We start from the raw sequence: 102,695 nt of genomic DNA, 5'->3' as shown, positions 1-102,695 counted from the left end.
TACCTATTATGATTTGATATTTTAGGACGAAGCACTACATCGGCCACATTTTGCCTTCTAATAGTTGCGCAAAAAAGGCAACCCTCCCCAAAAGGCATGTGTGAAATTCATGGCCCTTCAAAAATGCTTGCACAAAAAATTGCGAACCGCCTGGAATTTCTGTCCGATCCCTTTGTGAGGGGTGGGGGATTTCAAAATTATAGCAAGTTAACAGGGATGATTTGAACGGATGTGAGTTTGTTAGGGAAGCATTTGGATTCCATAACCCCGAGGTGATTGTGGATGCAGCTTTACTCAACCAATGGTGGGTGGTGGGGTGGTCATGAAATTTGTGTTATCTTAAAAGGGGGTCATCAATTTCTTTGTGCTATGGGTCGGGTTTCACTTATTTTCACTGATGCACAGGAAGAATTTGCCGCTCCTTCCCCAGCCATAATAACTGAACGCTCCCTTAAGGTAATAAGTTCATACAGGTCATCATGACGTAAACTGACGCACTTTGCCTCAAAGACCAAAACTTCATCTGTTTGTCTCTGTTACCACCTAGACAATAAATGGAATAAATCATCAAACTCATTTGAATGACAAAAAAGTAAAAGCATAAAGCATAGAAAGTATTCTGCGGGGCTGCTGGCGAGCGAAGACAGCGGGTAAACCTCAAAACTGATCGCTGCGTGTTGTGGTAGCCATGTCATTACTGGCTAAATCCGCTCTTTTGTCCACAGTCCTTGTTACATGGATGATTGGATTGGAATCTACACCACTGGATCCTTTATCTGACGACTTCACTCACCATGCCTTTCTCGATCAAAATGGCAAATACAAGGTGTACTGGAAGTTTGATGATGTAAAGATCACATTTGAAGTTCACGTGGAAACGACTGGCTATGTTGGTTTTGGTTTCTCACCAAACGGTGGTATGCCTGGATCAGATATCGTTATTGGATGGGTAACGGACAACGGACGAAAACGTTTTACGGTAAAAACTTTCCCCGCAGAATTTACCTCTTTTGCACGGTCGTATAAACACTTACACTTCCAAGTCAGTGTGGGTGTCCTTCAGAGTTTACGGAACGTCATTAAGTAGTTTTTGCATTTGTAATTGATCACTTAAACGTCTTAAGGTAGTAAGATCGAAAGGATGACTCATCAAAATAGCAAACGATCAAACTACAGGCAAAGATGGCCGGCATGCATTACAATAAGCAAGTAACTACTATATAAAAGAACTATGACAATTACATACATTTGTTACGTGTCAAAGTAGTTCTTTTCCAAATTAATACGTGATAGATGCCAAAAGAAAGATGCTCACAGTTGGAAAACGAAATACTCCTGTATCTAAGTCAAAAAGCAAATTTGGTATCGAAATTTCTTTAGGGTCTATATATGAACATAAATAAGGTAACAAATACGTGTTATGTTGCGTTCACAATCGTAATCTGCCCAAAATCACGAGACGCCGATTTTGTTTTCTTGCCTAATTGTACACTATGGCTATGTATAGGAAATATATGGCTATGTATAGGAAATACCACGAGTTGGAGTGGGTTTACAATGGAAACCGTACAGTTTCGGTCAGAAGCTTGTAAACGTCACGAGGCCGTCCAATTATCCCAAATTAGTTCCAATCGTGTTTTTAGGAGAAATCAGGTAATGTTGCTGGAGATGTTGGAGGTCTCAGGACATGCGTCATCTTTCAGCTTGGAAAAGCTACTGTCGTAATCACTTTCAAATCATATGGGTTTATCGTTCTCTTTTGATATATCTTTCATCATAAGATACAAGTCAAAGTTTTGTTTTAAGTTTATTAGACTCCTATTCGACACTTTGGTGTTGGCACCCGCACAAAGAAACACAAAAGATTACCAACACATAAAAATACCGTGCTTGTCTGATAGGTATGTATTCACCCAGAGAGCTACCACTGAGAACACAAAACATGTCGGAGAAACGTCATGAAGATTTACTTGAAGTAGAGTTAGGGAGCCTTCAGTAATTACAGGTGGGGGTGGGCCGGGGGAATTGGGGGGAGGGTCACTTTTTAGAAAACAGTTCAAGGGGGGAGGGTCACTTGTTATAAACCTATCTTTGGGGGGGGGGGGTCACTTTTGACAGAAGCTGATATTATGGCCAAAACTTTGATTGTCCATGTGATATTTCCTGAATAGAAGTCACCAACAAAATACGCACACACTTAAAGACCCCAATGCATAGTGAATTTACATTTTGGTGAAATTCCAAAATCAAATTTCTTACACAACCATAGACTTGTAACCACTCTAGTCTAATCAAGAACAATAATCTAAATAATCAAGCATACATAAATGCACAGATTTATCTAATTTTGTACTGAAAAAAAATTATTCATAGTTTCATCATAGACCCCAATGCATAGTGTATTGACATTTTGGTGAAATTCCAAAATCATATTTCTTGCACAACCATGGACTTGTAACCACTCTAGTCTAATCAAGAACAATAATGTGAATAATCAAGCATACATAAATGCACAGATTTATCTAATTTTGTACTGAAAAAAAATTATTCACAGTTTCATCATAGACCCCAATGCATAGTGTATTGACATTTCAGTGAAATTCCAAAATCAAATTTCTTACACAACCATAGACCTGTAACCATTCTAGTCTAATCAAGAAAATTGATATCAATAATCAAGAGTACACAAATGCAAAGATTTACCTATTTTTTGTATTGGAAAAACCTATTCATAATTTCATCATAGACACCATGGATAGTGAACCAACTTTTTAGATGAAATTCAGAAATCAATTTCTTGTACACAAATGCTCATTTTACTTCCCTATTCAAGCAAAGTACATTTAAATACATTATCAAACATATATAATATACAGATATAGCATGTTTTGTGGGGGTAAATTGTCAATAATTTGCCTGATTATAGACTCTATGTATTATGATTTGATATTTTTGGATGAAGCACTAAATCAGCTACATCTTGCCTTCTTATAGTTGCACAAAATATGGTGACCCTCCCTAAAATGTATGAAATACCATATCTCTTCAAAAATTCTTGCGTGATAAATTGCGACTGTCCCTCCAAAAACATCAGCCCTCCCCTCTGTAATTTGTCCCTAACATAACAATTGAACCAATTGTTATGTAAATTAGCTGATACTGTTTTAGTTATTCCTGGGGAGAATACCGCAGTGGTTGGGGGAGGGTCAAGTTTTAGAATGTCGGACAAGGGGGAGGGTCATATTTTAGAAAGGAGGATAGGGGGGAGGGTCACATTTTACAGTACAGGTGTTCGCGAAATTCCCCCGGCCCACCCCCCTGTAATTACTGAAAGCAGAATTATCCACTTTTGGATAGAGTTTTTTCACTAGAAATCCTTAACTGCTTAAACAGGCGGCAGTACTAAACAAAGGTATCAAAGGAATATGCGTACTTGTCCACGGTTGCTGTGTAAGTAGTTTTCATGCCAAGACAAACATTACGTGATGACATGTACATCATGCGGTGAACAACAGATGTCTATGTGACCCCTGCACAAAAAGGTTTGTGACCTAAAACGGCCGGTACAATGATATGAATGATCTTTCACCGACGTCTTTAAAAATGTGACCAAGAATTAAGTTTAGCAGCAAGGGTCAACCCGTAACCCCGTCCTGACACAGGAACAAATTAATTTGCTTTTGTTGTTAGGACCGGCACGCAGTGCATTATGGAGAGCCTAGGATCGATGAGAAAGAAGACTACAGGTTGTTGCATGGAACACAAGTAGACGGATTTACAATACTAAAGTTTGAAAGAAAGTTGGACACATGTGATGATGGATATGACTGGATAATTACGGTGAGACTAGTTCATGTTTTTTCAACTTCACTGCTCAAATTTTTCCAGTTAATAAACAAGTTACACAAGAACAAGTAACTTAAAAGGCAAAGACTGCTAATATTGACATTTTTAGAATCTTCTGTATGATCAAAATATAGCCATGAAAACTGTCATGCTTTATACAATGTCTCCCACTCCCTTGCTCCCACCTTCTGCCTGCCTGTCTGTCTGTCTGTCTGTCTGTCTGTCTGTCTGTCTGTCTGTCTGTCTGTCTTCTCTTTAACTCTACCTGTGCCAATGTCTCTCCCCTCTCCATCTCTCTTTCTTTTCTCTTTCTTTTTCTTCTGATCGGACGGTCAAATATTTTTGTGATTTCCGTGATTGCGTTTCAGAGAAGCACAGCGAGATTAATCTGGGCTTACCATTCAGAAGACCCTGAAGATGGACAACCGTTACCATGGCATGGACGTGTAAACAGAGGTTCCCGCAGTGTTTTCCTTCTTGATGAACCTGCAAATTACATTCCAAAACCGGAAGATTTACCAGAAATTCAGTCGTTTGAAATTTTGCACGATGACGTGAGTAATTGTCTAAAACCTTTATTATCGAAACTTAATCGAGTCTATTTCTCGATGAGCATTGGGTACATACTGTAATCTCCAATTTTTAAATTGGTTTTTGGTTACCTTCAAATATCTAGTTGCTCTTATGTCCCTGAGTGGCAGAGTTGGAATTTTAAAAGAGACAGTAATTGGCTCATCATGATGAGTGTCATTGTTATTCACCATTTTGTTGTATGTTTTAATGACCATTGTGTCGGTTTGTGCGTTCGTTTGTGTTTTAATAATGTAGGTGAGGTCTTTCTTAGAGCAGTCGAAACATTTTGAGGCTTGCCAACCTTTACCATGCCAGATCAAAATGTGCTGTGTATGTAACAACAAACGTAGAGGCAATTATGGGTGTGTAAGGGTGTTAGAATTCGTCAAAATAGTATGAAAAGCAAATCGCTCTCGCGCTTGCTTGCCTCATTTGTGACGAGAAATACCACATCTTTTAGCCACGCAAGCAAAACAACATACACATGACTCGCTCAGAGTTCCCCATTGGTTTTCTCTCTATCAACAGGTCAAAGTTCCTCACCATCAAGATACCACCTATATGTGCACGGGTTTCCAGTTGCCAAAGTTGGATAAGAAACATCATATTGTCATGGTAGGCAGCTTTTAGTGTCGATGGAAATCATCAATCGATTGTAAATGGAAAAGGATCGACAGTGAAATGAAATTTGAAATTATGATTGTGGAGATAAATTGTGACATACAAAGACACCGGTTCATCATTATTATAAAACGCTTGTTTTCCGTTTCCAATGATTTGGAAAAGTGAATATCATTCTTCTATGAATTCGAAGCATTTTATTATGTTGTCTGAGCATAATTTCATATATTTGCTACTCATTCGCTGTAAAGATACACATTTCTCATATGTTTGCAGTACGAACCGATCATTCAAGCTGGAAACGAGGCATTGGTTCACCATCTTATTGTGTATCGGTGTTGGAGTTCAGTCAATGAGACGCTATACCATGGACATAGCTTTGAATGTTATTCACCAAATATGCCACCCGACCTTTACTCCTGTGATACTCTAATAATGGGATGGGCTATTGGTGGAGGGGTAAGTAGCTTTCTGGCGTTTGCCATCTTTTCAACAATTTTCAATATTAGAATCTAATTATGCATTTAAAGTCAACCTGTTAATGTAATCGGAACGACTCGACAAAGACCAAGCACACATAGAAAGTCAGGCAAATGGCAACGAACATTTAAAGAAGTGGCAGGGGGCCTGGAAGGGGAAAGTATTTCGTCATTTTTTTACAGAATTGTTTTCTACCCTCAGTGATGTATCGGTATACTTTGTATCGAGTAGAAAGGTTGGAGGCACGTGATACTCTAGAATGTTCAATGCTCTCCCCTGAACATTCTTTTTTCCGTTGCTGCCCCTTTTGCTTCCTCCCCTGCCGTTACTTTTACTAGTTCCCTATCGCTACATAGAATTCGTTAACTCCCTCGCATTAAAGTGGCACTCCCACTTGGTAACATTTTTAAAACACATTTTTTTAATGCCAACAGTCGATATTTGATGTGGCGACTGCGTGCGGATCACGAGATATCGATAAAAACATGTCCTCAAAAAAGTAAAAGTTTGAATTTCGGTGGCCCACCTAAATTCAGCTTCCAAACATCGAACGTTCGGCACTGGGGCCATTGTCAACTAAGCTATGGAGTACGAGTCTACGCTAACGCTGCTGTACGCCACAGTACCACTCGCGTTGGTGATCGGTCATGCCCGGTGGGGGAAAGCCAAGTCTTACTGACTCGGAGAAAAAACGGAAAACAAAGTTTGCTGATTCCACCAGAATTCGCATAGGTGACTAGCACGGATACGTGCGGTTGATACATAGCGGCGGCCGCGGCGGCCGCTATGTATCGAACCACGCGTAACGGTGTGGCAGACGACAAAATGTAGTCATCACAGGCGGCTAACATTTTGGACGTAAAAACTGATATCTATGTGGTATTGGTTAAAAATATAATAGAACTGACTGAGAATAATGAAAACGACAAAAACTAAGGAGAAGTTTAAAAAAAACTTACCTGAAGTGAAGGCATAATGTTGTATGTATACAAAGTCTTCGCAGTGGGAGGTAAAATTGCGTCGTTCGAACTTATTATGGACTCCCTATAGAATATCGTCAATCAGCATAACAACAAACCTTCGGGGGATTTCGGGTTATAATCAGAAACGATCGTAAAACTTCGGGATGTGAACAATACGCTCGGGAAATACATGTTTTTATCGATATCTCGCGATCCGCTCGCAGTCGCAACGTCAAATATCGACCATTGGCATTAAAGAAGTGTGTTTTAAAAATGTTACCAAGTGGGAGTGCCTCTTTAAAATTACGAGAAACACATCAATGTTGATTTTTCAGAATATATCTGTGGAATGCAGCAGCAAGAATATGCCCGATTTTATTATAAAGATTATGCTTTAGAGAGATATACATAACAGTGTCTATTGTTCCGTGCGAATGTTTTTTGATTATTTTGTCAGAAACAGCATATTACCGCTCATCGTCTCCCTTCGGGGAATAGCTAGCGAGAGGACGTCGGGATACACAAACAAAGTAGCGTCTCAGAGTCTTCAGAGATAATACCATCTATTTCTTGTTGTCCCTTCTCCCCTCTCCTATACAATCTGTATAGAGGTTGTACAAACAACTGAAATATAAACTTGTCATATAATCCACTGTACGTGTGGATGTCAGGTGTGATCAAAAACCTCTCACACTGCTATAAAGCCAATATCATTACCATTTATTGCCTTGTTTACGAGCTTTTAACTTTAGTCACCAGGTGAAAGGTAACAAGTCTAGGTATTACACAATTCTGGCAAAGTTAACGTTGATGTCCTTATAACAATGATTAACGTTTATAGTCTTTCTGGTTGAAAACATAAAGTATTCTGCAAGAATTATTTAACATCCACTTGTAAGCATACAAAGATAGTTTTCTTTTCTCCTTTGTCGTGAACTTTGACCAATATTAGTGGTGTCGAGGCACGATTTGTCAGAGTCTCCGACAAAATGTTTCGACTGAAAGGGAGATTTTACATTGGAGTGTCTTTTTTTTCATCGAGGAGTGTTATTCACAGACTCTATCAAGTCTACAACCCAAATATAATCTGTGAAAACTATATACTCTGGCTTAACCTTTTTATGGCAGTCTTCCGTTGTTATCTATCTCAGCCATATTATTTTCCGGAAAATGTTGGACTGCCGTTCGGAGGCGATGAAGATCTCTCATTCGTGATGATTGAAATGCACTACGACAATCCTGAATATAAAGACAGTAAGTCTGATATACAAAAGATACATACAAGATGGGAATTAGCTGTATCTTTTACTTAAGATTAATTGGCTTGAACTTATGATGTATTTTATGTTTCTTTCTGCTTTTAAAATACCGGTTCTTGCTCTAATCCAAAAATCATGTCAAGTGTCTAGTCCACAGCTGAGATAAGTGTTATTTCCAAGGTTATTGTTAACAGTTATAGTCTTGTCCAGACTAGAATTCATTTGTCATTATTGTACACAATGCAATGTGTTTCCAAGAAAATAATTCGTATTTCATCATGCATACTTGGTGAAGCTGGAGAAGAAAGTGTTCTTGTTTGCTAGAACAGAATTCTGAAAATATTATCAATCGTCACAACTGTCGCCCCGTTCACCGATATCTCTGTGTGTTCAAGTGCCAAGTCAGTGGGTGGCTTGATGTTTGTTGGTAGATACAGGTGCTTTTGTATTGATATTAACAGAGATAAGCAACTCGCTGGCGATAAGAATTCATCCTTGTATGCAGTCTTTTTGTCCTTTTCATTATTTCCATTTCATTGCCTATTTTCTTTAATGCCTTCACCGTGTTCTTAATCTTTCATTGACTCGAACAGTTTTACAGGAATCGCAACCACTCATCATACCTCAATACCTCGCACTAAACCCTCAATTACAGAAGCACTTTCGAGGGTCGCGAACTTTTACAGCGGAACGCACGATATTCTTGGCAAAACTGTCATTTTTAGGATATAGTACGCCCCGTTCTCTATCGTACAACCAACGTTGATAAGCGTACAAGATAAGGGAATGCGATGAAGTGTAAGAAAATGATAAATACAACAAAAACCACAACTTTCCGTACAGGAAGAAGTAATGAATTCAACAAAATTGGTTAAACTCGTTATGTTTCTCTCTGATTTAACTTTGAAGAGAAATTAAAGTCTTGCAGAGAAAGACGTGACAATAAGATATCTCAATTATTATCCTGACATCCATGTACTAAGATCTTCGATTTCCTTCGCCAATTAAATGATTTTACATCGAAATTAAAATAAAACCACTCATTTCTGTTCAGGAATAGTGACAAGAGTGGGCATACCTGGCGAAGGTTTGGAAGACACATATTTATCGCTCGCTAAATTTTCTAGCTTTCAGAGATAGCTCGGGCTTAAGGGTTTGGTACACTTCTCACTTACGGGAACATGATGCAAGAGCGATAACTTTGGGCGCCGATAGCTCCCGAACAGTCGTCATTCCTCCAAAGGCTAACAAGTTTACTCTGTCCTCGTATTGCTCATCAGACTGCTCTAGGAAGGTAAGGAAGATCCCAGATGAATGGTTCGACACCGAACCATTATTACAAGTGTGTGTTACTTATAAAAACATACGAATTGCACTGGTTCTCATTAATGTATGCAGACTTCAAACTACAGTGCGTATGACCACTGAAAGAGAGTTCTAGAGTTCTACTGGAGTAGTCACGTGCAATGTATTTTGAAGTCTGCATACACAACGAGGTCCAACACCAGTAGAGGGGCTCGAATTAGCATCGGTATAACAGTTTTACCATTAGCTCTCGTCCAATCAGAACAACGCATCGGCGTGACCAACAGTACATGTGATATAATACCTCATTTGAGTTTATCATTCGGTAGGCCACTTAACAGGTATCTGTTGGTGCAAATTTTTGTCGACTTCCGAGAAAACTAGGCTTAACTTGATTTTTTATTAAGTGATCTGAATGAATAAACGAAGGTATTTCTCTCCGTGTTTGGGAAGAGAGGTGCACTTAATTTAATAGATCAATACATCGAGATAAAATGGCATGTCTTTGAAGGCAAATGACAAAACCAAGTTATTGTGAAACAGATGTAGCAAAATGAGTGGTCAATCTAACAGGGTGATAAATATAAACAGCACATATGTGTTTAAGGACTGCAATGTAAATCGAGCAAATGATATGATTGAAAATAATCGGTAATATAAGTTTACTTGATATTTGTTCTATTCATGTTTGCAAAAACATTCATGAGACTGGTCATGTACAGTTTGTAGAATGTTCAACTTTAAATTATTTGAAGCAATCTGCGATTTTAAAAGGTGACAGTAGCCATGGATGCTTCACATGACAAACACCATTATCGTCAACATTTTCCCAACTCCAGGGCACATAAAACTTTGTTTTGATTCAGAATCTCATGAGTTGGAAGGATGCAAACGAAAACGAGGGCGGCAATTCAAACATTAAAGGGGAAGTTCACCAAGGATGATTTTTACATATGTGCTAGCTTTGTGGTCACTTACCCCGGAAAAGCTATTTTCGCCATTTATAACTCGCAAGATTTTTTACAAAAAACGATAGAAATAGTACAGGAAGTTGCCCATGTAATTTGAATCATGGGAAAAAGCGCCAAGCTTGGAGCTTGCATAATGTGATATGGAAGGGACCATTTTCCCATAGGTATGGCATTGTCCACTCACCCATGCTTAAACCAGGCTGTGCGTATTTACACAATTTTGTTTATACTGAGTATCCTGGCATAAACAATGAATCACTTATAATAAACTTTCCACTGTCAGATTTTGTGTTGCTGTTTACTACTGTGTTACTGTGAATGGACAATGTGGGGACCATACCCGTGCGAAGATGGTCCCTTCCATATCACATTATGCAAGCTCCAAGTTTGGAACTTTTTTCCCATGATTCAAATTACATGGGCAACTTCCTGTACTATTTTATCGTTTTTTGTGAAAACCCCTGCGAGTTATAAATGGTGAAAATAGTTTTTCCTGGGTAAATGACCATAGAGCTACCACATATGTAAAAATCATCCTTGGTGAACTTCCCCTTTAAAGCTTGTATCAAAGCTAATCGTAGATATTATGTTTTAATGAAGACTTTAGCTGCTTTACTAGAACATCAGATTTTCTAACTAAAATGCTGATCCTGCGATGGGCCACGCGTCTTCTCGACGCTTAACCAATACAGTTTAATCCATTATGGAATATTGCAATTGATAATTATTAAACAAGTTTTTGACCGATCACTTTGACTTATTACCACCGATGACATCCACTTGGAAGTACATTCCACACTCATAAGTACAGCTTAATCGACAGTTTGATCACATCGATTACATTTGGTCGACAGATGATCGAATGTTTTCGGTTTGTCTTCACTCTCTTGGCATTTGTAAACCTTTCAAATCCGCAATATTGCAATTCTGCAAAGCTGTATAAAAAAGCTTCAATCCCTTACCTTCAATTGGCAAGTACGTAGTTTTCTGCTGCAATTTTATGCGACGTGTGTAGACTCTCCATTGTGTCTTTTTACCATGCTCATGTGATATTGTAAACGTTTCATTATCACAGGGTCTAACGGATTCCAATATGAATGAAACTGAACTTCACGTGTTTGCTAGTTTGTTGCACAGTCATTTAGCAGGAAGAGCTATTCGTTTACGTCATATCCGTGATGGAGTGGAACTGCCCATGCTTGCCCAGGACGAACACTACGATTTCAATTACCAGGAATACGTACACTTCAAAGAGGAAGTAACAATACGAGCCGTAAGTATACTAAGTGGAGACACAATAGTATCAATTGTGAGATCTTTGAAACATTCGAAAACCTCAGGTGCAGAATACAGTGTACTTCTTGAGAATGAATTCCGGACAGTGTCTGCTGGGGGATACACTGCAAGGCCAATGTACCCTTACCCTGACCAGTACTTCTGTCGTTCATTGTTTTAAAGCAACTCACACTCGTGTTCCAGACTGACAACATGGTGTGCTGTTCGAATGAGCGACAGTAAACTCGTGTAAGTTTCCAATGGTTTTTCTGAATGTTACATGCAGCAGAAAACTGTTCAAAGCAACCACAGCCATTCTTACAGCGATCACCTTCACAAAGCCCACCACAACCACAGGGACGCGTAATCTTTCGAGACATAAGAGAGGTTTAGTTACACGCAATTACGATTTTCATATGTAGTTTGCATACGATATAACGTTTCATTTACTTTCTTTTCTTTTCCAGGGAGATAGCTTTATAGTTGAATGTGATTACGAAACCAAGGACAGAGAGACGATAACTTATGTAAGTCTTTGGTGAATATGTAGGCTTTCCATAAATTGACTGACAGAAAGATTGATATTTCATAGTATGTATGCTTCAATGTGCCGTATTTTTATCCCAAGTTGATGCTTAATCATGATTAGTGGCTAAGTTCCTTCAGAACTATATGAACTAAATGTGCATAATCAGTGAAATATATTGAATACGAAACACTTTGATTGAATGCCTTGCTTGTCACGCAAGTATCTCTGGTAGAAGCCTAGAGAAGTTTCATTTCATTTGCACTGACAGTAGAAATCGGTTGGAAGTGGAACATATATACGCGATGGGATAATGATACACTATCCTTGTAGTCAGGTGGCTTAGCAACAAAAAACAGCAAGATCGTTACACGGATGACAAAAGTGCCAAATTTTCTACAGAGGTTCGCATATATGTGTAGATCAAAATTAGCTATTGCTCCAAAAATTTGGGCCACCGGGAAGGCTCGATGACGTCATAAATTCAAAATGGCTGCCGTTATATTGCTTAAAATGGTGAAATACGGTTTATTCGGCCAGTTTTCAATATTTTTGAATAAACTGACACAAACATTCTCGGTTTTAAATAAAACATTAACTTGAAGCAAACCAATTATTATGATGACGTCATAAAGCCAAAATGGCCGACTAAATTCAAAATGTCTGCCGTTACATTATCTAAAATGTTAAAGCACTGTCAATTAAGCCTGTTTCAGCATTTTATCGCCTGAACTGAAATTAACACCCAAAATTACAGACAAAACATATAATTGATGCAAATTAATTATTATGATGACGTCATAAACCAAAATGGCAACCGAAAGTTACAAAATGGCCGATTATGAAGATAACTAATTGGTACAATAGCCCATTTACACGACAAAATGATAGTTTCAAGGTATTGTACAATATGTATCAGTATTCCATAAACTCAAAATAAAAGATAAATGTACCAAAACTTAGCCAATAAGTTCAACACAAGTAGCAAACTCTTATGAGATTATTTTTTATTAAACAATAGCCATTACAGAGAGATGCTAAGATCATTATGTTTGGTCTGATTGTTGCGTGAATTGTTGCTCAGACCGTTCATTCGTACTCTTTGTGTTTGAGTTTTGCTTGAAGGAAGATATCTTCTATGTTTTCTTCCTTTTATACGTTATTATAGGTTTTCTGGAAAACCATGGCCAGCGTATAATCGCCCGTCATTATTTTCCAGTTTCTTATCACATCGTTTGATTAGACTGGTTTTGATGAGGTGGTGCTGACAAGTTTTTTGTGACATCATTACTCTTATTTTTGTTGATGATGGATGGCTGACGTTTTGTTACATTAACTTCTTTTTGATACAAGCTATGTCTTTCTTTTTGTTATCTCGTTGTTGAAGGTTTTGAGTTGAGAAGTTGACCTTTTTTATAAAGTCCATATTGTTGTTGCATGTGCGAACATATCTGAGTAATTCACCTTTAATGAAGCATTTGAAGTTTGGTGGCAGATAAAAATCATCAGATGGTTTGGTATGGCTTTTTCAGTCAAGCCATCTGTCTCCATTGCGTCTCTAGCATTTGAAGACCACAAGGTCAGGGTATGAGATTTTGTCGATAGAATATTCAATTATGAATTCCCAAGTTGAATGTAGGGTACAGGCCCTGGGTGTTACACTCCTCGACAAATGTTCTGAATGTTATAAGTTTATGTTCTGTTCCTGATTAAATCATGAAAATATCACCTTTTAAACCTTTTCATAAGAGTATTTGACCAGATTTGGGATTTAATATATTTTTCTCCGTTTCATGGTATGTGATATCAGCTATTTCTGGTGAGCCCATGCTGCTTCCATAGATTTGTTTGTATTTTTCTCAGTTGAATTAAAATATGTTGCGTTTCAGAATAATCAACAGTAAGGCTTTCATGTACGTTGTTGGTGAGTTTGTGGTATCGGATTAGTTTGTTGGTACTGTTTCAGAGTCCAACGCTACGTCGCTGCATTTATGGCTTCATTTTTGGAATGTTTTTCTATATCGATACCACGTCTGATGTTACAAGAATAGAGTTTGCTTGTATTTTTATTGATTCTAACTAGTTAATGAAGTTTGTGTGTCCCTGATATATGAAAGTCGTCTTTGCACGATTGATTTTATGACAAAGTCTAGAAATTCCGAGATTTGGTTTATTGGGCTCGAGCAGCCATTTCTATTGAGACGTTGGATGGATGATTGTTCTTTCTGCTTTGGTTTTGTGTATTTTTGGCAGGAGATACCATCTTGGTGTACAAATTATTTTACTTATGGGAATGGGGAAACTGTAAATCACCTCGTCAATGATCTTCTTATCGCAGATAAATGATTTCATAAACAATTTCCACCATATAGTTAATGTCGTCAAGTGTTGCCTTAATGTACAGTAATAGTGTACATTTCGCAGCTGTCTATAACTTTCTTTAATGTCATTTGTCCTGTGCACAATTGCTATGCCTCTTACTTTATTGATGGGTTTTTAATGTGATTTGTTTGTTTTTAGACATTGTTCAGAGCAGTCTTTTCTGTTAGAGTAATGTTCTTTCTGATGTGGGTTGCGAATAGAATTTCCTCTATCGATCTAAGTTGCTTCGACACAGTTTTACAATTTTGGGTTTTCCGCTATTAGTAGTGTCGACATTGGACTTACCTTAGAACAGATGTCTGATTGATTGATTGATCATTTGTTTCTCATTATATTGCACAATCTTATTGTGCGAATAAATTTGTTGATATCTGATAAGACAATTTTTCTGTATAGGCACTTCGGAATGGGAATAAATTTCAAGCCTTTGCTTAATGCTTTGATTTCAACATTTGGTAAGGTTTGATATGCAAGATTTTTGATGAATCTGTGAATCTTTCTGAGTTCTTGATTTTGTTAAATCTTCCATTTCTGTTATGTTCTTCCTGGCGATTTTATGTTTTCGGTTTCCAAACAGCAGAACGATACCAAAAACGAAACGCGAAGACGCTTTTCGTAAAATTCACGAAAGCTGAAAAAAGCAAGGTAAGCTAGCTGCAAAAGGCAAAAAGTCTTCTCTTTGTTAATAAAACCCTAACGAAACGGTCCTTTTTAGTCCAGCACATCCTCCAAAAAAAGAACTACTGTTGCACAAAACTATGTGTCTGTCACCACACATCGAGACATAAAAACCCAGAAAATTTAACAAACGGAAAAGGCTTCTCAAACAAAGGAAGCAAAAGACCAAAATCACAAACATAAAACCTTTTTTCGGGGACCAAGGTCACATGACCAGGGTCAAGGCATGATTTAATCACCGGTTTCTCGCCATGTTTTTCGTTATCATGAAATCACACTACTATTGATCTACTCACTATATCGTAACACTTTCAAAAGTAGAACCGATGCGTAAAGTTGCCCTCATTTCCTTCACATTGATTCAGTTTTTCAGACAGAGGCCATTGTTAAATAATCAACAATTTCATAATAGTTTGTAACTTGTGTTGAGCTTATTGGCTAAGTTTTAGTACATTTATCATTTATTTTGGGTTTATGGATCATCAAGGCAAATTGTACATTACTTTAAACTATCATTTGGCCACGTAAATGGGCTATTGAACTAAGCATAGTGAACTTCATAATAGGCCATTTTGTAATTTTCGGTTGCCATTTTGGTTTTATGACGTCATCACAATAATTAATTTGCATCAATTATATGAGTTGTCCGTAATTTAGAGTGTGAATTTCAGTTGATGCACTAAAATGCTGGACACAGGCTTAATTAACAGTATTTGAACATTATCTCACGATATTATGGGGATATTTTGAATTCGTTCGGCCATTTTGCTTTATGACGTCATCACAATAAATGATTTGCATGAATTTTATGTTGCAATTGTAATTTGGGATCTTTGTGTCAGTTTATTCAAAAAATATTGAAAACAGCTGAATTAGCCGTATTTTACCATTTTTAAGCAATATAACGGCAGCCATTTTGAATTTATGACGTCATCGAGCCTTTCCGGTGGCCCAAATTTTTGGAGCAATAGCTAATTTTAATCTACACATATATGCGAACCTCTGTAGCAAATTTGGCACTTTTGTCATCCGTGTAACGATATTTTTGTTAAGCCACCTGACTATCCTTGTGAATAGAAATTATATTACCATGCCTGTCCGTTGCATTGTAATCGGTCGAGCTGAACCATGTGACCGACCACAAAAACGCATTAAGGTTTGTGTATGTGCCCGTGATTATGAATAATGTCGTAAACATCGTAACTTTTCAGCTAAAACGTAAATTTTAATTTGTACAAAGATCATAATCGATCACAAAATAAAATGGAACACTTATAGGCCAAGTTTAGACATTTTTTTGGAAAAATTTTCGAATTTGCAAAAATTTTACTGTGTGCGCACTACTCACTGACAGGTTCTGGGGCCCCATTGTCGTTCGCATGGGAAATTTTCGTAAATTTTGACGGTTTTGGGGGTTGGTTGATAATATAATGGAAATAACGGGCGACGCGCTGACCATTAACGTTTATTTTTTTGGCGTGGGCTCGAGGAAAGCCTAAATTAACGGGCTTAGCAAGCCTCGCCCGTTAATTTTTGACTTTCCTCTCGCCCATAAATAAACGTTAATGGTCAGCGCGTCGCCCGTTATTTCTATAGTCGTTAACAAAAAACATTCGCGGTTCTCTTGGAAATAAATCTCTTTGGCAGAATTCTAAGTCTTGCAAATCCTCATTTAAAGTGAAACGTTACACCAAAAATGAGGGCAACAGTAGTTTGGCCGATGAAAGAAATGTTTCGTCGGGTAACTTTAATCACTCGCAGCAAAACTGACAGAGTATGTAAAAACCACAAAAATACTGTATACGCAAAATACATTTATTACATGCCTCGATGTGAGTGCAAATCAGTGCATTGATTTGAACAGGAATATCAGGGGAGTTAGCGGGCCGGTGTGAACGATGTACTGACCGGTTTCCATGGTTACCAGTGAAGGTCCAGTGAAGCCCTTCGGCGTTTTCGACGTCAAAGTAAACGCTGAACGCTAGATGTAAAATATCCATGCGCGCACTGCTGTTTTGACTTTCGTTAAAATCTGTTTGATGCTGGTCGATAATGGTAAAATTGTTAGAAAATGCCCTGCATATAACTAAATGTCATATAGCATTAACTGGGAGGAGGCATGTAATAAAAATATTATAGCCTTAATACATGGGTTTATGTGCCCTCACAGAGACAATTTGCCCTCCTGACGTCGGGCAAATTGTCACCTGCTCTCGGGCACATAAACCCTTGTATTCAGGCAATAACATATAATGTCCATAAACAGTAGGGAGGATACATAAACACTTGGTATCTCGCTATGAGGGATTATCGTCATCGCAAATTACTGCTGCAAGTAATTCGAATAACATTGAACATACTCGTTGTTATTGTTTGTTTGAGTTTTGTGTGCAGGAGAGAGAGAGAGAGAGAGAGAGAGAGAGAGAGAGAGAGAGAGAGAGAGAGAGAGAGAGAGAGAGAGAGAGAGAGGGAGGGAGGGAGAGATGGAGAGTCTAGTAGCTGTTTTGAAAAAAGTATACATATTACGAACAAAGTTTACCTTTCGGGTGATTATGCTGTCGTATTTTGACAGGGTGGCCTTGGTACGTACCAGGAAATGTGTTTGGCTTTCCTTTATGCATATCCTCGGTCACATTTCTACTACTGTGAAAGCCTATTATTACCTGAATTCCTAGCGCACAGCGTTGGCATACAGGAAGTTGTACAGTAAGTATTAACAACGGCAACAAAAGTACACACGTCACATATATGATTTTGCAGGATACTCACTGCCGGGACACCTAATGCCATTCAGCATTCGGTTGTTGGAAAACCGTATTACATGGCACTTGCCTCTCTGGCTAGGTCGGTGTTTTAAGCAAAAGAGGCACGACGGACTGTCGACAGTTTGACGGGATCTGTGATATGGCAATATGTAAGGTTGTCTGGAGTCTGTCTTTTACATTGTAAAATAGACTTGTAACAATGTGCTAGGGCCAAGTAATTGTAACTTTTTATAATTTGAGTACTTTTATTCCAAATGGCAACTGCAGTTCCTTTGTTGTTCGCTTCTTGCAGCATGTTTAAACATCCTTGATTTATCAACGCAGCGTGCGTGTATCACATGAATGGTTAGGGTACTGTCAATAATTCAAATTAAGTCCGGTGTTGAATTCATTTATCAACATCATAAATTCATGTTACGCACGTAGAGTCAATGTCGAATATCCAAGTAGTTGGCGTTTCATTATGCTGTAGGGGAGACGAAACTGTTCATGGACATGGCCCTTTGGTGGTCTATCCCTATCAAAATACTCGTTTTAATTTTAAAGGGAATCTTATGGCGACTACATAATCAAGAAACCCGAACACTTGGCAAACATCTCCTTCTATGATTACTTGGAACATATGAACTGGACAGATGAAACCAACATTGCTGCAGTCGAGAGGGCGTACCAGAGTGGATTGACGTACGAGATTTGCTCCTCTAACTATTTTGACAATGGACTCGAGCAAGAAACAAATGTAGGTAAACCTCGTGAAGGCTTTTCCCATCACATACTTTGACAGATTTTAATCGGGATAGACGACTGCAATTACTAAAACCAAGCTCCTTTTTAGCACATTACATCATGAATAAAGGTATTACCGATACAAGCCTTGACGAGTCTGGCAAGATCGTTTCCCGTTTGAAATAAATATTTGCGATGAAGCTTTGATATCCCAAACATTTTATGATTTTGTTAATAATGAAATAACATCTCCTATGTCACTACTTTTTATGCATTCTTTCTGTATATATGAAGTAGGGGAAGTTAATATGTATCTTTGTCCTAGTTCTTCACTATATTTCGTGACGACAGTCAAAACAACTTATGAAAGTTGACTTAAAGGTGTCAAAACGAGAGCGACTTTGTCGATGTAAAGCCCTGTTGACCTTGAATGAGGTCAGTTTTGTTTTTGATTTCACCACAGGTTTATAATTTGTTAAACAGAGCATTTTGGAATGCCTACTATCGTGTTAGGCGTTGAAATCTTTGCGTTTGACGTACACCGTTACAGTTGACAAATGAATTCATCTCCAGACCAGATTTCATTTTACCACAACATCAGAGTACAACATACAAAAATCTGAAATTGATGTTGACGTTGTAACTATTTGGTATTATAACTTTCGCCAGTTAGGTGCCAAAATTGTGCTTTCCTGAGAATTGTGCATTTTTAAGGCTGAAACGTTGTTCGTAGTGCCAACACAGAATTAAAAAGGAAGGAATGGGAAATATATTTGAAGACGGGGATTTAATGTTATAACTCGTGTTACGAGCCAGAAAAGACCGATTCACTGACATTTATTAATAGTTGTACCACATGTACTTTTCATGGTTCACTTTGACGAATGGGATTACGAGTAACAGTCGCTCTCCAATAAGTCACAGTTTTCATGGCTTAAATAATGACCTCCTAGTGTTGTGGCCTTTTCTGGTGGCTGAGGCAAATGGGTTTGCATTAAGTGGCAAGGCTTTAGCAACAACTTGCAGTTTCCTAATTTATGCCGATCGGAAATGCTTTCTGAGATTTTGTGGTTTATCCGCTGGTGCTTGTGTAATAATTTTTTTATGTAAACGACCCTTCCTAATCATTCGCTTCTGCAGGACACCGACTATGAAGACGATGGGGTCCCCGGAAACCTTTACTTTCCATCGGTCACATTTGAGCGTCTTCCCGCGGAAGATCGTCTCTGCAACCTTGGTAACTCTGACTCCGACGACGACAGGGATGTGACAAGAGATGGTGGCAGCGCCCTCCATCGACTGAAAATGATGACACTTTTACTTACCTCTGCTGTAGTTTTCGCTTCACAGTAAGAGATGTACTGCAGTGAAATGGCGATTTCGAGATTCAAACGACACATGATTATATATGCATTGTCTGGTAGATTTTCCAACACTGATACTATACATGTATACTGGTACCACATTGTATTAATGTAAAATCTTTAAATAATTATATACTCATTGAATTTTGCCGAACTCATCGCCAATATGAAAAATATACATAGTTTGGTTAAATATACAAAAGGAAGCTTATTCCATAATTTTATCGCTTAAGAGCTTCGTTTCAGAGTTGAAGTATAATGAATCATATACTTACCGTACACTTTAATTACTATACCCCAGAAGTCTTTGTTTTAGACCATAAATTTGTCTTCTTAGCAAGGCATAAAAGTGATTGATTCTGCTAGAGACAAATATAGAACTAGCACTTCAACGTTTTTCATATCCCAATAAGAGCAGCATTATTGTAAGCAACTTTTCCTCATTACATTAACAGAATATTTGACCCAAATTGGACCTTCATACAATTGATAACAATATGTTTGTAAAAGAACACCCTTAACTTCGAAAGTATACACCGAGAAAATATTCTCGTGAGCATTTTAGCTGATATATTAAAAATCCAATTCGTGGCTCGATATCGTCATCATCGCGAAAGTGATCGTTTCGAACAAAATTTACATATTTTTTTCTGAGTGACAAATGCTAATTTAACTCCACTGAGATACATAGTAGGAATGTGACGTATCATGGAATAATCAGATGTTACTCGCATACTATTGGTCTTTTTGTTATTAAATAAAATATTATAAGTATCACCATAGTCGCTACAAATATATGGACAAACTTCTAAGTCCCATTAGCAGAAGACAAACATCACCAGCATACATTAAATGATTGATGAAAAGTCCTCCAATATTACAACCTGCTTTGGAATTAGACAGCATAAGACTCAAACGATCAATGTAGATATTAAAAAGCTTTGAAGAAATCTGACAAAGGTAACTGGAACTTTAAAGTTTATTAACATTTTGAATAAAATCCAATGGTTGGCTCTGTCAAATGCCTTAGTGGCGTCCATGAAAGTGATGATAGTATTACTGCCATGCTTTCTGTAGTAATTGATTAATTCTTGAAGCATAAAGACACACATATCGGGGGAATACACCTACTTACAGAGTCTGGAGGTCTATGTTCCACCTTATATTGCCTAAGTACGTGGCACCAAAATTCGCCTATTGCTTTCAAAAAGATGGTGCTAGCCCTGTAACTTTCCAGGATGAAATTGACAACCATTCCATAAGAAAGACTAAATTCTCCATATTTTTAATTGGTAATTTCAGTGTCTCATGAAAGGCAGAATGCGCCTCAGGGATATATATTCCGACTCTCAAACTTTTACAATACTTTTTGGTCTATCACTACGGCGCGCCAAACGTTTCAAAAATATTTATCGTCATAGAGTAAAAATGTGTATGAATAATAAAGAAAAAATTTCTTTCGTCCATATCATTTTATTTTATTAATATACTTTTTCACAAAAATAACATTCATTTGAAATATGTGTCAATAAATATTTGAATGTGTCTGTACAGATAAAGATGACGTGCAACCGTCGTTCTCGATTGAAATAAAAATTCGATGGAATTACGGAAGAAAATAAACGAGAAAAGTATTATTGCAAAAAAGGGGAGAATGTTATGTAATACTTAATTGTAAAATACCCTTTAAACCGTAATGAGAAGATAAACTGTTTGCAAAAATTTGAAAATACCACAATCCCATACTTATTGACGTACATACACGTGTATTTGATATAAAGGTGCAATGAATGCTGATTATAAAGGAAAAAAGTAAAAAAAAATCAAGCACACACAAAAAAAATATTGAAATGCTTAAAAACAAAACCAAAAATAGTACTTTCACTACTACAAAAAAACAAAGCGAACCACCATCAGGTCTGACTAAAAAAAGAAAGAAAATCACAACTGAAAAGTCGACCGAGATCGCGCTGGCGTTGAGGCTGAAAAGAAACCAAAACGAGGTCAGCTTGAAAAAAACCAAAACGAGGTTACAAAAAACCCCCAAAAAACCGAAAACGAGGTTACCAAAAAAAAAAAAAAAAAAAAAAACCAAAGGAAAAAAAAAGAGGCCCGTTCGAGAAAAGAATTTAGAGTGGGACACCCCGCAGAAAAAGCCAAACATGTAAATTGAATAATTCTTAATCTGATTGTTAGAGTTTAGTGCCAGAGGGTTTGGGATCATCACACTCGGATGTTGGACAAGATATTTGGGTATTTCAGCGATGACTCTCAGCTTCTAGTCTTCAATATCATCTCATGGACGTCCAAGTTACCGACACGTCCCATTCTATATTAAACAGTTACAAGTGGACAAAACATTCGTGGTGGTTCGTCGGCTGCCAGCGGTCCCCTCGCTCATGGCGTGCCTCAATGTACCCCCTTGAGATGGTAAGCTAGCGGCCGGCGGTCCCGTCGCTAGTACAGTACACGCCGCGCCGGCGACCAGCGATCCCCTCGCTGTACAGTGTAGGGCCGCCTCTCCCAAACCATAGACAGTCTGTGCCAAAGCCATGGAGTCCTACCCCAATAAAACGATGGCTAGCCGCTAGCCCACGGTTACGTGTGTGATTCGATACATAGCGGCCGCCGTGTGGGTATGCATAGTTGATAGTAAAATTGCACGCGGCGGCCGCTATGTATCGAACCACGTGTAACCGTGGGTTTAGCCTCTAAACGGAGTGTGGCAAAGGAAAAAATACTCAGGCTAAACACTCCGTTTAGATTCGAGGCAACGTTTTCAGTAGTACATGTAGAACGCGATCGCGCCCGACTTGACAAACACTGATCAAGCAGCCGCTATTTCTCTGTATAACTGATTAATGTAGCTGTGGGTGGCAGGGCTGTGAGTTACCGGCGTTACACGGCCAGACCGTATAACGCTGGTAACTCACCGCCCTGGCACCCAGAGCTATGTATAAGCTACTGCACAAATATCGTAGCTCCATATATTGGACTGTGTGGAAATAAAGCTTTCTGCAGTGGGGATCGACATGTCGTGTATGTGCCGGTCTAGCCCTGCGAGTGTAATGAGAGCACATAAGTATCCGCTGACCTCCCTCCGAGCTCAGACATTATCTCCGTTCTGTGACGGAGCAGGTCGTACAATTTGCATAGTTCATCACGCATGCTAAGTAGACATTGCCAATATAATCTACAAGATTTTTTCGCTTTACTTTGTAAAAGAACCTTGTTTTACTGGGTACCAGTCAACTCGCACTTTTTCCAACCCGCCCAGAACCAACTCGCCCGATTCCAACTCGCCCGATACCAACTCGCCCGATTCCAACTCGCCCGATGCCAACTCACCCGATACCAACTCGCCCGATATTATTTTGCAATTTTATGAGTACCCGCATGGAGGTAGACCTCCATGGTACCTGGTACGCTAGCTCTGCATGGCAGGGCTGTGTGTTTACCGGCGTTATACGGAGGCGGTATACGCCGGTAAACACACAGCCCTGCCATGCAGAGCTACTGGTACGCTTGCTGCGAATCCGTAGCCTTTGTCACTCGGGTAGCTTGGTCATTGGAGTGGAAGAACATGTCAAGGAGTGGCAGGGCTCGTTTTCGCAGCAACTGGTACGCATAAAACGTTTTATTTCTAACAACAAATATTTCTAACATAGAGAACCACAGGTGCGGCTTGAAATATGTACCAACACGGAAAACTTTTTATTTGCGAATTTCACGTTTTGCAAATCTCTTGAAAGAATAAATTTCGTTCGGCTTCTTTACGTATAGGGATAGTTACTGCGCACTGGCTCACTTCTTTAGGAACAGCAGGACCGTCTTTCACGAGTTACTGGCCTGGCATGACATGAAAATAGCTGGCCTCGGGCCATCGGGTTAGCGTACATGGAATCTACAACACCCTATCTCAAAACAACGGGCGAGTTGGTATCGGGCGAGTTGGAATCGGGCGAGGTGGTATCGGGCGAGTTTGAATCGGGCGAGTTGGTTCTGGGCGGGTTGGAAAAAGTGCGAGTTGACTGTAATTCTGTTTTACTTTACCAAGCCTTTAGGAAGCTGAGGAAAAACCCTGTCGCCAAATAGAAAACTTTCCCCTGAAAGGAATTTATTTATTTTCCTACAACCAAATACCTAATCAATGATATTTTAAAAGTCGTACGTTACGGTCAAAAGGCAGAGAGGAAATTCTTCCGTACTGATTTCCTTTATTATTATTATTATTATTTTGTGGTTTCCAAAGCTTACATAAAACGAAAAAGACTAACATTTTGACAGGACAGGAAACGGCACCTGAAAGCCATATTAGAGGTGTTGCTAAACACATATTTTCCGCTGTAAAAAGTTTTAATATTTCAGTATTAAAGCTCGGCGACAGACACATTATGAAGTTCACAAGTTTAATTTTCAATTTCGATAAGAGGGTCAAATTATCTCCATGGCAATTAAGCAAATATTTACAACGAAAACATCACGAGATTTCTAAAAGTTAACAGTATTTGCGAATAGAGGTCACTTTCGCAATTTCCGAAGTTATTTTGTGAATACTTGTCAAGGAAGTGTTCGAAGATTGAAGATAACTCCTCCACGGCTTTCATTTCATTCTCTCCATTGTACAACATACATTGTGACGCAAATAGATACCAACTTTCCGATGCTGCTCGTCGAATTATGAGATAAAAAAGTTGACACAAGAATACCTTGAAAAGATTACAGTAGCGTGTAGTTGTGACACGAAAATAGTTTGCAGCAATCTGTACTATCTGACCGCACCAGCTATGCGTGTAACAAAATTATTTAATTGTCTCAGAACTGAATAACCTGCACTATAGCGTTAAACTCCTATTTTGTTAAGAAACGACGAAATCATCTCAATTCCAAGCATTCTTCAATATGCTCACGGCTATCTATTGTCTTCAGTTTCACTTTGCTGCAATCTGCAATATCCGACAATCTATGACTCGGCTCCGAGTAACCTTCACTAACGTTAAAACTCCGTCTAGGCTAAAAAAAATACCAATCCGTCTCAATCTGCAGCATCCTTCAATACACTCAGGACTCTATGAAAGTCCACACATAAGAAAAGTCAATCACTTTGCAGCAATCTGCAATATCCAACATGTTAAGTGTAGGTACAAAAATTATTAAAGTCTCAGCTCGGAGCAAACTGCACTGACGTTAAACTCCGTCAAGGCTGAGAAATTACTGATCTATCTCAGGCCGTAGCATTCTCCAATACACTTAGGACTCTATCAAAGTCCACAGATATGAAAAGTCAATCACTTTGCAGCCATCTGCAATATCTGACAAGCTATGTATAGTACAAAATGAAATAATGTCTCAGCTCAGAGCAAACTGCACCAAGGTTAAAACTCCGACAATGAAAACAAATTTCAAATCTATCGCAGTCTGTTGCATCTACAATAAACTCAAAACTGTATCTACAGTCCATACATACGAAAAGTCAATAGTTTGCAGCAATCTGCAATATGCAATACGCAGTGTGTATGGAGAAACGGTCAAAATGTCTCAGCTCGGAGCAAATTGCAGTAACGTTAAAACTCCGTCCAGGCTACGATATTACAATTCTATCTCAGTCTGTAGCATTCTCCAATACACTCAGGACTCTATCAAAGTCCACACATAAGAAAAGTCAATCACTTTGCAGCTATCTGCAATATCCAACATGTTAAGTGTAGGTACAAAAATTATTAAAGTCTCAGCTCGGAGCAAACTTCACTAACGTTAAAACTGTCCAGATTAGGAAATTCCTAAAATATCTCGGTCCGTAGCATTCTCTAATAAACTCTGGAATCTATTTAATGTGCACCGTTAAGAAAAATCTTTCACTTTGCAGCAATCTGAAATATATGTGTAGTACAAAAATTATCAAATGTCTCAGCTCGGAGCAAACTGCACTGACACTAAAATTCCGTTAAGGCTGAGAAATTACTATGTGTCTCAGTCCGTAGCATTCTCCAATAAACTCAGGACTCTGTCAAAGTCCACGGATACGAAAAGTCATTCACTTTGCTGCCAACTGCAATACCCAACACGCAAAGTGTAGGTACGAAAGTCTCAGCTCGGAGCAAACTGCACTGGCATTAAAACTCCGTCCGGGCAAGGACATGACTAATCTATCTCATTTCGTAGCATTCTCCAATACACTCAGGACTCTATCAAAGTCCACAGATATGAAAAGTCGATCACTTTGCAGCCATTTGCAATATCCGACACACTATGTATAGTACAAAATTATCAATTGTCTCAGCTCGGAGCAAACTGCACTAAGGTAAAAACTCTGACAATGATAACAAATTTCAAATCTATTTCAGTCCTTTGCATACACAATAAACTCAAAACTCTATCTACAGTCCATGGATACGTAAAGTCAATAGGTTTGCAGCAGTCTGTAATATGCAATACTCAATGTGTACGAGGAAACTTGTAAGATTTATAAAAAAGAGATAAAATTTGTCTATCTTGTACTTGTACTTTGGATTATTGACTTTCTTACAAATAGATCACAAAGGGTGTTGTCAATGGTATTTTGTCAAGTATCATTCAAACAAATACAGGTTCTCCTCAGGGTTGCGTTCTGTCTCCTCTGTTCTACATCCTTTATACTGACGATTGTAGAAGTACACATGAAGGTAGCCATCTTGTTAAGTTTGCTGACGATAGTGCTCTGCTTACACTTCTACAGGGATCAGAATGTCATCATGGTCCCGCTCGTAGTGAGTTTGTTGAGTGGTGTGATATATAATTCGTATCTAAACTTAAATGTTAGAAAACTAAGGAAATGATAATTGATTTTAGGAGGCAAGAACGCAACCCTCCTACGTCCATTGTTCACGATCAAGAAGTCGAGATTGTTTCGAAGTATACATACCTTGGTTCAATATTTGACAACAAATTGAAATGGGATCATAACTCCGATGCTATACTGAAGAAGGGGCAGCAAAGATTGTACTTTTTAAGGAAACTGCGTTCATTCATGGTTGATAGACAAATTTTATCTCTTTTTATAAATCTTACATTGAAAGCGTTATCTCATTTTCATTCATTTGTTGGTATCAAAATCTGTCTGTTAAAAACAAAACTTCACTAGATAGAATTGTTTCACTTAGCTCAAAACTAATTGGTATATCCCAGAGAAGTCTTTCTACGTTTTATAATCAGCAAGTACTCAGGAAAGCCCGCTCAATTCTTTTGTCTAGTGATCATATTTTATCAGCAGAGTTCGACACACTTCCCTCTGGTCGGCGTTTTAGATACCCGGCTTGCAGGTCAAACCGGCGCAAGTTGTCATTGATTCCAACCGCTGTGCGGCTTTAAATGATTCCTAAACTGTTTTTTGTATAGTTTTGCGTCTCCTACCATTTTGTAATTTGTATTATATATTTTTGATGTTGTATTTGAGCCACGCTTTTTAATTGCCCGTGTTTGGGATAAATAAAGTTCTATTGAATTGAATTGAATTGAAACGGTCAGAATGTCTCAGCACGGAGCAAATTGCAGACTACGAAATTACCATTCTATCTCAGTCTGCAGCATCCTCCAATACACTCAGGACTCTATAAAAATCCACAGATACGAAAAGTCATTCACTTTGCAGCCATCTGCAATATCCGACACACTATGTATAGGTAACAAAAATTATTAAAGTCTCAGCTCGGAGCAAAATGCACTTACGTCAAAACTCTGTCCAGGCTAAGAAATGACCAGTCTATCTCAGTCCGTTGCATCTACAATAAATTTAGGACTCTATCGAAAGTCCACGGATACGAAAAGTCAATTGTTTGCAGCAATCTGCAACATGCAATACGCAGTGTGTATGAGGAACGGTCAAAATGTCTCAGCTCGGAGCAAAATTGCAGTAACGTTAAAACTCCGTACAGGCTACGAAATTACCATTCTATCTCGGTCTGCAGCATCATTTAATAAACTCCGGACTCTATGAAATTTCACGGATACGAAAAGTCATTCACTTTGTAGCAATCTGCAATATCCGACACGCTACAAAAACAATAAATTCAGGACTATCTAAAGTCCACGGATACGAAAAGTCAATTATTTGCAGTAATCTGCAACATGCAATACGCTATGCATATTACGAAACGGTCAAAATGTCTCATCTCGGAACAAACTGCACTAACGTTAAAACTCCATCCATGTTAAGAAATTACTAATCTATGTTTCCGAGTCAGTAAGTAGCACCATCCAATATGCTCGGCACCCTATCTATAGTCAACATTTAAGAAAAATGCTAAGTTTCCAACAAACTGCAAATCCAATACACTACAGTGTACGCCTAGGACGAGTTCAAATGTCTCAGCTCCGAGTCGGAGCAAACTGCAGATAAAACTACGTCCAGGCTTCGAAATTTAAAATCTATCTCAGTCCGTTATATCCTCCAATAAGCTCACAACTCTCTCTAAAGGCCAGTGATACGAAAAGTCAACCATTATTGCAGCAATGTGCAAGATCCAATACGCTGTGTATATGACGAAACGGTTATAATGTCTCAGCTCGGAATATACAGCACTAACGTTAAAACTGTTAAAACTCCGTCCAGGCCAAAAAAATTGACAAATCACCCAATGCACGTTCGGTTGCATCCACAATAATCTCAGGACTATATCTAAAGTCCATGCTTACGAAAAATTTAATCACTTTGCCACAATATCCGACATGCTATGTGTAATACATAAATTATCAAAATGTCTCAGCTCGGAGTAAACTGCACCAATGTAAAACTCCGTCCATGTCAAGAAATTACCAATTAATCTCAGTCCGTCGCATCCTCCAATATGCTCGAGTCTCCGTCTATAGTCAACTTTTAAGAAAAAACGCCGAGTTTCCAATAGACCCCAATATCCAATACGCTGTGTATATGACGAAACTTTAAATGTCTCAGCTCGGAGCAAACTGCACTAACGTTAAAAATATTTCCATGAAAGAAAATTCAAATCTAACTCAGTTCGTAGCATCCTCCATTTTGCTCGACACTCTATCTATAGTAAATATTTTAAGAAAAAACGCTAAGTTTCTAACAAACTGCAATATACAATACGCTGTGTAGGCCTATATGACGAGACTTTTAAAATGTCTCAAATCGGAGCAAAATGCAGATGAAAACTACATCCAGGCTTTGAAATTTAAAATCTATCTCAGTTCGTTGTATCCTCCTATAAGCTCATAACTCTATCTTAAGGCCATGGATACGAAAAGTCAATAATTGGCAGCAATGTGCATGATCCTATACGCTGTGTATATGACGAAACGGTTATAATGTCTCAGCTCAGAGCATACTGCACTAACGTTAAAACTCCGTCCACGCCAAAAAATGACCAATCACTCACGTTTGGTTGCATCCACAATAATCTCAGGACTATATCTTGGCCCAAATTTACAGAGCAACTCACAATCTAACCCCTGATTATGTAGCCAGTATGTTCAATAATTATATCCCTTCCAGATCACTTCGTTCTTCCAATCAGAACCTCCTTAAAGTTCCCAAAGCACGTACACTTCTTTATCAAAACACCTTGTCTGTTGCGGGTGTGGATGAATATAACAATCTCCCCAAATCAATCATAGCTTTAAGAAATCTTGTAACAACTTTCTGTATTCTATTTACTTGTCTGATGCTTCTTCGTAGTTTTTTTGATATTTATACTTCTGTGTTTTTCGTGTTTTCAAGTTGGTGCTGTAATATGATTTTCTTTTGTCTATTCGACCTCCATGAAAAGAGGTGTTTCATCTATGGGATTATCGAGTTGAAATAAAGATTAATAATATTAATAATATCTAAAGTCCATGCTTAAGAAAAATGTCATCACTTTGCCGGAATATCCGACACATTATGTGTCTTAATTATCAAAATGTCTCAGCTCGGAGCAAACTGCAGTAAGATTAAAATTCCGTCCACGTCAAGAAATAACCAATCAAGCTTAGTCCGTAGTATCGTCCAATATGCTGGAGTCTCCATCTATAGTCAACATTTAAGAAAAAACCCGCTGAGTTTCCAACAAAATGCAATATCCAACACGCTGTGCATATGACGAAACTTTTAAAATGTCCCAGCTCGAAGCAAACAGCACTATCGTTAAAACTATGTCCATGATAAGAAATTTCAAATCTATCTCAGTCCGTAGCGTCCTCTATCGGGTGTTGCCAATGACTGGCGACGAGATGGCTTCTGACTTTTTGTAGCCTGTTTGGCCGGAAATCGTAGGCCGGGCAGATTAGACAGTGAATAACATTATTTGTGTTAGTACAGAGTCCCCACACAGTTTTAATTGGCTTGTCAGATTGCCAAGACTGCGTCTTACCATGGAGGTAATGGTCTTACATAGATCGTCATATTACTAATGTCTACCTTGCATGCGCAATGAACTATGCAAATTTTGACCTGCTCCGCCACAGGACGGAGATAATGTCTGAGCTCGGAGGGAGGTCAGCGGACCCTTTTCAATGAGAGTGTCTGGCGTTGCGAAGGCCGGACACTCTCGCCATACTCGTTACAGGTGCCGCCAACTAAGCTGTTCGTGCAAAAAGGTGTTCGTGCGAAGTTTTTCAGCGGGCGGGCAAATTTCAAAACTAATCAGCGGGCGGGGAGAAAAAATCTATATTTACTGTGGGCGGGGAAGAAATTTCACTATTTTCAGTGGGCGGGGAGAAAATTTTTGACAGTGGGCACCGGAAGATACGTAGAGGGAGGGGAAAGCGGCGTGGTTGATAGAACTTGAGGGAAGATTTAGCGCCTTACTTAGAGGGGAGCAATGTTCCAAGCTATACTGCCAGCTGCTCCCATGGTTTGCGTTGATCCGGGTTGCCTAGTAGGCATCTAGTTGGCAATGGGAAATTTCAGTAGTGGGGAGAGGGCAGAGGGGAGCGTGAAAAGTTGTGGGGAGTGGGGAGCGGGCAGACTATAGATACTGGAGGGCAGCGGGCATCAAAATCAGTGGGAGGGCATATTTTCCGTGTATGCCAGTGGGAGGGCAGTTACGAACAGCTCTACTTTCCCCTCCAAATTTTGGGTCAAGGTCAAATATACGAAAAATCGGTATATCAGCCTTCAAAACATGTTTTGTGATGATTTTGCGAAATTCATGAAATTTACCAGTTGGCGGCACCTGTCGTTAGGCTTGTGCCGGTCCTGAGGGATCGCGGTTGCATCATAGTGCGTGTTTATAGTTGCGTCGCTCGTCTTGTCGAACACGGAAAACGATGGACGTTCTCTCAACACGCCGGCCGCTATGTATCGAACACACGTAACCGTGTAGAAATCATATAACGGCGATGACAGAGCGGCTCGGTGCAAGGCCTGCATGTGAGCCCCCTGCCGTACCGCACCTAAGGCATCCATATGTTCGCAGTGTTGCTATGAAGGTACAAGGGTTGTACGTCTCGCTCGTGATCTGAACTGTGGACTGTCTCAAATTGGCTCAGTTAACTTGACTCTCTGGAACTATTCACTGTTAACCTGGACGTTCTTTAGGTGATATTGCACTTCACTTCATCAAGTACGGTTTCAAGTAGCTCTGCTTGGCTGGGCCTAGCCAAACAGAGCTAGGATTCAAGATGTCAAAGTTATCACTGAAATGCTCAATTAATATTTCGTCAAACATTTGAGTATGTGGTGATCGAATTCCCGGCTGTTGGGGATTCATCGATCGAAGGAAACGTGAACCATGAGTTTTTTGAATAAATTAATTGTAATTTCGCGCGTTTGGGTTTTTTTGTGTGGCGAGTGCTCGGGGTTTTTTTTTGGTTTTTTTTCTTTTTTTTCCGTTTTTTCTTTTTTTTTTTTGCTGTGGCGAGTGCTCATTTGTTTTTTCTTTCCACAGGCCCACGCGTTTTTTTTGTATTTGCTGTGTCCATGGCATTTTTTATTTTTTTATTTTTATTTTATTTTATTTATTTATTTATTTATTTTAGTCGATGATGTCCACTTTTGTCTAGAGCCATCACTGCCGAATTTTTTCTGTGATTTTCTCTCTTTACTGTAAAAGCGGTGGTGGTTCATATTATATTTTGATTATCTACAATACGTTTTTTATGAGACGTACTGCTTTTTAATTTTCTTAGGTACATAAATAATTTTTATGTATGCATGGCTTTTTGTCTGATTCTGATTTTGTCTGATTTTCTGTATGTGGTTCACATTTTAATTTTTTGTAATTTTTTTCCGAGTGGTACTAGTGGTTTTTTAGTGATTTTCCTGTGATTTTTGTGTACGTACCACTGTAAACATCTTATACTTTTTTCGTAAAATCAGCACTAATTGCACCTTTTAAGCGAACTATTATACGTGTATTTATGTCGATAGGTATGGATGACTTTTTCAAATCGTTGAAAATTGTTTATTTCCTAATTACGCTTTAAAGAATATTCTCAAGTTAAAATGAAGTATTAAATGACATTTCTGTCTTTTGGTTTTTAATTATACTTTTCTTACTTATTTCCTTCCGTAATGACACCTAATTTTTATTTCAATCGAGAAAGACAGTTTATTTTTGCACTGAATCGATAAATATTTTTGAAACATTTGGCGCGCCGTACTATCACATATCGGGCTAACTTTGAAGCCTTTTGGGTAAAGTTTTCACCGGCTTAGTTTTGAGAAAATCTAATTTTTCATTTTCTCCATAGAGTAAACAGAGGGATAGGTTACAGGTTACATGTAAAATAATACTATGTATTCTGAAACCTGACCAAATATGGAAACCCTAAATGGTGATATAGAATTTGTTTTTCATTAAAAATATTTTGTGCTCAAATAATAAGCTGCATAATTACATCAGGGACTGGTTAGTTTCTTAGGGGGGATGTGAACATAGGGAGGGGTAAGTCTAACATAATATTTGACTGTCTGAATAAACTGCAGTATTGCGAATTTTACATTACCTGCATCCAGCCACACTGTAAAGTTAAGTGTTCAAGAATAGAACACCAATTAAACGCCTTTTTGTAACACTTTTTGAACGCGTCCAGACGTTCAGAAATTTAACACTACGTGTTCAACCAACGTTCAATTTTTTAACACACATGTGCAGATTTTGAACACTATGTGTTCATCAGACATTATATTGAACACATGGTGTTCCATATCTGAACACACGTTGCACATGAAATGTGTTCAAAAAATTGAACGCATTTACGCGTTCAAAGGGCTGTAACACTTTTTGAACGCATGGACGCCGTTCAACGATAAGTGTGTTAAAGGATTGAACACATGATATGCACTTGTTGAACACATTAACTTTTGGCGTTCAGGGGGTGTTCAAACCTGGAAATAACATAACGGACCACTGATATTCAGTAAAATTATTTTATTCTAAAAATACACAAAAATTAGTTGAGTAAAATACAATTATTTAGTGTAAAATGGGAAAATAACATGGCCACTCTGTAAAGTTTGTCAGAGGAAAACACCAACGGTGTAAACACCTTCCTATTAAAACATAAACAAAAGAAAATCTTTATAAACACTGTCGATCGTTTTCAAAATATATGAACAAAGTAATGACAAAACAGGTTTAACTTCAATATTGTGGATTACGCTATACATTCAGACTTGTAAAACGTACAAAATATCTGTTTTGAAAAAGCTCAAAATTTGGTTTACTTATTGTGTTAAAAAACACGTATTCGTATGAAATGTTTACTCCGTTTTTGTAAGATAGTTTAAGACATTTCCTCTTGTATAGACAATTGCAAACTTGGAAAAAGGTTAGTCAAGGCTTCTCTGATGCACATGGTACATAGTTGTCCACACTAAAGTAAACACAACATGTCAAGTTGTCACAAAGTGTCACAGTAAGACATAACATGCAGAAAGTGGGTAAATGGGTCCTAGGAGGTGTAAAACCCATTTCCTTGTTCAACAAAGTCCTTCATGAACGAAAAGATGTGTTTGTTTGTTTGTTTGTTTGTAATACCTTTAAATAAACTCTGAAAGAAATCAGTGACATTTCAAAACTCTACTTCTCAGAAATTAAAAACACATTAACTAATTTTGACTTCGTTTCATAAGTTTTGTTCTGTATGTCAATAAGCATTTGCTGTTGAACCTGGAAATTTCAGTCCTTACTAAAATTCACTTGTTAAAGGAAACTGCAGTCTAAAACCAATGGCAACAACCTAAATGTTAGCCATTTCAACACCAATATAGCAATACAACAAGCGACTTAGACGTCGAAAGAGCTCGCAGTGTTATGTAAAGGATCTCTGACAGCTCACTTCGGGATGGCCTCACCAAAAATGGGAAAATAGCTGCAAAAAATACACAATTGAAGATTTCACCATGATTTGGACATATCAAATGAGATCATCCCAAAAAACATGTGTAGCAAATATCAAAGCTATCAGACGGGTAATTTTTAAGATACAAATTTTTTGACCAAAAATGGTAAAAATTGACCCCAAAATAAAAACTTGCAGATTTCATCATAACTTGAATATATCACATTCTGATAATTCCCTATGTCTTAAAAATGTCTGAAATGTCTTTTATGTTTCAAAAATACAAATTTGCATATTTCTGCATAATTTGAACAATCTGAAAAAGCTTTCCGCAGAGACTTATGTCAAAAATATCAAAGCTGTTCATTAAGTAGTTTTGAAGAAGATTTTTAAAGATTTTTTGACCAAAAACGAAAAAAATTGCCATGAAAAATAAAAATTTGAATATTTCATCACAACTAGCACAAATTTTAGGAAGGTCATCTTATTTACATGTTTACCAAATATTAAAGACGTCGAACCACCAGTAAGAGAGAAGAAGATTTTTGCCATAAATAGCAAAATTCGCCTCAAAAATACAAATTTGCGTATTTCACCATAAATATATGATTAGGGTAATCTCTGGGAACCTGTACTCCAAATATTAAAGGAATCGTACTGGCCGTTTTGAAGAAAAAGCTTGGGATGTAAAAAATTGAGGACGATGCCTCACATTCACCTATTAGATAAGCTCTGCGTCGCTAAAAGCAAAGCTAAAAAACAGTAACAAATCGAGAACAAAAGACGTGTTGATCTACAATACAAAATAATCTAAGATTTGGTAGCAGGCTATGATCAACTAAATGTTACTGGAGCATAAGCCTTCAAAGACGTGACGTCTCCTTCATCAGATGCAAGGGTGCAATGAAGAATTGAAGCAGAAAGCGACAGAAAATTCAGAGTGAAAATTTCAGAAAATTCAGAAATTCAGAGTGTACATTTTTCACTCTGAATTTTCTGTCGCTTTCTGCTTTAATTCTTCATTCCACCATTGCATCTGATAAGGGAGACTACATGTATTTGAAAACTTGTTCTCCAGTAACATTTAGTTGATCATAGCGTTCTACCAAAGCTTAGATAAATTCAGAACAAAAATACAGAAACTTATCAAAAGTCAGTTACTGACCCTCGGAAGTTTAAATCTACATTAGAGATGAACTGAAGTTTTCAAGCTTGTTTCCAGACAGCTACCTTTACACTCATCTTTCATTTCTGCACCATCAATTTCTGTAATAACTCTTTGATTACCAGGTAAATCCAACTTTTCACATCCTGAAATAATGCAACAATAGGTAATATGGCGACATGAGACTTTAAATGAAAGACAAGGTGGCCTTATTAGGTTAAGGAAAAGGGGTGACTTTGGTATACAGTGCCTCTTTTCGATACTGTTACAAAATATTGGCTTCTTCTTGTCATCAACTGATGAAAAGTAAAAGAAAGGCCAACTCTCATATGCTGAAACAATAGAGTGTACACTCTGCGATGTTTAACTAATGTTTTATATGCGATTGTGATTACTAAAAGACATGTGTTAGCTGTGATTACGCAGCGGTGTGTGGTATATCGATCGCGCTTGGTCAAGGGTCATCGCCACAGTTTTGCGGTGATGACCCTTGACCCGAGTGCGATCGATACGCCATGGCCAAAACACCGCTGCGTATTGACAGCTAGTGTATGGTATACAAGCCACTGAAAGAAAAAAAGGTTTCTTCACGTATTTTAGCTATTCCAAAGTACTACACAAATAATTTCAAAGGATAATAATACAGATGCTTCAAAATTCAACACATTTTACTATTTTGGAGAGAAAACTTACCCTTTGGTCTTGCTTCCGCACGATCACGACTTCAGCGTGCGTTTATAAGAAAAATGTCGCAACTTCCGTTTTGATGCATGACGGGATAAGAAGAGGCACCAAACTTGAACACCAAGTGTTAAGGAGAAGAACGCCTCTTGCACGCCGATGTTAAAATTAAAACGTTCATGGTGGTTTTTTGCTTTTCTTTTCCAAATTTCAAAATTTCAACCCGTAGGCCTAATAAACGTGTAAAATTATTTTCTATACTTTCATTTTTAGAAAAAACATACTTTCAGTAATTTTAGACCGGAGATATTTTTCACTTAGTGGGAAATTCGTTACATCAAAATCCGTGTACGTTTGCCTAACAGCGATGCAGTAGTAAATTTAATATAGCCATAGTAAAGTAAAAAGCACTAAAGATTGTTAATTGTTTTACAGTATTGCAAAATTTCTGTAATGCTGAGTTTTTGAACACTTGAAGGAGATGGTTGTTAACACTACGTGTTCAGGTTTAGAACATCATTGTTAATAATATGAACACTAGTGTTAACAATATGAACACTAGCCGTTCAAATCTGAACACCGAAATCTACATTTTGAACGCGTAAAGACGCGTCTGGCGTCCGCTATTTTTACAGTGCAAATTTGAGTTCTTAAATTTGTTATCTTTTGAACAGGTGCCGCCAACTGGCAAATTCCGTCGATTTTACAAAATCACCATAAAACATGTTTCGAAGGCTGATATACTGATTTTACATATTTTTGACCTTGACAGAAAATTTGGAAGGGAAAACAGAGCTGTTTGTAAATGCCCTCTCACGGGCAAATGCTGAAAATATGCCTTGTAACTCAACTATATTGCCTATTGCCCTCCAGTAGCTATAGTTTGTCCGCTCTTCACTCCCCACAAGAGTTCAAGCTCCCCACTGCCCTCTCCCCACCACAACCAAGATCGATGCAAAACCGTGCAAGCAAAAACGTATCATTTCAAACTTTTGACATTGCTCCCAAGTTCGGTGCTAAATCTTCTCTGAAGTTCTATCAACCACGACATTCTCCTCCTACCGATGTTCTGGTTCCCGCTGACAGAAATTTTCTCCCCGCCCAGTGTAAAAACTGAAATTTCTTCCCCTTTCGCTGTAAATATTGATTTGTTCTTCCCGCCCGCTGAAAGACTGCACACGAACACCTTTTTGCACCAACACTTTCGTTGGTGGCACCTGTTTTAAATTTATACCAACTTTCATAGTGACGTTATAAGACTTCTCAGAGTATCTGTCAGTATCAGGAATGCTTTCCACGTTTTGGCAAACTACTGTCAGAATCACTACCACAAAAAACATACCATTTTGCGTGTGTTTTTCTTGCACTTCTGTTTCTTTTAGTTAAGATTTCGGTATATACTTAGAGTATTCATTCACTACTGTCACCTAGACAACTGCTCCAAATCAGAAATTTGCTCCTCTGATATACAATATTTTCTTTATTAAGACATCACCTTTTAAAGCTTGACTCTGACAATGGATTTCCGTAGACATTCACACAGGTCAAGCGCATATTACTTCAAACTGCAATGACCCACCATGAAGATTTAAACATTGGCTTGAGAGTGTACAATTCCAATGAACGTAGCACAGTGGGGGCCAGAGATTTTTTTTGCTGCGGACAAATATAAAAATATCACGCCAAGTCCAAAGATGCTCATTGTATGGTTCTGCACTATTTCGTGAAGAGGAGCACTGATTGAACGGGTGGGAGGGTGGGGTTGGGGAGCTGGAGGGAATTGACATGTCAACGTTTTACTATTGATAATGTCAACAATCATTTTTATCACACAATGCGAGCAGCAATATTCTCTTCTATTTCAACAATTTTACATATTGGGCTAGTGTAAGAGTTATAACATATTAGGGTGTTGTTACATATAGAGTAAGGCATTATTACATATTGAGTTGATATTGTCATATGGTTGGTCAGTTTTACTTATGGCTCAGTAAGTTTTGATCAATTTGTGATACTTAACACAATCTTATCACCAAAACGTGCCTGTCACTAAGTATTATGAGAGGATACCTTTCCATGATTGAACATTTAAATGGTGCCTAAATTTTTTCGTATAGCAGAAGATACCTATGCACACATCTAAAGTTACAACTGCAGTTAAGTTTCTATTCATTTCCATACATTGCAGTAAACGGTCAACAGCAGTATTCTTCAGGTGTGAGAATGATGTTATATGCAAACGTTGGGTTGCAGAGTCTGCGATTGCTGTAGTTGCTGCATTCTTCGTTGATTAGTTAATACAACAATCGTAAAAATCGTGTTATCTATTACAAAAAACTAATTGCTTAGTGAATGCTATGGAGTGATAACAATGGCCATACATGTTTGCATTTTATTTTGTGAATTTACTGAACATGGTTCTCAAGATCATTTCAAATGTAATTGCTTGTTGAAGGCGTGCTAATGGTTACTCAGCATTCTTAGTAAAGTGTACCGACCCAAATTATTATAACTGTCTTCACTCTCATCAAAAGTTTTGACGGGTTATTTGTTACTAAAGGGCATGGTCATGGTCTCTTGGTGTATTTTTGCATTTTACGTGGCATTATATTCCACAATTAGTGTTATCACATATAAGGTTAAGTGTTATTACATATTCGGTTAATATTATATATTGGGTTAGTATTACATATTGGGTTAGTTATTATATATTTTGGTGATAAAGATTCAACTTGTTTACTGTTCTCGCATTTTGCAAGGTCTTCTATTCTGTCCCTAGTAAATAGTTCTTCGACGGAGAGAGAAACCGAAAGCGAAGTACAACTACGGATTTTCCTAAACAGCTGATCTCCACTGATGGATAATTATGATGTGATCTAAACAGCTTGCTATGTTAACAAATTAATTATATCACAGACAAGGATATAAATAATGTTGTATCAAGACCCAATTTACCTCCTGGAATTGACCTACCCTATTTGTCCGTGGAAGAATTACCACCGAGACAACAATAGGTGGCATGGTCAAAGATTGTGATATAACTGACAATCTATATGTTGTATCCGACCACTTAGATGAATCTGTTATATCCGACGAGTAAGTTAAACCTTCATTCAAAACAGATTTTCAAAACAGATGTAGCCTCATCCTATAACTCGACCCTTTGTGAAACTCTTACCAGCGAAGACGGGAGAGTGACCTAGATAAAGGTTCCAAGGACCTTGTTCATACAAGTCACCATTACATTACTGACGTCAATCATGACCCCATTTGCCTCCAAGGCGACACTTTGTCTGTTTGACCCTATTATACCACCTCGACAACAAAAAAATGGTAAGGCCACAAAACATAGAAAGTGTCCTGTATGGGCTGCTAGCTAGCGACTACAGAGGCTACATCTTCAAATCGATCGCTGCGTGTTGAGGTAGCTATGTCATTACTGGCTAAATCCGCTCTTCTGTCAGCAGCAATTCTAATATGGACGATCAGACTGGAATCTACGCCGCTGGATCCTTTATCTGACGACTTCACTCACCATGCTTTTCTCGATCAAAATGGCAAATACAAGGTGTACTGGAAGTTTGATGATGTAAAGATCACATTTGAAGTTCACGTGGAAACGACTGGCTATGTTGGTTTTGGTTTCTCACCAAACGGTGGTATGCCTGGATCAGATATCATTATCGGATGGGTAACGGACAGCGGACGAAAACGTTTCACGGTAAAAACTTTCCCCGCATAATTTACCTTGTTTGCATGGTGTATAAACACTTACACTTCCAAGTTATTGTGGTTGTCCTCAGATCTGCAGAATGTACGTTAAGCCATTAAGTAGTTTTGGCAATGACAAGGCAATGTCTCGAAGCTCCTTTCAACGTTGTAATTGATCGATTTGTAGATAGTTACATTGAAAGGATGACTTACAAAAATAGTTAACGATAAAATGACAGGAAAGGGTTGCAATAAAGAAACTACTTAAAGAAATACAACAATTATACACATAGTTGTGTTACGTGTCAAAGCAGCTCTTTTCCGAAATAATATTTTGCAAGTATATTAAACGCTGTGACGTGATAGATGCCAGAAGAAAGATGCTTACAGTTTAGAAACAAAATAATGTCGTATCTAAGTGATAAAGCAAATTTAGAACCGAAAGTTCTCTACGGTCTATGCATTAACATAAAATAAGGTGACAAATACTTGCTACGTTGCATTCACAGTCGTAATCTGGCCAAAATCACGAGACACCGAACTTGTGCTAATTGTAAACTATGGTAAGACTGGTCCACCCACAATATAGCTATTTTAGGAGAAATCAGGTAATGGTGCTGGAGATGTTGGAGGTCTAAGGACATGCGTCATCTTTCAGCTTGACTGGTGAAAAGGGAATCTCGTAATCACGTGTCGCGTTCAAGCTCATTTTCAAATCATGGCGGTATAGGTTTATCCTGTTCCAAAGTCATGTTTCTTTGATGGTAGTTCTCCCTTACAACTCTTATATTTGGGATTTCAAATATAGCCATAAGGCGTCAGAATGTCGCTCCCGTTGATATCGGTTAATGATTTTGGACACGATTGCACACGGGAATGTTGACCCCTATACACCACATTGTTTTGATACAGCGCTTGTCATATGAATTTTGAGTTTCAGTGTTTTGTACACAGGATCTCTCGACTGTAACGTGCAAGTTGTTTTACTCTAACACACAGCATCCAAGGGTGTGCGTCGATTGCCGTACGTTCTCTTATCATACAAAATAAATACACTGTAGCACAACTTTTACCACTCGAACAAGTAAGTTTTCTAGATTCAGGTGTATGATTGGCTAAAAACTTCGCAGTCTCGGTCAGCCCATGCATATGTCTCTGCGTGTCTCTGAGCAAGTCCAAAATGAAAACATGTCTGTGTGACGTTTGACCAGCGGTTTATCGTCATTATACCTTCTCATATTGATTGCCTTGGAGTAATGCATCAAAAGAATGCACAATACACAGGGAAGAACGTACGTCCGTTGAAAGGAAACCTGCAGTGATGCCAGGCAATTGATAGTTTGCGAAATACAAAGACGTTGGTGGTCATAAAGCGATTGGTTTCGTAGATCATACATAAGAACGGTGAAGAGAGACGTTTTGATTGTCAGCATCGACAGTAAAGAACATTTCAGTTTTTTGCAAGACCAGTTCAGTAACTCACCCTGAGAAACACAACTGCATTGCAGTGGTCGACAATGAGTGTCACTCGATGTTGACATTGAGTTCATAAGATCAAAACTGATAAGCCTCGGTCACAACGAACAACTTAGAAGCACGACGTGAGCTACGCTTTTGGGTTCTATAAACATGTAATTTTGGCCATTTCCATAAAGACTAGCTGCAATTTTGCAGTTATTTCGATATCCCCAATGGAAAAATGACAAATAAGGCTGTATTCACATCTCGGGTGGGAGGGGGAGATTTCAGGGGGACTTAAACAAATTTACAAAATGCCGGCTTGGGAATCTGAAAAACAATTGACATTGCAAAGGGGGACTTGAAAATTTATTCAATATCCAATTCCTTTTCAAATACCTTCTGGCACTTTCATTTCATGCCATTTCCATTTTCGGCGCGCGCTTAAGGAGCAAGTTTTTGGGTATATGAAATTATTTATTGATCATCCAAGCAGCCACCTTGAGGCAAAATATTTAGGTTGTCATGATTTCTACTTACCCAACCCCTCTGTTGTGGCAAGCTGTCCTCTATAATGACTAAAAGTTTCAACTTAACCTTTCAATAACAATTTGGAAGATAACTTATTTGACAACATTCTCTCCATGACAATACATTAGGTCTAGGTCAGTGTCTAATGTTCATGTCGCTGAATGTACATTTTTTGAGGACTTTGACAGAATACAAATTATTTAGATTAGTACATAGTATCATCACTAACAACTGGAAACTTCAGGTCAAACAACCTTTGAATAACAATTTGGGAGACGATTGCTTAAAAATTCGTAGTTTCCTCATAGACTACAATGTATAGTGAATCAACATTTTCAATGAAATTCCAAAATAAATTTTCTCCCGCACACACATGCACTTGTAACCACCCCAGTCTAATCAAGTATATTGATATCAATAATCAAGCATCTATAAAAAACAGATTTGGCTAGTTTTGTATTGTAAAAAACTTATTCATAGTTTCCTCATAGACTACAATGTATAATGGATCAACATCTCGGTGAAATTCCAAAATCAAATTTCTTGCACACACATGCACTTGTAACCACCTTAGTCTAATCAAGTACATTAATATCATCAATCAAACGTCTATAAAAACATAGATGTAGGTAGTTTTGCATTGTAAAATAATATTCATAGTTTCCTCATAGACTACAATGTATAGTAGATCAACATTTTCGGCGAAATTCAAAAATTAAATTTCATGTAAACATACGACATGTAACCACCCTTTTCTAATCAAGTACAATTATGTCAATTATTCAGGGTTCATATGTGCACAAATATTGCAAGTTTTATGTTGGGAAAAATTATTCATAGTTTTGTCATAGACTTCTATGTATAGTAGATCAACATTTTCAGCAAACTTCAAAAATTAAATTTCTTCTACACATGTGCATTTGTAAACAACCCATGCTGATAAAATACATTTATATAAGTTATCAAAAGTCTATAGATCAACAGATATTGCTAGTTTTATATTGGAAAATAAGCGTTCATAGTTTTCTCATAGACTACCATTTATAGTGAATCAACATTATCAATGAAATCCACACATGTACTTCTTACCTGTCACTTCAAGCAAAGTACGTTTACATGAATTGTCACACACATATAAATGTAGAGATTTAGCTTGTTTTATGAGAAAAATGTTTATAGTTAATAGTTTGCCCAATAGACTCCCATGTATTATGATTTGATATTTTGGACGAAGCACTATATCGGCCATATTTTGCCTTCCTTTGATGGGGAACTTCAAAATTATTACAAGTCAGAAGGGGGGGTGCTTGAATACATTATGAGTTTGTTAGGGGGCATTTGAAAAAATCTGAGAACTTTGTTTGGAATCTCCCGCCCCCTCCAGAGGCGTTTGTCAATGCAGCCAACTCCCCTTGTTGTTAAAATGGTCGAGCGCGGTGTGGTTGATCATTGTGAGGTAGCACACTGGGTGAGCTGCCTCAATGGAAGGACGGACTGCGAAATTTTGAGCCAATCCATACGCCTGAATAAAAAAAATACTGTAACTGTCACTTCTACAGGAGGTAAAAGCTCTGCTACAGTGTTTTTATTTTGAAACAGTTGGCATGATAAGAGAACGTGCAGCAATCTTCACATCCTTTGATGTTGTGTGTCAGAGTAAAAAACTTGTACGTTACAGTCAAGAAATCCGTCTGTGCCAAACACTGCAACTCCAAACTCAAATGCTGTAATTTGAGATAGATAAGGTTAATTAAATACTGACAACATTTTTTCGGCTCGTTCTCTTTTGATATATCTTTCATCATAAGTTAGAAGTCAAACTTTCTTGCAAGTTTATTAGACTCCTATTCGACACTTTGGTGTTGGCACTCGCACAAAGAAACACAAAAGATTACCAGCACATAAAAATACCGTGCTTGTCTGATAGGTATGTATTCACCCAGACAGCTACCACTGAGAACACAAAACATGTCGGAGAAACGTCATGAAGATTTACTTGAAGCAGAATTATCCACTTTTGGATAGAGTTTTTTCACTAGAAATCCTTAACTGCTTAAACAGGCGACAGTACGCAACAAAGGTATCAAAGGAATACATGTACTTGTCCTGTGTAGATAGTTTGCATGCCAAGAAAAATATTACGTGCTAACACGTATATCATGTGATGAACAAAAGGTGACTGTGTGACCACTCACCTAAGGGTTTGTAACCACAAAAAGCCAGGACAAAGACCTTTCACCAACATCTTCTTTGATTGTTTGTCCTCCAATGTGACCAAGAATTAGGACACCAAGAATTAGGACAGCGTAACATAACCCTGCTTAAGGGAGGGGTCATTATTTACGGCCGTTGGTCCGAGGAATGTGATGGGGTCATTCAAAAATTGAAAACTTCAAGGGGGTTGCTCAAAATGTGGAGAGGAAGAACAGGGGATTACTCAATTTTTTGTGCTAAATAAACTGAAACACATCTCTCAGACTGCACTATTGCACACATCAATTTCTCAAAATTTTCGATGCGAGAGGGTGACACCCCTCTCGTACTCTCTCCCTTTGGGTGTTCTAACAGTTTTACTAGTAAAAGACAAATTGAAAACACCTCTCAGATTGCACCAGACTGCACCATTCCACACATCAATTTCTCAAAATTTTCACAGGATCTAGGACGAAACTGAACTGTTGTGAATTCATCCTTTATTATCACAGAAACATATATTTTAATTGACTTCAGTTCAATAACAATTTTGACATTTTACCATACCATATTCAGGATTGTCGTTCGAAGCTGGCAGCTTGAGAAATGACACAAGAAGATCACCTATTTTCCATTCCTGCATATTCTTTGGTCTTCAATCTCTGGCAAACTGAGAACTGTTTTTCACAAAATGTATCGTCATTATTTGGTTGTTGTATATTGTGACTCAAACACTTATCATGCAAAAAATGTAATAACAGTGTTCAATGCCATTTTCAAACAATTTTACCAAGTACAAAATAAATTGAAACACCTCTCAGCATGCAACCTTACACAATTTCTCTCAGTTATCAATACCAGAGGGGACACCCTCTCGTGCTCTCTCCCTTGGGGTGTTCAAACAGTTTTACTTCGTAAAAAACAAAGTGAAGACATCTCTCAGATTGCACCAGCCTGCACCATTGCACACATCAATTTCTTAAAATTGTCCATGCAAGATAGGGAACAGCCCCCTCTCACACTTTTCCCCTCAGCCTCTCGCATGTTTCCCCCTCCCCTGTACTTTCAAATTCTGCCCAGTCAGATATCCTAGTGAACACCCTGTCATGATACCCATCCAAATTAAACAATATTACATAATTGGATATCTGTGTTTTGTTGTCATTTTGAATTTAATTTTGTTGGTTCCACCTTTTTCAACAGTCGCGAGACAACCCATGATAATCTAGCAGGGTACATCAGGTTTTGAAAGGTCTTTACTATTGCTGTATTTTTTGTACATTGCTGACAAATCCATGTATTGGTATCTATTTTTCTAAGGGGGTCATTCAAAATTTCTGAGTTAGGGGGTTACTCAAATTCATCATGGTTAGCGGGGGGGGGGGGGGTTACTCGAAATTTCGAAGTTTCAATGAAATTCCTCCGACCCCCAGGCCGTAAATAATGGCAGCTCCCTTAGTTTAGCAGCAGCCCGTCCTGACACCCAAACAAAATAATTTGCTTCTGTTGTTAGGACCGGCACGCAGTGCATTATGGAGAGCCTAGGGTTGATGAGAAACAAGACTACAGGTTGTTGCATGGAACACAAGTAGACGGATTTACAATACTAAAGTTTGAAAGAAAGTTGGACACATGTGATGATGGATATGACTGGATAATTACGGTGAGACTAGTTCATGTTTTTTCAACTTCACTGCTCAAATTTTTCGAGATAATAAACAAAATATCGCGTTATTACCGAAGACAAGTAACTTAAAAAGCAAAGACTGCTAATATTGATATTTTTAAAATCTTCAGTACTTAATCAAAATGTAGCAATGAAAACAGTCATGCTTTAGACATTGTCTCCCTATCCCTTGCTCCCTCCGTCTGTCTGTCTGTCTGTCTGTCTGTCTGTCTGTCTGTCTGTCTGTCTGTCTGTCTTTAACTCCACCTGTCACTCTCTTACCCCTCTCCATCTCTCCACCTCTTCTACTTCTTGTTCTTGTTCTTGTTCTTCTATAAGTCTGTCTGTCTGTCCCTTTCTGTCCTTTTCTGTCTGTCTGTCTGTCTGTCTGTCTGTCTGTCTGATTCTCTCGCGCACTCACGAGCAAGACGTCAGTCAAAGAATCTAAACTTCAATTCTCAGAGCAAAGTTATCCGAATGTTAACCTTTCAATACCAGCTGTTATCACCAGAGTAATGGTCATCGAAGGTTATTGGACGGTCAAATATTGTTTTGTGATTTCCGTGATTGCGTTTCAGAGAAGCACAGCGAGATTAATCTGGGCTTACCATTCAGTAGACCCTGAAGATGGACAACCGTTACCATGGCATGGACGTGTAAACAGAGGTTCCCGCAGCGTTTTCCTTCTTGATAAACCTGCAAATTACATTCCAAAACTGGAAGATATACCAGAAATTCAGTCGTTTGAAATTTTGCACGATGACGTAAGTAATTGTCTAAAACCTTTATTGTCGAAACTGAATTGAGTCTAATAGCCGATGAGCATTTGGTACAAATTGAAGTTTCCACTTTTTAAATTTGTTTGTGGTTACCTTCAAATATCTGGTTGCTCTTGTGTCCCTGAGTGGCAGAGTTGGAGTTTTAAAAGAGACAGTAATTGGCTCATCATGATGAGTGTCATTGTAATTTACAATATTGTTTTTTTTTAATGACCATTGCGTCGGTTTTTGCGTTCGTTCGTGTTTTAATAATGTTATACCACTCTCCGCCTCGTGCCCATTGTTCTAACCATGCTTTCTAATTTCCATAACCGAATATTTTATTATTACCACCTGGCTTTCTTTTGTTTAAAAAGTGTCCGATTTACAAGTTCTTTTGTTTAAAAGTGTCCGATTTACTAGTAAATCGGACAGTTCTTTTGTTAAAAACTGTCCGATTACTAGTAAATCGGACACTTTTTAAACAAAAGAACTTGTAAGATGACACTTTTTAAACAAAAGAAAATCACGTGGCGACGAGTAAAAAAAACATGCGAGACATTAACCAGAAGGTAGCTGCAAAATTGTAGCGCTATACGGTGAGGCGGTCGGTGATTTTTGGTTTTTGCGACTTCGCTCACCAGTAGCGCTACAAGGCCGATGGCCCTGGGGAGTATCATATAAGCGCGTCGTATTCGACCAGGCGTTTTGATGTGGAATGCAACATATTTACTGCATTTGGTCGTACCGATTTATCACTACTGAAGACTAAACAGTATACTGCACTAACTTTGTCATTTATGGGGTTTGGAATTTGTTCAAACACGACGATCGCGTTCTGAAAACATTGAGCGTGGGGCGTCGGTGTTTGTGGGAGCCGCCATTACCGGAAGTTGGTAATGACGGCTCCCAGAAATGTTTCGGAACGCGATCGTCGTGTTTGAACAAATTCCAAACCCCATAAATGACAAAGTTAGTGCAGTATACTGTTTAGTCTTCAGTAGTGATAAATCGGTACGACCAAATGCAGTAAATATGTTGCATTCCACATCAAAACGCCTGGTCGAGTACGACGCGCTTATATGATACTCCCCAGGGCCATCGGCCTTGTAGCGATACTGGTGAGCGAAGTCGCACAAACCAAAAATCACCGACCGCCTCACCGTAGCGCTACAATTTTGCAGCTAACCAGAAGGAATTTATTTCACCATCAAGTACAGAGTAAAGACACTTTAAAAGAATCACCGGACTGAATTAATTTTGCGTGACTGTACATCTCAAAATCAATTACAGGTCACCGTGAAATAACGGTATTGATTGCAAATATCACTTCTGTGTTAGGGTTATTGTTATCACGATCATTCGAAGCTGAAATTTAAGACTTCAAAGTCAGTTGTCAAACACTGAATGTGGAGATTTCAGTCGCCTTTGGTAAAGTTAAATCTAGCTACAAGCAAACACGCAGTACCACAGTCATTGTGGATCTAGACATATTGTTTTTTTGTACTTGCAGTTTCTGTTGCGCCTTTCTCTGACGTGGCTGTGTAGCTTGGTCTTCCGATTGTGGCCGTTAGCACTGGCGTGACAGGGGACTTTCTTTTCCATCTTTGGCTTTGGTAGTTGGAGTGCACCGGATACAGCTTTCGTTTGTACTTCATCCGCCATATCGAACTACGTAGAGCGACTCGGCAATTGCATGTATGCTGCTCAAAATTTTCGACCCAAATGAGCAAAGCGTGACTCTAACGTCGATCTGCAAACACCTTTTCACTTCATTCAACCAACCAATCAAGCAAATTCATACAATTCAAATCAAACCAGGTGCTCAACCACGGTCATCGCACTACAATAGCAACACATGTCAACTTTATTTTATCCAATCATGGGTTGTTTTTTTATACTTTCGTTCAACAAGGTGTCAAAACGCGTCAATGTTTGCCTGCCAAAGTTTCAACGTGCACTGCACTAAAATTACAAATAAAAACTTTCGGCGTGCAAACAAGGCTCAAAAACTCGGCAAATTCGTGGTATATAACACGGTAAGCGAACTCGTAGTCGGCGGTTTACGGAATTTAACGGTACAGTTTGCCATAAAACTCCTCGGCCCTGCGGGCCTCGGAGTTTTACTGGCAAACGTACCGTTAAATTCCGTAAACCGCCTCCTACTCGACCGCTTACCTATAGTAGGTGAGGTCTTTCTTAGAGCAGTCGTAACATTTTGAGGCTTGCCAACCTTTACCATGCCTGATCAAAATGTGCTGTGTATGTAAAGACAAACACTAAATCGACACATAAAGGCAACATGAGTGTGCAAAGATATCAAAATAGTTTGGAAAGCAAATCGCTCTCGCGCTTTCTTGCCTCATTTGTGACGAGGAATACCACATCCTTCAGCTACGCTAGCAAAAGGCAAAAGAACTTGCGCATGACTCGATCAGAGTTTCCTATTGGTTTTCTCTCCACGACAGGTCTATGTTCCTCACCATCAAGATACCACCTATATGTGCAAGGGTTTCCAGTTGCCAAAATTGGATAAAAAACATCATATTGTCATGGTAAGCATTTTTTTTATTAATGATCATAAGTCTATTGTAGAAGTCAATCAATGGACTGTACATGGCCAAGGATCGCACTCGAAATGAAGATGAAAATGAAATAATGACTGAAGAGATGAACTGTGTGACATACAAACAAACCGGTCCATTATTGTTTTGAAAGTAACGCTTATCTTTCGTTTCCAAGGATTTTGATAGGCGAATATCATTCCGCTACAAATTCGATGCACTTTAGTTTGTGTCTAAGTCTCATTTCATAATGTTGCCAAGCGTTCAACCTAGAACTCACATTTCATATATGTTTACAGTATGAACCAATCATACAAGCTGGAAACGAGGCATTGGTTCACCATCTTATTGTGTATCGGTGTTGGGGTTCAGTCAATGAGACTCTATACCATGGACATAGCTTTGAGTGTTATTCAGCAAATATGCCACCCGACTTTTACGGCTGTAACACTCTAGTAATGGGATGGGCTATTGGTGGAGGGGTAAGTATTTTCTTCCGTCATTCATCTTTCAATGATGCTTAATATTAGAATCTAATTAGGCATTTAAAGTCCATCCATTACTTCCTTTATTGTTGATAAGATGTAATCGGGACTACTCGACCTTGGGAACAAAGACAAAGCACACATAGAAAACCAGGAAAAAAGACAACCAATAAATAGAGAAGTCAGTTAGTCTAATAGGTAGATGGATATACATATGTATGTATTCACTACACACACACTAAGCGGGAGCGAATAGAAGCTATACATACATATGAAATTAGCCACTAGGTATAATCTGATTCTAAGCAAATCTACTAGAATGGGGTGTGGTGATTGAAAGCGCATTTGTATACAAGAAATTTGATTTTGTATTGTCACCCAAAATGTCATTTCACTATACATGGTTGATACCTGGGTCAATTGTTAACAACCTTTTTCCATACAAAACTATCTATATCTTTATATTATATGTATTGTAATTAATATTAATGTAATTCACTAGAACATGTAGAATAGAAGTGCATATGTGTACAAAACATTGATTTTGGCATTTAAATTCAATAAAGATTACTGTCATTTATTATGCCCACGCTTTGCCACCATTCAGTAGTAAAGTGTTCCGCAAGCACAAACTATTTATCGAACCATCATATATATAAGGCCAAGAAAAATAAAAATTTAGTTTCTCATCGTATTCATATTGCGAAAAGGATGCAGTGACACAGTTTTTAGTCCCCAGGGATGAAGTCCTGGGGGCTTATAGATTGGGCCATGTCCGTCCATTTGTCCATCCGTGAGTCCATCTATTCACGCAGATATCTAAGATATTTTGACAAAATGTCACGTTACCTCAGTGATTTTTGACCTCAAATATACACATTTGTCCATAACTCAGTAACCACAAGTGCTACACCCTTCATATATGGTATGATGGGACAACTTATGACGCCACATATTGTACCTCATTAATTATGCGCATATCTAATTTTGAGCGAGCGAATAGAGCTAGAGGTCTGATTTTTGAGATATATATATATATATATATATATATATATATATATATATATATATATATATATATATAAACAGCTTTTAATTGGATTACCTCAGAAAACTGGTTTATGAAAGAATTTTTCTACCTCATTCAGTGTGATTTATTGGTATGCTTTGCATTGAGTAAAAAAGTTGGAGGCCCTTGATATTCTGGAATTTTTTATGCCTTCGCTTGAAAATTTAGTTTTTCGTTGCTCCCGTTTCTATTCCTCCCCTGCTGTTACTTGTGCTCATTCCCTATCGGCATACAATTCGTGAACTCAATCAAATTGCAAGTCTGAGTAACACACCAATGTTGATTTTACAGAAGTATCTGTTTAATCATTAGCAAGAGCGTGCCTGATTTTATTATAAAGAATATGGTTAAGAGAGAATTACACAATAATGTCTATTGTTCTATCTGAAAGTTTTCGACAATTTCTCAGAAACAGCATATAGTCTTGTGGTCAAAATCATACAGGACTCTACAGGAATGATTTAATCATCCACTTACGAACATTTAAAGATAGTATTTGACCAATATTACCACAGTCGAGGTATGGTTTTTGAGAGAGTCAGACAAAATATTTAGGCCTAAACTTAAGGTGGATCGTATACATTAAGTATCTTAGTTCAAACTAGTAATTTTATTCGACGACTCTATTAAGTCTACAATCCAACTATAATCTCTCTAATCTGATCTAACCTTCTTGTGCCAATCTTCCGTTGTTATCCATGTCAGCCATTTTATATGCCGGAAAATGCTGGACTGCCATTCGGAGGCGATGAAGATCTCTCATTCGTAATGCTTGAAATGCACTACGACAATCCTGAATATAAAGATAGTAAGTATGACTTACAAAATGTATATGTAAGATGGGAATTATCTGTATCTTTTATTTAAGGTTAATCAGCTTTGACGTTTGATGCATTTTACAAGAATCGCAACCACTATAACCACAATACATTGCGCTAATCTCTCAATTACTGACACTGTTGCACAATGCACTTTCGAGGTCGCAAACGTTTACAGGGTGACGTGCAATATTCTTAATGTAATTGCAACTGTCAGGAGATGCTGAGTCCCCATGTTCTCTAATTGTACAAGTGATACTTTAATCGCGAAAGACACCATGGGAAAAGGTATGCCATGAAGTGTAAGAAAATAAGAAATACAAATTTCTGTACAAGAACAAGCAACGAATTCAACATAATTATTAATAAACGTTAGACCTGTCACGTTTGTCTGTGATTTTCAAGAGAAATTAAGCAGTCTTGCTGAGAAAGGCGTGTCATTACAAGATATCTCAATTATTATCCTGACATTTTGTTCTAAGATCTTCAATTTCCTTCATCCATCAAATTCTTTTCCATCGAATTTTTTAAAAAACCCATCCACTTCTGTCCAGGGGCAGTGATGTTATACAAGGATTGACGAGAGTATGCATACCGGGCGAAGGTTAGCCTACGGGGACATATATTCATCGCTTGTCAAATTTTCTAGCTTTCAGAGATAGCTCCGGCTTGAAGGTATGGTACACCTCTCACTTACGGGAACATGATGCAAACTCGATAATTTTAGGCGCCGATGTCTCCCGAGCAGTCGTCATTCCTCCAAAGGTTAACAAGTTTACTCTGTCCTCGTATTGCTCTTCAGACTGCTCTAGGAAGGTAAGGAAGAACTGAGAATGTTTTTGAACCGAACCAGTATGTGATACGTATTAAAGATACCGATTGTACCGGTCCTTATTTATGTGTGCAGACTTCAAATTGCAGTGCACTTGACCACTTAAAGATAGAGTTTTACTGGAACTATAAAACTGTATCTCTCAGTAGTCACATGCGATCCAGTTTGCTGTCTGCAGAGACACCATGGGGCCCATCACTGGTAGCGGGGCTCGTATTAGCGTTGGTACGACAGTTTTACCACGGCTGGTATTAGCTGTCGTCCAATCAGAACAACGCATATGCACGACCAACAGGTTGACTGATATAATGACTCTTGTCTGTCTATCATTCTGTTTGCTAGTTAAGATATCTGTTCATGCAAATTATCGTAGAATTCCGAGAAAACGAGTCTCGACTGTGATGTCTGCGATAGGTGACTGGGTACCGTTCCTTGTGAGTTCGAATCTGATCGAAAATCTACTGTGTTAACTTGACTTTTATTAAGTGATCTGAATGAATTAACGAAGGCACACGATTAATTTGGAAGGGGTGTCTATATAAGTATCCATATTTCGTTGATTGCAAGCAATAGTAGGGGGCAGCGCTTCATTTTATAGATCAATATATCGAGATAAAAGGCATGTCTTTGAAGGCAAATAGAATAAATAAACTAAGTTAACGTGCGACAGATATAGCAAAATGCTGGTCAAATTTAATACGGTGATGAATGTAAACGACATATATGTGTTTGAGGATTGAAATTGAAATCGACCAAATGATATGATTGAAAATAGTCGGCAGTACTAGTCTATTTCACGTTTGTTCTATCTATGTCGTGGTCGTGTACGGCTTGTAGTACGTTTACATTATCTGATTCATAAAGCCATTGAGATTTTCATAGATTGACAGTCTTCATGGATGCGTCACATGACAAATACCATTATCGTCAACATTTTTCAATGTGGTAACTAACTCTAGTGCGCACAAAACTTTGTCTTGATTCGGAATCCCCGACTTTGAAAGACATAAATCAACATTAAAGCTTTTCTCAAAGTTAATCGTAGATGTTATGCTGTTAATGAAGACTTTAGCTTCATTCAGCATTAGAGTTTGTAAATAAAATGCTGATCCCATGATGATCCCATGATACACGTAGGCCACACGTCTTCCCGACGCTTAATCCATACTATATCCAGTATTGATTATCTGCAGTTGATTATTCTTAAACCAAATTTTGATAGACCACTTTGACTTATTACCACCGATGAAATCCACATGGAAGTACATTTCACACTAATAACACACAGCCTGATCGACAGTTTGATCACATCGGTTATATTTGGTCGACCCATAATCGAATATCTTCAGTTTGTCTTCACTCTTTGTAATATTGCAATTCTGCAAGGCTATATTAAAAACTTCAATCCTTTATCTGCAATTATCATCTACATAGTTTTCTGCAATCATTTTATACGATGTGTCTCCATTGTGCCTTTTTTACCATAGTCATATGATATTGTAAACGTTTCATTATCACAGGGTCTAACGGATTCCAATATGAATGAAACTGAACTTCACGTCTTTGCTAGTTTGTTGCACAGTCATTTAGCAGGAAGAGCTATTCGTGTACGTCATATCCGTAATGGAGTGGAACTGCCCATGCTTGCCCAGGACGAACACTACGATTTCAATTACCAGGAATACATACACTTCAAAGAGGAAGTAACAATACGAGCCGTAAGTAGACCTAGCGGAGACACACTGGTATCAATCGAGAGAGATCTCTAAAACATTCGAAAACCCCAAGTGCAGAATACAGTGCCATGTCCTCACTTCTTAAGACTGAATTCCGGACAGTGTCTGCTAGTGGACACACTGACCAGTATTTCTCTCTTTCTTTGTATTTAGAAGCAACTCACGCCTGTGTTCCAGACTGGGAACACGGTGTGGTCTTCGCGAATGAGCGACTGTAAACTCGTGTAATTTTGCAATAATTTTTCTGAATATTACATGCTTCAGAAAACTTTCCAAAACAGCCATTATTACAACGATCACCGGCACAATCTGCACAATCCCCACCACAACCAAACCGCCACCACTACAACTATACCCTCATCATTATCGTCGTCGTCGTTTTTGTCGTCGTCACAACTCTCATCAATGACAACAATTACTGAACTTTGGTCAGACAAGTGGCACCCGTTGTATGTATGCTGTCAATTGATTGTGAATGCTATGCCCTTCATGATCTTAGTATGTAGTTTGCATACGATATAATGTTTCATTTACTTTCTTTTCTTTTCCAGGGAGATAGCTTTATAGTTGAATGTGATTACGAAACCAAGGACAGAGAGACGATAACTTATGTAAGTCTTTGCGGAATATGTAGGCTTATGTTCCTTACTTAATTTTCAGAAAGGTCTATGTCCTTCTAAACGTACTGACCAGTATTAAACTGACACAGTTCATTTTAATTTCAGTAGATTCTGATCAAAATAGGAAGCCCAATTTTAATAAGACTATTTTTTGCTTTTTTATTCCAAAAATAGTTTGAATGCAACAAAGGAAATAATCACTGAGATAATGATGACACCATGCTCTATGATGATTACAATTGAGCTTCTTAACAAACAAACGAAGTCAATTCCTAGTAATTGAGATCACCCATTCAGCTCTAGGCCTTGATTTGTGGTCAAATACTGTAAATGCAAAAAAAGCTTGGCTACATTCTCAGAGTTATGTGAAGGTGAACAGAAAATATGATTTCTGACAGTGAGGGCGCACTAACGTTTATATATCATAGTATGCTTCAATCTGATGTATTTCAATCCCAACTTGATGTTGTATCGTGTTTATTAGAAAAGTTTCTTAAGGACTATATGTTTGTGTATGGCCTCAATTTACACGCACTGTATAATCAGTTACATAATCAAAAAAATAGGTTGATTGAATACCTTGTTACGCCAGTTTCGCCGATAGAAGCTGAGAGAAGTTTCTGGCCGGCCAGTTCATTTCACTCCCTCTGACGGTCGAAAATGGAACATAGGACAATGAGACACCATCCTACTGAACAGAAAGTCACTAACGGAAAGCACTCGCGTTTCACAGACAGGGAAATGGAGGGGAGGGAGAGTTTTTTTGAAAAAAATTATTTCATACGTGATTAAAGGCTTTTGAATAATTATGCTTCCATATTTTGACAGGGTGGCCTTGGTACGTACCAGGAAATGTGTTTGGCTTTCCTTTATGCATATCCTCGGTCACATTTCTACTACTGTGAAAGCCTATTACTTCCTGAATTCCTAGCGCACAGCGTTGGCATACAGGAAGTTGTACGGTGAGTATCAACAACGGCAACGAAAGTATACACATACTATTGTTCGGGATACTCACTGCCGGGACACTTAATGCCATTCAGCATTCGGTTGTTGGGAAACCGTATTACATGCCACTTGCCTCTCTGGCTAAGTCGGTGTTTTAAGTAGAAAAGCACGAGGGGCTGTGCGACAGTTTAATTTGACCTGTAACATGACAATGAGTTAGGTTGCTTCTGGCTTTATCTGGTACATTGTCAACTAGACCTGTAAAAAGTTAGGGTCCAGTAATTGCAACCTTTAGTATTTTTATTCCAGATGTCAACTGCCGCTTCCATGTTAACTTCTTGCAGCGTGTTGATACATCCTGGATTTGTCAACTCAACGTGCATGCATGACATGTATGTTTTGGTTATTTTCAAGAATTCAAATCAGGTCCGGTCCTGAATTAAGTCATCAACACCATAAATTCAAGGTACACACTTTGACTTCGTCACGTTGTTGACAATCCAAGTATAGTTGGTCTGTCATTATGCTCTTGGAGTAGACAAAGAAGCTGTTTATGGACACTGCCCTTTGGTGGTCTATCCCGTTTTAAGATCAAAATACTGAATGTTTCAATTTTACAGTGGATATTATGGCGACTACATAATCAAGAAACCCGAACACTTGGCAAACATCTCCCTCTATGATTACTTGGAACACATGAACTGGACAGATGAAACCAACATTGCTGCAGTCGAGAGGGCGTACCAGAGTGGATTGACGTATGAGACTTGCTCCTCTAACATTTTTGACAATGACCTCGAGCAAGAAACCAATGTAGGTAAACCTCAGACAGGTTTTTCTCATCACACAGTACACAGATTTTAATAGGGATAAACTGACCGCAATCACTATAATGAAGCTCCTTTTGTAGAACAGTACATCATATATGAACGAACTCACGAATGTATTTCCGATATCGGCCATAAAGAGGCTGCCAAGATCTTTTCCTGTTATAAATACCCTAAACATTTTAGGAGTTTGTCAATAATGAAACAATATGTTATGCTAAAAGTTGCTAATTTTGCATGTAGTCGGGAAAATTATGAAATGCTCTCTTAGAGTTAACTATCGCGTATGCCGCCGATATATAGTGCAATGCGTCATATACAATCCCTAACAGATAGGCGCTAAGAATTTCACAGTTTTATTCAGTCAAGCATCTGTGATAGTGTATGTTTTTCTCTCTTATTTCACCGCTTTTTCTTTGCATTCTTTCTGTAAGAAGTGGGAGGGGGGCTAAGGTATATCTTTGTCCTAGTACTTCACCATTTTTCATGATGACAATACAGCTTATTTCTCGAAGAATACAAAGTTGACGTAAACATGTCAAATGAGAGTGACTTTGTAAATGTAATGTCCTGTTGGCCCTAAATGTGGATAGTTTTGTTTTTTTATTTTTACTTTCATGCACCTGTAAGCAAAGCATGTTGAAATGCCCATTATCGTGTTGGGCGGTGCAATCTTTATGTTTGGCTGGCACTGTTATAGTTGACACATGAACCCATATCCGGACAAAAACAGTCTGAAATTTACGTTGACGTTGCAATAATTCGGTGTCATAACTTTCGCAAATAAGATGCCAATTGAAAATTCTTCACTCCCGACAGACATTTACTAATAGTTGTACTACATGTCAGTACTTTTCATGGTTCACTTTGATGAGAGGGATACTTTAAGTTGTACCAGCAAACATTCACGAGTAACAGTCGCTCTCAACAGTTTTCATGTCGAAAATAATTCCTCCTAGTGTTGTTGCCTTTTCAAGTAGCTGCGGCAAATGGGTTTGAAATGAAGTGGCAAGGTTTTCGCAACAGCTTGCAGTTTCCTAATTTATGCTGCTCGGAAATGCTTTCCGAGGTTTTGTAGGTTTATCCGATGGTGCTTAAGATGTCATAGTTTTTTATGTAAACGACCCGTCCTAATCATTCACTTCTACAGGATACCGACTATGAAGACGATGGGGTTCCCGGAAACCTTTACTTTCCATCGGTCACCTTTGAGGCTGAGCGGCGTCCTGCGGAAGATCGTCTCTGCAACCTTGGTAACTCTGACTCCGACGACGACAGGGATGTGATAAGAGATGGTGGCAGCGCCCTCCATCGACTGAAAATGATGACACTTTTACTTACTTCTGCTTTAATTTTCGCTTCACAGTAAGAGATGTACTGCAGTGAAATAGCGATTTCTAGATTCAAACGACACATCAAATGACCATGATTATATTTGTATAGTGGTAGATTTTCCGACACTGATACTTTATATACTGGTATTACATTGTATCCATGTTAAATCTTTCGATAGTATATACTCATTGAATTTTGCCGAACTCATTGTCGATATAAAGGTAAACAAATCTGCTGAAAAATAGACATAGTTTTAACGATAGAAAAAGAAGCTTATTCAATTTTTACCGTTTCATAGTTTAAGTGTGATGAATCATACACGCATCGTACAATTTCATTACTATATCCCAGAAGTCTTTGTTTTAGACCATAAATTTGCCTTCTTAGCAAGGCATCAAAGTTATCGATTCTGCTAGATACAAGCATAGAACTCGCACTTCTACGTTTTTCATATCCCAATAAGAGCAGCATTATTGTGAGCAACTTTAAATTTCCTCATTATATAAGCAGAATATTTCACCAAAATTTGACCTTCATACAATTGATAACAATATGTTTTGAAAATAACACTCTTATCTTCGAAAGTACATAGAGATAATATTCTCATAAGCATTTTAGTTGATATATAAAAAGTATCATCAGTGGCTCAATATCGTCATCATCACGAAAGCGGTTGTTGAGAACAAAACCTACATGTGTCATTGACTGTGTGACAAATGCTAATTTAACTCCATTGAGATACACAGAAGCAATGCGACGAATCATGGAAAAATCAGATGTTACCCACAGTTGTAACATACAGTTGGTCTTTTTGGTATTAAATAAAATATTATGAGTATCACCATGAATATGACCATACAAATATTGACAAACTTCTGAGTCCTCTTGACAGAAGACAAATAGCGTCAGCATACATTAAACGATTGATGAAAAATCCTCCTATATAACGACGTGTTTTGGAATTAGACAGCATAAGACGCAAACGATCAATATAGATTAAAAAACTATGGTGACAAGATCCCACCTTGCTTGACACCATTCGAGATAGTAAAACCATTGGAGGTACAGCGAATAACTATCTATCGAGTTCGATACCAACCCAGAAGAAATCTGACGAAGTAAACTGGAACTTTGCGATCTATTAACGTTTTGAATAAACTCAATGGTTGACTCTGTCAAATGCCTTAGAGGTGTCCATGAAAGTGACGATGACATTACTACTATGCTTTCTATAGTAATTGACTACTTCTTTTAAGCACAAAGACAGAATGACCAGATTTGAACCCAAACTGGTATGTGTGACGTCTCAAGAAATATCAAATATACTTTCTAAGTAAAATTAATTCCATGAGAGTAGAAGCAACAGTCAATTGTGCAATCGAACGATAAAACTTTAATTTGTAATTAATATTGTTGTTTTTGACCGTTATTATGGGAACTAAGACAGTATCTGAAAGTCGACTATAGGGCAAATACTATGCATAAAAATTGCTGTAAAACACACACCGGGTGAAATGGAAACTTAATTGCAAGCATACATTAATTGCTCTTCTGAAATTTAGAGTCAGAGCCAGCAACTTTACCAGCCTGTAGTTTATCAATGGCATCACAAACGTCACTGGGAGAAAAAACAATATCATTATCGAGTGTAGACCTCTAAACAGCATCTAATATATGTATACGCCCGTTGCTATCCACAAACGTTCCACCAGTAAACCAGTAGGACATTCGAAAACGTCACTCCTGGTTGTTATCGTAGAGGCGACAGTGAAGCCAGTGATATCGCTTGATATTCCTATTGAAATCCTGTGTAAAGCAAGCGCGTTACTGACGATCCTGTTTGAAAGCAAAAGAAAGTGAACTGACAGATTATAATAGCTCGTTTGAGGGCGATCATCATGCTACATGAGCCCGGTCATGATCAGCCGTCGTGATTTCATCGTGAAATTGATACAAATGTTATCACATTCCTTTTCAAATTTTTGTCCAATGATCGGATCTCGCTGTCTGTTCGATTCAAAGTGCGATAATTTACATCACACGTACACAGTTTTCCTTCTTACACCTCGATTACCGTCTGATTCTTTGTTGGTACACCTACGTTTCTTTGCGAGTTCTACAGGTAAACAAATGACGTCATGATGAATATCGATCCGCTACGGGATACACCCATCACCCAAAGGCTGTACAATTATTCTTTTTGCACGCATTTAGCAGAATATTTTTAAGCTCCATTCATCATTCCGTAAGGTATAATAAAACCTTTGCGGTCCTGACTTCGTTCATACAGCGCAAAATACGTCTATATGGACCGGAAAAATTATTACTTAATAGGAAATAAGCAAGTGTATTTTAAGACTCTCGAGAATTTAGCACTATCAAACTCTGAAAAGTAATCTAGCAAAAAAGGCCAAAATGACGCACGTATACAACAAATAAGATTTTATATGAACGACAAATCTATCTATTCTTGGATTGTAAAAACAAGGTCATAATCGTTTACATTTTCGGTGTTCTATACCGCTGCTAGCCATGAAGTATAAGACGCAACATCGACTGCGCTCAGATTTTTTTTCACCATTTGTAAGTAAGGTGTTGAGGATGAATATTGTTTCCTCTCAAACTTTTGTAACTTTGGAAAACTAATGCGTATATCAAATCGAACACTTTCCTCTGTGTATAAAGGTTAATCATTGGTTCGACAACTCAACAGATGCGCACTGAGTAAGGAATGCTTTTTCTTCCAAACTTTTAGTGGTTAGGGTATGTATTTTTCGTCGTCTGCGGTTATATGCATACGTAATTATTGTCTGTAATAGTATGTTACCATAGTGCCACCAATGCTTGTATTTCTCTGCCATTTAGTCATGTGTGAATACTCTTAAGTAAGTAATATCCCTTAATGGGGCTGAAGGACTTGAAATGCAACAAACAATGCACGGTTGCGAAATGCATGATGTAACTGATTAAACAATCAAACTCCTGTGAATGGCATAGCAATCGTGGTAAATCATAGAAAGTGTTTTACCACTCGACGCGACAGAGCGACTAAACCAAGTTGATCGCTGCGTATTGTGCTCGCCATGCCATGTCAATACTTTTTAAAACCGCTCTTTTGTCCATAGTCCTTGTAACAACGACGATTAGAGTGGAATCTACACCACTGGATCCTTTATCTGACGACTTCACTCACCATGCCTTTCTCGATCAAAATGGCAAATACAAGGTGTACTGGAAGTTTGATGATGTAAAGATCACATTTGAAGTTCACGTGGAAACGACTGGTTATGTTGGTTTTGGTTTCTCACCAAACGGTGGTATGCCTGGATCAGATATCGTTATTGGATGGGTAACGGACAACGGACGAAAACGTTTTACAGTCCTCTGTAATATTTCTTTTAAAGACTGTATAGCTTTCAAGTTCACCTTTAAGTTATCGTTGGTGTCCTCTAGAAGATTATGTAACACTATTAAGTGTACATGGTCGTTCACCTGTTAGGATTTTCACATTGAAAGAAGGACGATGAAATGAAAAGCAAGGATGACTTGTACATATAATAAAGCGACCGGTGCTGGCGATGTGGCAGGTGCAGCCGACGAACAGTGCACTTTTAAAGTGGTCCTTACTATGATAAGATATATTGTACATGACAAGTAATGTGAACTGACTAATTTTAGGTCAAGAGGGTAATTAATTAGCTGTTCATAATTTGCCCTCCCACTAAAAAATGTTCGACTTACCCTCCCGCACTCAAACTTCATTTTTACCCACTCCCCACTTATTATTGCCTGTTTCCCCTCCCCACTGTGAATTTTTGAAGCTCCCCTGCCCCGTGGCGAAAAAAACTTTCCGATATCCCCTGCCCTTGCAAAGCAGACTGATAACAGCTAGCAGCGGGCCATTACGAACAGTACATACAGTGAGATGTGAGGTCAATCGCGATAGGCTAAGTAGTCTAGATATCTTTAAAAGTTATAAGTACACCCCGGAAACACCAACTTCCCCTGTCCCCGTTTTAAAAGTAACCCTCTCCTCGTTTTTCGCCAAGCCCTATCCCCAGGACAATCAACCGATACCTGCCCTGCCCTGCCCTACAAAAAAAACTAAAATTTGTTCCCCTGCCACCTAAAAACATGTCCCCTGCCCTCAAAAATTGCTCCTGGAACAGCTTTTTCGATGAATAGCTCCGTTGGCTGCACCTGATGTGGCAGTCATCGTACGAGGCACATTCGTAACATATCCAAGTAAATCTTTTCCGAATCGCGGTTTCGCGTGTGTGTTAAATGTTGTTAAGCAAGAGATCACAATTGAAAAATGCTCATACTCGGGTAACGAAATGGTGTTGTGTCGAAGTCAAAGCAAATTAAGCATCTAACTGTTGCCTTGTATGAATATAACAATGAGATCTTTGTATTGTAATTTATTCACGTAACTGATCAAACTCGTTTGAATGACAATGCAATCGAAGAAATCGAAGGTTAAACCATTGAAAGTGTTTGCTAGGGCTGCTTGCACAACAGAGAGTACACCTTAGTAGATCGCTGCGTGTTGTGGTGACCATGCCGCTTCTGGTGAAAGCCGCTTTTTTGTCCATAGTCCTTGTAACATGGACGATTAGAGTGGAATCTACACCACTGGATCCTTTATCTGACGACTTCACTCACCATGCCTTTCTCGATCAAAATGGCAAATACAAGGTGTACTGGAAGTTTGATGATGTAAAGATCACATTTGAAGTTCACGTGGAAACGACTGGCTATGTTGGTTTTGGTTTCTCACCAAACGGTGGTATGCCTGGATCAGATATCGTTATTGGATGGGTAACGGACAACGGACGAAAACGTTTCACGGTAAAACTTTCCCCGCAGAATCGATCTCTTTTCACAACCTTAGAAGCACTTACTGCAAGTTATTGTTGGTGTAATCCAGAGTATTTTCGTATTTGAATATGTTTTTATTGGTAACAGTAAACAGGGGTTACAGTGCTTGTGAGAAAGGTGTAACTGTACAGTTCTTAATAATCTTTTATCGTTAATAATATTTTAATCCATTTACAACAATGTGTCTCTAACATGTCTTTTTCCTGAGCAATTCCGTACTCTAGCTTGTGATATCGATTGAGCTTACAGCTAGTGATGGTTTCCTACTATTCAATTCATTGCATTAGTAAGAGATGATTGCAAATAATTAGGTGTCCCCCAGAAAGTACGTCACGAAGGCTATAGAAAAATAAACTTCTGGCAGAAATTAAAAGTCGCCCAAGAAAAAGTTATAGAATTTACATGAATAAACTAAACAGTTCAGTGTTTCGCTATTGTTATAACAGAGAGCAAAGGGACAGCCAGTCTACACTCCTTCTGTAGAGATCATGGTTTGTGTAAAAGATATAATGGAATTTAAAATCGGAAATTCACGTTTTTTTTGTGTCAATATCCACTTTGAAAAGCAAGAAAATATACGTGAGAGACCAAGGCTGATTGATACAGTGTTCTCCAGAGTTTATGTAAACCGTTCGGTAGTTTTGGCAATGAAAAAAACACAGTCTCGAAGCTTCTTTCAATGTTGTGGTTGGTCATTTACTTGTCTTAAGAAGGTGGTTACTACGAAAGAATCTAACAAACTAGTAGACAATCAAATGAAAGGATAAGTTGGCATGTGATACAATAACGCGACAGGTGTTAGAAATTTGACCGTAACAGGCACTTGTTGTAATTTAATCACCTGTCAAAGTAGATCTTTTAAGAACTAGATTTTTTGCAAGTATATTTCATGGTCTTATCTAATTTTACTTTCCCTCAGTTTTGGTCACATGTTTCTTTGCACGTTATTGTCAATTGAACAGCGCCTTGGAAGGCTTTCCTACTCATCACTTTCAAAGCAACAACACAAACAGGTCGGTCGGTCCGGTCCCTGATTGATATTTAAATTTGGTGTCATGAGCAGGTGATTCGGAGCTATACCAGAAGCATTGACTGCCGCCGCTTTGGCGAAAACGCTCTCATAAATAAACGTAAAGCAAAATGTTACCATCGCAGAGGAATGCAGACCCATACTTATCGAAACAAGTACATATCGGCTCACAAAACTCTCAAGAATACCTACGACAAAACATGTCAGAGACACATACGCCTTGAAGAGTTATGCTGTCTTTATTCTGTGTAACATCTGCGTGACAAAAGATCGATGAAGATGTCGGTGAAAGATCAGCGCACTTGCCTTTGGAACAAGGTCGCAGCCCTTTTCATACATTGGTCACTGGACGTCTGTCAACTCACGGTTACGCAAGAGTGGTTAACCATACGGTCATGTCCAATGAAACTGAGTATTAAGTAAAGAAACGGATTGAGAAACGCAATCTCTGAAAAGAGGTTAATAGAAAAAAATGGAAGGCATATTTCGTTTCTCTGCAAACCAACGAAAAATACGAATAGGGCTTCCAAAATAAGAATGAAAGTTTCTTTTCCAATGTATATATTCGACGTGGCATGCAAACTAGCTACAGCGTCACCGTGAACAAGTATTTCTTTGATATATTAGTTGCGTAATGTTGCATGTTTAGACAGTCAACAGTCAACTCTCAGTTCAAAACTGTGAGAGAAACCTAATCTTAACTTATGTACATGCTTTGAACAAATGACTGGATTCTGTCATTAGGATCGACACGCAGTGCATTATGGGGAGCCTATTATCGATGAGACACAAGACTACAGGTTGTTGCATGGAACACAAGTAGACGGATTTACCATACTCAAATTTGAAAGAAAGTTGGACACATGTGACGACGGATATGACTGGATAATTTCGGTAAGGCTAGGTAATGTTTTGCTCTTGTTTAACACAAAAAAGTTCCAGGTCATAAACTAAAAAGAAAACATTATTTTTGTAACCGTAATAGCCAGATGACTACAAGAAAAATAACCTTAAACAGCTAAGAAACCTCGAGTATTGACATCTTTGGATCCTCAATGTTCTCTTTGTTTAATCTTAACGTAATCATGAAAATTATCCTTCTTCATATATATTGTTTCTGTTACTCTCTCGCTCTCACCCTCCTTCCCTCCCTGTCTCTTTATGTTCGTTCCTTTTCTTCTGTCCTGTCTGTCTGTCTTTCTATCTGTCTGTCTGTCTGTCTCTCTCTCTCTCTCTCTCTCTCCTTCTCTCACACACAGACACACACAGACACACACACGCACGAAGGAAGTCAGTCAAAGATTTCGAACATCTAGTCTTTGATTACCGTTAACGCAGTTCTTATATTTCAACATAAATTGTCGTTTCCCGAGTAAGTGCAAGTAAAGGGGTCGGATGAAAAAGTTACTTTTAATTAACATGCCGCTCTTCTATGATTGCCATTCAGAGAAGCACAGCGAGATTAATCTGGGCTTACCATTCCGAAGACCCTGCAGATGGACAACCGTTACCATGGCATGGACGTGCTAACAGAGGTTCACGCAGTCTATATCTTCTTCAAGAACCTGCAAGTTACGTTCCAAAACTGGAAGACATCCGAGAAGTTAAATCGTTTGAAATTTTGAACAATGACGTAAGTAATCTGCGAAAATATTTGTCTGAACCCGATCGAGTCTCAATGTCGTCGAAAACTAGTTATACAAACTGAAACCCCCTTTTTCATATTGCTTTCTAGGTAATTATAATGTTTGGTAACTCTTTTGTTCCAGTGACTAAGTTTGATTTTCCTTAAACACAGCATTGTGGGTTAACATAATGTGTGTCGTTGTAATTAACAATCCGTGTGGTATCATTGTCTTCGTGTCTTTTCGCGTATTATGTTGAGTTTTAATGCCGTAGTTGTGGACTTTCTTTGAACAATCGAAATATTATGAGATTTGCCAAATCTTTACGGTGACAGATCGAAATCTCTTGTACCGGTAACCTCAAAATTGAACGTGGCACGTATGGATAATATGAGTGTGCAACAGTAAGGTGGGATAAGAAAGACAAATCATTTCCCCTGCTATCTTGTTGGTTCATATGTCACCTAAATTACCACAGTCATGCAAGCTAAATAATGTGCACACGGCACAATGAGAGTTCTTTAAACGGGTTTCTCTCTATCAACAGGTCCAAATTCCTCACTATCAAGATACCACATATATGTGCAAGGGTTTCCAGTTACCGAAGTTGGATAAAAAACATCATATTGCCATGGTAGGTAGCTTTAAGTGTTGATCAGAGTCTATTGTGGAAATCAATCAATCGATTGTAACTGGAAAAGGATCGACAATGAAAATGAAATTATGATGGTGAAGATGGTGAAGCTTGGCATGCAAAAATACTCTTAATAAACCCGTTCGGTTTATCATTTTCTTAAATGTTTCGTGTTTACATTGCTGGCTCAAAATTTTGTGTTACATTATTGTCTTAGAATGTTCTGTCTTACATTATTGTCTTAAAAGCCTCATTTTCATTTTTTGTTTCCAATGATTTCGAAATGTCGATATCGGCTATCGATTTATTCCACGCATTTTTAGTTTGTTATCCAGGAACTACTTCGTGTCGTTGCTAATTTTTCGCACTAAAAGATACGCATTTCATTTTAATTTGTTGCAGTACGAACCAATCATAGAAGCTGGAAACGAGGCATTGGTTCATCATTTCATTGTGTACCAATGTCGGGGTTCCTTCAATGAGACACTGCACCATGGACATAGCTCTCAGTGTTATTCACCAAATATGCCACCGGAGTTTTACAGCTGTGAAACCATAATAATGGGATGGGCAATTGGAGGAGGAGTGAGTAGTTTATCGCTTTTTTTTCCATCTTTTCATTAAACTTCACAACATGAGATTCAAATCATTTCAAGTCATATCATCCAGCAGAAATTTAAGTTTGCAAGATTGTACATCTGTAGACACGCGTGGTCTCTAGAGGTACTTACAGTGGATTTCAAAATAGCTTGGAATTACAACGTGCTAGGGTGATAAGAAAAACGTTCCTGGTAATAGAAAATGACGCCACCTGCATTAATTACAAACGTTCTACTTCAATAAAGTTTGCAACAATTTAACCCAATACGACGTTCACTGTACCACAGTCAACATCGTCAGTGTTGCTGTGCTCCCAATTAAATAACTCACCAGTATGATGACTGCTTGAACATTCTTTTATTACCTTTATCACATTTCCCATCGACGAAACTGCACAGGTTAGGTTTATTCTTGGTACAGTGTGTACGGGTCAGTACAACGAATGGTGTTTCCTACACTCAACGTGTTCTGTGAGTGAGAACAGTGGACGTCGCATTGGGTTAAATTGTTTCAAAATCCATCAAAGGAGAACGTTTGCAATGGATGCAGTTGGAGTTATTTTCTATCGCCAGAAACGTTTTTCTAATCACCCTAGCACGTTGTAATTCCAAGCTATTTTGAAATTCACTGTAAGATACGGAAAACTTGAGGCTTATACACCGCGAAATCATCGCTTGCACTCACCCCTGCCAGTTTTACAATAACAGTCAAGGTACCATCAAACTCAAAATAGCCTCGACACACCAATCAGAAGAAAACATTGGTTGGCTAATTCATTGTTCAGATGTAATTGGTACTGACTCGGTGGAGATCAAGGACAGAAAGCCTCAGTGAAGGCAGGTACAGTCTGAGAGGAGGGGGCAAACTGTGGGGGCGCTGTCTATAAAAAATGACGTCATTATGCCTTCAAAACAAATATGGCGGGAGCCATGTCATCCTGGAAACACCGTGTTCAAAATACGGACTTGGAATACACTCTCTAGGACTTTGGAATCTCTAATTGATAGGTAATTGTTTTCTCGGATATTTACTTTTGGCAATGAAAGTGATTTACGGCTTGAATAAATTTCAGATACAAGGATTTCGAACTTGTTCAGTCTGACTCGACGGTCCACTAAACTTGTGTTTCCATGTTTGGTCTTGATTACGGAGCAGCTAAGGAGCCTTACATGTTGTGAACAGTCGTGAAACTTTAGGGACGGACCATTAGATCTTGGGAGGGGGGGTGGTCAAAAACAGAAAAAAAAAATTTTCAGAGCAGAAAGTTAGGAAAAAAAAATCTTCAAACTAGTTTGCAAAATAAAAAAAAAATAAATAAGAAGACAAAGGCGTAAAAAAAAAATCTGCAAAAGTCTTTAAAATTTTGAATTTTTTTAGATTTTACCGACAGAAAGCAACTTTCTGTATTTTTTAGTACATCCTCCCGGCACATTTTTAATTTTAATTTATACATTTAGAGTGACTGTATCCCTTATACTGGAAGTTGTGATTATCTTATCTTTTCAGGACTTTTGTATTCTGATCACTTGAAAATTATGAAATTATAGAACCTGTTTTCTACTTGTTTCCTGCGTACAAACCAAGCAGGTACACTAGGTAAAACATTGAAACTATGGTATGGTTGTCAAGACAGAAAGTTGTATTTGCCTTTTAAGATCAAGGTAAACAGATGCAGGCCACATCAGTTTCATTTTTTCACAGCATTTTATTGCAATGATGAATGCAAGAATGGGTGAACAAGTAGAAACACGTCAATAATGATAAAACAACATATCAAGTCATTATGTATTATTTTGCTTTTAAAAAGGCATTTTCAATTCTTTATTCTCAAAAAACAGCCTCAAAAAACAACAGCAACACATGTTTTAACATTCAACAATACACTACGTAGAATGCCATCTATCCAACAAATTCCAACACAAAAACACACAAAAGGGGTTGAACTTTGAAAGTTTCTCGATAGCGAATACTGAATAAATCTGCATGAATAATCGTTTTTGTGTAGCAAATTTCAAAGAAATTGGACAAGCCCTTTCAGAGAATACAGATCTTTTGACCATGAATGGCATAAATTGCCCTAAAAAGACAAATATTGAAATTTCAACACATCTATACACATCCAATCAATTTGGACATGCTGCTACAGAGAAATAGATGTTTTGATCAAAAAAGGGCAACAATTGCTCTAAAAACACAAATATGCTAATTTAAGTATATTATTTAGCTTATTTTAGCTTCTCAGCTTGTCAAAATCAATTGTAAATCATGAGATATGCATGATGCTTGGTGGGGTGAATGTAGGCATTTCACCACGCAGTAGAAAGGGAAGCCAGGAAACCAAAATAGTCAATTTTCAAAACTATAGGAAGCTACTGAGGAGCAAGAAGACCATGTTTCAGAGTAAGATGTGTAATCCGAAAAAAATGTTCCCAAAGTGCCACCAAATAACACCATTTTTATCTCTATTTTTCAAAAGCTCCAACAGCAGGAGGGGGACACCCCCCTCCTGACCTCCCCCCGCAAAAATACTCCCCAAGTGCCACCAAATAACACTATTTTAATCTCTATTTTTCAAAAGCTCCAACGGCGTGTCCCCCTCCTGACCACCCCCCCACAAAAATACTCCCAAAGTGCCACCAAATAACACCATTTTAATCTCTATTTTTCAAAAGCTCCAACGGCAAGAGGGGAACACCCCCTCCTGACCACCCCCCACAAAAATACTCCCCAAGTGCCACCAAATAACACCATTTTAATCTCTATTTTTCAAAAGCTCCAACGGCAGGAGGGGGACACCCCCTCCTGACCTCCCCCGCAAAAATACTCCCCAAGTGCCACCAAATAACACCATTGTAATCTCTATTTTTCAAAAGCTCCAACAGCAGCAGGGGGACACCCCTCTCCTGACCTTCCCCCCCCCCCGTGACCGCTTGCGTGGCCGCTTGTGGTGCTGGGCACCACATCTTTGCCCTCTTTATCTTCAGACAGCGACGAACTAAAAAAAATTATAAATCTGAAAATTTACTCTGAAAAAAAAAATTTGCACAGCTAATCTCAATTGGAAAAAAAAAATTTCAGAAATTTACAATAGTAAAAAAAAAATTTTCACAATTTCATTGTGACCACCCCCCCTCCCAAGGTCTAATGGTCCATCCCTTACAGGTCGTGGCACCTATAGGAAAGAAATGCGTGTGCCAATTTTGAACCCCCTAGCTTCATTGGACCAGAATTCGTCCCATACTGTATGGAGGCCGGTCACAGCGCTATAGCGAATCTGTACACACTGCACAGTGAAGCTGTGATCATTCGCACACGGTTATTTTAACTACCTCCATGTTTTAACCGTGATTCGCATGAGTTTTTCCGTGCTTGATTAAAACTATCATGGAACATTTCTTCACGCGAATATTGTTAAATACAGTATATAAACCAGGATTAAAATATTGTAGTGATATTTCCGTTCACTGTATTTTTGTGTTGGTTTTTTTTGCAGCGTTTTCCAATCAGCTGACGCATGTTTTACATTGCAAATATTTGGACCTGCTGAACTGCTCAATACATTACTTGTTTAAACCGCCTTTTTTTGTTCTTTTTTCTTTCTTATTTTTTATTTTATTTTTGTATTTGTATATTTTTAAGGGGGTTCAGTGTGTTGTCTAGACCATGTTTTAAAGATACTGAGCATGCAGAGCTTACTCCACATCACTGTTCTCACAATCCAGTTCATTTTCAACTTCACTAGTACTATTTATTTCCTTCCAACTCTACAACATATTCTTCAGGCAGATCATATTCTTCCTCCTCTTCTAAAATTATTTCTACTTCATCATCCTCACTATCTACATTCATTTCCTCTAGCAATAACTCATTTGTGGCTTCTAATGTGTCTCTATCAGTGACAGTGTCTTCAGTATTGCTAGCCTTTGTATTTAAACAGTTTCTACAAGTACATCCAGGCCCACACAGAGCGTCATGTTTTTTGCATCTACAGCGTTTTGTTTCACAACCTGTTTTACAAGCACAACCCTTCGTAAATTGATTGACATTAGCCTCTACAGCAGCAACATTTTCATCACTGTCCCATAGAATTGCCAAATTGTTACCAGTCAATTTAAAGCCATGCTCTGAATATTTTGGGAGTGAAATGACAGAGGTGTGTGCTTGACTCCACAGTTTTGAAATAAAACAAGAGCGAAGCCAGTGATACTGAAGCGCTGTTGCATTTGGAATGCACTCCTCTTCATTTCTTATTTTAGGCTGTATTCCATTTCTGATTGTTTTATCCATAGAATGTGTAACTCTGTTATCAAGATTTTGTTGTCATATTTTAGAGTTTTAAAAAGATCCTCTGGACCAGAATATTCCTTAACAAATTCTGAGTTGTGTCTCTTATAGTAGAGTGTGCCAATCAGACGGAGGAAAGAAAGAAGGCTAGAATCATCATTTGTTTGAGCCAAATTACACTCATCATAGCTCTTTCCACAGATAAAAGTTGCATGTTGGAAGAAAGCATTGAGGAAAGCAGCTTTACCATAGCCAACAAAAAAGGAAATATAGTCACAACCTGATGTGATATAAATTGATTGAATGCATTTGCCCTGTCAATTGAGGGAACATCAGCCAGATCTGGGTCTCTCAAATAGAATTGTGGAATTTATTCAAGTCTAGAAATGAGCGATCACCAGAGTGGGGTTTTAACTGAATGAAAATGTCTTTTTCCTTAAAATTGTCGTTATCAAAGACAGTTAGCTCATGTGATGACAAATATGGCAATCCTATGTGGTACACATCTGTGTCAGGTGAATAAATGAGAATTTTACTGTAGTTGCATTTGGCAATATGCAGCCAGATACGGGTATCCGTTTCTTCATGGTTACCAAAGTATGCCCTATTTTCCATCAAAGCAGAGTCATGAGAAATGTAGAATGCCTTCCCTCTGTCCTCTCCATCAAATCCACCAGATGTTACAAACTCTTTTCCAGGCCCAAGATGTGATTTTATTATTTTTGGAAGAGTATTGCTAAGAACATTGATAAGTAATCTCTTATTAACTCTGTTTTTGATGAAATCCATCCATTTTTCTTTCGGTATTTGGGACTCCGGGGTCAAGCTATCCCATGTTTTGCTTTTATTGTTCCCATCTCTATCTCTACGAGCTCTTTCTATCTCCTTTGGGCTTGGCTGGTCCCCAGACAGAGCATTGGGATCATCAAATAGTACATGAACAGCTTTGGTGTTTCTTCTAAAATGAGGTAAAATCCATCTCTTAGTAAGGTAACTGATATAATCATTAAAGTTTTTGTGATGGCTTCTGATAGGGGCAGTATTAATTATGAACATGCCCTCTAAGACCACCAAATCTGGCACCCAACTTGGAGGTAAATTGTCAACCACAATACATTCTTTGTCATATCTGAAGAAAATACCTTTGTTGCATTCGATTTCGTAGATTGGTAGTACGCTGAGCCATCTGCATGGCAAATTGCCCTGGGGAGGGGAATAAACTGTTTGAAATATGATATTGGTGTACCTGTCTTCATAGAGCAAGCAGTTTGGTTTTTGAGATATATGTCAACTAATTTCTTATCCTGATCATTTGTGCGGATCTTTTCTTCACAGCTTTGACTCCTTTAAATGTTTTAAGCTTTTTCATTGTAACAAGAGCAGGTGTACTTGGTATATTAAGCATCCTGGATGAAATTTAATTTTCATATGCATTTTCTCCAGTCTTGTAGAAATTACATAGATCCTCATAAACTGAGCCAGTGGCAGTCTCATCTGAAAATAGTTTGACCAAGCCTCTGTTATGGTCGTCAGAGATTACAAAAACACCACTCTCTGATATTTTATTGAGATACTTTATACAGAGCTGCTCATCAAGTTCTCTTGTACGTTTTTGGTCATCTCTTTGTACAGTAGAAATTTTAGTGTGTTTTTGGTCAATGTGAATTTGATTCATTATGTTAGACTGACAAGCAGCCCTGTATGGAAGGTAAACAGCAATATTATCCAGAAGCTCTGGAGAGGGCTTAAATACAGAATTTTTCACATTCAAATTTATTTGTGATTCATGTGCTTCATCTAAGGCAAGTTGCCTCCAACTCAGACCAGTAAATGAGGCTGTAAATCCACCACTCTGTAAATGTCCTAATACAGACTCCGGCATTTCCAAAATATCTTTTAAATGATGGGGTACAAGCCTTAGGTATATCTGCCTATCAAATGCGTGGAAAAGAGGTGCTATTTTTTTTATTGCTGCAACCCGCAAACTCCAGTTTCCACTGCGGAATGCCAAGTATAAACTGATATAGGCAAAACAGTCCCTATGTATAAAGTTAGACCAGAATTTAAAGGTATCGTCTTTTTTACTACATTTGTCAACAAAGTCCCTGAATTCAAGATCAAGGCCGTGCAGTTTGCAGTTGACATTCTCTTGAATACGTTTAATTTGTTCTAAACTGCTGACATTGGACAGGCTATCTATTTTTAATGATGCTTCCAGAACTTCCTTCATAATTGACTGACAATCAATTCACATTTCCATGTATCTGGAAGTGCTTCTCTGTATTTAAAGAACTCTTCAATTTGCATTCTATAGAAAGCTTCCCAAGTATGTAATATGAACCTGTGAGATCTTTTGAAATTCTGGCATTTCAAAAGTGATGTCAGCAAACCCTCCTCCTTGAATGTTTCTTTTGCTACTGTTTTTAATCCAGCATCCATATAAACTTTGAATAACACTGGTTGAGTGTTTTTCAACAGGTGCCAGTCACCAGGAAACACAATCAACCACTGTAATTCATCACTGTATTCTCTTTTTAACTTAACAAGGAGATCATATGTCTTCCCATCACCAGCAATGATCAGATGCTTCAGTCGTTTACCAATATTGAAAACTGAATATAGTTTCTCTACTACATGTTTGACAGTTTCCAGACTATCACAGGGCTCATTGAGGACGCCAGGTAAATGACCTTTGCCTTTTCAATATTTGGTGAATGAGTACTAGAAAGCATGTTTCTAAGGTTTGGTAGTGGACAAATATTTTCTAAGGCATGTGAAGAATGCCTTTGAAGACAATATAGAAATGTTTTTTGTCCAGTATTTCAAGTGTTTTTTGTTCATGATCAGTAAGTTTGAAGTCATCTAGAGCATGATTTGACCGTGAAAGAAATGAATATGAGCCAACATCTGGCAAAAAATGCTGACTTTCATCAATTGATGCTTTGACAGACTGTATGTTTGATACAAGTTTTCTCCTCTTTTGTGCAGGAGATTTATCATCAGTACCAAAACTAGTACTTGCACCTGGAAATATACGTTCTCCATACACTTCATTCATGGACTGTTTAACTTGCTCAGATTTCATTAAGCGAACATTTGAAACAAACCAGGGCTTAAGTAGATCACTATGATTGTCATCAAATAGATCTGACTCGTTATTCATTCTTTCTTTTGAAAGAAGTAGGTCGAATTGACCATAGCAACGACGAATAAGATAAAGTGGTTCTACATCATTGAAGGTGGATCCAAATTCACACTGTAGTTCTCCTGTTCCAGTATACACCTTCACAGGGCATTTTACAGTGTAGGATAAACACACAAGTTCAGTATAATCTCCAGGTGTGCCTGATGTGCCCAGTTTTTCAGCACGTGCACCAAAGTCAGCAAAGTTCTCAGTCAAGAGGAAATGCTGTTCATCCAGGGGGATTGTTTCTTCAAAAACCTGTATGATTCATCATTTGCTAATACTGAACCAATATATTTTCGTAAATTACAAGCTATAGAAGTTTCCATTTCAAAAAGTGAAATATCAATAGGTATGCCATCACTTGTTCTTTCACACTTCCTGAGTTTTACAGCAGAGCATGCTGCAATACACCTAAAAAGGGAACTACTGTCTTTTTTCACACATATTTTATGCAATTCTGAAAAAGATCGCTGCCTTGTACTTGCAGTTATGAAGTCCTCGCTTGTATTTTTTATGGACTCTGGCCTAGGCTCTACCGCCTGGTAAGATGTTGCATGTATACCTCTGTTTTTAAAGTTTGTTGTCACAGTTGCATAGGGTTGTCCAATATCTATATTATCTAATGATGCAATGCAGAATGCATCTTCAGTGAAATTACTGGCATATTGTTCTTTAAGAATCTCATGAACCACTGTATTCATGTGATCTCTTGCAGTGGTTTTTGAACAAATAATGCCAAATGAATTAAGCAATGTTGTCAATTTAGTAGAGCCACTGTAAGAGTCTATACTGTCTGCAAGAATCAGATGTAATGGGTAGGTACATTGGTTATTTTTCAAAAACAATAAGTGGCATAAATTATAAAACAACTGAAGAAACCGCTTGTGTTTATTAACACTACCACTATTGTAAAAGCCTAGGTAATGATTTGTCCAACTGAAATTATTCCGAAACATCTCTGAGCGTTCTTTTTTACTTTGTGTTATCAGACAGACAAAATTCCAGAGAACAGGATCAATTTCGTTTACCAATTTTTGAGATCAATAGAAGATAAATTTGGGATTTTCTGGTATTATCAATAAAGTTTGCTGCTTGAGAGTGAAGTCTGTCTGACAAGTTTTCAGCAACTGAAAACAAGAGAGATATTGTGCTTGGACTTGTTGTCAGTCATGTTCCGTGTAAGCTCAGCTCTAAGTGCAGAACAGGCCGTTTCTAAATTATTGACAGTTTTGACATATTAAAATACTGTTTGTGAAGAATGTCCCTAGTATTTGCACCATATCTTAAAATGAGAGTGCCGTAACTGCGTTGTACAATGCCTCCAGATTTCACAGTAGAAAATGAGATGTGGTGGCCAAAAATCTTTGCCATTTCCAATTTCAAAAATGTAGCTGACCTCTCAGTGTAAAATTCCAAAGGCCTATCATTATTACCTTTCTCTGTATATAGTTCTGAGATCTGTTCAATGTAGTGAGACTTTACTTCTGTCAAGAGAAGTGGCTCTCTATTGACAAGCTTTTTACAGACTAAAAGACCTACCCTAGAAATAGCAACTTCTTCAATATCCCTGAAATTGCATCATTGTTTTTTGTTTCAAAGATTCATTATCTTTATAAGACTATCATTATCAGAAACATGACCATGCTGTTGTTGTTTGAGAGCATTGGTGAAACGATAGAGTTTCATATAACAACTCATACATATAGGACTGTCTGATTTCAATGCCAAATTTGGATAATCCCCTTGCTCTCTAAAATTATCGAGCAAGAAAAAAACATCAGGTGGATGTCTAACCTGACCATACAGACACCGATTACACTCAGGCATTACACAATGTACTCTGTGCCGTTTTCCATAAGGGATAATGCTCTGCACACAAAGGTGCATGTACTGGTATTTCTATTTCAGGATCATTGACAGCAAAGTTAAACAAAGCCTAAAAAACTGTTTGTCATCTATATTACTTGTTTTAACACTCTCATTGTCACAAACTGTACACTTGCTTTGCGGTCTTCGCCTTAGATCCACATTTTGTGTGGGATCTTTACCCTCTAAGTACTGACTAAATGCTTTGTCAAGGACATGATTACATGCATTACAGATACACATGTTAGCAGCTATGGCATAGTTTTTTTCTAACCAAGTCAAGTATCTTTCTTCCTTTTTTGTCTTATGATACCATTTTGCTGCAGAAACCTTGCCACATTTACCACAAGGGCCACAATCAGTTTTATCAGGATGAGCTTCCTGACCCTGGGTTTACCGCCTCCCTTGCCAGAGATGTGCACTCTCACTACACCACCTTTGCTTGGTATTCTGTGTATCAAGGGTCGCCCATTACACATTAGTTTGAAATCATCTTCCTTCATTTTTGTGATTTGTGCAACTCTACGCTTTAATTTTGGAACATGACTTGATTTGAGACGGACTTTGAAAATATGGTCTTCACTGATGACTTGTATGACATTCGCAGACATCATATTTATTGATTTCCGTAACTTTGTTTCCATGTCATAGAGTAGAAAATGCTGCTTCCTTTCTGTTGATGCAGTTGCATACATCTGCCAGCGCTTTCTAATCAGAGTCAGTTGATTCACTACAAACTTGTGTTTCAATTTCATATTTGCTAACGACCTGACACATTTGTACTTATCTGTAAGTCTTTGAACTGATAACAACAAATTCCTGGTTTTGCAAGAAAAGTTTGTTTCCTGTACTTTCTCTTTTTTATGCCTGTATACTAAGTAAACCCTCTTGAGCAATTTGAGCATTTTTATATAGGCTTGCACATGTTTAGCAGTTAACGAGCCGAAGGTAGATGATAAAGGTGTCAGAGTATGTGCTAATTTTTGCAATTTTGTCAGTCGCATAGTGGCCAATTGTTTAATTTTTTTAAGACCAACTGTCAATGGTAATCTACAAACACCAATTTCATAGAACAAGTTGTTTATGTTAAGAAGACTTTTCTTACTGTCACTGTTCAGAAGGATGCTTCTCTTGATTTTTTTGCACATGCGATAAGAATCATTATCAACATGCTTTCTGACCCATAATTTCCCCGACAAACCATCCTTTTCACTCTTACTGAGCTTATCTAGCCGTTTTACCTTCAAGGCCCAAAAATATCCTGTCTGAGACTTCATTCTTACTATGAACAGCCTTAATCTATCTGTAACAATGCCTTCAACTATATTGTTGACTTTGTCAGACAACTCACACTTTATGTCAGAACTGACTGAGTTATAGTGAGTAAGCCGATGAATGAGGAGGAAAGAAGGAAAAACCATATAAAAAGCTCTCCGGAAATAACGACTGATTACCAACCACAATTCACTTTCGTTAGAGCTAATAAAATAAAAATGCACAAGATCAAATACAGAATGCTACTGTTAAACAGCTTTCCCTTGTTTTAATGGCTTCTTGAACGGAAAACATACAGTCCTTCCACAGAACAGAAACGACGGCTTGAGCGTCAGTCGAAAGAGAGACCCGTGAAGTGTGATAAACTGACTAAAAATCCAATCGCAACTCGACTCTACCGTCAACCAGTGTTCATCAAAAACCTTCACGCCACAAAACACGGCAAGTCTGTCAGAAATCTTCAGAAATGTTTTTTCTTCGATGCAAAACGGGTGTAAATCTGAAATAAGGAAAGAAAGACGATTAAAGTTTGCTTCCAGTGGCATGCACAGAAACAGGTGAAGCCATGTATGCACATTCCATCGATATGTCACGGGAAGGTTTGACGTCTTTTACGGTTGAAATTCATCAAAATATCCCTACAAATAACTCTTTTTACACTTCATATAATGAAATACTTTGGATGGTCTACTTTTTTTTAACAACTGAGTGCGCGCAAAGTACAACGACAACGACTTGATGTCGTCTAATACAGTACTTGCCCTCGCTAAAAGTAGCTGGTAAAGACCGCCGCCATCTTGGATTTCGATGTCAATTTTCGGCTCACGTTTCTGTGGTCGCTAGTCAAAATTACAGCTTGAACAGAAATATTTTTCAAATAGAACGAATATTTAGATGTAAGTTTCATTGAAAATCGCCATCAATTTGAGAAAATCGTATGGCCCCACAGTTCGTCCCACAATGAACAAGTCATCGTTGATGACACAGTCCCAACTTGTTAATGGGTGCTTTGATTACAGGTCCTCAGAGAGGAAAGAGTCCTCTTCATTAGGTCTGTGATAAAAATACTTTTGAATAAATTTGCTTGATACTTGTCTGAGTTGTAGTTCAGGACATGAAAAAATCGTAATAAAATGGCCACATGGTGGCCATATTGGATCGAATCACAAAACAAATCAATGTGCATATGTATGACACAGGTCAATGTCCTTGTACCAACTTTGATTAAAATTGGTTGAAATATGCCTGACTTATGGCTTTGTACATGAAAAAATCATAACAAAATGGCCGCACAGCAGCCATATTGGATCGTATCACAAAACAAATTTACATGCATATGTATGACATTGGTCAATCTCCTTGTACCAACTTTGAATAAATTTGCTTGATACATGTCTGAGTTATGGTTCTGGACATGAAAAAACGTAATAAACTGGCCACATGGCGGCCATATTGGATTGAATCACAAAACAAGTCAATGTGCATATGTGTGACATTGGTCAATGTCCTTGTACCAAGTTTGAATAAAATTGGTTGAGATATGCCTGAGTTATGGCTCTGTACATGAAAAAATCATAACAAAATGGCCGCACGGCGGCCATATTGGATCGTATCATAAAAAGAATTGACGTGCATATCTATGATATTGGTCAATGTCCTTGTACCAGCTTTGAATAAAATCAGTTGAAACATGCCTGAATTATGGCTCTGTACATGAAAAAATCGTAATAAAATGGCCGCCTGGCAGCCATATTGGATCGTATCACAAAACAAATCGACGTGCATCTGTACGACATATGAAGTAATCCTTGTACCAAGTTTGAATAAAATTGCTTCTGGCATCTCTGAGATATCTGCGTGAACGGACGGATGCACAGACGGACGCACGCACGCACGCACGCACGGACGCACGCACACACGCACGGACATGACCAAACCTATAAGTCCCCCCGGACGGTGTCCGTGGGGACTAAAAATACTCGATCGCAGCTGTGCAGCATTCTCTGTCTGTACGCAAAGGCATACTAATTCGCCGAAATTCCGTCTAAAAAATCACACAGGTCCACATACCTTTGAATAAAACGCATTCGTTTGGTTTCCCTTCGTCTCCGAGGTCTGAAAGTGTTAAAATCAGCAGCGAGAAAATGGCCTGATGACGGGCCAACGGACGCGATGCAGTGAAGATGTCACGTGACAATTCGAAAGGAAAGCTCATTAACATATTCAAATTTGGCACCCAGTTGTCAGACTGGGTAGTCCCAACGCTGCTGGTGAACTTTCTCACATTAAAAGTATGCGTCACACATGTTCGTTGATTTTCACAAACATCGTCTCACAGAAATATTATTTTGAACACAAGAATGCGTGACATCATTAACAGTGAATATACTTGAAGCACATCTGCATAACGCCATGCATTGTGTAAGAACCGTGTATGAAATTCTTACAATCTTTTTGTTAGTTTAACCTATTTAGGCTACAGAGTCGAAAACTTACAAACCCTGACCAATATTAATGGAACCAGAGGGTGATACAAACAGATAAAGGCTCCATGAAGAAGTTTAAATTGGGTACCTTGAGGGCATATGAAAGGAATTATTGGGGTGCTTAACATGTACATAATGGTCCCATGCTTAGGACAAATCTGAAATACATTAAACTTATGTATTCTGCAAACTCAACATAATCTACACTCATCATACTCGTTGAATATACACACTTGTCTAACCTTCTGACGCCAGTCTCCCATTGTTGTCTATCTCAGCCATTGTATTTTCCGGAAAAAGCTGGATTGCCATTTGGAGGTGATGAAGAACTCTCTTTCGTGATGCTGGAAACACACTACGACAATCCTGAATATAAAGACAGTGAGTATGACACTCAAAAGATACGTATATTTAAGATTGGAATCAGCTGTAACTAATTCTAGTCGCGACTAGAATTCAATTTGTCAACAGTAACGTGAATACTGCATGTAATACACTTTACGATGCGTTTCCAAGACCAGTACTGTCATCACACTTTGTAAAGAAGGAAACGAAATTAGAGTTCTCATTTGCTATAAAAATAGAATTATGAAACACACCTATTACCCCTTTCACTGACATCACCGTGTGCAAGTTCAAAGTCTTTTTTATGTCAGTGGCTAGATATTCGTCAGTTAGTAGATGCAGGTATTTTGTCATGACTTCAACAGCGACAAGAAAATTGTTGGCGATAGGAAGTTACAGTCATGCGGTCATTTTCTCTCCGACATAATTAACGCTTTACTACCGCTTTATACTTCTTTTACTAACATCCCCTGAACTACAAATTCAGTATTTTTGTGCTGGATATTGCGTCCACCTATTCGCGACTCCCGCAACTCCATTGTACAACTGTTTTTGACCAACGTGTAAGACACAGGAATACATATGCGGTGGACTGTGGTAAAGGAAAAAAAAAACAGAAAAAAACCCAGAAAGAACCGCAGGTTAAAACATGTCATCAGACATTTTCGAGGCTATGTGATTCACCTTTAAAGAGAAATGTAACATTCTTGCTAAGAACGACGTGTCATTCAGATATCTCTGCTATTATTGTGACAATGTTGTCCAAGATAGTATCGAAGTTCTTTCACAGATCTGCATATGATGTTACTTTCGACCAACGTAAAATGAACATGCTTCTTTCAAAGAACGATGACTTAACACCAGCATAGAAGAGAGTCGGCATGCCTTACGAAAGTGATTGGGACATATATTTATGATGATATTCTCATAGCTTGTCCTTGTCAAATTTTCTAGCTTTCAGAGATAGCTCCGGCGTGAGGGTATGGTATACTTCTAACCTAAGGGAACATGATGTAAACATGATTACTTTGGGCGGAACTGTTACCCCGGCGATCGTCATCCCTCCAAAAGCTGACAGGTTTACTCTGTCAACGTATTGCTCATCGGAATGCTCTAAGAAGGTAAGTTAGATCCCTGAAATGGTTTGGCACTGAATTATAATTGCTGGACCTCACTGTATATGTAGACTTCAAAGATTTCACTGTACCAACAGAGTTCCAATATAACAGCCGTTCAGTGGCCACATCGCACAAACGGTGAAGCAGTTTTGTACAAATCACAATAAACACATCAAACATGCATCTATTTTGCTTATCAGTGTATGGGCCAGTAGGTGTACAGCATTAATAAGCGAAGGCATACGATGAATTCGGAAAGTGTATGTTTTATTTATGTTTTGTTAATTACAAAATGGAAAAGGAGTGCGTGTCATCGACATAAGTTAATATAAATGTACGCTGAGACCCGAAAAGATGACTTTAAAAGCAAATGGGATCACGAGGCCGTTCTCCAGATTTTACAAAGTGAGTGGTCAGATCTAATTGTATGGCAAATTTACACCAAAATTATGTCTAAGGACTGAACTTAGTTATACAAACAACATAACTGTCATTACATTACCATACCCTGTCCGTCGCATTTTAATTGGTCGGGCTGAACCACGTGACTGACCACAAATACACAGTAATAGTTTGTTTACATGCCACAATATGAATAATAATATTAACATCGTAACTTTACAGCTAAAACGTAAATTGAAAGTTTTACAGTGATCATAATCAATCACAAAACAAAGTGAAGCTCTTGTGGGCCAAGTTCAGACATTTTTTCCAAAGCAAATCTCCGGATTTTCAGCGCGCGTGACACTGCGTAGCGTACTGCACATGTTCTGGGGCCCCGTTGTCTGTGGCGTGGGAAATTTTTCGTAAATTTGCCGGTTTTCTTGGGTTCGTTGATAATATAATGGAAATACCAGACTCCGCCCTGACCATTAAAGTTTATGTATGGGCTCGGGCTAATTTTTGACTTTCCCCTCGCCCTTGCCTTTAAATAAACGTTAATGGTAAGGGCGCCCCCCTTTATTTATATAAAAAATGGTAACATAAGTGTTGTTGATTTTTTCAATCCGGTCCATGTTTTCAATGCGGAATAAGGTGGAACATGAATGTACTACATAGGTTTTAGGATGTTGACGAAAAGACAAATCTTTCAGTGAAGTGAAGTGATATTTTATTCAGTATTACAGGCCATCGGCCAAGGATGATGTCAAATTATCATCAATATTTTACGATTCAAAAATATACCCCAGTTTGCATAGAAGTCTTTGACTTGATTCGGACGATTCCGAATAAAGAAGATATAATGAAATATAGCGCAGAAACTTCGACATGAGATCTCTTCTCGAAGCAAATTGCAAATGATGTATTGAAAGTTTGGACAAGGTGCTTTACAACAGTATAGCGGTTTCTAAGTGAAATGTGGATCCACGGTAGGTCACACTTTTCCCAGAAGCTTGGTTTTATACGAATGAGATCCAAAATCGAAACCTAAAACACTAACAGCGAGTTTGAGCGCTGGATCACTTCGGCAATGTTCCTGAACCATGATAGAGTATTCTTAATCGTCATCGCTCCCTTGGCATTTGTCGAGCTTTCAAATTCATAAGATTACGATACTGCAAGGTTGAATTCGATCACTTCAGTTGCATGTTTTTTAATCATTAAGAACAATTTTTTGCAGCCACTATGTGAAACTCTTTTTTGTCTCCTAGCTGTAGATATTTTGATGACAATATGATATTGTAAACGTTTCATTATCACAGGGGCTTACGGATTCCAATATGAATGAAACTGAACTTCACGTCTTTGGTAGCTTGTTGCACAGCCATTTAGCTGGAAGAGCTATTCGTGTACGTCATATCCGTGATGGAGTGGAACTGCCCATGCTTGCCCAGGACGAACACTACGATTTCAATTACCAGGAATTTGTACACTTCAAAGAGGAAGTAACAGTACGCCCAGTAAGTATACTCAGTGGAGATAATACACACTGATATACCAATAAAGAAGCCTTTGGAAACTGAACTTTCAGCTGCAGAGTACAGTGCTTGTTATCAATTCTTGAAAAAAACTTTCTGCGCACTTTCTTGCAAGGGGATCCACTGCAGGACCAATGTAATTATAATTTGATTGACCCTTCTGTCGTTATTTGTTTTTGAAGTAACGCCCACCCTTGTTCCAGACTGACAACATGGTGTGCTGTACGGAATAGTGACAATAAACTTCGCAATTGTTTCTTTCTGAGTATTACGTGCTTTAGAAACTTTTCAAAGCAGCCACAGCAGCCATTTTTACATTGATCATCTGCACAATCCCCACCACAACAATCATCATCATCATCATCATCATCATCATCATCATCATCATCATCATCGTCGTCGTCGTCGTCGTTGTCGTCGTCTTCACCTTCAAAACCGCTACCATCGCCATACCGTTTCATTATTGTTTTCTTTTCTTTTCAAGGGAGATAGCTTTGTAGTTGAATGTGATTACGAAACCAAAGACAGAGAGACGATAACTTATGTAAGTCTTTGCGGAACACGTATGTTCGCACAACAATTTTCAGAAAGATGTATATTTCATGGCATGCTTCAATTTGCCGGGTTTTTTTCATCCTAAGTTAATGTTGAATCACGTTTAAGTATAAATCCCTCAACAATGTTCGCTCGCGAAATTCCAATATGCGAATAAAACGTAATCGTTTGGATTCGATAAGTGATCAGATATTAACATTGGTATCAAGTTTCTTCAGAAATGATCACAATTGTGAACGCAACTTGCATGTCACTCCATACTCGATGAAATGTATTCAGTACATGACCATGTCGATTGCATGCCCTTTCATGACAACGCCCTACGGTAGTAGCTCAGGGAAGTTTTAGGCCGGGCAGTTTAGTGTCGTTAGGGCTGACCGTAGAAACGTGTTGAGATGGGATATACGAGTTACTTAATAACAGTCAGACTTGCTGGCACATCTTGTTAACACTTTGAAGACAAATTGCGCATAATATCTAATGGCAAATAGAATGAGGGGAAGGAAAATCTGGAGCATGTTGTGGACCGTGCCGATTTCTTTATCAGCCATGAACATTTACAATAACATAGTAATGAAAATATCACGATGACTTAATGTTATTCCGTGGCATGAAAAGCAAACAAATTGAGTATAAAAGGCACAAAAGAGAGGTCGTTTGTCTCATTAGGGGTATCATTTAGGTATCAGAAAAATTATACACTTTCCTAGAGAACATAAAGTCATGAAGAAAAAGCACACTCAAAAGTGTCATGCCTTTCAAATAATGTATCACTAGATTTCTCAGTTTTGAAAATCCTAACTGTCATTAAAACGTTGTATGGGAAATACCTGTTTCTCAAGTAATTCGGTTCGGGAAATCATTACTTTAGCCCACGGAAGTTTTGGTTTGGCAAGTTTATTCTATTTACTATATTTGCCACACTGCAAGGATATTTCAAAACCACAGAAAACATTTTATTGAGTAAAGTATGTATAAAAACGTGATATTTTACATTGGAAGACAATTATCGCATGTAATCCGACGAATATTTGGTATATGTGTGTGATCGTTACTTTGCGTGAGAATTTGTATGATATTGCAAGGTGCAGAGAGAGAGAGAGAGAGAGAGAGAGAGAGAGAGAGAGAGAGAGAGAGAGAGAGAGAGAGAGAGAGAGAGAGAGAGAGTGTGTGTGTGTGTGTGTGTGTGTTGTTTCACACAAACAAAGGTTTACTTTACTTTAGTTACACGTGCATTGTTGTTATATTTCGACAGGGCGGTGCCGGCACGTACGAGGAGATGTGCTTGGCTTTCTTTTATGCATATCCCCAGTCAAATTTCTTCTACTGTACAACCCTATTACTTCCTGAATTCCTAGCATATGGCGTTGGCATACAGGAAGTTGTGCAGGAGTAAGTATCAGCAAAGGTAACAATTGTAAGCATGTTCGCTAATCTAAAATGCGGCAAAAACGTTGGTCATCGCATTCAAACCTATACGAAACCCATCAGTGAACATTTATTCGATTTACAAAATCATTCTTGACACGAGAAACAATTTCTTTCTCGCAACATGCCTTATTAATTACTTAATTTAGGAATTACATTCCCGGGTTATAATTGTGTCCGATTTATCGAGACACAAAAAGGGCGTTCAATACATGGTTGATGACCAACTTTGACGTTGTTAGTAAAGCACACTGTTCAGAGATTGTCGAATTAAGCATTTGGTTGCGCTCTGTCCTCAAAAGGACGTACCGTAGACCTAACCTAGCTGTGTCTACAGTCGACCCTGATTTAATATTTTACATTGTCAAATAGCCATGCAAAATTGTGTTAAAAGGCTCAGTCACTGTAACTTTTGACAATTTTTGTAGTATCATCGTGCCATGTATCAAATGCAGTGTCCTATACAGCGCGCTGCGTGCATGTGTATTACGTGCAATACCAATCGTTATCGTTGACAGTTCAATTTAAGGTCAGGTCCTGAATTCAATCAACATCATACAAAGACAGTTCATGATCTAACTACTTAGTATTTTCTACAGGAAGTAGACCTAGAAAGTACTTGATATATTGAACAAAAATACTTCAAAATTATCAACTCTCAGAATTACCTCTCCCTCGATTGTCACCAAGAAGTGACTGCACAGATGTATCAACTTTCACGTCACGCCATAATGATAAAACCAAGTTTTAAAATCATAATACTCGTATTTTAAAGGGGATATTATGGCAACTACGTAATCAAGAAGCCCGAACACTTGGCGAATATTTCGTTATTTGATTACTTGGAACACATGAACTGGACTGATGAAAGCAACGTTGCTGCACTCGAGAGGGCGTATCAGAGTGGACTGACGTACGAGACTTGCTCCTCTAACAGGCTTGACAATGGCCAGGGACAACAAACAAATGTAAGTAAACTTTTTAATGGTTATCCACTCAGGTAATTGTGCTCAGATGTTAAAATAATACAGAAAAATATACTGCAGTTACTAAAATGATTCGTAGATTCACAGTAGTTCGCGCATCGAAACGGAAATACTGAAACTTTTGATCAAACTTTCCTCAAGCCAACGTACTAGGCTATTTTCTTTCAAAATTCAGAAATAAAATAGGATGATTCACCGTGCTGGTTTTGAAAGTAGAAAAACAAATAACCCCAAATTTACCGATATTTGAGAGTCTGAATATCATTCCCCTTGGCGCATTCTACCTTAATAGCACATTACGTCATGTATCCTTATCGATATTAGCATCAGCCAGGTTGGTAACATTTTGTAAAATTTCTGTAAACACGATCGGAACTAATTTGGGATAATTGGATCTTCGTATTTTTCAAATTTCTCAAAAGTGTTAGGTGCCCTATAGCTGAATGTTGCAATATAACAAATTACTCATAAAAACAAGTGTGTGACTTAAAAAGAAAAGCAGATGAACTTCCATTTGCAGACTAAACCGACAATAGTTCACTATCCAATTATCCCAAATTAGTTCCAATCGTGTTTGTATGAGATATTTGCCATGAAACCGCGATATCCTGAACATTGAAGAAAACATTAATATTGTTAGTAATGATACAAATGAAACAGCACCTTGTCATAAAGTAGCTATGTCTGCATTTTTGCTGGAAAATGCTGAAATCTGCTCCTAAAATTGATTATGAAGAATGCCAGTATGTAGTGTGTGTCAAATATAACCCCTAACTGTCGGTATGCTAAGAATTTCAAATTCCTATGATAGTGCATGTATTTAACTCTTTCTCCTGTCACCACTATCTTAGTGCATACTGCGTAGAGTTGGCTATCAGAATAGCTACAAGCAAAAATTTATTTACTTCTCGAAGAATGCAAAGTTGACATAAAGGTTTCCAAAAGAAAGCGACTTTGTTTATTTAAACCCTGATGACTCTGACGTGGGGCAGTTTGTTTTGTGTCAATAGTTTCGCAAAGCCATCACATTTTTGTGGTCTGTTCCTAAAGCGCATTGAAATGCCAAGTATTGTGTTTGGTGGTGCAATCTATATTTATGTGACGTTCACTGTTATTGTTGACAAATAAATTCAGCCAAGGACTTGATTTTCCTCAACACCAAAGCGCGACATGCAAAAGAAGTCTGTGTTGGCATGGCTAAGTATTCGGTGACAATTTTCGCGAGGAAGGCGCTCAGATTCTCAGTGTTGAAATATGTAACAGCGGAGCGTCCGCGCAAAGGGATGTTGCTGTGGTTGTAAGTCTAAAAATGCGAGTCTGCGGCGTCAACACAGAATTGAAAAGACAGGAAAAGGAAATATGTTTTGAAGACAGTGATGCTTTAAAACACGTGATGAGAAACAGTGTGCGGATGGTGCGAGCACCGACCGATCTCCATTCACAGACATTAATTAGTTGTACTGTACGTAGTTTACTTTCTTGATGGTCAAGTTGGATTACACTGAAAATTGTACTCGCGTATCACTAGCAGTCGTTCTCAAATATGATAGTATTAATGTCTTAGAATAATTTCCTCCTGGTTTTGTGGCAATTTCGAGTAGCTGAGGTAAGGGGGTTTGAAATTAAGTGGCAAGGGTTTCTCAACAGCTTGCACATTCTAAATTTATTCTGCGTTGAAAAGTTTTTTCTGAGTTTGTTGGTTGATCCGTTCACGGTGACGAGGTAATCATATTTGCAACGTCCTTATCGCTTGTTTCTGCAGGACACCGAGTATGAAGACGATGAATTCCCCGGAAACCTTTACTTTCCATCGGTCACCTTTGAGCGTCGTCCAGCGAAAGATCGCCAATGTGACCTTGGTAACCCGGGCTCTGACAACGGCAGGGATGTGATAAGAGCTGGTGGCAGCGCCATCCATGGACTGAAAATGATGATACTTTTACTCGCCTCTGCTGTAATTTTCGCTTCACAGTAAGAGATGTACTGCGATGAAATAAAGATTTCGATATTCAAACGCCACATCACATGACCAATATATTTGTAACATTTCTTAGTTTAGACGATGATGATACTACATTATAAATGATTTTTATTGACTCGACATGTCAGTTGTGTTCATTTAAAGAGTTTTAATTAAATTGTCTCATTAAATTTTGCATGTTTGGAGCAATGTGAACTTAAACATCAAATAACACTGACGACCCTCCTCAGAAATTGAGAGAAGTTTCATGATTTTCATGACCCCGCGCCATCGGAAGAGCAAACTTTTATGATTCTGATGATTTTGTCGATAGTTTTGTTTTAATCTTTAACATCTTTTACACTGTACATTAGTCCTGGTGGAAAGTAAAGGTAATTATTTTTCAAGGTAGGATAAAATAAACGTTGTTTAGCGTCTTTGTCAACTGTTCTAATCCTTGGCATTTCTCGGCAATATTGCTATATCTTGTTGAAATAGGTACATCATTATATCAGTTCTTGGACAATAAAGTATTTTCTTATTGTTTTCATACTTGCATTTTCTGCCTGCCACTGTATATACTGATATGTCGATATAGCAAATGACGATAGACATAGAAGACGATTTTGAACGATATGTACTGCAATGAATAAGTTCCCAAGGCTAATCTATTTAAATCTGTCTTTCAGCATTTGCATTTAGTATTTGCAGATCTTTTCTTGAAGTTATGCGAATCTCCAAACTGAAAAATTTTGCAGTTTTGCTCAAACTTTCTTTCGGAAAATTTTGAGTCATTCCATTTCTAGATCAAGCACAAAAATCCAATGTCAACGTGTAAGTGGCAGTAGAAGAGAAACAATTGAACTAAAACATGTGAAATCAAAGTGGCTGCCATATTTAGGTTTCTAACTTTTTCGCAAAAACAAGGCGGTGAAAACTTTATTTTTACACAAGCCACAAAAGTAGTTCACACTATTAAATGTTTTCTTCCACTTGATACGTCATCAGAAGAATAATGCAATAGAAATTGTAAGAAGTATGTATGCAAATGGCGCAGTTGTAAACATTCAGCGCAAATGAAGAGCATCCGGGACAGTTTTGTATGTGCCCTAAAACGTGCAAGTATTCCTGTAAACAGCTTTCCTCATGGGAATAACTTTGAAGTTACGGTGCACCATGGGTGATTTCCCAATTTCTCAACATTCGAAGAAAATCTGGTGTTCAGACACAATTGCAATTTGCTAGGATTTTTTCTCTTCTAAGAATTGCGGTATATTTTCAGTTTATAAGATGAGTATATATCAAAATAGTTATTCTCGTGTAGAAGTATGAAAAGTGATAATTCAAATTGCTCTAAAGGATAAATCTAGGGGGAGGGGGTGTTTCAGTGTAGTGTATACTTCTTCATATTATGCAAAATATTGTCTGATGAAATCAGATATACAAATTTTACATCAGTAAATTGCAAAGCAAAGAAGAATCAATAATCTAAAATGAAAAAAAGGTTGGTTTAGAATCATAAATATCGTTAAAATTAAAAACAATAATTAATTTTTGGCTGTAAAATAAAAATGCCACATTACATGAAGTATTTTAGCCCTTTGTCCTTTAAAAATAGATGGGAGAGTATTGTTGGTTTATATATCAAGTACGGGTAGTAGGTTTTCAAAAAAACCAATGCAATATATGTGTTTTGTTAATTAAGTATACAGAGCACATGTATGTAGGCTCGGAGGGATACGGCCGTGCAAAATATGTATACCAAAATTTTTACGAATGTTCAATAACGATTTAGTAGCCACAGTTATGATCTTGTCTTTTGAGATTCCTGTTACGTAAAAATGAGAAGACACGTTACTTCAGTTTTGAAAGGAAGAGAAGCTCTTGCGTCATCTTGAATAAACTCACCTCCAGAGCTTGTTCATGCATCACAGTCGCCCCGATAAAACAATTTGTTTTGTATTTTACAATACATTTCAATCTGGCGATTTTCTAAAGAGTCAAAGGTTTCAGCTTAATTTTCTGGCTTCCGTAACAACAACCAAGTGGAACACGTTTCTGTCGATATCGATATTAAAAATAATCACAGACAAATAGAAACAGACTGGCAACGGGTATTGTTCAAGGCGTGAAGCGGTTACGTAAGTCATCCATGTTCGCCTCGCCTAAGGTAGCTCTCGCCTCGCTTTTCCGAAGAGTGCCGACCATGTACCCTTCGGTAGTTTCCGGATTTTCGCCAATCCTTAAGCGAAAGTACGTTCGGCAAAGTTTGTGTTATTGTTGTCATGTGGTGCTGAGTGGAATCGGCATACTGGCGAAAACGGGAAAGTTTTGAGCTTCGGGAAAGTGAGTTTTACCATTTTAAAAATTCCTCTCACATTGTTATGAATATATAATGAGTGTGTTTCAACCAAATTTAAAAATCTTCTATCGATACTGTCTGGTTTTACTCAATGGTTTACGGTCAGTCATATCGTCTATTAAAAGTTGGTCATTAAAGGACGTGTTTATGAAACTGTGGGCGTGTTATGTTTTGATCGACGTGAAGCAGTGTTTCTGCCCTGAGAGCTCACAAAGTAATTATGGTTGCTACGCGACTGGCAGCACGATGCCATCTCGTCGTACTTTTTGCATAATCTCGTGCAATTATCAACCACGAACAAAGTCTTAAAAAAATCTAACACCTGTGAAGCTTATTTTAATATGAAAAGGCCATAGTCTACCGAGACGACCATGGAACAAAAGCCATGCCGCGTTTCTAGTCTGTTCTTCTATTTGTCTGTGAAATAGTTAAATTCAACCGAGCTTTGAATTTAATTAATTTTCCGACAACGATTCTTTAAATAAAATACATTGTACTAACACGTCGTCATCTTTCTGATTTTTTTGTAGGCAGGGTAATACAGTGCGATTCGGTAACATATGAACACAATCTTTATTAAGACACACTCTTTCAACCTAACCAACTATATCATACCGTGAACATAGTCAGGTTATTGTGTGTTATTCACATTCATCTTCAATCCTCCAAGAATATAATTGAGAGTTTTGAATATTTTGTACCTTGGCCACACCCTGTCTTGAAGTTTTGATTTGATTAACGCGTATTATCTGACCCTTGTTTTATCCACTTTATAGCCAAATTTTTGCTGTGATCATTGATGTAGGATAGCTTGTCATACCGAATCTGTATCTTCAGGGAGAGGTTGGAACAGACTTCTCGCAGTCTTCATGAGAAGTCGTCGCCGACGCTAAAGTTAGATCCTTTGAGTGTTCTTGCGTTCGAGAGGACTTAGCTTGTATCTTAGAAGTTTGTGAAAACTGCTATGGTCGCTTTCGCTCCTCGTACCAGAAGAGCACCTGGCATTCGAAGAATACGTTCAAATTGCCAGTGTGCCTCGTTCTTTATCTGAACCACATCTATCGGCAAAAGTTTCACATTTTCTTCGGAACATCGCGTTTGTTCGTTTAGTTCAATTCCATGAAACACTTCGTTTCTTCTGTTACTGTTTTCTATATCGTCATTGTCTCTTTTCAGTGGGGGATTATCTGTTTTTTGATCAGTGTTTCAAAATTTGATTCTACCTTACCAACTTTTGTTGAATTTTCCTGTAGTCGTTCACGGAGGATAAAAATATCACCTTCTTTTCAGATTGTCAAGCTTCCTTTCGCAAGACAAGTTGTTTGTTTAGCAAACTATAATCTAATATATCATACAATATCTTTCAAGATTTTTCACCAGCCTTTGACAAAGTAAATTACTCTCTGGTTCAATGTTGCTAACTTTGTCTGGGAGTAAACGGTAAAATGAACCGTATATTGCATTCCATGTACACAAATACTAAGTCATACGTCAGAGGTGGAAATGTCATTGAAGAGATTCAAACGCCCGGCACGGCGCAAGCTCAAGGCTATAATTTAGGCCCACTCCAATTCAATAGTTTTATAGAGGAACTGCATTAAATGCTGATTTCTGTACAACTGACCCACGACAATTGTTATCTGTTTGCTTTATTATATTCAGAAATATGAAAAAGAAAAGTAAATTTGGACAAGACGACCATTATCTTCGTAGGGGTGGGCACAGATCAAGATATGAAAACTAGTAATTTCGTAGCGTGGGAGTGGCAATAGTTCCCTACCAATTCTTCAAATACTTTTGTTCGCTTCTGTCGTCAAGAAATTTATGATAAAAGGGGGTACAGATCTTAGCAAGTCAAGTCTAAGTCTATTTTCAATTTCAAGAAAGGAGTTAGATTACCTCTAATATGAAAGCCATTTTCATCATAAATGCAATGGGGTTTTCAGGACATGAAACACTCGAGAAAGTTACAAGAAAAGTGGCGCAGAAAGCACTATATGTTCCCGGTCACACTGCAAATGAAGCTCTCATGGGTGACTGAGGTCCCTTTTCGATGTACATCAGTACTTCACAATGACGCTTTGACTTCATGCAATGTCTCTTGATAGGCTGCCGTAGCAAGCGTATAATATGATGTGTATTCTTGTTAATTTTGTTAGGTATATCCCGGCAACATCTATAAAACGATCTATTTTCTCACTGACTTCGTCACGTTTAGTTTTATTAAGAAAAAGGAAAACAATAGATTGCTAGGACTATGGAAATCAGAATTCGTGAATACACTCAAACAACGATGGGAAAGCGCCCTCGCAGAAAAGCTAAAACTACGTATACGCGCATATACAAATATAAAAATTTCTTGCAGCGAAAAATGTCGTATTCTTGAATTGTGAAAACAAGTTCATACATGTACAAGTTCATGCATGTTTTCGATGTTTTGCGATACTGTTCGCCATTGACGAAGGGAGATAACACATTTCGCATCATTTTTAAGCAAAGTGTTTCATATGAATATCAGTTATTATCAACTTTTCGAAGTTTGAGAAACTAATGAATACATGTACATAATATACAACATTTCCTCTGAATCTTTCAATCTTTGAGTATTATTCCATTAAACTGTGAACAACTTATTTTTCAAAAGTAAAAGACATGTATATGACTTAGATATTCCTAAAAATATCTTCCAAATTAACAATGCTGCAAGGTTCGAATATTCCATCAAATAAACATTTACTCTCTTAAATTGTGGGTGTGATAATGAAAAATTTAGTAAAATGCCATTATATTCCATTTACTCACACATTTTTCATTAAAATTAGAGTCTTTACTATTCAGAGTTTTACTTTTGTGTTATAGTGCGATAAGAATGTAAACATTTCTTCCGCTGCATGGACTTAAAATGAATGGCGTTATATATTGATTCTAAGTGATTTCAGTGACTTTTTGTAGTAAATCAAAATGTAACTTCGTCTTTTTTCTTTAATATTTGATTAATCTAATTTGCCAGAATTCAAATATGGCTGATAACTGTCAAGTCTCTTAGTCTTCCATGTGTTACTCTCAATCATGAGTGTATTCTTCAACTACATCAGAGTCATAGCTATCTCTGTCACTTCCGGTATGCAGTGACAATGACTCTGCCTGTAGGCAATAGCAGGGCAGTATCTGTATTAACTTTGATAACTTTGACAATAATTTTGTTCAGTTTATACGACTGCATTCTTGTTCTACTTCCTATACAGCATGTTGAGCTGTCAAGTATTCAGCTTGCCAACACAGCCGATGTATGACTGTGTAGCGTGTATTTGTATTATTGACAAATGACTTTCATTCTGGACTATAATTCAATTATTACCAATAACAGCCTTTGTCGACAAACTGAATATTGTGTATTTCGGCATGCTGTAGGGAGACAGCAAGAAACTGTCTTTGATACACTGCATAGAAATACTAAAAAATATTTAACAATTGTAGCTTCTGCCCCATTACAAGGCCTTGCTTTTTTAATGAAACTTCAATGGCATTCATACATTTTTTTTATTTTGACATATAACTCATGAAATGGGACAAAATGGTTCCAGATCTTTTACAATCATTACTAACATCAGAACCATTGAATTACATAAAAATGCTCATTTTTCATCGAAATACCTATCAAACCTTGGAATCGGAAAGTGTAAAAAGATAAACAGGAATCAATTTGAAAGTATTTTCAGATCCCCATTATATGCACAACAAAACTTTCAAGTCCGTCGCTACTACTCCCAGTATTTTGAATCTCCTTCAATGCCTCCAGCCCCTCCCCCTGACCAATGATGCAGCCTTATAGATACAATAAAAAGAGTACAATTGATGCATCCCAGCGTGATGGGACTGACTTAAACGATCAATCTTATTTAAATGACAAAACAATCGAAGGCTATGATATAGAAAGTGTTTTACCACTCGCTGCGACAGAAAGGCCAAACCTTAGTTGATCGCTGTGTGTTTTAGTAGCCATGTCAATACTGGCTGAAGCCGCTCCAACGAGGACACATGTTAGACTCGGTTATTTCGCCATCGTCTGAAACAACTGTTGATCAAATCACAGTGTCGTACCCTCTGATTTCTGATCACTATGCGGTATCTTTCAAAATTCCCATCACTAAAACACGTCCTATTACAAGAATTATATGATCAAGAAAAATACGTGACATCAACATTCCAGATTTCTGCAATGATATACAATATTCGAGACTGGTCACTAATCCTTCTTCATCTTTGACATCACTTATCAATCAATATAATGAGACACTACGGGACATAATCAATCAATATGCACCAGAATGACAACGAAACATAACTGTAAGACCAAACACCAAATGGTACAACGATGACATCTCAACAGAGAAACGTAAAAGGCGACATGCTGAACGGCAATGGAGAAGAACCAAACTCACAATTCATCGACAAATATACAAATCTCAGTGTGACGTAGTCAATCAGCTAATTAGGACAGCCAAATATACAAATCTCAGTGTGACGTAGTCAATCAGCTAATTAGGACAGCCAAATATACAAATCTCAGTGTGACGTAGTCAATCAGCTAATTAGGACAGCCAAGATTAACTACTATCAAAGTACCATTGAGGCTAATTCAACCAACCAGAAGGCAATTTTCAACATCGTAAACAAAATGCTTCATAAATCCAACGAATCGCTCTTACCATCACTCAGTTCAAACGAAGAAATCGCTGATCGTTTTGCAAATTTTTTTGTTTATAAAATTCAGACTATCAGGACAGATTTACAAAACCATCCACTATATTAGAAGTAATGGTGTAACGCTCCAGATTACTGATGCCATTTGCAATACAACTTCACAACTACCTGACTTTGAACCTACAAATGAAGAGGTGCTCACAAAAATAATCTCACAGTCACCAAACAAAAGTTGCATTCTGGATCCGATACCATCGTTTGTACTTAAACAGTCTCTTGGAGTTTTATTGCCAACTCTTGTGAACATAGATAGTGAACATGTCACTTTCAACTGTATATGTTCCTGAACAGTTAAAAATTGCTGCCGTTAAGCCAATACTGAAAAAAACAAATCTTGATCCTGAGATTATGAAGAACTACAGGCTAGTGTTTAACCTGTCATTTCTGTCAAAATTGAAAGAGAGAGTTGTTGCGGCTAGAATCATGAGTCATGTACAACTAAATACTTTGGATGAAATCATGGAGTCTGCTTACAAAAAGAATCACAGCACAGAAACTGCACTTCTCCGGGTACATAACGACATTCTCTCGGCACTTGACAAAGGCAACATTGTTATGCTTGTACTATTGGACCTTTCCGTAGCCTTTGATACTGTCGACCATTGGATTCTTCTGTCACGACTGAAATATCGAATGGGTATTTCAGGAACTACACTGTCATGGATTACACCATATCTGAGAAATCGTCAGCACAGATAAATGGAGCGTCATCAAAACCTCACATTCTATAGTGTGGCGTACCACAGGGATAGGTACTGAGTCCCATTTATTCACTATCTATACATTTCCCCTTGGTGACATTCTGAGAGAACACAACATTTTCATTTTCATTTCATCTCTACCCTGATGACTCCCTACTATTCCAGTGCTTCGAGTTTAAAGACATAGCAAGTATCTCTCACGTGCTGTGTATAATTCAAAATTAGATGACTATCAATCTTCTGAAATTGAATTCTGATAAAACAGAACTTTTATTATTTGGTTCAAGCAATAATATCAAGAAGTGTGGCGTACAGCTGTTTGTAAGTCCTCTGTAAAGCTGCCTATTACCATATAAAGTATTTATCCAAGGACATAGTGAAAAAACTAATGCATGCCTTGGTAACATCATGACTAGACTATTGCAACACTCTATCATACGGTATACCTGTCACATACATGCCAACCTTGAACATCGGAGGAGTCACAGTTCTACCATCCACACAGTCAGAAATCTCGGCACCACATTTGACACACAAATGTCTATGGAAAGCCAAGTAAATAAAGTCTGTAAAGCTGCCTATTACCATATAAGAACCATTAACAATACAGTAAAGTATTTATCCTAGGACACAGTGAAAATACTAATGCATGCCTTGGTAACATCACGACTAGACTATTGCAACGCTCTATCATACGGTATACCTGTCACATATATCAGGAAACTCCAATGTGTTCAAGATACAGCTGTTTGGAAGTCCTCTTGTAGATTATGTAATATCATTAATTATATTACCATGCCCTGCCTGTCGCATTTTGATTGGTCGAGCTGAACCACGTGACTGACCACAAATACACAGTAATGGTCTGTTTACATGCCCGTGAATATGAATAATAAGATTAACAACTCAAAGTATCGTAACATTACAGCTAAAACGTAAATCAAAATCAATCACAAAATAAAATAGAGCACTTGTAGGTCAAGTTGAGATACTTTTTTCAGAAAACATCTCCGGATTTGCTAAATTTTTGCAGCGCGCGCACTACTCACTGACAGGTTCTGGGGCCCCGTTGTCGTTCGAACGGGAATTTTCGCAAATTTTGACAGTTTTTTGGGTTCGCTGAGAATATAATGGAAATAACAGACTCCGTTCTGACCATTAACGTTTATTTGTGGGCGCGGGCTCGAGGAAAGCCAAATTAACGGGCTCGGCACGCCTCGTCCGTTAATGTTTGGCTTTCCTCTCGCCCTTGCCCACAAATAAACGTTAATGGTCAGCGCGTCGCCCGTTATTTCTATATTTCAGGGCGAGAGGAAAGCTAAAAATTAACGGGCGAGGCTTGCCGAGCTCGTTAATTTGGCTTCCCTCTCGCCCGCGCCCATAAATAAACGTTATTGGTCAGCGTGGAGTCTGTTATTTCAATTACATTATCAACGAACCCCGAAAAACTGTCAAAATTTACGAAAATTTCCCGTGCGAACGACAACGGGGCCCAAGAACCTGTCAGTGAACCTCACAAATGCTCCATTTTATTTTGTGGTTGATTATGATCTTTGTACAAATCACAATTTTCGTTTTAGCCGTAAAGTTACTATGTTTACGATATAATTCATATTTACGGGCATGAAAACAAACCATTACTGTGTATTATATTACCATGCCCTGCCTGTCGCATTTTGATTGGTCGAGCTGAACTACGTGACTGACCACAAATACACGGTAATGGTCTGTTTATACGCCCGTGAATATGAATAATAAGATTAACAACTCAAAGTATCGTATTTTTACAGCTCAAACGTAAATCATAATCAATCACAAAATAAAATGGAGAACTTGTGGGCCAAGTTGAGATACTTTTTTTCTGAAAATATTTCCGGATTTGCCAATATTTTACAGCGTGCGTGACAGTGTGTCGCGTATTGCTCAGTTCTGGGGCCCAGTTGTCGTTCGCTCCGAAACTTTTCGTAAATTTTGACGGTTTTCTTCGGTTCGATGATAATAAAATGGAAATAATAGACTCCGCTCTGACCATTAAAGTTTATTTGTGGGCGCGGGCTCGAGGAAAGCCAAAATTAACGGTCTCGGAAGCCTCGCCCGTTAATTTTTGGCTTTCCTCTCGCCCTTGCCCACAAATAAACGTTAATGGTCAGCGCGTCGCCCGTTATTTCTATAGTATACCCTTTGCAATAGAAGATAAGTGCCTCGAAGCTCTTTTGAATATTACTGGTCGTTATCATGTAAAGAAATTCACATCTAAAGAAAGATGATGAAATGAAAGGCAAAGATGGCATGCTCGTATAATTGAGCGACCGGTGTGACAGTCACCGAACAGTTGTAACGTGTCATTGTAAATCTTTTTCGAATCACTCTGTCGCATTGTACATTAAATGTTGTAACGTATTTTAGATGCTAAAGATCTTAAGATAGATACCTATACATGGGAAACGAAATATTTTTTTCTCGAAGTCAGATCACATTTGGCGTTGCTTTGTATTAACATAAGAGATAACAAATAACTGTTTTAATCACACTCGTGATTGCCAACAATCATGAGACGCCAATTGGGTTATGTTGCCCTGATTTTAAAATATGGAGTTCAGATATCCAGTACAAGTGATTGGTCTTGACCGTAAATATTAAAGTTGGTCATGAACATGACTGATCAGCAAATAATATTTTTGTCTACAGGAAAACCGATAATCTTCGTCGGCAGGAAAACCGATAATCTTCGTCGGCGAAGTAGTTTGTGGAATGACAATGTACATAACTTGGCTGCTATCATGGATATAGGTATTATTTACATTACTTACTTTCAGATTATGACTGTGTAGTTTGATTATCGGTTCCTAGATTGCGTTTTATTACTTTGGTGGCATTGCTGTCTCGCCATTATGCAAGAAAGATTCGTAAATCCAAGTAGAAATTAATGCGCCATGGTGGAGCACCATGTTGAAATTTCTTAGCTTGTTAGGCCGTTACTAGACGGATAGGTTAAGTAAGACAAAACACACCAAATTGACTCATAATTTGGCATGAAAGAAGTCTAGGGATAAAGAAGTCCCATCTCTTCTGCCTTTTCTGTTCAATTCCAGCTGATCTTATAACACAATATCTCACTTGACATCCATCTCCATGTTTGTCAGTGTTACTAGTAAATGCTCCATTTGGTAGAAATTTAGTATTTTTAGTAAAAGCTCAATGTTCGATGTCATTCACTAAAAGTTAATGTTGAACTTCTTTAAACAATCTGCTCTTTTTCTTCCTCAGTGAACGACAGTTACAGCTAGTAAATACTAGCTCGTCTATTTTAAGTTTTTGCACCTTTAATTTTTGATGGGTCATACACAGTTGACTCCATTAAACACGAAACATCATCTGACAGAACCTTGAACAAGTCTCTAGAACAACATTTGTATTTCTGTCAGTGATATTCAGGATATTAGGCTAAATTGTATCTGGGACGACACAGCAAAATTAAATATGCAAATATGAGTAGTCGTTAGCCAATTAATTTATTGTGTTCTCTGTTTTTGATCGCACGTTTCCCTTTAAGGAAAGTACCAGGTATACATGTGGCTTTAAAAGCTTTCCAACTTGAATATATATTTCAAAATGTAACCACACGAACGGGTCGGTGATAGAGGGACTGTGGTAGGTCCTTCCCTGTGCTCTCCTTGAATTGGATGTTCCTTCAGCGAGACATGAACTGCAAATGGCCGCAGACACGTTTAAATCAACGCCTGAAAAAAAACCCCCAAATTGTTACACACATTGAGTATTAACAGAGGTTTCCTTAACGGTACAAGTATGTATCGTCCTGAGATACTTCATAACTGTCAAAATACGCATGGAGAAATAATTTTAAGAAAAATCACGTACGCTGTCGTAATCTAAGATCAAATTTGAATAACAAAAAAAAAACAAAATCGGTGAAAGATCTATCTGAAGAGATCAACGACCTTTTGCATGACAAGTGCACAGTGTCCTGACAGTTGTTTACCAAAGAATTGTTACGTAAAGTACAATGAAGCTGTTGTGATTGCGATTTTTGCACTCGGTAAAATTGTTTGAAAATGACATTGAACACTGATATTTTTATTACATTTTTTGCATGATCAGTGTTTGAGTCACAATATTCAACAACCAAACAATGACAATACATTTTGTGAAAAACAGTTCTCATTTTGTCAGAGACTGAAGACCAAAGAATATGCAGGCATGGAAACTCTGTGACCTTCTTGTGTCATTTCTCCAGTAGTCAGCTTCTAATGAAAGCCGTAATACGGTATGGTTAAGTGTCAAAATGGTTATTGAGGTGAAGTCAATGAAAATATATGTTTCTATGATAATAAAGGATGGATTCAAAACAGTTCAGTTTTGTCCTAGATCCTGTGAAAAATTGAGAAATTGATGTGCGCAATGGTGCTGTCTGGTGCAATCTGAGATGTGTTGTCGATTTGTCTTTTACTAGTGAAACTGGTAGCATACCCCAAGGGGAAATCACAAGAGGCTCTCGCATCGAAAATTTTGTGAAATTGTTGTGGTGAATTGTGCAATCTGAGAGGTGTTTCAATTTATTTCGCACAAAAAATTGAGTAACCCTCCCCATCTTCCTCTCCATATTTTGAGCAATCCCCGTTTAAGTTTTCGATTTTTTGAGTGACGCCTCCTCACATTTGTCCGACCCCAGGCCTTAAATAATGACGGTTCCCTTATTGGTGTAGTCTCTCGCACATACGATGGTGTGGGGAATCGCAAGCTTAGCGCCGAAGGCGCGATCTTCGCATGCCAAAAGCAGAAATGACACATGGGACAGTCGACAGTCTGCTTTCGTGAAGAAGGAGCAAAAATCCTCAAAATCCTTCAATCCCATTATGTAACATGGAAGCTTTCAGCTTGGGGATGGTTTGCAGTTCAAACGCTAAAATGTGTATTTGCGGCGCCAGCACAGAATTACAAGTAAACAAAGGGAATATAGAACTATATAAAAAGTGTAATTTGAAAACAAGACTTTCTGAACGTATAAAGTCGTTCAAAGATAACTGGCAGATGACAAGAAATTTGACTTATAGTTTGAATTAATAGTTTTACTTTTCATTGCTCACTTTTGCGATTGGGACTACTTTATGATATGCGTGTGTTTGTTGTACTTGCAATCATATGGTGAAAATACCGTCCTAATCGTTCAGTCTGTTTCTACATGACAACGAAAAAGAAGACGATGGAGACCCCGGAAGCCTTTCTTTTCCATCGACTACCTTTGAGCGTCTACCTGCATTAGGGAGCGTTCAGTTATTATGGCCGGGGGTGGGCCGGCAAATTCTTCCTGCACATCAGTTAAAATAAGTGAACCCCCCTACCCATTGTACCAAAAAATTGATGGACCCCCCTTTCAAGATGACAAAAATTTCATGACACCCCCTCCCCCCATTGCTTGAGTAAATTAGCTGCACACACAAACACCTCAGGGGTATGGAGCGATAGAATCCCCCCAAAAAAGAGCTTAGATTTTTTCACATGACCTTCCTTACAAACTCAAAAGGTGTTAATGCTCTATTTCCCATTCTGACTTGCTATAATTTTGAAATTACCCCTCAAAGGGGTTGAACAGAAATTACTGGTGGATCACAATATTTTTGCGCAAGCGTGTGTGTACATATTTTGATATTTGGATTTAATTAAAAATCACCTGTTGATAATGTTGATTCACTATACATGGTATACATATATTTTCTCATACACGTATGAGGAATCTATGTAATACTTTCTCAATGCAAAACTATATATATGCATTTATAGATATTTGATAATTTACATAAATGTACTTAAATGAAATAGGGTTGTTACAACTGGCATGTGGACAAAAAGTTTGACCTTAGAATTTCACCAAAAATGTTCATCCACTATACATGGGAGTCAATGATAAAATTGTGAATATTTTTTTTCCAATAAAAAACTTGGTATACTTGTGCATATACAGACGTTCAATAATTAACATAATTGTACTTGATTAGAATATGATGGTTAAAGGTGCATATTATGTGTACAAGAAATCTGATTGTGGAATTTCACTGAAAATGTTCATCCACTATACATGGGAGTCTATGAGGAAAGTATGAATAATTTTTTCCAATACAAAAATAGGTAAAACCCATATATTTATGTACTCTCGATTATTGATATCAATGTACTTGATTAGATTAGGGTGGTAACAAATGGATGTGTTAGCCAGAAATTGGATTTTGGAATTATAACAAAATGTAGATTCACTGTACATGGGAGTCTATTAGGAAAATATGAATAATTTTTTTCCAATACAAAACTATCAAAATCTGTGTATTTATAGACATTTGAAAATTCATTTTAAAGTACTTAGTTAGCCTAGGATGGTTAAAGGTTGATATGTGTGCAAGAAATTAGATTTTGGAATTTCACCGAAATGCTGATTCACTATACACTGGAGTCTATGAGAAAATAAGAATAATTTTTTTACAATGCTAAACTAAATTAATTTGTGCTTTTATAGGTGTTTGATAATTGATACAAATGTACTTGATTCAAATAGGGTATTTAAAAGTCCAGATGTGGACAACAATTATGATATTGGAATTTCACCTAAAATTATTGTTTAAGTTTTCATGGTACTAGTAGTCTAAGTACAGGTAACTGTTAAATAATTTCCCTGACAAAACTTGCTATATCTCTAATATGTAAGTAAGAGGAATTGTTCATTGCCCTCAGTGCAGTGAACTTGATTTACAATAAGACAAGCCTCAGAGTTATCAAGTCAAGATGTTCATGTTCAGATTTACAGGTGAATAACTTCAGAGAATGAAATCATGCAACGAATCATTTTTATCTCCCAAAATATTTCTGAACACTGAAACTGCTTTTTGACGGGATGGATACTTATGAAAATTAAGTGACCCCCCCCCCCTCTGAGCTGTTTGAAAAATACATGAACCCCCCCCCCCTTGCAGTTTTCAAATTTGAGGTGACCCCCCCCCCCCACTGGATTTTGCCGGCCCACCCCCGGCCATAATAACTGAACGTTCCCTTAGAGGGCCTTTGTCGATACATGCTCTAGCTCTCGTATTGACGAGGGCCTGATAGGAGCTGGTGGCAGCGCCCTCAATGGACTGAATGATGATATTTTTAGTCACCTCTGCTGTGATTTTCTCTTCACAGTGAAAGGTGTACTGAAATGAAGATTTCGAGACTACAACGACACATCAAACTACCATGATTATAGGCTGTAAAATTTGGTAGTTTAAACGAAAATGATTTCGTAGAATCG

General features: G+C 38.0%; 3 protein-coding genes and 2 long non-coding RNA genes across 5 annotated transcripts; 4 read left to right on the top strand and 1 right to left on the bottom strand.

Annotated features, from left to right (window-relative positions):
• Positions 1 to 602: 602 nt before the first annotated feature.
• LOC139151956 (DBH-like monooxygenase protein 1 homolog) lies at positions 603 to 20,755 on the top strand. The gene is made up of 12 exons (XM_070725018.1): positions 603 to 979; positions 3,691 to 3,840; positions 4,215 to 4,400; positions 4,948 to 5,034; positions 5,317 to 5,499; positions 7,634 to 7,736; positions 8,869 to 9,035; positions 11,093 to 11,290; positions 11,760 to 11,819; positions 17,451 to 17,584; positions 18,190 to 18,382; positions 19,510 to 20,755. The coding sequence occupies exons 1-12, from the start codon at positions 689 to 691 to the stop codon at positions 19,720 to 19,722; spliced, it is 1,965 nt and encodes a 654-aa protein (XP_070581119.1). The 5' UTR covers positions 603 to 688; the 3' UTR covers positions 19,723 to 20,755.
• Positions 20,756 to 39,132: 18,377 nt separating this feature from the next.
• On the top strand, positions 39,133 to 58,240 carry LOC139151954 (DBH-like monooxygenase protein 1 homolog). Its single transcript, XM_070725015.1, has 12 exons — positions 39,133 to 39,562; positions 45,248 to 45,397; positions 45,979 to 46,164; positions 48,627 to 48,713; positions 49,022 to 49,204; positions 50,982 to 51,084; positions 51,744 to 51,910; positions 53,447 to 53,644; positions 54,214 to 54,273; positions 55,111 to 55,244; positions 55,851 to 56,043; positions 57,208 to 58,240. The coding sequence occupies exons 1-12, from the start codon at positions 39,272 to 39,274 to the stop codon at positions 57,424 to 57,426; spliced, it is 1,971 nt and encodes a 656-aa protein (XP_070581116.1). The 5' UTR covers positions 39,133 to 39,271; the 3' UTR covers positions 57,427 to 58,240.
• LOC139152396 (uncharacterized) lies at positions 46,661 to 47,634 on the top strand. Its single transcript, XR_011556625.1, has 2 exons — positions 46,661 to 46,730; positions 47,354 to 47,634. It is a non-coding gene; the product is annotated as an uncharacterized lncRNA (long non-coding RNA).
• Positions 58,241 to 61,897: 3,657 nt separating the features above from the next.
• On the top strand, positions 61,898 to 90,322 carry LOC139151955 (DBH-like monooxygenase protein 1 homolog). Its single transcript, XM_070725017.1, has 12 exons — positions 61,898 to 62,243; positions 64,048 to 64,197; positions 64,751 to 64,936; positions 65,476 to 65,562; positions 65,965 to 66,147; positions 79,539 to 79,641; positions 80,560 to 80,726; positions 82,427 to 82,624; positions 83,127 to 83,186; positions 84,453 to 84,589; positions 85,401 to 85,593; positions 87,374 to 90,322. Exons 1-12 carry the CDS (start codon positions 61,953 to 61,955, stop codon positions 87,584 to 87,586), a joined length of 1,968 nt encoding a protein of 655 aa, XP_070581118.1. The 5' UTR covers positions 61,898 to 61,952; the 3' UTR covers positions 87,587 to 90,322.
• LOC139151953 (uncharacterized) lies at positions 77,008 to 79,024 on the bottom strand. Its single transcript, XR_011556519.1, has 2 exons — positions 78,845 to 79,024; positions 77,008 to 77,273 (listed from the first exon to the last, which is right to left on the bottom strand). It is a non-coding gene; the product is annotated as an uncharacterized lncRNA (long non-coding RNA).
• Positions 90,323 to 102,695: the final 12,373 nt, after the last annotated feature.

The sequence above is a fragment of the Ptychodera flava genome, chromosome 15 (genome assembly GCF_041260155.1).
Source record: "Ptychodera flava strain L36383 chromosome 15, AS_Pfla_20210202, whole genome shotgun sequence".
NCBI lineage: Eukaryota > Metazoa > Hemichordata > Enteropneusta > Ptychoderidae > Ptychodera > Ptychodera flava.
This window is presented reverse-complemented; position numbering and strand designations above follow the sequence as displayed.

Coding starts and splice junctions, on each gene's coding strand:
- LOC139151956 (XM_070725018.1), top strand. CDS start 689: ATGTCATTACTGGCTAAATCCGCTCTTTTGTCCACAGTCCTTGTTACA. Junction 980..3,690: donor ACGGACGAAAACGTTTTACG/GTAAAAACTTTC, acceptor TTTTGTTGTTAG/GACCGGCACGCAGTGCATTA. Junction 5,500..7,633: donor GATGGGCTATTGGTGGAGGG/GTAAGTAGCTTT, acceptor TATCTATCTCAG/CCATATTATTTTCCGGAAAA.
- LOC139151954 (XM_070725015.1), top strand. CDS start 39,272: ATGTCATTACTGGCTAAATCCGCTCTTCTGTCAGCAGCAATTCTAATA. Junction 45,398..45,978: donor GATATGACTGGATAATTACG/GTGAGACTAGTT, acceptor ATTGCGTTTCAG/AGAAGCACAGCGAGATTAAT. Junction 56,044..57,207: donor ACCTCGAGCAAGAAACCAAT/GTAGGTAAACCT, acceptor TCACTTCTACAG/GATACCGACTATGAAGACGA.
- LOC139151955 (XM_070725017.1), top strand. CDS start 61,953: ATGCCGCTTCTGGTGAAAGCCGCTTTTTTGTCCATAGTCCTTGTAACA. Junction 80,727..82,426: donor CATCGGAATGCTCTAAGAAG/GTAAGTTAGATC, acceptor TCATTATCACAG/GGGCTTACGGATTCCAATAT. Junction 85,594..87,373: donor GCCAGGGACAACAAACAAAT/GTAAGTAAACTT, acceptor TTGTTTCTGCAG/GACACCGAGTATGAAGACGA.